The sequence below is a fragment of the Oncorhynchus tshawytscha genome, linkage group LG09 (genome assembly GCF_018296145.1).
Source record: "Oncorhynchus tshawytscha isolate Ot180627B linkage group LG09, Otsh_v2.0, whole genome shotgun sequence".
Classification (NCBI taxonomy): domain Eukaryota; kingdom Metazoa; phylum Chordata; class Actinopteri; order Salmoniformes; family Salmonidae; genus Oncorhynchus; species Oncorhynchus tshawytscha.
Window position 1 is genome coordinate 78,735,666 of NC_056437.1, and position 142,936 is coordinate 78,878,601.

The 142,936-nt window shown below is 43.6% G+C and overlaps 7 protein-coding genes and 1 pseudogene across 22 annotated transcripts; 2 read left to right on the top strand and 6 right to left on the bottom strand.

The window, feature by feature from the left end:
* Positions 1-7,645: 7,645 nt before the first annotated feature.
* Positions 7,646-10,712, bottom strand: desi1a (desumoylating isopeptidase 1a). Its single transcript, XM_024433413.2, has 6 exons — positions 10,288-10,712; positions 9,838-9,859; positions 9,615-9,684; positions 9,284-9,393; positions 9,011-9,133; positions 7,646-8,907 (listed from the first exon to the last, which is right to left on the bottom strand). The coding sequence occupies exons 1-6, from the start codon at positions 10,379-10,381 to the stop codon at positions 8,820-8,822; spliced, it is 507 nt and encodes a 168-aa protein (XP_024289181.1). The 5' UTR covers positions 10,382-10,712; the 3' UTR covers positions 7,646-8,819.
* Positions 10,713-20,387: 9,675 nt separating this feature from the next.
* LOC112258814 lies at positions 20,388-40,451 on the top strand. 2 transcript variants are annotated; one of them, XM_024433411.2, is made up of 6 exons: positions 20,388-20,745; positions 21,846-21,889; positions 24,711-24,776; positions 24,867-24,933; positions 38,213-38,525; positions 38,661-40,451. In XM_024433411.2, the coding sequence occupies exons 1-6, from the start codon at positions 20,677-20,679 to the stop codon at positions 39,332-39,334; spliced, it is 1,233 nt and encodes a 410-aa protein (XP_024289179.2). In that variant the 5' UTR covers positions 20,388-20,676; the 3' UTR covers positions 39,335-40,451. The 2 variants fall into 2 exon arrangements, with proteins under 2 accessions (XP_024289179.2, XP_024289180.2); XM_024433412.2 differs by having other exon boundaries at positions 38,231-38,525.
* Positions 40,452-42,215: 1,764 nt separating this feature from the next.
* LOC112258813 (histone acetyltransferase p300-like) lies at positions 42,216-74,879 on the bottom strand. Of its 11 annotated transcripts, none has more exons than XM_042327524.1 (29): positions 71,696-74,879; positions 67,714-68,324; positions 66,180-66,356; positions 65,346-65,631; positions 64,918-65,031; positions 64,527-64,751; positions 64,234-64,336; positions 63,631-63,765; positions 63,296-63,413; positions 62,959-63,142; positions 60,258-60,335; positions 58,460-58,545; positions 58,191-58,331; positions 57,606-58,094; positions 57,093-57,323; positions 56,738-56,930; positions 56,323-56,474; positions 53,740-53,979; positions 53,490-53,578; positions 51,909-52,019; positions 51,342-51,398; positions 50,991-51,068; positions 50,620-50,696; positions 48,992-49,142; positions 47,733-47,993; positions 47,336-47,501; positions 47,025-47,198; positions 46,639-46,803; positions 42,216-46,541 (listed from the first exon to the last, which is right to left on the bottom strand). In XM_042327524.1, the coding sequence occupies exons 1-29, from the start codon at positions 71,787-71,789 to the stop codon at positions 43,368-43,370; spliced, it is 8,160 nt and encodes a 2,719-aa protein (XP_042183458.1). In that variant the 5' UTR covers positions 71,790-74,879; the 3' UTR covers positions 42,216-43,367. The 11 variants fall into 11 exon arrangements, with proteins under 11 accessions (XP_042183458.1, XP_042183456.1, XP_042183462.1 ...); XM_042327522.1 differs by having other exon boundaries at positions 57,606-58,091; positions 63,296-63,422; XM_042327528.1 differs by having other exon boundaries at positions 56,356-56,474; positions 63,296-63,422.
* An 812-nt stretch (positions 74,880-75,691) lies between these two features.
* LOC112258811 (xaa-Pro aminopeptidase 3) lies at positions 75,692-82,214 on the bottom strand. Of its 2 annotated transcripts, XM_024433408.2 has the most exons (10): positions 81,890-82,214; positions 81,286-81,408; positions 80,672-81,079; positions 80,265-80,449; positions 80,128-80,190; positions 79,892-80,005; positions 79,626-79,711; positions 79,344-79,527; positions 76,517-76,637; positions 75,692-76,114 (listed from the first exon to the last, which is right to left on the bottom strand). In XM_024433408.2, exons 1-10 carry the CDS (start codon positions 81,960-81,962, stop codon positions 75,942-75,944), a joined length of 1,530 nt encoding a protein of 509 aa, XP_024289176.1. In that variant the 5' UTR covers positions 81,963-82,214; the 3' UTR covers positions 75,692-75,941. The 2 variants fall into 2 exon arrangements, with proteins under 2 accessions (XP_024289176.1, XP_024289177.1); XM_024433409.2 differs by lacking the exon at positions 75,692-76,114 and having other exon boundaries at positions 76,530-76,659.
* Positions 82,215-82,350: 136 nt separating this feature from the next.
* On the top strand, positions 82,351-89,135 carry LOC112258812 (hsc70-interacting protein). The gene is made up of 14 exons (XM_042327557.1): positions 82,351-82,498; positions 82,819-82,953; positions 83,387-83,435; positions 83,528-83,612; positions 85,634-85,707; positions 85,934-86,000; positions 86,118-86,202; positions 86,302-86,412; positions 87,211-87,313; positions 87,426-87,542; positions 87,627-87,678; positions 87,885-87,989; positions 88,027-88,127; positions 88,232-89,135. Exons 2-14 carry the CDS (start codon positions 82,844-82,846, stop codon positions 88,361-88,363), a joined length of 1,191 nt encoding a protein of 396 aa, XP_042183491.1. The 5' UTR covers positions 82,351-82,498; positions 82,819-82,843; the 3' UTR covers positions 88,364-89,135.
* A 15,315-nt stretch (positions 89,136-104,450) lies between these two features.
* On the bottom strand, positions 104,451-108,047 carry LOC112258810 (RING-box protein 1). The gene is made up of 6 exons (XM_024433406.2): positions 107,963-108,047; positions 107,336-107,426; positions 106,579-106,657; positions 106,433-106,503; positions 104,894-104,979; positions 104,451-104,674 (listed from the first exon to the last, which is right to left on the bottom strand). The coding sequence occupies exons 2-6, from the start codon at positions 107,411-107,413 to the stop codon at positions 104,662-104,664; spliced, it is 327 nt and encodes a 108-aa protein (XP_024289174.1). The 5' UTR covers positions 107,414-107,426; positions 107,963-108,047; the 3' UTR covers positions 104,451-104,661.
* Positions 108,048-115,882: 7,835 nt separating this feature from the next.
* Positions 115,883-124,627, bottom strand: LOC112259216 (annotated as a pseudogene).
* Positions 124,628-126,938: 2,311 nt separating this feature from the next.
* Positions 126,939-134,033, bottom strand: LOC112258809 (ran GTPase-activating protein 1). Of its 4 annotated transcripts, none has more exons than XM_042327540.1 (15): positions 133,896-134,033; positions 131,435-131,554; positions 130,888-131,015; positions 130,589-130,648; positions 130,307-130,486; positions 129,935-130,069; positions 129,525-129,683; positions 129,291-129,404; positions 129,074-129,173; positions 128,854-128,938; positions 128,454-128,739; positions 128,212-128,317; positions 127,991-128,079; positions 127,778-127,899; positions 126,939-127,557 (listed from the first exon to the last, which is right to left on the bottom strand). In XM_042327540.1, exons 2-15 carry the CDS (start codon positions 131,544-131,546, stop codon positions 127,476-127,478), a joined length of 1,758 nt encoding a protein of 585 aa, XP_042183474.1. In that variant the 5' UTR covers positions 131,547-131,554; positions 133,896-134,033; the 3' UTR covers positions 126,939-127,475. The 4 variants fall into 4 exon arrangements, with proteins under 4 accessions (XP_042183474.1, XP_024289171.1, XP_024289173.1 ...); XM_024433403.2 differs by lacking the exon at positions 133,896-134,033 and adding an exon at positions 132,232-132,363; XM_024433405.2 differs by lacking the exon at positions 133,896-134,033 and adding an exon at positions 132,232-132,363 and having other exon boundaries at positions 127,740-127,899.
* Positions 134,034-142,936: the final 8,903 nt, after the last annotated feature.

Below are 142,936 nucleotides of genomic sequence, written 5' to 3' on the forward strand. Positions count from 1 at the left end.
AGAAACACCGGATTTTCGTCATAAAAAAACGTATCTTAAAGAATGATGAACTTTAGAAAAAATATTAATAACAAATCCACCCATGAGGTCAAAGAGGGCGCTTTTGGTCATTAAGTGTTGGAAAAGCCTACAGTACTAGAAGTGGCTTCAGTGTAGATAAGAGTGTCTAATTAGTGAATATACTGAAGATCCAGTACAATGTGAATGTATGTCAGGGCTGAGATGTGAAATGGTATTTTAGTAGAGATGAGCTGAGATGTTTGGTGATTGGGAGTGGAGAATGAAGGGTTGATGTTGTGGTGAGGCTGATGAGTGCGAGGCCGTGCATTGCGATCTGTCTCTGGTACACTCTTCGCTCGGGGGCCCTCCCGTTCACTCAGAGCACCCACAGAGCTCTGGGCACAGAGCAACAAAACAAGCCCATCGCCATCCATCCCTCCATATATCCATCCATTCCAGCACTGCTGCCGGGGCCCTGGAGAGCTAACGAGGGCCACACACAGCGTCTCAGGCTCCCATGAAAAGGGGAACAACTAACTCTGACTGACTGTCTCTTTTTTCTTCCTCACCCTCTTTCTCTTGCTCCTGGTTTCGAGTTCCCATTTATTCTCTCTCTCTCTCTCTCTCTCTCTCTCTCTCTCTCTCTCTCTCTCTCTCACTCCCTGCCTCCCTCTCTGCCAGCATGTTAGTGTTCTGGAGTCAGGTTTTCTTTTAATGGTTGGATCCAATTAAACAACAACATTTGACAACAGTAGTATCTTCAGTGGTAGTGACGTCCTGAAGTCAGAACCGTAGGCCCACTAGTTATTCCTCATTTCCTCTCTATCTATCGCCCTCTCTCTCTCTTTCTATCTCCTCTCTCTCTCTCTCACTCTCTTTTGCTCTCTGTTGTCACGTTTTGGCTCAAGGCTATTCATTTGGAGTAATCAAAATAGTTAAATATGTTGTATCATGACAATACCCCTGCCTTGCTTTTCTAGTTCAGTTATTGACTGAACCGATATGTCATTCTCTCCCCCGGCCTTCTCATTTCTCTGTTTTGTTTCAGCACATACAAGCTACGATTATGAGCTAAATAGTGGTAGAGATTAAATATCTTGCTAATATCTTTTTTTAATTCACAGTCATTTAAAATCCTCGATTCACTCAGATCTATGTCCTCTGTCAAAAGCCTTTCATCGAGTATAGAGAAACTCAACACCAGTAAAGCATCTCCAGTGCCTCAGTAAAATTCTTAACAATGTTTGACTATGGACAGCATGCAGGTGTCCACTGACACACAGATAGTCAATACATGTTTTGGTTGAGTTTTTGCGCAGGGACTATGGGATTGCTTCCCCTCAGTTTTAAGCTCCATGAAAATGCCCACTAAGCATTTCTTCCTCTCCTACTCACTCTGTGTTCTTCTCGTCTAGTTCCTCTTCCTTACCCCCCATTCTCTCAGGTCACCCCAGTTAATGTCCTATTTACAGCGGACATCTGTCAGCCTCCCTTTATGGGTCATGCCCCTCTCTCAAACTGAGACGCACCGCGCTGCTCCGCTACCCATCAGCCCATACAAATGGTGACCCGACGACCCTGCTGAGGACACACTCTGACCCTGCCACAGCTGGATCCGCCAGAAGTTGCCTTCTTCATCAGAAATAATTCCTCTGCAAGTAAGTCCTTCAGGTCATAGAGAACTGCAGTCAACAATTCTCACAGATTGTAGGCGTGGTTAAACCCTGTAGCTCTCCACAGAGAAAGCAGGAATGGTATTGGTACCACTACGGAGTGACTGTGTCGGATGCATATGTTTTTTTAAAGTTGAGAGAGAGGGTGTTGAATTAATTAAATCATTTTCAGCTGTGGTATTTCTTGTGTCTGAAAGCACAATGTTGTTGATTCAGAGGTCAGCAGCTGACCTTGGGTTCCCGTGTCGCCGTCATGCAGGGAGAGAAAGACATGCCAGGAACCAGTTCTGCAACACAGTGTTGATACTCTTCACATTCAATGCAGGGGAAAACATTTAAGTGACATTGAGGAAACTCTCATCATAAATCTGCCCAAAAACAGAACAAAGGGAAGATTATTACAGATGCTCCCATTCGCTAAGTTGAGAACAGGAATTGATGTCGTATACACGATGTACTGTGTGCATCAATATATTCTGTAACCTGTGTGTCTCTCACAACCCATTAAACAAGGGTGAACGTAATCACTTCATAAAGTATGCCACTTCACCCTCCATTTAAATTAAAGTAAGAGAGATGGGTCTCTCGTTGCAATGGAAAGCATGAACTTTAGTAACACTATAGCAACCATAAAGAGTGTTATGTCATTCTGGACTACTTGTATCAAACTCAGATCCAATAGTCTTGAGATCGCTCCATTAAAGAGCCTCATCAGTGGCTCCCCCATTACAACTGCTCTCAGCTAGCGCCACCCAGTGGCAGCCAAGCATACATCGTATTATCTAAATGGCGTGTCATAGTGGAATTTTAAACAGACATATTTCAACTAGCTGGTTCTCTAATGGAGTGGAGATTGGTGGTGTCCTTGAGTGCAGGTCACAGAGTCACTTGTAAGGCAGCTCAGGAGGGAAAGGAAAGCTGGTGTTTCACTAATGCCTGATGAAATGTGAATAAATACTAAAACACAGAAAAATCCAGAGTGCTGATGATGGAGCACTTGGTTTCCCTCTCTCTGCCCAAGTGCCCCATGGGTAATTAGAGCTGCCCTCTAAGCGGTGCCTCCAGGCCTAGAGGCAAGTGGGATTTTGGGGACCAGAGCAGCTCGCTATAGGCTGACACATGGCATCTCTGTGTGCACTATGCAGACCTCTCTGAATGGGTGGAATTAATGGGGCTTCATTGCATTTCCTTCACTTAACTTGAAGGGGAAGTGGTGAGGGGAGGGGGACTTTGAGATTGATGGGGTTTAGTAGTCTTGAAAACCCTAACTTAGGCAACACAGTGACTATGCAACACAGTGACTTGGCAACACAGTGACTATGCAACACGTGACTAGGCAATACAGTGACTAGGGTCTGGTTTCAATGATGGACTCTTTTTGGATAGAGGAACTACGTCACTGCCTAAGTCGATAAGGGGAAGAAATGTTCCAGGGACTCTCCCAACAAATCAAGAGGCAGACATGCCAGAATGTCACGATTCAAAACCAAAGTTTCCAAGCAAAAAAACCTTTGCAGTGGTTTTAGTTAATTAAGAAAGTAGATGCGAAATGAATGCACTCATTAAAAATAACCTCCATGATCTCCATCTTGCTAGTTACTATTTTTTATTTTATTGAACGGGAAAGAGTCTATCATTGAAACCAGACCCAAGTCACTGTGTTGCCTAGTCACTGTGTTGCCTAGGGTTGGGTTTTCAAGATTAGGGTTTAAGCCATGGCAACAAGGGGGAAATTCCACACACTAATTTGTTCACATACACAAACAAACAGAGGCTGGTGTGTCAATCCCATCATCATTAAGCATATCAATACCTTCTGAATGTTACTTCTGCCAGAGACAGAGAGACAGAGAGAGAGAGAGAGAGAGCGAGAGAGAGGGTCTGTGTTAGTTTTGTAATGTGTCTTGTGCAGGAGTTCCCAGACTTTTTCACCCAGGCCCCCTCCAGTGTTGGGGAACGTTACTACAAAATCTATGACCTAAAAAAACCTAGCTAAAACCTAGCTAAAACCTAGCTGACAAGGGCTAGTTGATCTGGACATTTCTGACAAGTTATAAATACAGGGCCTTTGGAATATATTCAGACCCCTTGACTTTTTCCACATTTTGTTACATTACAGCCTTATTCAAAAATGGATTACATACATTATTTTCCCTCAGCAATCTACACACAATACCCTATAATGACAAAGTGAAAACAGGTTCTAGCAAATTTTTGCAAATACCATATTTATATAAGTATTCAGACCCTTTGCTATGAGACCTGAAATCAAGCTTAGGTACATCCTAAGCAAGATGTTTCTACAACTTGATTGGAGTCCACCTGTTGTATATTAAATTGATTGGACATGATTTGGAAAGGCACACACCTGTCTATATAAGGTCCCACAGTTGACAGTGCATGTCAGAGCAAAAAACCAAGCCATGAGCTCGAAGGAATTCTCCATAGAGCTCAGAGACAGGATTGTGTCGAGGCACAAATCTGGGGAAGGATACCAAAACAGATCTGGGGAAGGGTACCAAAACCAAATATTTTCCACCATAATTTGCAAATAAATTCATAAAAAATCCTACAATGTGATTTTCTGGATTTGTTTTCTCATTTTGTCTGTCATAGTTGAAGTGTACCTATGATGAAAATTACAGGCCTCTCTCATCTTTTGAAGTGGGAAAACTTGCACAATTGGTGGCTGACTAAATACTTTTTTGCCCACTGTACACATTCTCCGGATGGGACAACCCAAGGGCATTTCAGGAAATGGCTCAGTGATGGACCCACCAGACGGAGGGGAGGACAAAGATGCCTATATTTATGTATGTATGCAGGTGCATGGGAGTTTAGAGTATCTGCCTTGACTCAGACTTTGAGGTCAGGCAGGTCTGTTTCTCATGGGATCTCCCATATGGTGACCCTGACAACTGGGCGCTTCCTGAGGTGGAAAGTTAGAGAGAGAAAGTGGAGAGTCAAGGTTCTTCCTATTTAAACAATTAGCATTTGTTTTGTCATGATAAAAGCAACATTTCTTTGAGACTAAATTTAACTCTCACACATTGAGACAAAGCGTAAATTGAATGTTGGATTTGAGAGGACACAAATGGGTAATAATAATAATACCGTATATGTATTTTATATAGTGCGTTTCATTACAAAATTGGCAGTCATGTAAACTGACACCTAAGATAGATGAAGAGATATTTAAACAAGCTTGATTGGACAGTATAAACATTACATCAAACTAAATGTGATTGCTACATGGTGGAGCACTTGCGTGATGGGGTGCTTGGACTTCGCCAATTAAAATTTGTATAAATTCAAATTATTACAGGAGAGAGTGCCATGTACTTGGGTTGTGCCGTGGCGGAGATCTTTGTGGGCTATACTCGGCCTTGTCTCAGGATGGTAAGTTGGTGGTTGAAGATATCCCTCTAGTGGTTTGGAGGCTATGCTTTTGCAAAGTAGGTGGGGTTATATCCTTCCTGTTTGGCCCTGTCCGGGGGAATCATCGGATGGGGCCACAGTGTCTCCTGACCCCTCCTGTCTCAGCCTCCAGTATTTATGCTGCAGTAGTTTATGTGTCGGGGGGCTAGGGTCAGTTTGTTATATCTGGAGTACTTTTCCTGTCTTATCCAGTGTCTTGTGTGAATTAAGTATGCTCTCTCTAATTCTCTCTTTCTCTCTTTCTTTCTCTCTCTCTCAGAGGACCTGAGCCCTAGGACCATGCCTCAGGACTACCTGGCATGATGACTCCTTGCTGTCCCCAGTCCACCTGGCCGTGCTGCTGCTCCAATTTCAACTGCTCTGCCTGCGGCTATGGAACCCTGACGTGCTACCTGTCCCAGACCTGCTGTTTTCAACTCTCTAGAGACAGCAGGAGCAGTAGAGATACTCTTAATGATCAGCTATGAAAAGCCAACTGACATGTACTCCTGAGGTGCTGACCTGTTGCACCCTTGACAACTACTGTGATTATTATTATTTGACCATGCTGGTCTTTATGAACATTTGAACATCTTGGCCATGTTCTGTTATAATCTCCACCCCTCATAGCCTGGTTCCTCTCTAGGTTTCTTCCTAGGTTTTGGCCTTTCTAGGGAGTTTTTCCTAGCCACCGTGCTTCTACACCTGCATTGCTTGCTGTTTGGGGTTTTAGGCTGGGTTTCTGTATAGCACTTTGAGATATCAGCTGATGTAAGAAGGGCTATATAAATACATTTGATTTGATGTACTCTGTACTATATTGTAGTATTGTGCAACAGTGTAATTTTATCAGTTTTGTAATCCTTCAATGTAACATTCATGGCTGCAGGAACAAGCAGTAGGAGTAGTGTGTGTGTGTGTGTGTTACTTTTAATTAAAATCCTAACCTTGGGTTTGAGTTAATTAATCCTAAATGTATTAGGGCAATCTGCAAACTCAAATTACTTGACCTGACGTTTTAATTATGAATCCATATTTTGTATTAACTATTACCACACAGTGTCACACCTGCTCCCGCTCCCCCTCTCTGGCGCTCAAGTGGGTCAGGCTGCCCATCATTACGCACACCTGTCACCATCGTTACGCGCATCAGCGCTTCATTGAACTCACCTGTACTCTAACACCTATTGCTTGCCTCCTCTATATCTGTCTATTCCTCAGTTTGATCCCCGTGTCAGCATTGTCGTTATGTTTCCCTTATCCAGATGCTGTCCGTGTTTTGTTTCATGTCTGTCATTTATTAAATATTCACTCCCTATACTTGCTTCTCGTCTCCCAGCGTCTGTCCTCACACACAGAATATTAACTAGCAACACCTACATGTACTTATGCAAACGTAGCAGTCCAAGTCAAGTTCCTAATACAATGGCTCCTCCTAGGATTCATGACCAGAACTCCAACTCCAACCACTGTAGGTGGTGTTTACCTAGAGTTGCCTCTTCGTCACCACCTTCCATCCCTTTGGATACTCATCCAAGACCCCTTTGAGACACATTAAAGGGAAAAAAAAACGTCTGTCATATAACGGTTTGTCACTGGGGAGGGTGAGTGTGACTCAGAGTCTCTCTCACAGAGGTAGTGCCATGTTAACAACCCCCCCCCCAACATTTCCGACACCAGTCTAAGAAGTTGGTGTAGAGAGCAGAGATGGGGGGATTGAGGTGAAGATAAATAGCCATAGCACCTCAAGGTAGCCTTCCCCAGAACAGCACCAAGCCTCATACCTACTTTTGTGTTCCCAAAATGCAAACATGGTGTTATTTGTCTTGACAGGTCTGTCATCAAAGCACAGCCCAAGTGCTCTCTCTTCACATGCACTTGAATTATCCATGGGTGCTTTGTGTCTTCAGCTCTTACAAGGATGAAGCAATGAGGTAATAAAACAAGGACTATTAGATCATGACTTGTAGTTTCCCCAACAACATTTTCTACATAATATCGTCCATATTCTGCATTAAAATAAAAACCATTAATGCTTTGTTATTCCACTGAACTGTTGATTTCTAGGTTCAGATAAGAAGCAGATATAAACGCAATCTTGTTGACAGCTGTACTTTCATATGAAGTTTTACTAACACTTAGAGACAGGGCCATGACAACAGAACAACTACTATGACACAAACATAACAAGCATCCAAAAAGTATGACTGAAGACTTCGTCCTCCAACACACTGTGACAGTAGCCTGAGCAAATGATACTTCAGTCAAGGTCAGTGCAAGTACACTGAAGTTCATTTGGACAATTTCTCCTTCACATGATTACTAGTGATGGGGTTGGTCCTGCTGACAACAGCTGTGTGAACGGCAACATCTAATCAACATAAAAACAGGAAGAAGTCAGTCTAAAATTGTGCTTTAGACCATTTATCTAATGAACTGTTGTAGTTTCTTTAATGGATCAAAAACATGTTTCAAATCCAGCTTGAGGGACCAATACTTTGCATGCCTAACACTGGGAGAGTAACACAGACACTCTCGCAGAACTGCGCACATAGTAAAATTGAGTGAATGGCTTTATTTAGATACAATTACAAAACAAGCAAACAATGTGCAAAAACAATATCATCCATACATAAATAACTAATATAGTATTCATAAATATCTACTGAAATCATTACATTTAGCAGCCAGCAACTGATCCTGAAATAAATAAAACAAATAAGGATGAGGTGTACAATACATTTCATTGGTCAGGTTGATTGTTGAAGGTGGTTACGTGAGCAACATACCAAGGTGAAGGGCCTTGTCTCCTTCAACATACAAGCACCTATTTGTGGTCATTCTTTTTATGAAACATGCTATGCTGTAATTACCTGTCTGATGCAATACCAGAGGTGCTGTCTTTTACAGAACATACAGTTTACTGCACTGTTCTACTGGATGATGCTATAGTTAACCAGTGCCAGGAGTTGCAGTGAATACGTGCATTTAATAAAAGGACTTTACACGCTTCATGCCTGGTCTAATAAGTATAGATATGTGAAGAGTTATTGCTCCTACTGATGGCCCAATGAAAATGATACAAGAATATGTATGATTTGATCCCAAACTTGACCCCAAAATTGCACAAACTTTTCCATAATAAATTACATTTCTGAGATGATTTCAAACACATACAAGATACGCATGGTCTGTTTCTTCATCCAGAGAACTAATGCAGATTTTGTGCACTTCAGCATTCATCCTTCATATCACACTATCAGCATCATTAACACTAAGGTGAGAGAGGTGAAGGCATAGAGGTGTATATAGCACACACCATCTGGTGGAAAGTGGAGTAGTTCATTGGAAGTCATGCTGAAACGCTGACTTGAGATACATGCTAACCTTCTTATAAATCATATTGATGATATTGGAAGATTTGTGAGAAAGTTAATGTTGTGCAACTTTCCCTCAGATCAGGATCATACCATTAGAGGCGATAAGGAAGGTCCGTAAACAAAAACTGGAAACTGAAGCAACATTTTTTTAAACATACAAAAGGCAAGAGCATTGCTGGTGGGGAGTTACAAAACAATCATACTAAAACCAAGCATACGCAGTACAAAAGCAGTGTGACTGACTAGACTCACTGAGATTCACCCTCCACGGTTTCGTCAATAACCCACCTCCATTTTGAAAATGTAAATTAGAACATGTCTAAATACTACTGTGTGCAGTTCAGGCAGTTTAGCTGTGGCGACCGTTGATGATGTTCCCCCCAGGAGGAGCGATGTGGATGGAGTCCAGTATAGGCCGGAGTATCTGACCAAAGGGTCTAAATGGTTAGACAGAGAAACAGGCCAGAGGGTCAGAGAGGTACACAAGTCAGTAATGCATTACTAGTATCTGTCTCTCAGCTACTAAGTATGTAGACTCACGTGGAGAGCACTTCGGAGGGCAGGTCTGTGATGTAAGAAGGGATCTTCCGGCCTGTTAAGAACTGGGCCACCTCATTAGTGAAGGTGTTACAGTTGTGTTCAAACAACCTATACTTGTCACCTCTATGGAAGAATAACAACAGAAAGCAATCTCAGATCTAAATCAGCCATCACTGCTATGTTCTGTTCATGCCTGATGTGTCCACCAAAGTGGTGGTGTATGAGGTGAGTTACCCAAAAACAACACTTTTTTTGTGACAGATACACACACACCTGTATGTGTTCTCTCCTAGCGAGGACAGGTAGTCCATGAAGATCTCCTCTGTCACCTCTGTGTTTCCCAATTCCACCACAGTGTCTGGGGATCCAAGCATCGTTCCCCCCTAAAACACATAAAGTCCATATTATCCTACAAAACACCAACCCCCAAAACTTCTCTGTATATCCGATGCGTTAAACTTCCCTCCTCTTTGAAGGTCATACCAATGTAGGCCTAGTCTTACTGTTAGCTAGTGCAAACCCATGCTAAAGAGTAGAGGGGACACTGAATTAGGTCTTATCAAATATTAGAAGGATATTAGCCAATACATAATTTTAGGCTTACCGGTGAGCAGCTGGAAATACCCACTCCTCCAAAGTAGAACTCGTCTCCATAAACCACAATGGCTGAGTGCCTGTGAGAATTGAAACACAAGACTGAGTGTACTGTAATGGATGGTTACAATATGGCCATGAAAATAATCCTTCGAAGAATTGCAGTGACAGTAAAGACAAAGTTGTGTGGATAAATTGTATTGTCACAAAATTATAGGTGGGAGATTTCTTACCAAATGCCATCAAGTTGTTTTCCTGTAACACATTAAAATATATATATGTGTGTGACCGAGGCTTGACGCTGCAGATGAGCATACATGTCAATCAAGCTCGCACAAACCTGTTTTACTCTTGTCTTGTGTGTAGCTAGCATTTTAGCTAACGTAAACGTTGCAATATTGTTGAGCTGAAATTCTGAAGAATACGCCTTTGAATAGCTAGGCTATACTGTATAAACCAAGCTCAAACTTACTTCAATTGGCAGGTTGTAATGAACTAGCTAGCAAGTTAATAACAAACAAAAAATTATGCATTGCAAGAAGTAATGTTGGCCTACCCAGCTAGCTAGCTAGCCAGCCATCAAAGGCTTGCCGACGTGCTCAATCAATCTCAACCCGCAGCTAACTACTAAAGCTACACAGCTTCATTATCTGGAGAAGTTGTCGAGACTGAGCTTCACTTACCTAACATGATTGGGCTGAGATTGCGAGCCATTCCTCTTGACAGGTCGTATATATACAGTTGTACACTGTATGTTGTTGTGTCATTTTTATCCATTACGTTAAACCCCCAAATGTGTGTTTATGTTAGCTAGCTAAGCTAACAGTAACGTTAGCTATTTTGCGGTTAGCTTGCCTTTCTACTGACTGCTGGTTTTGCAAGGTTGTTGTCTACTGAAAAATGAGATTATATTATCAGCTAAATTACCTAAATTACCTGAACGTTGTACCTATGACGTTAGATATTTAGATGTCTGATTACAATCTACAAGTACCCTGGCTGCCAGAGACAGTTGTCCCCCATAAAATTGCAGATTGGCATCTCATGAGCTTGGTAGTGCATCAGCGCCTCCATGCGTCCACATAGCACTGTAGAGGTTCTGTGGAAGAATGTCTCTGTTATATATATATTTTTTTTAAAGCATTGCCATGATATTCTCTATCAAATCCCCAACTACAGCTCCTCGCATCTGAACATCATCAATAGTCTTTCTAGCCTATTAAATGGGATTCACCCAGTGTGGATGGGGAGTGACCATTGCGCGACACAGTCGCTCTCCACTGTCCAGGTGCTATATTTCGGATTTACTATTCCCGCCGCTGTCCATGGTGCTGAATCTCATTTTGCTGCTTTTAGCCTGTTTGTTTACTTGAACAACATCGTACCTTTCTACACTCGTGACAAAGTTCACGAAGACTTAGCCCTATCTTCAAACACCAATAACATGTAAGACTTATCCCAACCAAAATCCAGGCAGCCTTTTGTAATGGGCTAGCTATTATGAGGTGAAAATGCATCAGCATCTTCATTCCTCCGCATAGTGCAAAGGTTTGTTAGGGGTGATGTGATTGTCCTCCACCAAGTCTAAAGCAAGTAAATACAATACACCCATATTTATGTGCACTTGAGTCTTCAAGCTTCAGATCCAAGGGCATAGTGATTGTAGTTTTGTGGCCATCAATTATGGAATTGGACAGCAAAACCAACATTGATTGCATTTGGAGACTTCACAAGGTTTGACAGGTGAGTTTAGGGTTCTAACAAGTGTCATATAAAAGTATTTTTACTTTGTATACTTTTGGTTGGCATAACAAAACCCTTTACATGTTCGGTTATGATCCATCAGGAGCTTGTAGTTCACTCCCACTTTGTTCACCTACAGGTTTACTCACTAACTAAGTGTCTGAAGGTTGTTGTCACATACAGTGCCTATCATAAGTATTCATCCCCTTGGATTTCTTCACATTTTATTGGGTTAAAATTGGAATAAAAATGGATTTAATTGTCAACTATCAACACTAAATACTCTGTAATGTCAAAGTGGAAGAAAAATCCATTTAAATGTTTTATTTTTATTAATGAAAAATAAAACACTAATTTACTGTATCTCGCCCCCTGAGTCCATACATGATAGAAACACCTCTGGCAGTGATCACAGCTATGAGCATGTTTAGGTAAGTCTCTAAGAGCTTTGCACACCTGAATTGTTTGCCCATTTGCCCATTATTTTCTCAATTGTTCAAGCCGTGCCATAGATTTTCAAGTGTCGCCATAGATTTTCAAACAGATTTAAGTCAAAACTGTAACTTGACCACTGTCTTCTTGGTAAGCAACTCTAGTGTAGATTTGTCCTTGTGTTTTAGGTTATTGTCTAGTGTCTGGTGTAAAGCAGACTGAAGCTACTCCCCAGTCTTTGCCTATGTCAAGCATACCCATACCATGGTGCAGCCACCACCATGCTTGGAAATAAGGAGGCAGTTACTCAGCGATATGTTGGATTTGCCACAAACATAAGACTTTGCATTTAGGCCAAAATTGTATTCCTTTGCCGTACTTTAGCAATACTTACAGGATGGATGTTTTGGAATATTTGTATTCTGTATATTTGTATTTTTGTGGAGACACTACAATGTTGTTGATCCATCTTCAGTTTCTCCCATCACAGCCATTGAACTCTGTAGCTGTTTTAAAATTACCAATGGCCTAATGGTGACGTCCCTGATCAGTTTCCTTACTGTCCTGCAGCTCAGTTCAGAAGGACGACTGTATCTGGGTGGTTTAATATATAATCCACAGCATGCTTAAAGAGATATTCAATGTCTGATTTGTTGTTGTTACCCATCTACCAATCACTGCCCTTCGTTTTCTTTATGAGGCTTTCGAAAAGCTCCCTGATCTTTGTAGTTGAATCTGTGCTTGAAATTCAATACTTGACTGAGGGAACTTACAGATGTTGTATGTATAGTATGGGGGACAGAGAAAGGGTTAGTCATTAAAAAATCACGTCAACCCCTATTATTTCATGAGTGCATGTACATTTTACTCCTGAACTAATTTATGCTTGCCTAAACAAAGGGGGGGGAATACTTATGCAACAACTATATTTTAGTTATTTAATTGTTGTACATTTTAATTTTGTTTTCACTTTGAAATTATCAAGTATTTTGTATAGATCAATGACAAAAAAATATCACACAATGAAATATATTTCAATCAAAATTTGTAACGCAACATACTGAAAAAAACAAGGAGGTTGAATCAATCAATCAATCAATCAAATGTATTTATAAAGGCCTTTTTACATCAGCCGATGTCACAAAGTGTTATACAGAAACCCAGCCTAAAACCCCAAACAGCAAGCAATGCAGATGTAGAAGCACGGCTAGGAAAAACTCCCTAGAAAGGCAGGAAACTAGGAAGAAATCTAGAGAGGAACCAGGCTCTGAGGGGTGGCCAGTCCTCTTCTGGCTGTGCCGGGTAGAGATTATAACAGTACATGTCCAAGATGTTCAAATGTTCATAGATTACCAGCAGGGTCAAATAATAATAATCACAGTGGTTGTAGAGGGTGCAACAGGTCAGCACCTCTGGAGTAAATGTCAGTTGGCTTTTCATAGCCGATCATTCATAGTTAGAGACAGCAGGTGTGGTAGAGAGAGTCGAAAACAGCAGGTGCGGGACAAGGTAGCACATCCGGTGAACAGGTCAGGGTTCCATAGCCGCAGGCAGAACAGTTGAAACTAGGGACAGTCTCTTAAGTGAATACTTATGATACTCACTGTAAAGGGCTCTACAAGTCTAAGCAAACGGATCCGACCAAGGTCCGTTTGCATCGCATTCCAAAAATGCAGACACATAAATGTACATAGACTACGTAGAGAGTGACACAAAAGGACTCCGTCAGCTCTGTTTGCATGGACTGTTTAGACCACTTAAATATTTGTGATGTAAATTTACTCACTCTTGAAAAGCGACTGCCCACAGCCAGCCCATAAGTCATATTGGAACCTGTGATTGAACAATGCTGTATATCAGCGTTATACTATATCACAAAATTAATATTTTGATTTACAAGATACTTATAGATTTTAATAGGGGTGCCAATATAGCACTGTGTTTGTGTGTGTGCACATATTCGCTTGTGCTTGCATGAGTCATGCGTATGTGTGTCCTGCCTGTTTTCATTTACATGTTCAGTCCAGTAGAGCAATCAAGGCAATTTTTTCAATTTTCAATTTTGGAACAATAAATACAGTTGCTTTTTTATGCTCTAGCAAAGGTCACAGGTTAAAGTAGAGAGGTTGATCTACCAACACCTCCTTTTGCCTTTTATTGGTCACCTTGGAAACAGTTACCATGACATCTGGAGATTGTCAATTATGCAAGAGACCCAGGTGCAGAGAAGAGGCTGTGGAAGGGGTATGTAGGCGTTTCAACAATGGGGCAAATCCTGGGACAAAAGTGGAATACAGCTTGGGGCTTCCCCAATAGAGATTCATATCAAATCTAACATCTAATTGTATTTATCACATGCTTCATAAACAACAGGTTTAGACTAACAGTGAAATGCTTACTTACTGGTCCTTTTCCAACAATGCAGAGTTTAAAAAAATAAGTACCACAACCAAGTTGATGTGCAGGGGAACAAGGTAATTGAGGTAGCTATGTACTGTAGATATAGGTAGGGGTAAAGTGACTAGGCAACAGGATAGATAAGACAGTAGTAGCTGTGTGTGTGTGTGTGTGTGTGTGTGTGTGTGTGTGTGTGTGTGTGTGTGTGTGTGTGTGTGTGTGTGTGTGTGTGTGTGTGTGTGTGTGTGTGTGGAGTCAGTATGCATATGTAGTGTGTGTATGTTGGGGTGTCAGTGTAAGTATATGTGAATGTGTGGGTAGAGTCAGAGCAAGAGAGTTAGAGTAAAAAATGGTCAATGCAGTACTCTGGTTATCCATGTGATTAGCTATTTATCAGTCTTGTTTAGCATTCTTATGGCTTGGGATAGAAGCTGTTTAGGATCCTGTTGACTCCGCCTGGTATAGAGGTCCTAGATTGCAGGGAGCTTGGCCCCAGTGATGTACTGGGCCATACTCACCACCTTCTGTAGCGCCTTGCGGTCGGCTGCCTTGCAGTTGCCGTAACAAGCGGTGATGCAGCCAGTCAAGATGCTTTCAAAGGTGCAGCTTTTTGAGGATTTCAGGGCCCATGCCAACTCTTTTCAGCCTCCTGAATGGGAAGAGGCGATGTCGTGACCACTTAACAACTGGGTGAGTGTGTGTGGACCATGTTAATTCCTTAGTGATGTGGACACAGAGGAACTTGAAGCTCTCGACCCGCTCCACTTCAGACCCATCAATGTGGATGGGGACGTGCTCGCCCTTCCGTTTCCTGTAGTCTACGATCAGCTCATTTGTCTTGCTGACAATGAGGTAGAGGTTGTTGTCCTGGCACCACACTGCCAGGTCTCTGACCTCCTCCCTATAGGCTGCCTCATCGTCATCTTCTATAAGTCCTACCACCTTCTTGTTGTCAGCAAACTTGATGAGGGTGTTGGAGTTGTGTGGGGCCTCACAGTCATGGGTGAACAGGGAGCACAGGAGGGGACTAGGTTCGCACCCCTGAGGGGCCCCCATGTTGTAGGCTGAGTATCTTGCACTGACCCTACGCACATTCACTGGACTTTATATACACACCATATACACACTCACACACACTACACTGTCACTCCCACACAAATCTCCCATATGCATAGCCGCAGGAAGATGTTTGGTGGTGGAGGGTGCTGTGAATTGCCTGCGCTACAGACGGTCTGCTAATACAGGACTAGTAAAGGCCCAGTGCCCTACTTGTCTACAACAACAAAAAAGGGTGCAGGAGGACCCGGGTGCTGTAGCACCCTCAGCACCCCTACTTCCCGTGGCTATGCTCACACATTCAAACCATACTTACGCACACACTCAAACAGAAATAACACACACACACATGACGACACAACACAAACAAACATACATACGTACACACACTCACACACACTCAAACACACACTTGGAACTGGTACTCCCTGTATATAGCTCCATTCTTGTGTATTTTATTTTATTTGTATGGTGTTGGTTAATATTATTTATTTAGTTTACTCTGCATCATTGGGAAATGTTTGTAAGCAAGCATTTCACTGTAATGTCTATAACAGTTGTATTCGGTGCAAATTTGATTTGATGGTCAGCGTGGCGGATGTGTTGTTGCCTACCTTCACCGCCTGGGGCCGGCCCGTCAGGAAGTCCAGGATCCAGTTGCAGGGGAAGGTGTTCAATCCCAGGGTCCTGAGCTTGGTGATGAGCTTGGAGGGGACTATGGTGTTGATTGCTGAGCTGTAGTCAATGAACAACATTCTTAGATAGGTATTCCTTTTGTATAGGTGGGTGAGGGCAGTGTGGAGTGCAATAGAGATTGCGTCATCTGTGGAACTGTTGCGGCGGAATGCGAATTGGAGTTGGTCCAGGGTGTCTGGGATGACCAGCCTTTCAAACAATTTCATGGCTATAGATGTGATTGCTATGGGGGCGATAGTCACTTAGGCCGGTTACATTAACATTCTTAGGCACATGAATATGATGGTCTGCTTGAAACAAGTTGGTATTACAGACCGGGTCAGGGATAGGTTGAAAATGTCAGTGAAGACACTTGCCAGCTGGTCAGCGCATGCTCTGAGTACGAGTCCTGGTATTTCGTCTGGCCCTGCAGCCTTTCGAATGTTATCTGTTCATCTGTTCTTACTCACATCGGCTACGGAGAGCGAGATTACACAGTCGTTTGAAATAGCTGGTGTTCTCATGCATGGTTCAGGGTTGTTTGCCTCAATGTGAGCTTGTCTGGTAGGCTTGGGTCACTGGGCAGCGTCACTACTCCTTGTCATGTATTGTACTTGTATCAATGGGACCTATGCTTACAGATCTATAACACTTTTCAGGGCAGGGAGGGAGCTGTGAGGACCTCTACTAGAGGTGAGTGATGTCTCCCAGAGGCCCACATACAAATGACAGACTTCACAGTTAATCAGCCAATCATCATAACTCTTGGATTTAAGCCATGTCAACCGAAAGTAAACACTGCATCCGTGCATGTGGGTATGCATTTGTTTACTGTTCATTGCATTTGCGTTGGTCTATTATAGCTGAACTGGGGCCTTGTGGATTGACAGCTTGTGGATTTTGGCTTCTATACCCAATAGTGCTACTGTGTATGTTATCTGTGTTATCAGTGGAGATTTTAGCATATACATCTTGGTAGGGTAAACTAAAAAATAAATGTTTTAGATGCATGCCAGCAAGGCCACCACACAATACAACACTAAACAATACGTTAATTGGTCTTTAACGGTGACAAACGGTGCCCACAAACTGTTAGGGCCTACATAAAGCTGTACCAACAGCAGTCCCAACACCTTACCACTGCTACACCTGGCTATCAGCGGAGCCTTGTCTGGCAGTGAAACAGTTCATTCAGACTCATTTACTGCCTTTTAAAAAAACACACTACCGTTCAAAAGTTTGGGGTCACTTCGCAATGTCCTTGTTTTTGAAAGAAAAGCACATTTTTTGTCCATTAAAATAACATCAAATTGATCAGAAATACAGTGTAGACATTGTTAGTGTTGTAAATGACTATTGTAGCTGGAAACAGCTGATTTTTAATGGAATATCTACATAGGCGTACAGAGGCCCATTATCAGCAACCATCACTCCTGTGTTCCAATGGCACGTTGTGTTAGTTAATCCAAGTTTATCATTTTAAAAACTGAAGATCTCGTACAACGCTGTTAACTACTCTTTTCACAGAACAGTGCAAACTGGCTCTAACCAGAATAGAAAGAGGAGTGGGAGGCCCCGGTGCACAACTGAGCAAGAGGACAAGTACATTACATTGTCTAGTTTGAGAAACAGATGCTTGACAAGTCCTCAACTGGCAGCTTCATTAAATAGTACCCGCAAAACACCCGTCTCAAAGTCAACAGTGAAGAGGCAACTCTGGGATGCTGGCCTTCTAGGCAGAGTTCCTCTGTCCAGTGTCTGTGTTCTTTTGCCCATCTCAATATTTTATTTTTATTGGCCCGTCTGAGATATGGCTTTTTCTTTGCAACTCTGCCTAGAAGGCCAGCATCCCGGAGTCGCCTCTTCACTGTTGACGTTGAGACTGGTGTTTTGTGGGTACTATTTAATGATTTATGTATTATTTATTTATTCAGCACTTTTGAACTGTACAGTGACAGAATTCAGAACATGGGCCGTTCTTACAGTATTCCAAGTCAGGGGGCATATAAAGCAGACAATGAAAGCTCTTACAATATTTGATGATGACATTTCTCTAAAACATGTGCATGTACATGTGCACCAACAGATCAGAACAGTAGGCTAAATTATGAGAGGAAAAGTGACCAAATTATTAGGGTGAGGCACATAGTCTACTAACAGCTTACTACACAACATACGCTTAGAATTTTTTCTTCGCTACAATATACATATATCCCTGGCATATTACATCATTTATGCAGCAGCATACAATAAAAAAATGTCTCACCTTGTTGTGCTGTGCTCACTTGAACAGGAAGGTGGCGCAGCAGTCCTTTGTGGGCAAATTTTATCATCAAAGTCTGGCATTCTCTGGATTTATGGTGCTTTCAAGACAACTGGGAACTCTGAAAAAAGCGAGGTCTAATCATGACGTTAGTGATCTTCAGGGCGGAGCTCTAGAAAGAGGCCTGAGTTCCCGACTTGGAATTCTGAGTTGGATGACCGTTCAAAACGTATTTTCCCAGTCAGAGACAGTTTTTTTTACGAGTTCCCAGTTGTCTTAAACTCACTGAAGTCTGAGATTTCCCAGTTCCGAGTTTCTAGTTGATTTGAAAGCGGCAGAAGTCATGCTGGATTGACAGCATGGCCAATGTTGAATGTTTATCCTTTTAAGCTTGGAAAAGAGACCCTTAAACCTAGACTTGGATCACAAGTCATCCAAATCATCCACTCCCCTGAATAGCATGCTAGTGATTGCTTTGCAATGCTTGCAGTTAGCCACCGATTCCTTCCAAACTACTCATTGTTGAATTTGCGATTTCCAACTTGTTGTGTATTGTTTATGTCCAATGGCCGGTGAGCACCAATTCGTATTATCTATAATTTCTCTTCATAATTTCTCTTTGTATGACAAGAATTGAAAAGGATTTGCCAGTAGATTGTCGACTTAATTCATGATGATGACTGCTAGCTTGCTAGCTAAGATTTTTTAAATATGATGTAGACATTATCAGTCCAATCAAAGCTACTGTAGATATAACATGATTTGACATAATTTTATCTGTGGCCAATAACCTTGAGACTTCTTGGAAGGACACTTCTAATGTAACTCTATGGCAGCACCCAAGGGGCTTGAATTTTTGAGCTCTCCCCGTAGATTTTGCAAAACAGGCACACAAAAAAAAAAAGAGGGCCTGTCGGGAATGGCGGGTCACCACTGTGTGTTGTACATGGCGAAATGAAATAAACATTCTATCAAATTACCCTACAATAAGAGTGTGGTTGGGGCAAGTCTGTGTATGCAATTAAATTATTATTTAATGAGGCTATACACATTTTGGTTGAAAAACATCATCCTATTTCCTTTAGAAACCATTGTCGTTTTTCCAATCTTGTACTTATCTTGTTTGTTTTTTGGTTACATGTACTGTAGAAGAAATATGTCTTCTTTTAGCTATTTTAGAAGCCCCTTGCTGTGTAATTAATGGCCGGAGTGCCATATTTGAAACCATTTTTGCATACAGCTGGAGGTGTAGACATTCCCCAGCCAAACTGCAGAAGGCTTTCATTTCCAATTCAGATCTTTCCTGTCCATTCAACTGTTACATAAAACTACACTGTCCCAGTCCCAGATTCTTGCAATATACTATATAATTCCCTAACCATCACACAAATAGGTGCACAGACACCTTCTGGATATCAGATCCCCAATTATTTTAAGAGATTTAAAGCACGTTCTCTGTTGGTTCAATGTTGAGATGAGCCTATGTTTCATGCCATCTGTTGTGTAGATCAAGTTACAGTTTATGCATCAATTCCATATGAATAGAGAAACAAAATAGGTGCTAAAATTATTACATGAGATGGTGCCTATCTTGCCTCTATCCCGAATTAATAGGAATGTAGCTTGATAACAGATAGCCTAGCATCACATGGGACCTGGAACTATTTTGACATTAGATAATTATCCTTGATATTTTAACAAGATGGAAAACAATCATGTGCCAAAAATTCGACAGATGTTTCTCAATGGTATTTAAAGAAAACAACCCATAAAACGCATTTAAGAGTTTATAGAATAATACTCATATTCTTGAAATACTGTGTTTTGCAATAGTGAAAGACCCAGGCGTGCTATTGACAAGATAGTCGAGTGACCACTCCAACAATGGAAATACATGTCCTCAAAGATGGAAGGCAGCGGGAGGAGGCGCGATCAGGTGGGGCCATTCTAGCCAATGAGAGGGCAGATACGCGTGTGAACAAGAGGCACAACTCCAATATAAAGTCGTTTTTTAAAAGTTGACGGAATACCACGTGTGTCCACTTATATCAGTGCATTCGCAACAACCTAACCATTACGAAAGTTAAATTCGATCAAATAATCCTCACGTAGCAAATTAGCAAAAAATACTCACTTCGTGGTCTGATTTTCGTGGGACAGATTTTGAGCGAAGTAAACCCTCTCGCTTAGCCTCTTCTTCTCTGTCCATTATTGGGGGCTCGGCGCATCGTACCAGAGTCAGAGGGAGCGCGCTTGACTGAAGCACGCGCCAGGCAGTGATGTGTCGCAGATTTTTAAAACTCAGAAAGAGAACCTAAAATACCGCTCAACTATCTAATACTTGCATGTGAGTAAGTGATAAAGACTCCAAGAATAGAACATGTTTGTAGAGTAGGTAAAAAGCTTGTTTTAGCCGCTGCAGTGAGTTTGGGGGGATTTGTCTTGGAAAGAACGAGAAACATTCCGCGTTCCCTGTTTTGAGCGTGCGACTAGCAGCCTAGGAGCGATGGAACTGTCATCTATAGGCGAACAAGTGTTTGCAGTTGAATCAATAACCAAGAAGAGAGTCAGAAAGGTAAGCAATGTAGCCGTGTTTCCGAATAGAAATGTAGTCTACCTATCATTGGTGTCTTATGGTTTTAACAGCCAATGTTCTACCTGTACTCTTACAGAGTCTATATCAGCCATTACACAAAAGTATTGCTACGCACTTTCCGTAGTTTACGCAATATCTTAATATTGTCATTCTGCTGCGTGAAAGCTGCTAATTATAACACGCAAAAAGTTTATAATATATTCTGCACAGAATGTTGCCTGTTGGCTACATCATTTTGAATAAAGAGATTGTGGAATCTTTTCGTTTTCCTTGGTTTGTGTATGTTGTATGTTCTGAATATAGACTACTACCTCAAGTAGTAAAATGTAGAAGGGGTGTGTTTACCAAAATCGGGTCTCCATCGTGGGGTATCACTGGTGGGATTGTCCGCGCGGCCAATGTGTGTGAGCTACGCAGTTTTTTTGTACGTTACGCCAACAGGAGGAGAACAGAGGACGGGATGATGGATTGGGGTATCTGCGTGAGAACAAAAACTGCTGCGTAATGTTACACCTCGCATGATCCATTCAATATAGTCCTATTATGTTGTTGTAGTATGATCATCACAATGAGCCTATGTTTTTGTTTTTTTATGGTATGAATCTTACTATGCATTTACTTATGCTTTAATGTGGTAAAGTTGGTTTGAAAATTGAAGATTATAATACAGTAATGTTTCATTCTATGTATTGAGTATTCTATACACGCACGCCGTACAATTATATTTTGTCAATGGGTGGTCCAAAGCGGAGACCTTCGATGTGCAGCACGTTGCGCAATACAAGTTGTTTACATGTAAAGTCCTACCTATTTCCATCGCTTTTTGACGTTCAATAAAACTATTTTACATAAAACCCATCCATGTGCGATCACGTCATCACAATAGTAGAGTTCGAGGCCTTTACATTGACGTCATCTCGTACAATCTCCATTTGAAAATTAAAAATTACCCCAATGATCTCGACACCGACCCTTTAAAGCGACAGTCATCTTTTTATGCTCCATGAACTACCGTGCAAAGAGTACTAATTGTGTTATTTGCTCTCTTGCTAAATGTGCCTTTCTCTTTTGCTTCTTAGGGTAATGTGGAATACTTATTGAAGTGGCAGGGATGGCCACCAAAGTAAGTATTCTTCTTATTAATTAGTGAATGCATTACAAATGTTTGAGTCATGTATGTATGACTGATGTTTTATCCTCCCACTGACCTGGGTACATATAGTGCCATCAGAAATTATTTACACCCATTGACCTTTTCCATATTTTGCTGTGTTACAGCCTGAATTTAAAAAATATATATTTTTTGTTCACAATACCCCATAATATCAAAGTAGAATTATATTTTTAGAATAGTTTACAAATGAATTAAAAATTAAAAGCGCAAATGTATTGTGCCAATAAGTATTCAACCCTTTTGTTATGGCAAGCCTAAATAAGTAAACATTTGCTTAACAAGTCACATAATGAGTTGCTTGGACTCACTCTGTGTGCAATAATAGTGTTGAACATTATTTTTTTTTATTACTACCTCATCTTTGTACTGTACACATACAGTTATCTGTAAGGTCCCTCCGGTGAGCAGTGAATGTCAAACACAGATTAAACCACAAAGACCAGGGAAGTTTTCCAATGCCTCGCCAAGAAGGGCCCCTATTGGTAGATGGGTAAAAAAAGAATGTAGGTGTCCTTCCTAACTTAGTTGTTGGAGAGGAAGGAAACCGCTCAGGGATTTCACCATGATGCCAATGGTGACTTTAAAACATATTAATGGCTGTGATAGGAGAAAACTAAGGATGGATCCACAACATTGTAGTTACTCCACAATACTAACCTATTTGACAGAGTGAAAAGAAGGAAGCCTGTACAGAATAAACAATATTCCAAAACATGCATCCTGTTTGCAACAAGGCACTAAAGTAACACTGCAAAAAATGTGGCAAAGCAATTAACTTTTAGTCCGGAATACAAAGTGTTATGTTTGGGAAAAATCCAATACAACACATTAATGAGTACAACTCTCCTAATTTCAAGCATAGTGGTGGCTGCATCATGTTATGTGTATGCTTGTAATCGTTAAGGACTGGGGAGTTTTTCAGGATAAAAAAAATGGAATGGAGCTAAGCACATGCAAAATCCTTGAGGAAAAGCTGGTTCATGCTGCTTTCCACCAGACACTGGAAGATGAATTCACCTTTCAGCAGGGCAATAACCTAAAACACAAGGCCAGTGGCCGAGTTACAGTTTTGACTTAAATCTATAGCAAGATCTGAAAATGGTTGTCTAGCAATGATCAATAACCAATTTAACAGAATTTAAATAATTTTGAAAACAATAATGGGCAAATTTTGCATAATCCAGGTGTGGAAAGAGACTTACCCAGAAAGAATTACAGCTTAAATCGCTGCCAAAGGTGATTCTAACATGTATTGACTCAGGGGGTTGAATACATGTTTTGTGGGTTATTGTGTGTAGATGGGTGAGAAAATCTATTTAATCCATTTTGAATTCAGGCTGTAACACAACAAAATGTGGAATAAGTCAACGGGTGTGAATACTTTCTGAAGGCACTGTAATGTTCCCTCTGCTTCTGATGTCTTAGTAAAAACCTCATATCATTGGTTAAAGTGCATCTTATATTTAACACCCCTAATTCCGATTTCCTTAATCAAGGAAGTACACTGACAGGAGAACTGGCAACCACCGTACGCCATTTGGTGCATTTTCGTAATGTGAAGAGTCCGTCCAGATCCAGCGTTAATCCGATTCCGCACGCATCTAAAACTGAAGGGTACCCTTGTTTACCAACACTTTCAATAGAAATAGAGGGGTATACTACGACGCTAGCTAGATCTACTCAGAATTTTCCAAAGTTAGCTAGCTTCACTAAGCTTCACATTCCAGCTCAGGCTTCATCCATGTTACGACCATGCATTTAGATTCTTCAGCTGCCGCTAACTCCAGCCAGGTTTGTAACTGCGCTTGCATGTCGCACGTGACTAGTCGAACGCCGAAATCTTCATTGATAAAATGCTGAAACAGGAATCCATCAGCAAGTCTGTGCCACATTTGACTTTTTTGCTGAAATGAAAGAACCTATCCTGCAAATTCAGCAGGCTATGGTGTGAAATAGGTTATTAGAAGTGGTGTCTTTTATTACACAATTGTTAATGCTGTCTTTGGGTGCACGAGCACCTTTTTTCCCCCCACACCTATCGATAAAATTATTGTATTAAGTCATATGAAAATTGTACTGTGTGTGACGTTTCAAATTCTCACTACACATTACTAAATGTGTAGTGAGATACTGTAGGGTATTTGAATATTATTAACACAATAAAACATTAAATCAGTCCTCTTAAATGGTTTCGGAGAATGAAGGGGATGATGACTTGCTCTTTGCAAGAGGGAGGGAATCTGATTTGATTGGTCCTCAACTCTCAGCTCAAGCACTTCAATTAGGATAAAGTGAAGTTAGCCTGCCCCAGAGCAGGTTAGAGCTAAAGTATTTGTTGCCATATAAATCTACCTGGCTAAAAGGTGAGCCACCTTCGTGTCAACAGTTATCGAGAGTTGAACTCAGAATTGACCAAAGTTAGCTCGCTAACTCCTCTATCCCGCTTAGCAGTATACCCCTCAGGAGTCAAGACAAGTGGGGAAACCATGACAAATTCCAGAACGACTCACTTGCGCAATAGAGGTTGACATTTAAATGTGTCTGGTGATTGATTTGGTGTATTTGTAATGATATCTATTGACAATTTACATTCTGCCAGGGTTTTAAAAGGTAAGGTATAACCGCTAGCAGTCTCTATACATAAATTCATTGAAAGTTCACATATGATTCTATAACAACTCCTGTCATTGTACCTCCTTGCCTTATTCAAGGGTATCATGCCATGATGATCCTGCATAAACGGTGCTTATAGAGCGTGATTGTTTTACAGGTATAGCACCTGGGAACCAGAGGACCACATACTGGACCCACGCCTGGTGCTGGCTTATGAAGAGAAGTGAGTAGTACTGAGAGTGCTGTTAGTATGAATACCGCATACTACTTTTGCTCCAGCCATTGCAATTTCATATTCTCTGTGTCTTATCAGGGAGGAGAAGGACCGAGCCCTGGCATACCGCAGGAAAGGACTCAGACCACGGAGACTCGTCTTGCGGGTACAGCGCTTACCTTTCTCCTTGTCCAGAACATCCACTTTCTTAATCCATTTTTATGTCCCTTACATTAACATAGCAATTACAAAAATGACTAAACTTAACTTAATAACTTTTATCTTAAGCCTGTGTCACACAAAGCAATTGATGTGTCATCTCAAGCAACTTTGCTGATACATGAAGCAGTTCAAACGCAATTGAAATTGCATGCAATGTCCAATCTTGTCATCATGGTTGCATAAATTATTTGATAATCCAAATGTTTACTAATTGTAACAACATCGATATACAGTGCATTCGGAAAGTATTCAGATCCCTTGACTTTTTCAACATTTTGTTACGTTACAGCCTTATTCTAAAATTGATTAAATAAAAACATTTCCAAATCAATCTACACACATACCCCATAATGACAAAGTGAAAACAGGTTTTTAGAAATGTTTGCAAATGTAATAAAAAACAGATACCTTATTTACGTAATTATTCAGACCCTTTGCTATGAGACTAGACATTTTGCTCAGGTGCATCCTGTTTCCATTGATCATCCGTGAGAGGTTTCTACAACTTGATTGGAGTCCACCTGTGGTAAATTCAATTGATGGGATATGATTTGGAAAGGCACACACCTGTCTATATAAGGTCCCACAGTTGACAGTGCAAAAACCAAGCCATGAGGTCAAAGGAATTGTCCGTAGAGCTCTGAGACAGGATTGTGTCGAGGCACAGTTCTGGGGAAGGGTACACAAAAAAATGTCTGCAGCATTGAAGGTCCCCAAGAACACAGTGGCTTCCATTATTCTTAAATGGAAGAAGTTTGGAACCACCAAGACTCTTCCTCGAGCTGGCCGCAAGGCCAAACTGAGCAATCGGGGGAGAAGGGCCTTGGACAGGGAGGTGACCAAGAAGCCGATGGTTACTCTGACAGAGTTCCTCTGTGGAGATGGGAGAACCTTACAGAAGGACAACCATCTCTGCAGCACAATCAGGCCTTTATGGTAAAGTGGCCAGATGGAAGCCACTCCTCAGTAAAAGGCACATGACAGCGTACTTGGAGTTTGCCAAAAGGCACCTAAAGGACTTGCAGACCATGAGAAGCAAGATTCTCTGGTCTGATGAAACCAAGATGGAAGGAACTCTTTGGCCTGAATGCCAAGCGTCTGGCGGAAACCTGGCACCATCCCTACGGTGAAGCATGGATGTGGCAGCATCATGCTGTGGGGATGTCTTTCAGTGGCTGTGGGGATGTTTTTCAGTGTAGCGACTCTCCCCATCCAACCTGACAGAGCTTGAGAGGAACTGCAGAGAAGATTGGGAGAAACTTCCCAAATACAGGTGTGCCAAGCTTGTAGTGTCATACCCAAGAAGACTCGAGGCTGTAATCGCTGCCAAAGCTGCTTCAACAAAGTACTAAGTAAAGGGTCTGAATACTTATGCAAATGTAATATTCCCAAAAACCTGTTTTTGCTTCCTCATTATGGTGTATTGTGTGTAGATTGATAAGGGGCAAAAAACTATTTAATACATTTTAGAATAAGGCTGTAACATAACAAAATGTGGAAAAAGTCAAGAGGTCTGAATACTTTCTGAATGCACTGTATATTTACAGCCCTCTTTTCCCCAATAAAACAAAATGTGCAACGTTGATTCAAAGTCTCTGAGGTGACCAGGACATGGGTGTGTCCTAACAGGGTGAGGAGACAAAGTAGCCAGTGGTGGTTGTAGTTCTGAGGCCTGACCAGCTTGCACAATATCCTTCCTGTATGACTGGCGGGGTATTGGGGCTGTGGGGGGGATCAGTTTCCATTTCTATTGTTCAGTATAGGCAGTCAGCAAATGCAGCTTGCATGCCAATGAGACCCATTGACTAAGTGGATATAGCACCGCTCCAGACACATGTACATGGGCATTGATGGACAGTTGGTGGGTTGCAGAGGAAGTGGAGCTGATCAAGCATGGTGCACAAAGACCACTGTCTCAGTCAATCCCCAGCCACCATAAACAATCACATACAGCAAGTTTTACCATCCTGATGTGCCTCTTGTTTGCCATCAATGGCATATTTTCTTTATAGGTATATTGGAATTACTGCACAGTTTTCCAGACCAATGCATATGTCACCCCAGCATAAGAGCTCATTCTTTACGATGCAGCCCATTTCAGGTGTCACATGGGCTGGCCAGCCATGGTTGGTAGCTAAATAGGTATGAGGACAATGCACGCCATCAATTTCCAGACAGCATGTTGGCTGTTGAATGGCCTCCTGACATGAGGCAGTCCAGTTCCATGGTGTCTCTGTCTCTAGTAACTGCCTGAGGAGAGGACTGATGGTGGAGTGGGCCTATCAGTGCAATTCCTATGACATGCCCACTAAGTTGATGGTATTTCTTGTCAATGAGTGTCAGGTTGTGGTGGTTCATTGTAGTGAACCTTATGCGCTTGTGACGTGTGGTTGCATCCTCCCCATACACCATAATGTCAAAAAGTCAACATATACGGCGACTCCAGGGCAGACAGCCAGGATGGTGGACATGATTGTCTGGAAGAAGCAGCTCAACCTGAACAGTATAAGAGTGCACTGGAACATCCCAATGTGCATCATTAATGCAGTGAGCCAGAGGAAGGTCATGTTCGATTCAGGCAACGTATTGTACTAGCAATGAATCAAAGCTCACTTCTAAATGATAAGGATGTGACTTAAGAGCCCAATCCTGGAAGTGTAAGTTATGAGGGCAAGTTGTAGAACTAGGGAGAGGGTGCCAGATTCCAGGGTTGGATGATTCTCTTTCCTTTCATTGGAGCCTCCCAGTTGCCTCATTGACACTCATAGGCTTGTGGTGTTGCCATCCCAAGCAGTCTGCTGCCTTTTTATACAGTGCCTTCAGAAAGTATTCATACCCCTTGATTTATTCAACATTTTGTTACAAGCTGGATTCAAAATTGATTTTTTTTTTCTCACATATCTACACACTACCCCATAATGACAAAGTGAAAACATGTTTTTAGAAATTGTTGCAAATATATTGAAAATAAAGTACAGAAATATCTCATTTACATAAGTATTGACAAGGTCAATACATGTTAGAATCTCTTTTGGCAGTGATTACAGCTGTGAGTCTTTAAGAGCTTTGCACACCTAGATTAGCACATTATTTATTTGTTTATTCTTCAAGCTTTGTCAAGTTGGTTGTTGAATTTTGCTAGCCAGCCATTTTCAAGTCTTGCTATAGATTTTCAAGCTGATTTAAGCAAAAACTGAAACTAGGCCAATGAGGAACATTCAGTGTTTTCTTGGTAAGGCTCGTCCAAACTGGCATCAAATCACCTCTATCACCTGTGGCTAGATACGCCACTCCGCAGACTGAGGCTATCCTCCCGACAATAGGTCTGCACCTAGATTCAACTGGCATGGAATGTGCGCTGCTGACAGTGAGCACAGGTGTGTGTGCCCACAGATGATCCGTGATGCCACTTGTGGCATGGCCAGTGGGCGGACTCCGCCCTGGCGATTGACGTACGCGATCGAGGTTGAGTTGTTGGAATGAATCAGAACGTGATTCATTCCGAAAAACAAACTAATTTTGCCTCTCTCCTGGGGGCAAAATGTAATAGAACCAGCTGAATCGCTTCCAGCTCCAAAACATTTATATGAAGATTTGTGTTCTTCCCACTGACTGTTCGTTATGCGTCCATCTTAAACTGCCCCCCCCATCCCTTCAGGGAGGTGTCGGTCTTTATGACAACCTGCAAGACTACTGGACCCAGCTGAGAGTATCCTTGGGATTTGCCAGAAGGATAGGCTGTGGTGACATTGCCACGTAATGGTTATCATTCGATAACGGTCTCTGTTCGGATGAATGCGTTGGCTTATAAACCATTGTTGGATAGGTCTCATGCATAATAGGCCAAGTGGTAAAACTGCTGATGCCACAACCATCAGCCCCTGTAAAACCATAACCCGGCGAGCCCTGAAAGTACGGCTCCGGTGGAGTGTGCATGCTGCAGTCAGAATGCACCTCTGTCTGGTGACTGTTAGACGTGAGTGCATAGAGTTCAGTTCCAAGCCTAAGAAGCTTGTCTGTTGGTGAAGAGTGAGAGAACTCTTTTCGCAGTTTATCAGGAAAACCAGATTGTGGATATGATTTATCACTATCCTGGTGTGTGTCTCGACCAATTTTCTCGACTTCGCTATTATAAGACAGTCGTCTAGATAGCACAATATCCGTATCCTGTCTGTCTGACTACTTTGAATAGACGGCAGTGTGTTAACATGCGAAAAGTTTTGGTAATGATTTATTCAACACCCTCAAATCTAAGATCAGTCTCATGCCACTGTCTTTCTTGGCACACGAAAATATGGCTGATAATGATCCGTAATTTTGTCTGCTTCCATAACTGGGCGAATAGCTCCTTTTCCTACAAGGTTATTTCCTGTTCTAGAATAGGGGCCACTTGAGCTGAAACTGTCGTGGGCGTGACACCAGCAAACTGCAACGCGTAACCCTTCCAAATTGTATTCATTACCCAAGGGGAAGCTGTGCATTCGTGTTTCCATACACTCAGTCTGCTGGACAGGTCTGCTCTTTCTATTAGAGAGGGCAGGGCTGTCATTTGATTTGGAATAGCTAACTGGGCTACAGGCAGAGGCTGCTGTGCAGTTTGACGATTTATGTTTTTGACTGTTTAGCCAAGTCACAGGCAGAGGCTGCTGTATGACTGGAATTAAACTGTGTGTCTCTGTGAAACCTAACTGTCCCAGCCCTATGTTTTGCCTTGTGCTCATAGAATCTTTGTCTAAGGCCATGGCGCTCATAAGAACGAGTGGAAAGGAGAATGGATGGGAGACACAGGAGTGTGTACACTTAGTGTGCACTGGAGGGATGAGTGGAAGTGTGTGTCTTGTGTGCACCTATACCGGGCGGCTTTTGCTGGCAGTGGGCAATGTGTAGCTAGTCTTCTCTTTCATGTTGCTACCAGGCGTGGAGCAGGATTCTCTGACTAGGATACAACACAAAGTCCCTCACAGGAAGGCTCACAGGCCCTCAGTGGTTTATCCACTCTGTACGCCTGGGCAGCGTGCTGTTGCTGAGGGCGGAGAGGATTGCAGTTCTAGCCTCTCGCACCAGCGTGGGACACCTCAGGCGTCTGAGTGGGTCTGTCCTGGGCCTGGGAAGCACTCACAGAGCAATGGCGAGCCTCCCCTGTCTTGGTCGAGGCTGGTTGGGATGGGGCAGGGAAAGGAGCCCGGGGCCTGAGTGGCATGATAGCCTTGAAGGCTGCAGAGCCCTTCTGTTGCTGCTCAAACTTGTGTGTGATGGTTCTCCACGATACTGTGACAGGAGCATTCAGCAGCACGTTCTTCTCCCTTTCTGACATTTGGGTGAGGTTGAGCCACAAGTGATGGTGTATCATGACCAAGAATCCTATGATTCTGCCCGTGTCCTGGGCAGCACACCTCGTCATGTGTAGAGTGAAGTCTGTCGCCTTCTTGAGCTCAACATACATCTCTGGAGTAGCCTGCCGGTTTATGTCCCGGAGGAGCTGGGCCTGGTAGGCCTGGAGGATGGCCATGGTGTTCAACATGGCTGCTGACTTGCCCGGCTGCCTTGTAAGACTTCTCCACCAGGGAAGTGATAATATGTCATATTCTGGATGATAGCTGCGGCTTCACTGCCGCAGAGGCTACTGAGAGGTGTGAGGCTATGGTTTCTTTGAGCAGGGGCATGGACAGATACCCCATCTTGGGTTCTGTCGATCCTGGACCATGAGTTGAAGCTCTGGATGGAAGAGCGTGTCTGTTGTGGCTTCTCCCAGGATCGCCTCACCTTATTCCTGACATCTGAGAACAGGGGAGGGTCTAGGGCGGGGCTGGGTATCTGGCCAGAGACTGGGTGACTGACTGTGGGAAGTAAGCCCCTGCCAACATGGTTTCAGGGGCTGGTTGTGGATAGGTCTAGCTTAGTCCTAGCTTAGTCACAGCCCTGCCCAGGACACCCATGAACTCCTTGTTGTAAGGGTCCTTGTCAGAGATCGGAGGGGCAGCCGGCGTCTCCTCATTGTCCTCTTCCTCTATGTCTCTTCCTCACTCTGAGCCAGGATCTCCATAGGCGTCCCATTGGCTGGCATGGAAGTCTCTCAGCTCCCGGTGTGCCGCATCCTCGAAATAAGCAGCAGGTTCGGGAAGGGCAGAGGTGTGGAAACTGTCGAGTATTGGAGAGCTGCTCCTCACCCCCCCGTCTGTAGGCTCCCGGGAGCTATACGGGACGAGCTGGGTGGTGGAGAGATAGACCAGCTGCAGTTGATGATGGAGGGAAGGCAGAGGAACCCCGGAGCAGTGGATACATAAGAAGGGGTCCGTAAGAGCCAGCTCCGTGCTCTGGTCCAAGCCATCGGGCGCAGTCTCTGTGACGTCCCTCCCCGACATGTGTGCCTTGCACTTGAAGCACTATTTTATCCCGGGAGGGAATGACATCTCTGCCTGAGGAGAAAAAATTATTGAAAAACCTGATGGAATCCCTCTGGTACCTTCACTCAAAGCTTACGAACACTCTTTGAGTGTGATTGCGAAGGCGATTATTTAATAATGACCTCCGAATCTTTGGTCTCCTGCAAGTGCGACGCATTAGCTAGCTAGCTAGAAGGACCACTAGCAAAGAGTGGCTAGCAAGCTAGCTGACTCAGGCTACTAAACGGACCGATGTTGAAGGAATCTAAAGAAAAATATACAGTACCAGTCAAAAGTTTGGACATACCTACTCATTCAAGGGTTTTTCTTTATTTTGACTATTTTCTACATTGTAGAATAAGACATCAAAACTATGACATAACACATATGGAGTCATGTAGCAACCAACAAAGTGTTAACCTCTAGCGTCGAGCAATCCCGTATCCGGGAGTGTAATCAGCCTCAAACTCATTACCATAACGCAACGTTTCCTATTCATGAAAATCGCAAATGAAATTAAATAAATATATTGAAACACAAGCTTAGCCTTTTGTTAACAACACTGTCATCTCAGATTTTCAAAATATGCTTTAACCAAAGCTACACAAGCATTTGTGTAAGAGTATTGATAGCCTAGCATAGCATTAAGCCTAGCATTCAGCAGGCAACATTTTCACAAAAACAAGAAAAGCATTCAAATAAAATAATTTACCTTTGAAGAACTTCGGATGTTTTCAATGACGTGACTCTCAGTTAGTTAGCAAATGTTCATTTTTCCCAAAAAGATTATTTGTGTAAGCGAAATAGCTCCGTTTTGTTCATCACGTTTGGCTAAGAAAAAAAATGAAAATGCAGTCAACACAACGCCAAACTTTTTTCAAAATTAGCTCCATAATATCGACAGAAACATGGCAAACATTGTTTAGAATCAATCCTCAAGGTGTTTTTCACAATTCTATTCGATGAAAAATCATTCCTGGCAGTCGGTTTCTCATCCGAGGCAAACGGAAAAATACTGCAGCTGGAGATTACGCAATAATTGCTACGGAGGACACCAAGCGACCACCTGGTAGATGTAGTGTCTTATGGTCAATCTTCCAATGATATGCCTACAAATACGTCACAATGCTGCAGACACCTTGGGGAAAACGTGGAAAAGGTAAGCTGACTCCTAGCTCCTCCACAGCCATATAAGGAGTCATTGCCATGAGGCGGTTTCAAAAAATGCGGCACTTCCTGATTGTATTTTTATCTGGGTTTTTTCTGTAACATCAGTTCTGTGGCACTCACAGACAATATCTTTGCAGTTTTGGAAACGTCAGTGTTTTCTTTCCAAAGCTGTCAATTATATGCATAGTCAAGCATCTTTTCTTGACAAAATATCTTGTTTAAAATGGGAACGTTTTTCATCCAAAAATTCTAATAGCGCCCCCTATATCCAAGAAGTTAAACAAATCAAAATATATTTTTGATTCTTCAAAGTAGCCACCCTTTGCCTTGATGACAGCTTTGCACACTCTTGTTATTCTCTCCACCAGCTTCACCTGGAATGCTTTTCCAACAGTCTTGAAGGATTTCCCACATATGCTGAGCACTTGTTGGCTGCTTTTCCGTCACTCTGCAGTCCAACTCATCCCAAACCATCTCAATTGGGTTGAGGTTGGTTGATTGTGGAGACCAGGTCATCTGATGCAGCCCTCCATCACTCTCCTTCTTGGTCAAATAGCCCTTACACAGCCTGGAGGTGTGTTGGGTCATTGTCCTGTTGAAAAACGAATCATAGTTCCACTAAGCGCAAACCAGATGGGATGGCGTATCGCTGCAGAATGCTGTGGTAGCCATGCTAGTTAAGTGTGCCTTGAATTCTAAATAAATCACAGACAGTGTCACCAGCAAAGCACCATCACACCACCTCCTCCATGCTTCACAGTGGGCACCATACATGTGGAGATCATCCGTTCACCTACTCTGCGTCTCACAAAGCCATGGCGGTTGGAACAAAAAATGTGTACTCATCAGGCCAAAGTACAGATTTCCACTTGTCTAATGCCCATTGCTCGTGTTTCTTCACCAAAGCAAGTCTCTTCTTATTGGTGTCCTTTAGTAGTGGTTTCTTTGCAGCAATTCACCGATGAAGGCCTGATCCACGCAGTCTCTTCTGAACAGTTAATGTTGATGTGTCTGTTACTTGAAACATTTATTTGGGCTGCAATCTGAGGTGCAGTTAACTCTATTGATCTTATCCTCTGCAGCAGGGGTAACTCTGAGTCTTCCTTTCCTGTGACGGTCCTCATGAGAGCCAGTTTCATCATAGCGCTTGATGGTTTTTGCAATTGCACTTGAAGAAAGGTTCAATGTTCTTGAAATGTTCCGCATTGACTGACCTTCATGTCTTAAAGTAATGATGGACTGTCATTTCTGCTTGCTTATTTGAGCTGTTCTTTACATAAAATGGACTTGGTATTTTAGCAAATAGGACTATCATATGTATACCACCCCTACCTTGTCACAACACAAATGATTGGAAAGAAATTCCATAAATTAACTTCTAACAAGGCACACCTGTTAACTTAAATGCATTCTAGGTGACAACCCCATGAAGCTGGTTGAGAGAATGCCAAGAGTGTGCAAAACTGTTATCAAGGCAAAGGGTGGATGCTTTGAAGAATCTGAAATATAAAATATATTTTAATTTCTTTAACACATTTTTGTTTACTAAATGATTCCATATGTGTTATTTCATAGTTTTGATGTCTTCACTATTATTCTACAATGACGAAAAATAAGTATAGATGAATGTACAGATGATAAGAATGGTGGCTTTGATAAACAACAGTGGCTGAATAAAGCAAGAGTGACACTCTCCGACAGGGCAGTGCATATTATACCCTTGTGGGAGGGGCCAATCACTGCCTGCCGTGGCAAAGACAGGACTTCGGTGGTTTCATAGTTGAATATGATTCAGTGGTGCTGTCTTACTACTTATAGCATAGTAAGAACTCGATTTCAAGATTAAGTAAAACTCAAACTGTTTTACATTCACCATTGACCTCATGGTGAAAACCCTGAGCGGTTTCCTTCCTCTCCGGCAACAGAGTTAGGAAGGACTACTCTTCTCTTTGTAGTGACTGGGTGTGTTGATACACCATCCACAATTTTTACCTATCTACCAATAGGTGCCCTTCTTTACGAGGCATTGGAAAACATCATTGGTCTTTGTGGTTGAATCGTTGTTTTGAAATTGGATTTGGAGGCAAATCTAGGGGGGCCCCCTAACGTAATTGCAAGAGTAGGGTCTGCACATGACAGTTTTCTGTGTCTGAGCCCACTTGCCTTCGAGCCGATTTACAATAGCCACAACATCAATTAAAGTGTAACTGTATGCCTTTTTGTCAGGCATAACCATACAGCACTGAATGAGAGAACTTTTGACTTGGAAAGTTGTGAGGTTTCATTCCTCATTCATAGTTGATATTTCCCCCTATTTGTACCTGTGATATTTCCTAAATGCTTTAAGATGTCCTAATTTTGTTTTCTTTGTATGTAGGGCAGATAATTGACTGCTCATATTCCAAATGTTAGCAATATCAGAGCTTGCAATGTTGGATTAAATGAGTTTATGTGGCCCACCACCCCTCCAGCCAGGCATTATTCTGTACTGTTTGAGTTTAGGGGTCCCAAATTACAAATGTAACTACTTTTGCAGTAAAATATTTTTACACAACCATCCATTTCATATACAGTGTCTTCAAAATGTATTCAGACCCCTTGACTTTTTCCACATTTTGTTAGGTTACAGCCTTATTCTAAAATGATTTACATTGTTTTCCCCCCCTCATCAATCTACATACATTACCCCATAATGACAAAGAAAAAATTGATTTTTAGACATTTTTGCTAATACAAAAATAGTATTCAGACCCTTTACTCAGTACTTTGTTGAAGCACCTTTGGCAGAGATTACAGCCTCGACTCTTCTTGGTTATGACGCTACAAGCTTGGCACACCTGTATTTCTAAGTCACCAACTACTTCTCAGACAGAGTTCAGTGTGTCAAATCGGAGGGCCTGTTGTCCGGACCTCTGGCAGTCTCTATGGGGGTGCCAAAGGGTTAAATTCTCGGGCCGACTCTTTCCTCTGTATACATCAATAATGTCGCTCTTGCTGCTGGTGATTCTCTGATCCACCTCTACGCAGACGACACCATTCTGTATACTTCTGGCCCTTCTTTGGACACTGTATTAACAAACCTCCAGAGAAGCTTCAATGCCATACAACTCTCCTTCCGTGGCCTCCAACTGCTCTTAAATGCTAGTAAAACTAAATGCATGCTCTTCAACCGATCGCTGCCTGCACATGCCCGCCCATCTAGCATCACTACTCTGGATGGTTCTGACTTAGAATATGTGGACAATTACAAATACCTAGGTGTCTGGTTAGACTGTAAACTCTCCTTCCAGACTCACATCAAGCATCTCCAATCCAAAATTAAATCTAGAATCGGCTTCCTATTTCGCAAACAAAGCATCCTTCATTCATGCTGCCAAACATACCCTTGTAAAACTGACTATCCTACCGATCCTTCGGCTTTTGACTTCGACTTCGGCAATGTAATTTACAAAATATGTTCCAACACTCTACTCAGCAAATTGGATGCAGTCTATCACAGTGCCATCTGTTTTGTCACCACAGCCCTATATACTACCCACCTGTATGCTCTCGTTGGCTGGCCCATATTCATCGCCAAACCTAGGTAGGTAAAGCCCCACCTTATCTCAGCTCACTGGTCACCATAGCAGCACACACCCGTAGCACGCTCTTCAGCAGGTATATTTCACTGGTCACCCCCAAAGCCAACTCCCCCTTTGGCTGCCTTTCCTTCCAGTTCTCTGCTGCCAACGACTGGAGACTCATATCCTCCTCACTAACTTTAAGCATCAGCTGTCAGAGCAGCTTGCAGATCATTGCACCTGTACATAGCCCATCTTTAAATAGCCCACCCAACTACATCATACCCATATTTTATTTATTTTTTGCTCCTTTGCACCCCAGTATCTCTACTTGCACATTGATCTTCTGCACAGCTATCACTCCAGTGTTTAATTGCTAAATTGTAATTATTTTGCCATTATGGCCTATTTATTGCCTTACCTCCCTAATCTTACTTCATTTGCACACACTATATAGACTTCTATTGTGTTATTGACTGTACGTTTGTTTATTCCATGTATAACTCTGTGTTGTTTGTGTCGCACTGCTTTGCTTTATCTTGGGCAGCTCGCAGTTGTTAATTAGAACTTGTTCTCAACTGGCCTACCTGGGTAAGTAAAGGTGAAATAAAAAATAAATAATAACATTTGGGGAATTTCTCCCATTCTTCTCTGCAGATCCTCTCAAGCTCTGTCAGGTTGGATGTGGAGCATTGCTACACAGCTATTTTCAGATCTCTCCAGAGATGTTCAATCGGGTTCAAGTCCGGGCTCTGGCTGAGACATTGAGACTTGTCCCGAAGCCAATCCTGGGTTGTCTTGGCTGTGTGCTTAAGGTCGTTGTCCTGTTGGAAGATGAACGCTCGCCCAATTCTGAGGTCCTGACCTATTTTCTATTTTCATCAATGATATCTCTGTGCTCCATTCATCTTTCCCTTGATCCTGACTAGTCTCCCAGACCCTGCCGCTGAAAAACTTTGCCACAGCATGATGCTGCCACATCCAGACGTGACGCTTGGCATTCAGGCCAAAGAGTTCAATTTTGGTTTCATCAGACCAGAGAATCTTGTTTCCCATGGTCTGAGAGTCTTTAGGTGCCTTTTGGCAAACTTCAAGTGGGCTGTCATGTGCCTTTTACTGAGGATGGTTGTCCTTCCGAAAAGTTCTCCCATCTCCACAGAGGAACGCTAGAGCTCTGTCAGAGTAACTATCTGGTTCTTGGTCACCTCTCTGACCAAGGACCTTCTCCCCCGATTGCTCAGTTTGGCCGGGCGGCCAGCTCTAGAAAGAGTCTTGGTGGTTCTAAACTTCTTCCATTTAAGAATGATGGAGGCCACTGTGTTCTTGGGGTCCTTCAATTTTGGTACCCTTCCCCAGATCTGTTCCTCGACACAACCCTGTCTCAGAGCTCTACGGACAATTCCTTCTACCTCATGGCTTGGATTTTGATCTGACATGCACTGTCAACTGTGGGACCTTTATATAGTCAGGTGTGGGCCTTTCCAAATCATGTCCAATCAATTGAATTTACCACAGGTGGACTCCAATGACGTAGAAACATCTCATGGATGATCAATGGAAACAGAATGCATCTGAGCTCAATATCAAGCCTGATAGCAAAGGGTCTGAATACTTTTGTAAATATGGTATTTGCAAAAATTTGCTAACACCTGTTTTCGCTTTGTCATTATTGGGTATTGTGTGTAGATTGCTGAGGATTTTTTTTCTTTCATCCATTTTAGAATAAGGCTGTAACAAAATGTGGAAGAAGTCAAGGGGTCTAAATACTTATCGAAGGCACTGTGTGGGAGACCTTAGAGATATGGAAAAACATGGTTGTGCTTTTTTTTATACCTCGGGTAGCGGTATCTCAAAGACTAAATCCCTTTTTGAAGATTGGCCATTAACGTACTGGGTTGGAGTTCCGAACGGAACAATATAACAACAAACTTTTTTCTGCGCCCTGATTGGACATTGCATACAGTCAGTTACGTGACAGGATTGATTTCTATCTCTTGCGTTGCAACTAAGTTGCTGGCAACTTTTGGGGTGACACACAGCATCATAAATGCCACTTTGTTGCAATCAACAGAAATTGCGTCCAGATTGCTTCGTGTGACATCGGCTTTAGTCTTCTCTTCTCCTACAGAATATCTATGCCATGGACCTCCGTAGTGCACACAAAGTCCCAGATACCCCTCGTCTGCGCCTCTCCCTTACGCGCTCCATGGGCTCCGAACTGGACCAGGGCAGTCTGCCATACAGGGCGGGGGAGGGAGGGAGCGTCTACCGCCGCCTGGCAAGACGCAAGAACAAGCAGAGGGTGTCCAAACCTGTGTCTGACAACAATTCCCTCCAACCACTGACCCGCATACAGGACCCCATGGAGCATGAATGGCAAGGCGCAGAGGAGAGACCGGAATCAGAGTTAACAACAGACACACGTGAAAACAGTCTATTCAGTTTGTTTTCTATCAAACATTTAATGAAATATTTGATCATCTATTTATTATCTTGGTTTGAAGGTCAGGATTGGTCCTATTTGTGGTATATTGATCTCATTTTCTTTCTCTCTTAAGGGCATAGCCAGTCAGAGTGCAGCTCTCCCATGATGGAGCAGGAAGTGGAGGAGCCGACTGACAGAGTGGAGAGTTGTGGTTCCGCACTGGGCTCTGGAGATGAGACATTGGGGGGTGGGGCCTTGTTGAGGGTGACAGGGGCATGGTACAGGTCAGAGGGTAGGACCTCTGAAACTGGACAGGAACAAATAGATAGGACTGACCAATCAGAGAGCTGTGTTTCTGCAGAGGGACCAAAAGACAACATTAGCAATAGGTTGGTGGACAGTGCCACCGAAGTGGAATTGGGGACAGATACCTTGATTGACAAGGTAGAAAGGTTAGGCACAGCTAATGTTATTGAGAGGGTAGAGGGGTTGGGGACAGATTATTTTATTGACAGGGTAGAGGAGATGGGGGGACATATTCTGATTGACAGGGATACCACTTCAGTGGTGGATGTTGGAGATAAAACCGTGGCTGGTGGTTCTGTGGTCTGTACCGATGTTGAGGTTGCAGAGGAAGTGGTGGAGAATGACACAAAACAGCAAGGTGAAGAGGTTGTGACACAGTGTCCAGACAGTAGTGGCGCAGAAGTGAATCCTGGCAAAGTGATTGTGACCGATGTGACTATCAACTCTTTGACCGTAACTTTCAAAGAGGCCTTGGCAGCTGAAGGGTTTTTTAAGAGCTGAAGGACAGAGAACATGTGAGGTTATACATGAAATGCAGCCCATATGTTGAATTTACCACTTAGGAACATGTTTAGATAAACAACCACAATATAATTAGTCATTAAAGATGTTTACAAAGCCTATGAAAATAAATTGATACCAATTACTAGGGTTTTGGTGAGGTATTGTACCTTAGAGAATTGGGTGGTAATTTTCACATTGCGTTTGGTTCTGGAAAGAAGATTAGTAAGAGAGGATGAGGGAGAGAGCAGTTGACTCCTGAATGTCATATTTATAGCATTACTACTTCTCCAACGTCTCTTATTCCAGGAGGCTCATTTCGGTTGCTCTTTTTTCTAACACTTTTGTATTGTCGTCTGTCTTCCTCAGTATTAACAGTAAGTTCTGCATGTCCTGTATGTCATGCACACCCTTGTCCTCCATTCTATTTGTTAGTTTGATTTCTATAACAAAGAAATAGAAAGGAGAGAAGGAATGCCTGGAGGGATAGAAGTTTAGCATTTCAAGATGAAGGCTGGCTGCGTTGAAGTATTGTTTTTATTTTACTTCTCAAATTTAAAGAGCCTACCTGAATCTATTTTTGTATTACCATTTGATAGTCCACCCCTCTTGCTAAGCATTTGTGCATTTCTAAAGAGGGGATATCAGTTTACACCACTCATTCCCAAATGTGTTTTTTAGGTCTCATTTCATTTACTCCTTTTTCTAACGCTTTTGTATAAAGTCGACTGTCTTCCTCAGTATTTACAGTAAGTTCTGCATGTCTCCTGTCAATCGCGCACAGCCTTGTCCTTCATTTCATTCATGTTTATTTCTATGACAAAAAATAGAAAGGAAAGAAGGAATTCCTAAAAGGATAGAAGTTCAGCATTTCAAGATGAAGGCTGGCTACGTTGAAGTATTGTTTTTACTTCCAGGTAAAACAAAACGGCATATTCTTGTATTACCAATTGATAGTCCACCCCTCTCAGGAAGCCTTTGTGCATTTCTAAAGAGGAGGTATCCGTTTACACTATTGTTGCAGTAGGAAATGTGCAAATTGAAGCAAATGTTCTCGGTTGTATTTATCGCATGTCACATGTAAAACCTAATTAAATGTCACGTGTTGAAAAATGTATCTTTGGTCACAATGACATGTCAAATGTCTTCTCTATACCATATGCCTAGAAATACAGTGTAAAATCTACTTGTGTTTGAGATTCATATAAACAGGATGGATATTACCTCAACATTTTAGCATGGAATAAAACATGTTAGCAGTAACAGAAGTGTCCTCACTGGTCCATTTTAGCAGCCGTTTTGGAAATGCATTTGCAGCAACTTGTGCCTCTTATCACCACTAGGGGTCAGTCTCCTCAGGGAACCATGTACAGTGGGGGGAACAAGTATTTGATAACCTGCAAAATCGGCAGTGTTTCCTACTTACAAAGCATGTAGAGGTTTGTCATTTTTATCATAGGTACACTTCAACTGTGAGACGAAATATAAAACAAAAATCCAGAAAATCACATTGTATGATTTTTAAGTAAATAATTTGCATTTTATTGCATGACATAAGTATTTGATACTTCAGAAAAGCCGAACTTAATATTTGGTACAGAAACCTTTGTTTGCAATTACAGAGATGATACGTTTCCTGTAGTTCTTGACCAGGTTTGCACACACTGCAGCAGGGATTTTGGCCCACTCCTCCATACAGACCTTCTCCAGATCCTTCAGGTTTCGGGGCTGTCGCTGGGCAATATGGACTTTCAGCTCCCTCCAAAGATTTTCTATTGGGTTCAGGTCTGGAGACTGGCTAGGCCACTCCAGGACCTTGAGATGCTTCTTACGGAGCCACTCCTTAGTTGCCCTGGTTGTGTGTTTCGGGTCGTTGTCATGCTGGAAGACCCAGCCACGACCCATCTTCAATGCTCTTACTGAGGGAAGGAGGTTGTTGGCCAAGATCTCGCGATACATGGCCCCATCCATCCTCCCCTCAATACGGTGTAGTCATCCTGTCCCCTTCGCAGAAAAGCATCCCCAAAGAATGTTTCCACCTCCATGCTTCACGGTTGGGATGGTGTTGTTGGGGTTGTACTCATCCTTCTTCATCCTCCGAACACGGCGAGTGGAGTTTAGACCAAAAAGCTCTATTTTTGTCACATCAGACCACATGACTTTCTCCCATTCCTCCTCTGAATCATCCAGATGGTCATTGCCAAACTTCAGACGGGCCTGGACATGCACTGGCTTGAGCAGGGGGACCTTGGCGTGCGAAAGGATTTTAATCGAGGAAGGCGTAGTGTGTTACTAATGGTTTTCTTTGAGACTGTGGTCCCAGCTCCTCTTCAGGTCATTGATTACTGCCGTGTAGTTCTGGCCTGATCCCTCACCTTCCTCATGATCATTGATGCCCCACGAGGTGAGATCTTGCATGGAGCCCCACAGCTCCCTAGTCTTGGCCATTGTGGAGAGGTTGGAGTCTGTTTGAGTGTGTCGACAGGTGTCTTTTATACAGGTAACAAGTTCAAACAGGTGCAGTTAACAGGTAATGAGTGGAGAACAGGAGGGCTTCTTAAAGAAAAACTAACAGGTCTGTGAGAGCTGGAATTCTTACTGGTTGGTAGGTGATCAAATACTTATGTCATGCAATAAAATGCAAATTAATTACTTAATCATACAATGTGATTTTCTGGATTTTTGTTTTAGATTCCGTCTCTCACAGTTGAAGTGTACCTATGATAAATATTACAGACCTCTACATGCTTTGTTAGTAGGAAAACCTGCAAAATCGGCAGTGTATCAAATACTTGTTCTCCCCACTGTATTTAGGTCGATCCCCCCACCCCAAAATAACATGCACTCTTAATTTGACTAGCTACAAGAAAAAAATATTCAGCACATTCATTTTCATTTTATTATAAAAAACAGTATTTGAGTCCACAGTTCTTTGTACAGTAAAAAATATTAAATTAAACTCTCAAAGTTCTGAGCAGAAAGATAAATTGGGGTTGGGAGGAGGGACAGCAATTATTCTGGGGCAGGAGAAGGGGACCAGTGCATTGGGCTCTTGAGCTGCTGGGGTTAAGTCCAGAGGGAAAGGTAAGGGTGAGGCAGAGTGTGACTGGTCACAACTCTCCCCTTCCTCAGTTCTATGCAGCACAGTTCATTTGGATCCATTCCCTCTGTTTTACAAGAACCGTAATGTCCTATGCACTGGCGGACCCCCCCCCTCATACCTCATGTACTATAAACTTTACAGGCATATAGGTATGTGCCCCCACCTCCAATACTAAGTGTCTTACAGGAGTGCTCACACGAGGGTGAGGGAGGGCATGTGTGGTCAGTGAGAGGGATGGGCCCTTCCAGTATTTGATGTCCAATGGTTCGGCATTTCAAATGTAGTGTCCATTGGCCACTGAAACTTGCAGCAGGCCCTCAACCACAAAAACACTCATTTTATTCCAGATTGAAAGCCCAACCCAGACATCAGTGAAATGAAATAACCCCACCCCATTTGAATAACAAAAATATATTCTATGTGAATTGTAGCAGTCTTCGGGTATATGCCAACAAACCATCAAAAAACAAATAAATAAAGTAAACCCAAACTTAAAAGAAAGATATGCATGATGTTTGGATTTCTAATAATATTAATCCAAATCACCTCTGCTAAACTGATTTATGGATAAATTACAATAAGTCCATTGCATTAAATCATTTGCTCTTACATTTTTATTTTTTAGATTTTTTAAATCTTAAACATTTCTTAAAAAGGCAAATACTCCCATAGTCCCAAACCCCAAAAATATTACCTGCGTCATATTCTCTAAGGGAGATACCATCCCCCTATTTGTACACAATTGGCAAAAAATATATTAACAGCAATAACTTACCATTCATTTATTAATTAATCGACGTGTTGATTTATAGTTGCATCTCCCATAGGAAGTTCACTTCAATGTATTTTTTTATTGAAAACATTAAATAATATTAATGGTAAAAAAGAGGCTAACACTGTCCCAGGTGCAGTCCCGAAAGCACGGCGAGGCTACATGTCTAAGGTGTTATGATTAATGTTCTGCCCAAGGTCCTGGCTGTTCCCAGACAGCATGTCAGGTCCTCCAGGCCCATGGAGACCACCCATCCCACTGAGTTGAGACAGCATGGCATTCTGGTCTGACCCAAAGTGGTCCATTGAGTTCTGCTGCTGAGGCGGCTGTTGAGAGGGGACCACCATACCAGGGTGGTGCTGGGGTAGCTGGCCCGGGTGCGGGGAGCCTGTCTGGGTCTGTGGGGAGATATGGTGAGGGGATGGCTGGGGCTGCATGCGCGGGGAGGGGCTAGAGTGTGGTGGCTGGGACTGGGGTCGCGGGGAGGGCTGTGGCGAGCGCACTTGGTTGCTGAGGGATGTAGACAACGTTTGGCCCTGCAGGTGAGGGGACTGGGCCATCTGCTGCTGGGGGCTCATGGGGCTGCTGTGCTGGGCTGGAGAGCCCCCACCCAGGTGCTGCTGCTGTTGAAGCAGCCTCTGGTGCAGTGCCTGCTGGAGCAGAGCCTGGGAGGACTGCGGCTGGGGGGCGCCCTGCGGGGGCTGGGGCTGCTGAGGGGGGCCTCCTACTCCAGTACCCGGACCGCCCTCAGCCCCCTGGTGACCCGACATGGCATTCTGGTGTTGTTGCTGCTGCTGCATCTGAAGTTGGTGCTGATGCTGGAGCCTCTGCTGGAGCACTGCAGCAGCCTGCTGCTGGGCCACCGTGCTGGGGTAACCCTGCTGCTGCTGCCCTGGCTGGGCTCCAGGCTGCTGCTGCAGTCCAGACTGGCCCTGACCAGGCTGCTGGGGGGCCATGCCCGGCTGGCCCATGTAGCCCTGCTGCTGGAACTGGGCATGGTTCCCAATCTGTTGCTGCTGCTGTTGCTGTTGTAGTTGGAGATGCCTCCTCATAAGGAGCTCTCTGAACTGGGGGTTTATGTTGGCCATGTTAGGTGCCTGCTGGCCTGGCATCCCTCCTTGCTGATGCTGCTGAAGTGCTGCCACCTGTTGCTGCTGCAAACTACTAAGCATAGGACGCTGCTGCTGCGGTTGTTGCTGTTGCTGCTGTTGTAGCTGCTGTACTTGCTGTAGCTGGGTCATGGTGGGCATGTTGACTCCCTGACCCATGTGCATACCTGGCTGACCAGCCACAGCATTCACATTGACCTGTTGGCCACCCATACCTCCTGGAACTCTGCCTGGACTTGGCCCGCCAGGGGCTCCTGGGGGTCCTGGGCCCCCCTTATACTTGGAGGCTCTCTGCTTGATAAAGGCAGCCATTAGCTGAGGGTTTGAGCGGAGGATGTTGAGCACCTGCTGTTGCTGCTCGGGTGAGCTGGGGGAGCGAAGGGTACGCAGCAGTTCCTGAAGGGCAGCCTGCGGGAGGTTCCCACCCCCAGCTGCACCACCTTGCTGCACCATACCAATCAACCCACCAGGTCCCTGAGCCTGCTGCCGCTGTTGCATTTGCTGCGGTTGTTGCTGCTGAGGCGCCACCATGCCTGGATGTCCCATCATGGCTTGCCTCTGCTGGGGTGGCATTCCCTGGCCGGCCCACTGTTGCTGGGGGTTCTGAAGCGGGGGACCAACCCTCTGCTGCTGCACCTGTGGAGGCAGCTGGCCCTGGGGGTTAGGCTGCTGGGGCTGCTGCATGGGGCCAGGGCCCACCATCATAACTGGAGGACCCTGCTGCTGCTGTTGTTGTTGCTGCTGCTCCATGTGAGCCCTGGCAGCAGCCTGAGCCTGGGGAGGCAGCCCCTGGGCCCCCACCATGCCCACCCCAGGGTGGGCCATGCCCATCTGGCCCTGGGGCTGTTGGTGGTGAGCGTGCGGAGGCATCATGCCAGCTGCCTGCGCCGCCTGCCTCTGGAGGGACATCTTCCTTTGGGCGTCTGCCACTTGTTGAATCTTCATGGCGATCTCCACAGCCGCTGGAGGAGGCCCTGAAGGAGGTTGCTGCTGCTGTTGGGGCATAGAAGGCTGGCCAGGGTTGGGCTGCTGTTGTGGTGGTTGCTGCTGAGGTGGTGTGGCTGGTCCCAGGCCCGGTTTGCCTTGGGACTGAGGGTGCGGTGAGGAGCCTGGAGGCCTGTTGGTGTAAGGGGACAGGCTGTTTGGGTGTTGCTGGAGCTGTTGAGGGTTTGAGGCTTGGGACTGCTGCTGGACCTGAGGAACCATCTGCTGTTGCTGGGGGGAGTTCATCATCCCCCCTCCTCCAGGCATCTGCTGAAACTGGTGGTGAAGCTGGTGGTGCTGCTGCTGAGGCATCCCACCTTGCTGCAAAGTTCCTCCACCACCCATCCCTGGCTGGGGCCCAGGAGGCATATTGGGCTGGGTGGGTGTCTGTGGTGTTGGGGGCTGGGTGCCTCCTGATGTGGGTGTACTGGGGGCTGTGGTGCCATTGTTACCTGGTGATGGCAGCCCCCCAGGATGTCCTCCTCCACCGCAGGCAGGCTGGCCCACCCTCTGCATGCTGGCCATCCTTCTCCGAAGCATCTGAGCCTGCTGGAGACGGTGCTGGAGTTGCTGCTGGCGGAGCTTGTGCTTGATGTTGAGGCAGAAGGGTACGGGGCACTTGTTCTCCTGGCAGTGCTTGGCATGGTAGCAGCACAGAGCAATGAGTTGCTTGCAGATGGGGCAGCCACCGTTGGTCTTGCGCTTGCATCCCTTGGTGTGCTGCACCACACGTTTCATCTTCTGGCAGGACGGCAGGGAGCAGTTGGCATTGCGGCATTGGCAGGCGTGGACCAGGGACTGAATGCAGCGCTGAATGCTGAGGCGGCGGGAGTCCCCGGGGCTCTGAGTGGCAGCGGCCGCTGCGCTGTTGCTCTCGTCGTCCAGGCCCAGGCCCAGCTTCTCCATCTTGTGTTCATGGCCCTTAGTGTTATAGCAGGTGATACACAGGTCGTAGTCCTCGCAGACGGTGCAGTGGAAGCGTGTCTCCACGCTGGCCTTGCACTCGTTGCAGGTGTAGACGAAGCGGTCCTGGCTCTGATTGTGTAGCTCCACCAGCATGCACATGGAGCTCCACTTGGCTCTCCTCAGGGAGGAGAACTCCAGGTGCTTGTCCCGGGCCAGCGTCAGGAAGGCGTCACGCCCATCCATCAGGTCGCAGGCCATTAGGGGGTCCGGGTCCGTGATGGGGGGCAGGGAGTTGGCAGTGGGGCCGGCGATGAGACGGATCACAAAGAACACCTGTATGGGGCAGAGAAGAAAGTATGAGCACTGGGACTGAGAATGTGTGTGTTTGTGTATGTGGCTTTATTTAGAAGATGGCGACAGCATCAAATACCTCCTTGTGTTTCTCCATACAAGCGTAGAGCTTCTGGGAGAGGTCATTGGACACATTGGGCATCCCTGGTTTCTTCTTATTGGCTCGGATCAGGCTGCTGTTCTTGTTCTTGCTCGTCTTCTTACTGTTCTTCTTTTTGGCATTCTTGCTGTCACTTTTCGGGGCCTATGTGTGGAGAACACCAGATTAACGCCAATACATTCCATTAAAGCATTGAATCTGAAGCAGCCTCGAAATGGACCCAATTAGCAATGGTTCAATATCTATCCTCTAAGCAATACTTAACATCTACTCCTATCATGTTATTATTGAGGACAACCAATATCCCACACCCTGTACCATATTCACAAAAACACGCCTCTCTCCTGTTGTATTGAAGTCCTTACACTCACATCTACGCTCTCGCTGGAGGTGCTGTTCTCCTCCCTCTTCCTCTCCTCCTCCTCCTGCTCCAGCTCCTTGATGCTCTCCTCCAGCACGTTGGGCCAGAAGTCCCCCTCAAAGTATGGTAGTTCGTTGGCACTGGTGAGACGGTCCTCTGTGGCCTGCTTGAAGACATCCTGAAACAGAGCATGAATAAGATGTGTCAAGAGGGGGTGGGGGGGACATGCATACAATTACCTCAGAAGAAAGCAGTTGGATTTCTGCCTGGCACAGCCTGTGCTATGTCTGACAAAACAAAACTGATTGTAGTCACCTTGTAGTCATGCACAATGCGCTCAACTACGGCCTTGTCCAGCATCTTTTTGTACCACTCCTGTAGACGCTTGGGCTTGGGGATCTTCTGGTCCACAGGATGACAGTGGAAGATGTAGTCGTCCCCTTCACTTGGGGGACAAGCCCAGATGTGCCCCGTTGTAAACCTGCCATGGGAGAGGTAGGGTTGAAGAATCAGACCAGCAACTGGAAAGAGTGAATCTTATTAGAACAATAAAGTAGAATGGAAAGTAGAATCTGCAACCGACCCTTTAGAGATTTAGTACATATCATTAAACTATGTTTAGAGTGATGAGGTCAAGTCATGTTCTCAAGAATCTATGCCCACTAATAGGTTGAGCTTAGTAAAAAAAAAAAAAAAGGGCCTCGTCTCTTACCCCAACTTCTTGACATACTCCAGGTACCCTATGAGTATCTCATGGTAGACGCCTGTGCGGAGGTGTCGAGGTTGGAAGAAGTGCACGCTGTCCAGGTAAGAGATATACACGCGTCTCTGGTTGGGCGGAGGGCTGTCTGAACCGTACTCCTGCACATGCATGCCGAAGAAGCAGACGTCAGCCCCGTCTATGTCCTCAAACGCAAACAGCGCCTTCGTCCTGTAGGGAAAGGACTCGGACATCTCCCCGGTGTCCACAAACCTGTATCAGTTAAAGGAGAGCATAAGTAGACACAACCACACAAACCTGTATCAGTTAAAGGAGAGCATAAGTAGACACACCCACACAAACCTGTATCAGTTAAAGGAGAGCATAAGTAGACACACCCACACAAACCTGTATCAGTTAAAGGAGAGCATAAGTAGACACACCCACACAAACCTGTATCAGTTAAAGGAGAGCATAAGTAGACACACCCACACAAACCTGTATCAGTTAAAGGAGAGCATAAGTAGACACACCCACACAAACCGGTATCAGTTAAAGGAGAGCATAAGTAGACACACCCACACAAACCTGTATCAGTTAAAGGAGAGCATAAGTAGACACACCCACACAAACATGTATCAGTTAAAGGAGAGCATAAGTAGACACACCCACACAAACCTGTATCAGTTAAAGGAGAGCATAAGTAGACACACCCACACAAACCTGTATCAGTTAAAGGAGAGCATAAGTAGACACACCCACACAAACCTGTATCAGTTAAAGGAGAGCATAAGTAGACACACCCACACAAACCTGTATCAGTTAAAGGAGAGCATAAGTAGACACACCCACACAAACCGGTATCAGTTAAAGGAGAGCATAAGTAGACACACCCACACAAACCTGTATCAGTTAAAGGAGAGCATAAGTAGACACACCCACACAAACATGTATCAGTTAAAGGAGAGCATAAGTAGACACACCCACACAAACCTGTATCAGTTAAAGGAGAGCATAAGTAGACACACCCACACAAACACTGTATCAGTTAAAGGAGAGCATAAGTAGACACACCCACACAAACACTGTATAGGTGCTGTCCCACGAGAACAGATAACGTTACGATAAGTCTAACTCTCCAGTCTACAATGGGACTAATTGAAATCCCACATGAACCGTGAGTCCATTTACACTAGGATCAATTTGACATCTTCCTTGGTAGTCTATATTTGACTCCACATTAAAGAATCACTAACCCTCAAGACTCTCACCTGGACTTCATGCCTGGCTTGACCTCCACCACCTTGTCGGAGACATGGACCACACGGATAGTGACGTCACCGGACTCTGGATGGTTCTGCCGCCTGAGGTAGTCATTCACTCGCCCCTCTAGGAAGCTGCCCAACTTAGTTTGGGGGAGCCCTGTGAAAATTAAGTAGGGGAAGAATAGAATGGGAGAGGGAGGGAGAAAGAGTAGGAATGATGGAGGACAGAAGAGAGGAAATGGGTGATAAGAGATTAGAGGAAAGGTCACATGGTTTCGGTAAAAGCCAACCCAGTCTGGGGTGGTAGGTGGGTGTATGGGGGTTATGTCTGTTAAGTAGCTCAGAGCAGAGAACTTCACTAGTGACATTAAAGACGGAAGAACCACTGGGCTCTAATCTGACAGTTAAAAAATGTTTATAAAAAGGGCAAGTCAGAAGCATACAAACTCAACCACTGACTGCTTCTAGAGTGTTTCAGAGTACTCTGGAGTCAGTCTAAGGCACTTGGGTCAATTAATATCTAAAATGCCCTGATAGCGTTGTCAATTTGGCAACTAACAACATATCTGAGACTTGGACTAATCCTCTGCTCTGAACACTCAATAAATCAGAAGATATGACAAGGTGTAAACTAGATCTGACACCATAAGGACATTTCCCCCTCTTCCATTCAAGACATATTTAATTGAGATCCTTGTATGAGTCTAGGCCAGTTGGTCCTTTTAATTTGCACGCCCGCTCGCCTACCTGTGGCTCCCTAAAAACTCTGCCTTCATTGGGGGTGTGGAGAATGGGATGGGGGAGGTAAGATTTTCCACACATGGAAGGATTTTAGGCTCTCAAAAACAGGACAACAGTCAAAAAGTTGGGGGGAAAAGCGTGAGTATCGATGCCATTGCAGACTGAAAACAATTCACCCAAAATATGATGATTTCTGGACAGTGGACACCCACTGAGGAAAAAAAGATGACATAAATAAGGCTCCAACAAGATAAAAATTAAAACATTTTTTAAAAAGGCCTCGGTGACACATAAACCTTAAAAACAGCAAACCGAGAAACCCTAAATGACAATGTTTTGCCATGGCCAGTGTGTACAGGCCTGGGATAAGAGTGAAATCGAACCAGAAAAAGCTGCAGCGGACTGGTAGCAGCAACTATTGTCTGAGGACTGGCTTCTGAAATACAAAAATAGGGTTGGTTACATATAACATTTTCATTGGGGAGGGAGGGGGAGATACGAAAGGGTTGGGTCATGGAAATGGAAAAAGGTAGAATGTGTGTTAACTGGAACACTCGTCCTCTCGAGTAGTGTATCAGGGCGTAGGGAATTAAACCAGACTGCCTCGGAGGAAATAAGAAAATAATTTGGAATACACAGTGCACCAAATCATAAATTTAAACAAAGATTTTAAGGGGGGGAAAAGTCAATTGCGTCTTCACATGAAAGTATGGTGTTATACTTGTGGGATGTGTGTTTAGGAAATTAGCATGTGTCAGTAACAGCACCAAAGGAGAAGAGGGATAAAGAGAACACAGAAAAGAAACAGCTGAGTGACTGGAGAGGGGAGGGGAGACAGACTGACACCCCGGATGAAGATGACGGTAGATGAGCGCCCCCCGTTTGTCACTTACTCCACTTACTTCTGGCCGCGTATTTGTTCTCTTTCCGCGTCTTATTGGCCTTCTTAAGGCAGCTGTCACATACAAAGCTGTGGAGATGAGAGGAAAAGGAACACACTTTATTTCATTACTTCAAATACATCATACATGCATTTGTTATTTACCATTTCTCAGTGGCCTTCAGCTTCACTTCTTTGCCCTACTGAATAAGTTGTCTGCAATGAATGTTGTAAGGTATTGCTGAGGGTCATGATCGCAAACGGGCAACACAACCACAGTAAGATTGAACCTGGAACTGCACCTTGGAATAAAGTGGGCAGTTTCACAGTTCTAACAGTCGCATTAACGTAATATGTACAGAACGTGTATGCAAGTTGGCTCACCCTGCCGGCCATATGGTGTCATTATGCAGGACACAGATTTGGTGCATTTTACGCCCGCAGTCGGTACATTCCACAAGCCTACAGAAAAGAGAGGTGGACAGAGAGAGTCACAGGTTATTGATACCATGTGTCACACACGGAAAAAGTCATTATCTTCTCAACAGGAGGTTCAACTAGCAGAACAGTTCAAACACAAAAGCCATGACGATAACCTAAAGTAACTGACTAAAGCACAGTAAAGATGAAATATTACAGTATCTAAAGTTCATGTAAATGTACCACATGGAAAACATATGGTTTGACACCAAGTACAGATCAAATGTAAAGAAGAAAAAAAAAAAGAGTAGGTACCATTCTGGGTCGAGCGTGTCATTCTTCTTCCTCTGAAACTGATCTTTGCTGATGGACCTGTGAAGAGGGAGAGAGGCCCAGGAGTGTGGGAGGTAAGAACAGACTCAAGCCAATCACTGGGCCAGAAATGCAATGTACTATATTACAGCTGCAGAGAAGTCACAAGCAATAACAGCAGGCTCTGGCTTTATACAGGCTAGGATTCAGCCATTTTGAAAACATCATCTAACACTTCTGGAACATTAGGAGCCCTCAGTATGTTGGGGTTTTGGCTGAAGAGAGAAGAGGCAGAAATCAAGTAAAAGGATGGAGACGGCAGTTGAGGTGAACTGCTGCCTTAAGAGGTAGAGGAGAGAGAAATGAATTTGATTTTTATTTTAAGTTGACCATTTCACTAAGGGAGAGACTGAAAAGGTATTCAGTGATGGGGAGAAAGAGAAGTCCCATTGAAGAGCTTAAACATTTTGATGCATTGATAAATCAAGGGAACCAAACAATATTTACATGTTATCAAAATGAGCAATAGAAGAACCATGTCAGTATTAACATGGGGGGGCTGGTACTCACGTCTGAGGCTGAGAAGGATCATCCCCCAGGGACACGCACTCGCCCTGGATTTCGTTGAAACACTTCTCACAGAAGTGGTACCTGTCAGCAAGAAGCCCAAATTGTGGTGAACTAGACCATTCGCCAACCGCACAGCCAATCACAGAGAAGGCACGAGGAAGCAGTCACCAATCAGGCAGGGCAGGACAGGCCAGGAGAAGAGCAGAGGGCAAGGTCGTCGCCAGGTAGCAGCCAATCATGATGCAGGGTTTTTGTGTGGGCAGGTGTTTTGATTTTGCAGTTAAAATTTGGAGTGGATGATTGGTCACACCAAAGCAGGCCAATGCAGACATCACAAGCGTTAAAAAAAAGGAGGGAGAGAAGGGAAGAGATGGGGGAAGGGAGGGCAAAATGAATATTAAAAAAGCGTGAAATAAATCGTTACAGGTCAGACGAGGACGATGGAGGGATGAATAGGATGGGAAGAGTGAGGAACATGGAGAACATAACATCAACGAGGACAAAGATCCAATGCAAAGCACAGATTAGTGTCAGTCAGTGAGTGGACAAAAACATAAAGGGATACTCCGAGATTTTGGGAGTGAGGCCCTTTATCTACTTCCCAAGAATCTGATGAACTCGTCGATAACATTTTTATGCCTCAGTGTGGTTAAGGAAGTTAAGTAGCGCAAATGCTAACTAGCATTAGCACAATGACTGGAAGACTATGGGTAATTGTGCTACTGCTAGTTAGCATTGCCTCATGCAACTACCTCTATCTTCCTTCATACTCGACAGACATAAAATTAATCCACAAGTTAATCTGCCAAAATCCCAAAGTATCCCTTTAAGTTAACACAGTAACAAAGGGGGGGCTCAAAAAACAGTGTAGATGAGGAAAAGCAAGTGGTAGTGCAACAGCGACCCATCATCCTTCTGCTCCATTTATAAAGAGGGTTCCTTTCTTGTGTTGGAGAGGAATTATCATACATGTAAGTGAGGTTGTTAATACTATGTTGCCCTAACGTAACTACACTATAGTGATTATGTCTTGACGGTGAAATGAATCAAGCCAATCAGCTCCACAGCTTTGTTAAATGAAATGTTCTGCAAATCAAAGCGTTCACTGCAGCAATATCACCCTGGGTCTTATTTGAAGTATTGTGTCCAAAAGCAATTATCAGTTTGATTCAATTCCTTACCTGTAATTGATCAATACATTTCTCGATTCACTAGTAGACTAGTGAAAACATGTAGATTTCAAAATAATCTCAAGACAGGGAACCCACTTTGTAAATGTCAAAAGTGAAAATTAAATTGGTGAAGGATGAAGATGAAAACGGTGGCAGGGTGTAACCATTTAAAGCCATATTAAAACTTAACTCATCTGTGATTGAACAATGCTATATTGCAGAGAATATCAGCATGCACAATAAGACAATCAAGTAGATTTGTGAAATGTGGATTTATATAAAATATGCAGAAAACATGACTTGTGTATGTGGGTGTGTGTGTGAGCGAGAACCCTTGAGGGTGTGAATGACCCTGCTCCTTTCAGTGTCTGGGTATGTGAGTTTGTTTGTGCTTCTGTACGCCCCTTACCTGTTCTGGTAGCTAAAATAAGCAGCGTCGCGCGGGATGGTGCATAACTGTTTCCCATAGCAGCATAGCGTTTGAGGGGAAAACTCAAGCTGCAAACATAAGAGGACAAAGTAAGAGATAGTCTATGTACTGAAAAAGACAACCAGGAAGCCAATTATTTTGTACGATAGTATGTTTAACACGCAGTGGTAAGGAGAGAAGGTAAAAGCTGTGCTGACTTCAATGACTGATGTTACACACATCCACTCACCTTCCTCCCGCAGCAGTAGCCCAGGCCCTGCATGACAGGGTCGATTTCGGCTTCGAACACCTCGGCCAGCTTGGAGCAGTACTTGTACACGCGGGACGTCTTGCGGTTGTACAGCCAGGCGTTGTTAAACATGAGCCAGATGTCATCCACGTATTGCCAGGGCTCCTGGTACTGTCCCGTGTCCAGCTTACGCTTTATCGTCGACAGGTCTATGGGGTTCTTTACAATGTCAAAGTAGTCCTGGAGGGGGACCAAATCCAGGTGTCAGCGAGGGTACGGTTCAGTCCGGAAAGGAAGGTGGGGAGAAAAGGGATGTGGTCATTGATGGGGGGGGGGTGGTAGAGATGACCATGGTCGTCATCATCATCATCATCATTGTAGTTGAAGTAGCAGAAGTTGTGGTGGACATCCAGGTGGAACCAGAGCAGGGGAGAGAAGAGGGTGCAGGGGACAATGTTGACGGCTGCAGAGAGGTTCACATGCAGACAGAGAGACATGACAGCTTCTCCCCTTCACCACTCAAACTTTGCACCATTTCTACATTAAAATGGGGAACAGGCCAAGGAAGGACACTGGGGTGGCCAGGCTTGTCCCCTCCCATTCTGCCCAAATTCAAACTTCTCAAATCAAGACTAGATTAGTACTCTAAAGGCAGACCAACATTTACATCCAACAGTTATCAGAAATGACAGGAAAAGCACCTGTAGTGCTCTGTAAATATGTGTTTGTTTTTCAAGCAGTGAGACGGTTCCAGTGCAACCGCTTTGTCCTCTACACTCTCCTGAAGGAGAGCAATTTCAGGGCATGAGTCAGGGTGCAAAGCTGAGGTGAACAGAGCAGTAACAGTCAGTCAGTCAGGCAGTAACAACACACACACTGGTAAACTGGCAGCATGGAGGTTGGCAACACGGCAGTCAAAGCCAAGAACACTGAGACAAAGGGGCAAAGCCAAGGATCTCTCTCCGTCTCCAGGGAAACACAAACAGGAAATGAGATCCTTCACTTTGACAAATAAAGGACACAGCAGCCTGTGATGCATGAACACATGGCACAAAGTATGCTGCATTCCATTCATCTGAGCTCAATTACAACAACTATGAGTGTTGTTTCTACAAGTGTATTGGAAATTGAGGTGTGATAATCCCATTGTGGATGGATAAATCCCTGCACTTATAAAGGTGTGGTATTGCTAGTTATTTGAGCATGTTAAAAGTATTTGAGCAGTTTCTAAGCCTGGTTGTGTGTCCATGTTGAATACCCAGGTGGTGTTCTGGGGTCAGGTGCATCACTGGGGCTATTGAGGGTTACTGAGGAGAAGTGTGCCAATGACCTCTAAGAATGGAGTAAGTGTGCCCTAGCACTGCTTGAGGAGAATTAAAACTATGGTGAGGACCATACGATATTAAGTCCCCCTCTCAGGCTGCATTTACAGTCAGCCTATAGTTCTGATTTTTTTAATACTAATTGGTCTTTTGACCAATCAGATCAGCTCCTCTGCCAATAATTGGGGGAAAAAAATATCAGAATTGGGCTGCCTGTGTACATGCAGCCTCAATGGCGTACAAACAATTATTGTAATTAGTGCCAGACATTGCCTGGGTATCTCTTCACGGGTGTTCAATAAGAGGTCTGAGATATTTGATTTGCTAGCTATTAGCATTATCTGAGACACACTACTGCTGCATACAGGCATTGGCACAACTCTTCACATAACTCACAATCAACTTCAACAATACTTATTACTGGCGAGGAACTGTCTAGAAAGCTTCTATGAATAGGCATATGTGGGAGAAGAAAAATGCAATTGAAAGAAGGCAGTTGAATGAATAAAGGAAAGTAATGGGCTATGAACATTTTTGGCTAGTAAATTTCCCTTTTAGGGTATGTTACTTTAAACGCAGAACGATGATGTGCCACTGATAAAATGGCTGCTTATTTTAGGCCTTTTGAAGTCTGATGAAAGGCAAAAACACAAGCCGCCATTAACAAGGCCCAGGGGTCTAACATTGATGGCCAGGGCCAAACCACCTCTCAAGTGTTGATTTTAATCAAAACTGACCGGTAGAAACCAATCCAAAAATATTTGGCAGAAAGGTTTAAATTTGCATCTCTTAAATGTTACTGAGAGACTTATTGATTTCTGCTAACTTGGTTTACAAGCAAAACAAGATTTTAAAAATGTACATAGCATTGATGTGTTTTTTTTGTGGTGGAAGAGAATTCGAGAGAAGCAAGCATGAGCTGACACACTGACACACACACACACACACACACACACACACACACGAACCTACAGTAAAAACCAACTGACCTACGTTTGATGTATAGTATACTCTACCTGAGCAGAGACATAACACTCAAATTCAGGATTGAGACAGCTTTCTCTAACACACACACAGTATCGCTACAACTCCCCTAGCCAACAGTCACTCCCTCAGCCCACTCTTGCACACATGTGGCAGTGGTAAGGATGAAGAGAGGGATGAAATAAAAAGGAAAAAGGAATGAGAGAAAAATGAACTAAAAAGAACGGTAAGAACGTTTTTAGAGGGAAGCAAAATGGAAGCCAGCGCAGTCCCTTACCAGGTTAGTTTTGTTACTAGTTCGAATACGTACGGGTATTCCCAGTAACTGGGGGTCCACCGGTTGGCGGAAGGGCAGAGACTCAGGGTCTTGGCGGTACAAGGCCTCCAGGGTGGGCATCAGAGCCTGACGCAGCTCCTCAGGCTTAAAGACTGGGGTAGTGGAAAGAGGAGGAGAGAGGGAGCGACAGAGGAGAGGAAGTGGGGATGTTGGCAGTGCAAGTAGTGGAAAAGGAGGAGCAAGAAAGATGTGAAAAATTGTTTTTGATTAGGCTGTTTACCTGTGAATATACACGTCGCTTCAAAGATTCATAGCCTAGATCTAGACACCATGTCTGACATAGGTGAGAAACAAATGTTGAGGTACATTACTCCTATGAAGAAGAGAGGAAAGAGTAAGGGGTGGGGGGTCTTACTTTTCCTCTTGTTTTGAGCGTTGGCGGGGGAGCTGTGCGTGCCCGATACCCCCGACCTCTCCTCTTCGTCCTTGGGCTCAGTCTTCACCTCTGGCTTCCTGTCTCTGTCCTCCATCTTTGGCATTGCTACCGATGACGATGTGTCCATAGGCTCGCCCTTGCAGCCGTCGCCTGAAGGCTTCTCCTTCTTAATCTGAGCGGAGACATCATGTTCAATATCCTATACACATTTCCAGACATCATCCTGAATGTAATAAAATCTGTTAGCTGTGTGTAAAATAATCTTCACCACGCTGGCTAGCTAGCACTGTCTTTTGCTTTTGGACCCCTGCCTTAGAACAACTGGAAGCCTCACCTCAGGTTTCTCCTCTGACTTGATGTCTGCCTGTCCCTTGCCCATCTTCCCAGAGGCCTTCCCTTCTCCCTGGTCCTCGGCATCCTCATCGTCCTGCTGTTTCACCTCCATCTTGGGCTCAGCTGGGGCAGGGGCGTCAGACGAGGTCAGCTGGGAGCTAGGGTCCACGCTGCTCACCGAGGCCGGAGTGGAAGCCTGGCCGTCTGCCGTCAGTGAAGACTTCTGAGACAGCTGGGAGGACAGAGAGAGAAAAGTTAATGGAAAAGAAATGAATAACAGAACCAGCCAAAAAAGATAGTGAAAAGAGTGAACAGGCAAAGACATAGACCAACAAGGAACAGAGGGCAAGAGAACGGCTAAGGTGTCTGTCCAGGCAACGAGGGAAATCTCAGAGACGTGACGGTATATGGAGGTATAGCCAGAGATCAGGGATCAGCTTAGAAATCCAAAGAAAATAACTTCTGACAACAACAAGGAGTTGGGTTAGTGAGACTATGGGGGAAAACTACTCACTGGAGTTTGCGGAAGCTGGGTTGGCACATGGGCATTCTGGGTAGGCACAGACTGAGCCTGCCCCGTCTGGAGGACTCCAGAAGCTCCACCACAGTTTGTCTGCTGCTGGAGCTGACTGGGCTTCTCAGAGTTCATTCCTTGCCCCATTGGCTGTGACGACGCTAGCTGCTGCTGCGGGAGCGGAGCGGCAACCTGGGGCAGGTTGGGCGTGTGAGGCTGGGGGGTTTGCGAGCCTGGCAGACCAGGCGGCGTCTGATGAGGGGTTGGCGTGAGGCTGCGTGCCGGGGAGGGGGAGTTCTGTCGGATGGGGGGGCAGTGCGGGTGTGAGTTGATCTGAGAGGAGTTGGGCAGTTGCAGGTTGGAAGGATGGCCTCCACCTACACTGCCTGGCCCCATAGAGCCCTGGGAGGGCCCCGATCCTGCCACTGAGCCTGGCTGGGCTGCAGGGCTGCTGACCGGGAGCGAGGGCGGCGTGGGCATCTGGGCCTGCTGGAAAACACCATGGAGGAGACGGTTAGAGTCTATAGCCAACAACTACTTTACTGTCACCCTTTACTTATAGCATTGGTTCCAGTATCTATTTACCTGTGCCACGCCTCCTTGTGGCCCTGGATGGTTCATGCCGACTGTGCCAGCCCCGAGGCCAGGACTGGACCCAGGAAACTGACCAGGAGGGAGGTACTGGGGCACGTTGGGCTGCCCCATCCGCGTTGGCCCCATACCCATCTGAGTGAGACCGAACAAGATAAATTAATGAGACCATGGTTAAAATGTTGAAATATAATACATGTCTATCAATATTGAATGCAGTTAAACTTAAATTTGGATATTTGTAATGAGAGATGGCGACAAACCTGATTTAGAGGTCCACCAAGTGGGAGGGGAGGCGTTGACCTCTGACCTAATGACTGCATACCCATTTGTCCAAACTGATTCATCCCTGAGACAGACGAGAGAGAGCAAACCAGTAACACACATTAGCCACCAGTATATGTCCACCCTTCAGACTGGTTCGGGTTGTGCCAAGCAGCAAACTAAGCTGAGCATATACAGTTGAAGTCGAAAGTTTACATACACTTTGGTTGGAGTCATTGAAACTTGTTTTTCAACCACTCCACAAATTTCTTGTAAACAAACTAGTTTTGGCAAGTCGGTTAGGACATCTACTTAGTGCATGACATGTAATTTTTCCAACAATTGTTCACAAACAGATTATTTCACTGTATCACAATTCCGGTGGGTCAGAAGTTTACATACACTAAGTTGACTGTGCCTTGAAACAGCTTGGAAAATTCCAGGAAAATTATGTCATGGCTTTAGAAGCTTCTGATAGGCTAATTGACATCATTTGAGTCAATTGGAGGTGTACCTGTGGATGTATTTCAAGGCCTACCTTCAAACTCAGTGCCTCTTTGCTTGACATCATGGGAAAATCAAAAAGAAGTCAGCCAAGACCTCAGAACAAAATGTAGAACGCCACAAGTCTGGGTCATCCTTGGGAGGAATTTCCAAATGCCTGAAGGTACCACGTTCATCTGTACAAACAATGTCACACAAGTATAAAGACCATGGGACCACGCAGCCGTCATACCGCTCAGGAAGGAGACGTGTTCTGTCTCCTAGAGATGAACGTACTTTGGTGCGAAAAGTGCAAATCAATCCCAGAACAGCAGCAACGAACCTTGTGAAGATGCTGGAGGAAACCAGTACAAAAGTATCTGTATCCACAGTAAAACGAGTCCTATATCAACATAACCTGAAAGGCCGCTCAGCAAGGAAGAAGCCACTGCTCCAAAAACGCCATAAAAAAAGCCAGTCTGCGGTTTGCAACTACACATGGGTACAAAGATCGTACTTTTTGGAGAAATGTCCTCTGGTCTGATGAAACAAAAATAGAACTGTTTGGCCATAATGACCATCGTTATGTTTGGAGGAAAAAGGAAAATGCTTTCAAGCTGAAGAACACCATCCCAACCATGAAGGACGGGGGTGGCAAAATGTTGTGGGGGTGCTTTGCTGCAGGAGGGACTGATGCACTTCACAAAATAGATGGCATCATGAGGGAAGAAAATTATGTGGATATATTGAAGCAAAATCTCAAGACATCAGTCAGGAAGTTAAAGCTTGGTCGCAAAAGGGTCTTCCAAATGGATGACCCCAAGCAAACTTCCCAAGTTGTGGCAAAATGGCTTAAGGACAACAAAGTCAAGGTATTGGAGTGGCCATCACAAAGCCCTGACCTCAATCCTATAGAAAATTTGTGGGCAGAACTGAAAAAGCGTGTGCGAGCAAGGATGCCTACAAACCTGACTCAGTTACACCAGCTGTCAGGAGGAATGGGCCAAAATTCACCCAACTTATTGTGGGAAACTTGTGGAAAGCTATCTGAAACGTTAAACAATTTAAAGGCAATGCTACCAAATACTAATTTGGTGTATGTAAACTTCTGACCCACTGTGAATGTGATGAAAGAAATCATTCTCTACTATTATTCTGACATTTCACATTCTAAAAATAAATTGGTGATCCTAACTGACCTAAGACAGGGAAATTTTACTAGGATTAAATGCCAGGAATTGTGAAAAACTGAGTTTAAATGTACTTAGCTAAGGTGTATGTAAACTTCCGACTTCAACTGTAGGAACAACTTACCTGCAGGGTTCTGCATCCTGTTCACCATCAGATTGGGTCCGGTGGGTCGAACCATGGAGGGGTCAGCATGAGAACCATCTGAGAGTGAAGAGAAACACATTCATTAGCTTTGCATCTATGGCTACAGTAACCAGGTTTACATCCAACCATTGCATGCGGATGAATTAACTGACGGCCTGATGGAAACAGGAAATGTGTCGGTAAAATATCCTCATTTCCAAAAACAAAATACGCTAGAAAAGGGTGGATAACTGATTAAGCGACAATTCCGGTAGAAATATTGATATAATAACCATCATATCGAAGTAAACTCAGAGTAACGCAATGATATGTTGTAGGCCACCACAACACGACGTGAAAAAGAGAGTTTATTTGCAGATTAAACAAGCTATGATCAACTTCACATGGTGGTTAAGTGCACGGTGATCTTGCAAGTTTCCCCAAAATATTGACGGTATGCCATTATTTGAATGTTGGTGACAAGATGATTGGTGCTTGGCTGCCAATTAACAAATAAAAGGATCTTGTTCTTATTCATATCATATAACCCATCCTGTCCACTTTACCAGCATACTTGTGTAATTAACAGTTTCTGTGACAAACCCAGTAGAGTTGAAAATGTGATTGAAACACATTGAACTTCTGTTATTAGTTACCGTTACTGAGAATTAACCGCAAAAGTAAATTTTATATGCATTCTGTCATTACACAGAATTTCATGCAGTTTAAAAGCTATTTGTCACATGTGCAGAATACAACAGGTGTAGACTTTACAGTGAAATGATTGTTTTCAAGCCCTTCCCAATGATGCAGAGTTTAAAAAACAAAGAAATTAACTTTAAAAAACACACACACAAGAGGAATAAAATAAGTTTGATGGACACAAACCTCTGCTGGGAGAATGCTAATTTAGTTTTTATGCTGATTTTTGAAGTCTTGAAAATCTGTTGCCCATTGGATGGAAATCTAGCTATTGAAGTAAATAGAGCCAGGCAATTGGGATCAAGCAGTGCAAATCACACCTATGTTGAAAGAGAGTAGCGACAGCTGTAGTCGGAAGTTTACATACACTTTTGTTGGAGTCATTAAAACTCGTTTTTGAACCACTCCACAAATTTCTTGTTAACAAACTATAGTTTTGGCAAGTTGGTTAGGACATCTACTTTGTGCATGACAAGCAATTTTTCCACCAATTGTTTACAGACAGATTATTTCACTGTATCACAATTCCAGTGGGTCAGAAGTTTATATACACTAAGTTGACTGTGCCTTTAAACAGCTTGTAAAATTCCAGAAAATTATGTCATGGCTTTAGAAGCTTCTGATAGGCTAATTGACATTTGAGTCAATTGGAGGTGTACCTGTGGATGTATTTCAAGGCCTACCTTCAAACTCAGTGCCTCTTTGCTTGACATCATGGGAAAATCAAAAGAAATCAGCCAAAAGAATTGTAGACCTCCACAAGTCTGGTTCATCCTTAGAGGCAAATTCCAAACGCCTGAAGGTACCACGCTCATCTGTACAAACAATAGTACCCAAGTATAAACACCATGGGACCATGCAGCCGTCATACTGCTCAGGAAGGAGATGCGTTCTGTTTCCTAGAGATGAACGTACTTTGGTGCGGAAAGTGCAAATCAATCCCAGACCAGCAGCAAAGGACCTTGTGAAGATGCTGGAGGAAACAGGTACAAAGTATCTATATCCACTGTAAAACGAGTCCTATATTGACATAACCTGAAAGGCCACTCAGCAAGGAAGAAGCCACTGCTCTAAAACCACCATTAAGAAAAAGCCAGACTACAGTTTGCAACTGCACATGGGGACAAAGATTGTACTTTTTGGAGAAATGTCCTCTGGTCTGATGAAACAAAAATAGAACTGTTTGGCCATAATGACCATCGTTATTTTGGAGGAAAAAGGGGGAGGCTTGCAACCCGAAGAACACCATCCCAACCGTGAAGGACAGGGGTGACAGCATCATGTTGTGGGGGTGTTTTGCTGCAGGAGGGACTGGTGCACTTCACAAAATAGATGGCATCACAAGGATGGGAAATTATGTAGATATATTGAAGCAACATATCAAGACATCAGTCAGGAAGTTAAAGCTTGGTCGCAAATGGGTCTTCCAAATGGACAATGACCCCAAGCAAACTTCCAAAGTTGTGACGAAATGGCGTAAGGACAACAAAATCAAGGTATTTCAGTGGCCATCACAAAGCCCTGACCTCAATCATATAGAACATTTGTGGGCAGAACTGAAAAAGTGTGTGCGAGCTAGGAGGCCAACAAACCTGACTCAGTTACACCAGCTCTGTCAGGAGGAACGGGCCAAAATTCACCCAACTTATTGTGGGAAACTTGTGGAAGGCTACCTGAAACATTTGACCCAAGTTAAACAATTTAAAGGCAATGCTACCAAATACTAATTGAGTGTATGTAAACTTCTGACCCACTGGGAATGTGATGAAAGAAATAAAAGCTGAAATAAATCACTCTGCTATTATTCTGACATTTCACATTCTTAAAATAAAGTGGTGATCCTAACTGACCTAAGACACTGACTTTTTACTCGGATTAGATGTCAGGAATTGTGAAAAACTGAGTTTAAATGTACTTGGCTAAGGTGTATGTAAACTTCTGACTTCAACTGTATGTTGTCAAATGTATGTGTGTGTGTGTGTTTAAAGTGTCTACTCACTGGACGGCTGTCCGGGGGCCAGAGGCGACTGGCCCATGCCAAGGGGTCCCTGTGGCAGGCCTGAGGGGGGCATGCCGGGTTGCGTGGGCATCATGCCCTGCTTCTGTAACCGCGTCCGCCGCTTCTCCTCCAGTTCCTTCTGGATTTTATAGATCTTCTCAGCCAGGAGGTGGTAGTACTCCGCCTGGTAGCGATTTAGGAAATTCAGTAAATGTATATACACCCTCTAGTCCGCCATTACTTGTTGTGGTCAGTTATTGAACACGGTGATTTAAACTTTCTGGTATACTACTGTAATACCAGTCTTCACCCACAACATCGAGGAGTCAGTTCTCACCCTGCTGTTGGCCGACTCGTACATGTCCCCCTCTACTTTACGAGCGTAAGCCACGAGGTTCTCCATTCGCCGGTCCTTCAGCGCAGCCGGGTCCGGGGTGGGGAAGATGGCCTGCACACTGCTCACCCAGCAGACGGATAAAGAGATACAGAGAGATAAGCCAAAAGACACTGACAGCCTGCAATGAACCATAATTGTGTGGTGTGGGTGCAGTCCAGAGTCACATATACAGAGTACCCGTCTAATAGCAACAGCAGATAAAACACTTTTTCGTTTAAACTGCAATGGCCTACGTGTCCCCCTCTGTGACTCTGGTGCAGTCAGGGCAGACTCACAGCTTGTGGACGAGGTGGTTGCGCAGGTCCTGAGTGATGTCCTCGTGCCAGTTCTTCCTCATGCCCGCGGCTGAGGGAGGGGTCGCCATGGGCATGGAGCCCAGGCTGCCCACCCCGCTGCCGTCGTTCAGCAAACTGAGAGACGACGAGAGATGGAAAGAAACGACAAGCTGGAAGTCATAATTTTGCTCAAGGTAGTCAATGAAGTAACTTTGTGAACTTGTGAGTGTGTTGCTGTGTAAAATAATGTTTTAAGTCTTTAGAGCTGGCAGGACCATAAAAATCACTATTGAATTCCAAGGATAGTGAGTTCTTACCTCGATTAACCTCTACCCTTGCACATTGACATTGGTACCCCCTGTATACAGCCTCATTATTGTCATGTATATGTCTTGTTACTTTTTGATTGATTCAATTATTATTTATTCTTTTACTTTAGTTTATTTAGTAAATATTTTCTTAACTCTATTTCTTGAACTTCATTATTGGTTAAGTGCTTGTAAGTAAGCATTTCATGTTAAGGTCTACCTACACCTGCTGTATTCGGCACATGTGACAAATAAAATTTGATTTCAGGGGGAGGGTATGAGTGTGTTGTTGTACCTTTGCACATTCATATTGTTGTGAAGCATGGCGTCTGGTAGCAGGTTGGACTGATTGGGGGGCTGCACCCCCACCCCTCCATTCATCCCCATGGGGTTCCCTCCTACAGGGGCAGATAAAGAGAGGACAGGTTCAAAGCAGTTCCTTTCCTCGGAATCACAACCATTCACTTTAAAAATGTTCTCCTGCTCAATCAATGACTAAACTAAGAAGTCTGCTACACTGCCCCTGGTCGTTGTTCATTTTTCCTCCTCTTCACCAACACTGTTGTTGACGAGCCAATGCCCACTCACCCATGGCGTTTAACGACCGCATGCCAGGCTGGTTGGGCAGGTTGGACTGCGGCGGTTGCTGAGGCATCTGGTTGCCCTGGTAAGTGAGGCCAAGGGCGGCGTAGGCCCTCTCAATGGAGCTGGGGTCGATCTGGCTGGGTGGGGTGAGGTTAGGGGTGCTGGGCTGACCCCCTGGCACTGCCCCTAATGAGTTGCCCAGGCCAACCCCAGCACTGCTTAGTAAAGCTGTGGAGATGGAGGGAGAGGGAAAAGAAGTGAGAATGAGAGATAATCAATTTGCCATGATCGATGACGGGAACAGATGCTGAACAGGTAGCCATCTTGGTTCAAACAAACGTAGTACATCACAATGCAGAGGACGGACACATAGCTCAATACAAACCACACTCACACTGCTGGTTCCTTTTGTCTCCAGCGTTCTTTAGCGGCAGGCAGACAGGACAGTCGTGCCGAGTACAGTTCTTCCAGTGAGAGATGATCTGTCGTGACGAGGCACAGTGTGCCACTGAGGGGGAAGAGAGAGAAAGAAGGAGAGAAAGTGAGACAACTGACAGCGCAACACAATGACCGTGTCCCAGTAGAGACCTAATGTCAGCAATAAGGCGGGAAATCTAACTGTAAAAACAAAGGAACCCCCAGAGCATGATTGGCCTGATTGTTGAAAAGCAACCTACAGAAACATGAATGAAATGAAGCTCAAACCAAGATGAAGGATGCATCTCAATAGTCTAAAGTAGCTTCCTCTAAGGAGAGAGTGGAAGCCACTTCAGAATATTAACAAACCAACAATAACAGTATTGAAAAGGACTACCAACTCACCCTGGCAGGACTTGCCAGCCTGGCAGTGGGTCATGTGGTTGAGGACGTTCTTCATGGTGCGGCAGTGGGGCAGGCTGCACTGGCGGACCTCCCCGTTGGCCTGCTCCCGCCGCTGGCACTTGTGGGCGTGGAGCAGGAGCACCAGCTGCTGCTGAATCAGCTTGCGCTTCTCCGGGTCGGCAGTGGGAGGCGCTGCCCCCGGACCTGTTGCCACAGTACCAAGGCCAGCCTGGGCCCCGGCTCCAACCACCGACACTGGTCCTACTGCCGAGGTCTGCTGTGAGGCCTGATGACACAGAGTGAAAAGAGAGTGCGTTAACCAGAGGGGATAGGGGGATATAGAAGGAAGATGGCTGGGATAGAGGGGCTGTATGGAGGATTAAAGACAAGGGAGGGCCTTTAAAAAGGGAGATCAATTTGACAAGGAGGGATGGGCCGAACTAAGAGCAGTGGGTTGTGAGTTGATTACCACTTAAGTCCAGACGGTCTTTAATCTAGTATTTTAGTAGGACTGACAATACCAGTATCGCAATGTTTTTTCCATGGCAAAAATGAAAACACAAAGCAGACCAAACTCTTTAGTTCTTTAAAAACCTGCTGTATGTAAAATAGTCTGTTATAGCTTGGGAAACAAATAAATGTGACTCTGGATAACAACATAATGACACTTGTTTCCAACACTAGGGCTGTTAGCCTAAAGAAGTTAAATCCACTTCATGTTTTGTTTCCTTGCCACAACACGTATTGCAATACTGGTATTGTCCCGGGCCCTATATTTTTCACTAAAATAAGAGGAACAGAAAAAGATAGAAGACTGAAGGAGCATCCCCTCACCATCCCAGCCATGCCCTGTATAGGAGGTGTCTTCTTGTCCAGGTTGAACTGGGCCAGGCTGTTGGCCAGACCAGCCTTGTTCTGGTGCTGTGGGCCCAGCCCAGCACCACCCAGAACCTGGCCTGCTAACTGACCGTACGGACCACCATAGGGGCCCGCATTAGCCATCATATTCATCTGAGAGAGAGACGGGGGCAGAGGAAGAGATGGGGAGAAATTAAGGGAATGTTAGGTGAGTAGATCTGGTTTACACTCATGTTCCTGGTTTTCTTAATTGGACAAAAATAAATAATTGCCAGATTTTTTAGAGCAGATTAAACGACACTAATGAAGCTTCATTAACTTTAAAATCCCTAGCAACCTGAGATAAGTTGTTGACAGATAATAGAGTTCAATCTCTGGACCATTAGGCATTACACTGCTTTGAGCAGTAGTCAGTCTGGTCTTATTCACAGAGGTTGTTAAGAAAGCATTAACGCTGACATACTTACAAAAACATAATTCAACAAATAGCTTGAATTTTCCTAGCCTTTTCACACAAACACCAAGCTCTGTTGAAGACAATAGTGATCTAGGGGTGACAATGAGAGAACAGCTGCTTGCTAAGGGGGAGAAAGACCAAATCAGCTCTTGCTCCAGCAGCTTTCATCATCTGTTAACCCTTATCCTTACAAAATATCATCAGCCTAAAGGAATGTAATCAACTACTTCCAACAAAAGACACATACGGCCAACAGATAAATAAGCTGGTCACTGCTCAGCTGGGTCCCATCAGGATCGTTTTGGATGGAACTTTACGGCTGTAAGTCTGCACCCTTCTTACTCCCCACTGTTTTAGACACCTTATGGAAACGCATGTAGACACTGCCCAACTGACAATGAACATCTATGCTCTTAGCTGCCCAAACACTAAAAGAGAACATGCACTGATGGTTTGTGCTTTTAGCCTGAGCCAGTCTACAGCTCTGGGAGGTGTTAAGCAAAGCAACATCAGCCTGAACATGACAGCATCCACTGCACCCAGCAATCGCCGGCCCTTGTGAAAACAGCTCTGACAACTGATTGGATTGTCATATTTACAGCACCAACAAACAAGCATTTAAACTGAAAAGCACCGACATACTGATCCAATTATTTTCATAGCAATGTGAAGTGTGTATTTAAAATTAGCCTATGGCAACATGATAGCTGGGATACGCAATAACAGGGTAAAGGTTGATGAATCTGCTCTGCTGCCGTCAGACATACTTGATCAGTTCCGAAAGAGGCACTTCACGGTTCACACACCAAATACTCTTCTCGATTCTGGTCAATTAATGTTCATTCAGAGCAATCTTGAAACTATCTAATGACATATTAAACATAGCATCTCACTGTTGTCTGGTGTCAAGACAGCTAGCATAGCCAGATGCACTGAACACCAAGACCAGCACAGAGCTAAAGTGCAGTAACATCAATATGTGTAAAAGAGGATCCTGCTCCTGTAGACATTTATGAACACAAGTCCATCTACAAAACAATTAGCAGGTCTTACCTTGTTCAGTGCTCCAGGTTGCTGTGGCCTCATCCCAGCCTGCCCCCCTGCCCCCATTTGCTGCCCCCCTGCCCCCATTTGCTGCCCCCCCTGCTGCTGCAGGGTTTCTGCCAGCAGGTTACTGTTACTTCCCATGCCCGGGTTGACCTGGTAACCCATTCGGGGCGAGCCATTCATCACCTGGCCTCCCATCATGCCCTGGGGCGTGGGCCCTTGCTGCTGTCCATTGCCCTTCTGGGCCCCCATCATGGCCCTGTTCAGTCCACCCACCATACCTGCCTGCTGCATCATGCCAGCCTGCTGGGGTGAGGGGTGCTGCCCCTGGGGACCCATACTCTGGGGCCCAGGGGAGGCATTCATGCTGCCCAGGAGTCCCATGGAGCCACCGGGGCTGTTGGTGGCTCCCTGTTGACCCGAGGGTGGCAGCGCTCCAGCCCGGAGAAGCTCCGAGAGCTGTTTGTGTTTGGCAGCAGCGTCCTGGCCTCCTCCCATTCCTCCTCCCAGGCTGGTGTGCAGCTGGCTGAGGTCCCCTCCGTTGACCAGGCCCAGCTCCGACGAGTTGATGAGCTCATCTGGTAGGTCGTGCTCCAGGTCAAAGAGTGAACCGAAATCTGGGAGGGTGTAAGAGGAGGAAAGGGAGGGCAGAGTAAGTGGGATATCCTGAGGTGTACATTGAGAGCAGTAGCAAAAAAATGCACTTGTGCCCCTTGACATTGCAAGCTCACTAACAAAGCTCTAACCTCCTTCAAATGTAGGTGCAATAATTCATTCTGGAAAGAGAAATAACTCCATCTAAAAAGAACCAACTAAATGAATCCCTTCTCTTTCTGGACCCCAACGGCATCTGCATACTGTTCCGTTTTCTCCTAGCAAAACTTGGTTAGGCGAGATGAACGTCTGTGCCTCGCATACTCCCTTAAAAGATATTTGCTTAAAAGACATTAGCCAGTATACACTTCCACAAAATGGCCTGAATTAATTTAAGATATCGCAAGAAATCTGTAATTCACTTTGATGTTTTTGCTGAGGTGGTCTTAGTCATGCAATTGTACATCTAACTAAGATGTTTGTTGCAGTATTTCGCAAGTGAAAAAACGTGCATGAAAACAATTAGTCTCTCGTTTAATGACAAACACTTTATTGAAGAATCCGTAGGGTTGACCAATCAGCGACAAAGGGGCGTAGACTTCGGTTACGGGACTTCGGCTTGCCTCATGAAAAACTGTGGTGTGCACAAACAGCCGAAAAAAAACCTTGCCGAACACAAAATGTCATCATAATATATGCACAAACCGTTTCAGATGGGAAGCATGAGGACGCCTTAAGTCAGTGCAGCAGCTGGCTGCAGCCTCCCACCAAAGAGTTTCCTCTCCTGAGACAGTTTGTGGTTTGATGGGGTGCCAAACAGGGTGGACAGGGTAGGGTCAGAGTGCGAAGCCACAGAAGTAAACACTGACTGAACAGCAGGTGGAGGTGTGTGTAGAGGACATTTCTCTGCCTCTTCATATAGAAAGGGAAATAGCAAGAGCTAAGTTGCGAGATCTACTTGAATTGCCCCTGTCTGAGACACGTGCATTCACTTACAGTGCATGGTGGATACCAAACTAAGGCAAACCTTTGCCATATGATAGTCATAAAGGACACAAACAAACTCCTCTGGATATAGAACTTCGGAAACAGGGGGGCAAGTGGTCCATTTATGACACCAGGTTGAGGATGTACTTGGCAGAGACTTGAAACGCTTACGGCACCAAAAGCATCTCAGTCTCACCTCTTGCCATCTCTAGCTTAGAGCAGCAGCAGACTGCAGCCATCTTAGAGGGGAGAAAAATCTAACATGAAACACACGAGCTGATCCGCTCAAATATGCAAGCATGCATCCTCAGTCAAGCTCAAGTCTCTTTTAGAGAAACAGGTGGGTGTGTTGATATTTCTACACTATCCTCCAAGTTGCAGTGACTATAGCACAGGCAACACTCAAATTGTTCTTCTGCACGGCATGGATACAACATCCGTACGTGTAGTTTAAGACAAGAGGAGCGACATACAGACGTTGAACACCGTCAGTCTCATAAACAGGAAAGAGCGCATTCTCAATTTACCTCATATCTCCCAACTCTTACGAAAATGAAGATCTAGGCTAATCCCCCCCCCCACCATGACCAATGAGACACATGGTAAGTTGTGTCTGGGGGATGATGAATGACAGAAACTACCTCTAAAGAAGTGATTTTGTAAATGCTTGGTTGTGCAAATGCTACTGTGAGCTACACCTGGTCCACAAGATTCAGTCCAGCACCAACACCTCAGACTCCCATCACAATGGGAGGCAACAGACAGCAGAGGTTTACTAGACTGACATCACCATTTTCACAGCCCAACCGATTGATCCTTCACTGGGTGAAAAGTCTTTTTTTTTTTGGAAAGGAGGGGGGTTGCATGTTGCATTTGCTCTTCCCTTTCCAAACAGAATCAACTTTTCACCAGAGTGGTTTGTTAGACCTGTGCAGAGCCTTTCTTAGAATTCCAGTAATGACTCAGTTGGTACAACAGAACTTGGATGACACTTAAATCAGAGCTGTATGTTGAGAGAACATGCTTGTACAAGGCATATTCTTCATGTGTAATGGCGACTTGGTTGAGCTAGTACAGTACAGATTCTGATCTTTTGCCGAATTGTGTCCATAGTGCTCCAAAAAAGTTACATTTCGACTTCGTGTCATGTGAGAAATTGCATTGAAACGAAAGCTACAATTTATGGAGGGACCTATTTGGGCAATCCTGAATTGTTTAACTTGTGAATAAAAGCATCCTGATGACAGACATAACATGGAGAAACAAACAAAATGGGGAATCATGGGTGCCAACTACCAGCTAATTTAGCATACCCATTGAATAAATATGAATTGCATGCGTCAGGGAGTGGGGTCTGCACAATTAGGAAATCTGATGTGTTTTTCAATCTGGCCTTTAATAATTTAAGCTTGACATCTAACCTTTACCATGTTATCAAAGTATTCAAAGGAGTTAAGATTGTAGCAGTCCTGCAAATTAGGGGCAAAAAAACAACGACATGACGCAATGGTAGGAATAACGTCCAAACAATTCAGACTTTAAAACAACCGTTATGAAAAAGCTAGACACATGCATACACACGCATAAAATAACATTACGCTGCCACATATGTAGCGACAAAATGCACTACAACTTTCGTCTGCTCACGAGCAACTTGACTCTCGCTATCAAGTGTAGCCACTAAACAATGCAGCAGTACACAATACACAGAAGTAGTGATGGCTCGGTCACAGCGCTAACTAACTGCCGTAAGTATAACAACACTTCAGACACCATCTTACAGCGAAGTTGTCTGAACAGGTTCAAATAAATGAACCCCTACACCAATCCAATACTGAAAATGTACATGGTGTCACCTGATAAACTAGCTATGCCATCTTACCTAAGATTTATAAGCGCTAACGTTCAGCTAGTTAGCTACCCACACATCAAAAGCATACATCTTCATTGCTTGCAACACTCAAGTTAAATAGCTAACGTTAGCTAACTAGCTGGCTATCCATAAATGGTAGCAAGCTGCAGCTAGTTAAATAGGAGAAGTAACGTTAACTAGCTAAATTGGCTAACTAGCTACTGTAGCTACCTAATACATTCCCATACTGTGAGTTCACAACTTGCTATACGTGGACTATCCCATTGTTTCAAGCGGGCAGATAACTTTAAACTTTCACTTCAGACCATCACACTGGGAGGGCAATTAGCCAGTCAACTTTACTTTGACCAGTTGGGTAACAAGCAAACCTTTACTACTACCACCTAATTGGTAGCTAACGTTGGCATCACAACTTGGCCGATGATGGATGTGGCTCATTCTTGTGAACTTAGTAAAACAAGCAGGTTAACTTGCTAGGCAACATAACATCCCTGAACAGCTAGGCAGGACTGTTATAGCATTTAAAATGTTTACCGTTTCCATCACTGGCGGAGACTGAGAGGGCAGGGGATGATAGTTTAGGCCTCTTGGCTGAAGGCGGGCCGGACTCCAGAACATTATCGGCCATATTTTTTCAAGAATTAAAAAATAGCTATATATCCACAAAGGATTGGCTTATTCCCTTCTTTGCGTCTGAGTTCTTTCAAACTTCCCTCCTGTAAATGTTTGTGATTCTTCCCCCACCGTTTAGGGACGGTAGGGGGAAAGGAGGCAATTGCGATACACTCTTCCTTTCAGGGTTCCCACTCTCGATCTATGCTTAGCCGTCGCTATCAATCCCCCTCCCCTGTCGGAGATGTTGTTCCTTTATAGATTTCTCCGAGTTTAGAAGGAGGGAAGGTAGAGTCGATGAAAAAGACAAGCAAGTATGCCTTCGACAATCTCATTTAGCCTCTTTGGCGTCGGAAAAATTGTCCCAAGACCTGTCCTCCATGGCAGCATCAGTCTTTTCCGCCATAATCGCCGGCGAAATCGAGTGTTTAATTATAGAGCACTCCACTGAGGGGTCGTGTCCAGGGAAGCAAAATGGGAAACGCGATAAAGACCGCAAGCAAACCGTACCCCAGTGGTACCTTTGGAGGCCTCGTCTCATGCAACAGTTATGAGGGACCCGAAAACTGATAAATCTTCCACTTTGTCTGAATTGCCATTGCAGTCAATGCAATTTGATCCCAACATTACCACAAAGTAATGAGTTGTCAAAGAATACAATTATGGCGTTAGGTCCTTAGTCTAATAAAAAAAACACGGATGAATGTGTCCGACAGTGACAGAATATCAAAATCATCCCCATACGTAAATTGGGATCGTCAAGAAACAAGAACTGGATAGGCTTATCTATATTTGGGGCTATGAAACCGGGATACCCAGTCCCAATGAGTGATAGTGGTTTAAGATGCATTTAAAGCATGGGTTAAAAACCTCATTCAACATTGAAAACAATTCGCATTGTCTTTTAGATAAATACCATTGTATAGGGGTGCAATTCAGATCTGAAAAAATAATACAGTGAAGCTGACTGATCAAGTTCTGTTCTCCAATAGACTGTACTACACCTATGGGCTCCTATTCGATAAATTAATTCCATGCATTTAATACATTTCCCTTACCATCTACTTGTAGTCTACATCGTGTCATTAGTTTGTTAGTTTGTCAATGCAAGGCACTGAATTGGAAAAAATAACGGACATGTGAATGCACATTTGGATGTTGCAACCTTTGCGCGATTATGCCAATTACATGCAATGAGGTTAAATTTAAGCAATACAATTTTGAGCAATTAGTTTGTGTTATGACAAATAATTTAGGCTAAATTCTGAGATTTGATGTTGCAAAAATCGTTTGAGTTATAGCCCAGTGTGCCAATTAATGTCCTATCAAATTGATTCAATTAGTCCTAGTTTTATTTTGCAGAGGACGTTTGGTTTACTTGCCCAAGTGTTGAGATTTAAAGCTTACCCAAGAAAGCGCTTCAAAGGTAATCATATAACCTACTGCAATAAGATCACCATTGATTAGAAAGATGAAATTGGTTGATAAATATAAGAAATCATCGGTCACTGCGTATACTGATTTAGGTTGCACTGTATGTGAAGAAAAAAATCCCGACCAAGAACAAGAGAACACGGCGATGAGCGAAAATCTGATAAAGCGAGGGGGTCGCTACAACATTATGGCTATTTTAGAAAAGTGTCAAGCTTCGTCCATAAAATAATGATAGCAACACCCCCAAACATATGTGGTCCACAAAATCCTTTGAGTCTTTGTGGTGGTAAATGCCCCCCTTCACGATTATCCTAATTTATATTTTCCTTTAAACCTTCCTTTTTACTCCCCCTTCAAATACCCAACATACAATTATCGGTATATTTGTCTATGCGGGCATTTTTTCATCTTGTGGCGATGGGTAAATTACGATTTTTTTTTCATGTTGTATTTTTCTTTCGCTCGCAGGTTTTTTCTTCGTTAAATATATTGCCTTCTTCCGCCTCTCCTCTCCACTCCGTAAAAACACCCCTTCCTTGGATTTTCAGAGAATTTCCCTTTTTCACTCCCTCATTCTTCTTCTGCCTTATCTTTTATTTTTACTTTCTTCCCTCTTTTCGCACCGACACGACATTGCCACTCTTTCACCGGCGGGTCTCGGAGTCGCTATTATCGGTGCTGAAGTCGCTTTCTTTCTCGGTATCTCCTGACTCTCTCCGTCTGTCCGCACAAACAAAATGGCGGCTTGTTGTTTCTACTCCTCTGATACGGGGGAGGGTTGAGGTACAGCAACATTAGGCGTGAAGGGGGTTGGTACTCGGGTTTGCCCGGAAAATCCTTTCGTATTTTTTCGGAGCGGCAATACTAGTGCTATTATCTGTAGAGGGCAGTCGTGTTCCACCAACATATCAGAATATATTTAAGAGGGCGCTTCGCTTCTATCGATACAAATAAGATTATCATTGCGGCAAACGATGCTCATATAGGCTATATCAGGTGTCTCATTTAGGTAGATTTAGGACCACCCGTTACAAATAATAGAACTGAATATTCTGTTATAACAGCATTTTCAATTAGACATGACTACTATAAAAACTAACACACACAAAAATATACATTTTGTCTTCATCAATACTCATCTCAAATCCCAATATTCCTAATAAATGAGACAATTCTTGCACAATAAAGCCATTATCTAATGCTCTCCTATCCAGCAAGGAACCTGTGAATTGTATTAGTTGTGAGAACAGACATTTTCTATTTTTACAATAGAAAAGACAATGAAAACATTACCACATTCAGATCCATGAGGAATAATCAAGCAGTCCTCCAGAAACCCATATAAATAATTGGGAAAACAAGTGATGCTAGTGAATACATGGTAGTGGATGTACCACCGCCTGTAGTAAATGTTTGCTGCCAGTCAAAAGATACCCTGTGTTAAAAAGGTGGATTTTGTGGTGCTCATTGCCAGTTATAAACTGTGGCTCAACTCTCAAAGAAGTCTAAGAAACTGGACATTATTGTGGCTTGCAGCAGAAACGTTTTTGGGACTTAAGGATTTTATACTGAACAAAAAATATAAACGCAACATGCAACAATTGCAAAGATTTCACTGAGTTACAGTACATAGAAGGAAATCAGTCAATTGAAATAAATTCATTAGGCCCTAATCTATGGATTTCACATGACCCGGCAGGGGCACAGCCAATTGGGAGCCAGGCCCACCGCCAATTGGGAGCCAGGCCCACCCACTGGAGAGCCAGGCCCAGCCAATCAGAATGAGTTTTCCCCCACAAAAGGGCTTTATTACAGACAGAAATTACAACACCCCCCCTTTCTCAGACAATCCCCCGGCAAGAAGCCAGATGTGGAGGTCCTGGTCTGGCATTGTTAAACGTGGTCTATGGTTGAGGCCGGTTGGATGTACTGACAAATTCTCTAAAACAACGTCGGAGGTGGCTTATGGTAGAGAAATTAACAGTAAATTCTCTGGCAACAGCTCTGTTTGGACATTCCTGCCGTGTCAGCATGCCAATTGCACACTCCCTCAAAACTTGAGACATCTGTGGCATTGTGTTGTGTGACAAAACTGCGCATTTTAGAGTGGCCTTTTATTGTTCCCAGCACAAAGTGCACCAGTTTAATGAGCATGCTGTTTAATCAGCTTCTTGATATGCCACACCTGTCAGGTGGATTGATTATCTTTGCAAAGGAGAAATGCTCACTAACAGAGACTTGAAACACATTTGCACACAAAATTTGAGAGCAATAAGCTTTTTGTGTCTATGAAACATTTCAGGAATCTTTTATTTCAGCTCATGAAACATGGGACCAACACTTTAGATGTTGCGTTTATATTTTTGTTTAGTTTACACATCTGAAGCACTTGGAAGGGGTATTGGTGCCGGAAGACAGCCCGCCCTCCCAGGCTCCCCCTGAGCATGTGTAGGGATCAGATTAGTTTATTTTTTTAACAGTGAAGTTGTTTGTTAGTTTTTGTTGGTAGTTCCATTTTTTGGGGGAAACTCCGTTTCCATCCCACACAGTAGGTGGCGGGATGCACATTAAATTGTGCAATCGCCAATATACTGAAGACGAACCCACTGAAATGTGACCAGTCACTCGAGAGGGATGAACACTCACTCTTGCTCACACTTAGCATTTTGATGAGTGTATACAGTCACACTCTAGTTGGGAGCAAGGTATATACCCTCCCCATGTCTAGTCTCTCTCAGCCCCAACTCTGTGCACAGGCTCTTTCAACATCAGCAATGGTTTTGGGTGTGTCAGAGGACAGGATCAAGGGGTTTATCTCGTCTTGAATCACAACGTCGTCCTCTATTCTCACCCCAAGTCCACGGAATCGATCTGGAACCTGGTCATCGTCCTCACATATGTACAGCCCTGAAAGAGAGAGATGGACTGGAGTGTAGTCACTTGATGTATTCATGCACACACATGCATTAAACACTGGAACAGTAGTGCTTCAGTGTTTGTATAGGAATCTCTGGCTGTTTCACTGGGAAGGCTGGGTTTACACTACACAAAACATTCTCCTTAGCAAACATAAATGATGGTTGTGTAAAGTTACAAATTCTACCATGCAAACTATGTGGAGCCCACCATGTGTGCGGTGAGTGGTACAGTAATAAAGTGTTGCCTCTAAGGCAGAATACTCCTAGTGGAGTGTTAATCCAGCCTAAAAAGTGCACCGTTTTTCAAAGTTTGTCAATCAGTTGAATATGACTAATATGAAGAACTGAGTGAGTGACAGAGAGATTGTACACTGGCTCATGGATACAGTACCTGGCTCTATTGTGATTGCCATTCCAGGCTGGAGGGGCTGAGAGCGGGAAAGCTCAGGGGTATCGTGTACATCCATGCCCAGGTAGTGACCAACATGGTGGGGGCAGTAGCGCCGTGCCGCCTGGAAGCAGCAATACAGGTCACTGAAGCAACAAAGTACACTGCATGTTCAAGCGCTGAACTGAATGTGACTGTTTGATAGGGTCCCTTCTTTCAGTTCTGTGTCTGCCTTTTATTTTGACATATTTGGCACATACACCGGATAGGTGCAGTGAAATGTGTTGTTTTACAGGGTCAGCCATAGTGGCACAGCACCCCAGGAGTAAATTAGGGTTAAGTGCTTTGCTCAAGGGCACAGTCAGATTTTCACCTTGTCATCTCAGGTATTTGAACCAGCGACCTTTCAGTTCCTGGACTAACGCGCTGATCGCTAGGCTACCTGCCATCATGGGTAGGCCTAATACTTATAATAACGGTCAGTAATAAACCATTTACAAACAGTTTGTTCAACATTTATTAATCATTACTCCAACATTAGTACATCACACTACTACAACAGTGTGATTGTTCTGGAATAAAATGTTCAATATATTTCCTTAAACATCCTGTGTTGTGTTCTTACTCCTTTAACATTGACATGTTCTAGGCCAGGTTTTCCCAAACTAGGGGTCACGACCCAATTTACAATATCAAACAAGATAATATAAATCATAAGACAGTTATGTATATTCTTCTGTATATCAAATTATATATACATGAATTTAATTTCCTTTAAAGACTCAGACCTGATTTGTATTGGGGTCGTGAGAGAATTCGTATTTAGTTAATAGAAACGGGGTTACATCAGTAACCACCGGTATCCGCTAAATGCAGTTGTAATGAACAGAGCGGTTTCTGTTTTCTTCCTACAACCGAGTGGACAAGATTAGGCACTAAATCAGACTTGAGGTGGTGATGTTCTTTTCTACACAGAAGATCATACAACATTATTGCCTGATAATCTTCTGAATTTCCCAATACCTTTCTGATGCATTTCAGTCATTTCAAACCATACCGATTGAAATACTGTCAAAAATACTGTCAGACTGATATGACTGACTGTCATAGCCCAATTTTAAAAAGTTTACATTGGCCGTTGATTATATATTTTTTTTTACATGGTGGGGTCACTATTTTTATGTTTTTTTTTATCAAAATGGGGTCGCAGGCCAAAAGTTTGAGAACCCCTATTCTAGGCCATTTTGAGACCATCTGGTACTGCTAGAATGCCTAACATGGCAATTGCATGTCCATCTTTTGCTGAGAAATTACACAGGTCACTCTAAACATTTATAAAGAACTATAAATCGAGAAAGCAAACAGATATCAATCACTTCGGTGCCATTGCTGAAAGCTCCTCCACCACGCACCAGTCTTGCTGAATGCCTTCTCTCCTACCCAGCCTCCCAACACAAGCGTCACCCAAGCAGGTGTGATACCTAGGCTACTCCTGTGGTGTGCTGCAATCCTTGTCCCCCACCTTTCGGTCTTCTCCCAACTACCACCCAGGCCTGATTATTTTGCAACCTCATAGGCCTAATATTTTAAATCGGAGTCATAGAAAACGTATGGCTATTTCTCAAGTTGATCTGTAGGCTACAAATGAACATGTTGCTATTGTCTACCCTAGACAGAGGGTGATGAATTTAGGGCCCGATGCCTCATAAACGCAGAGAGATTTGAGTGTTTTTACAATGTTGCATCCTGGGAGAAACGATACGCTTGCCCAAGTATTGCACTAGAGAACTCTGCGTGTTTTTCACATTTGACATGGAAAAAACTGCACGTTTGCGTTTACATATCTAGATTGTTCTGTCGGTAATTAACCATGTCTCTGGAATGTACGCACCTTTTGAAATCAGTGGTGTTAAAGACTGATTCTAGTAATGTCTGAATCAAAATGTAAAATCCGAACTAGACTTGCCATTATTTTTGTTGCTTTTAAAAATGTTTATTTAACCTTTATTTTATTGGGGCGGCAGATAGCCTAGTGGTTAGAGTGTTGGACTAGTAACCGGAAGGTTGTCAGCTCAGGGATTCGATCTTGCAAGGTCAAAATCTGTGGTTCTGCCCCTGAACAAGGCAGTTAACCCACTGTTCCTAGGCCGTCATTGAAAATAAGAATTTGTTCTTAACTGACTTGCCTATTTAACTAGGCAAGTCAGTTAAGAACAAATTCTTATTTAAAATGACAGCCTACCCTAACCCAGACGACGCTGGGAAAGTTGTGCGCCACCCTATGGGACTCCCAATCACAGCCAGTTGTGATACAGCCGGAAATCAAACCAGTGTCATCTCTTGCACTGAGATGCAGTGCCTTAGACCGCTGCGCCACTCGGGAGACCATTTACTGTCAGGAAATGTGCAATCAAACTCAGATCCTGACATTTCTTACCCATCTGAATTAAAAAGGTCAGCACATAAATTTACGGATTATAAAGAACCTAAATGGTTTATTACTGAACGTTATTAGTATTAAAGTGTTTGTTATACAATAGGGTTTTTGATAAACAGCATTAACCTCTAATACCCTTTCCTAGCCATTGAGTCTACGTGGTTAAGTCCCCTTAAGCCACAAAATATAACCTATTACTTTCAGTTAAATATTACTATTAAAACATTTGAGTTAATAAGTGATATATTATAATTTACGTTGATGCAAAACACCCTTCAGTTATCTATGCATGCATTTGATACCATTATCAGTTAACCTGGACATGGAGTTATTTTCTCCAACCATGGCCATGGAACTACTTTGAGCAGAAGGACACAGCGACACTGAGCGTACCTTAAGTGTATCAGCATCACTGGTGGAGCCCTTCACGATACCCAGCTGTTTGAGTTGGCGTCCCAGCAGAGCCAACATGGTGCTGTAGATGTGGTCCAGACTGGCTCCTGGGGAGCACAGAGACAGACAGGCCTTCTGCACCTCCAACACCCCCTCATACAACTCTGCCTGGGCAGGGCTGAACCTGGGCTCACCATGCAAGAGAGGGGTAGAAAAGGAGACTTAAAAGAATGGAGAGAAGGAGCGAATATCCAAAATGGTATCTCTGTTGATGCAACTCACTTTCCGTTCACCGGCCAGGTGCGAGTAATATCACTGACATAACAGAAGTATTCACACCCTCCATCAAGTAGCACCATCTCCCCATTCTGAGAGAAAGAAAAGACAAGGAATTGGGCAAAGTCTTGTTTGTCTGGACACTGACAGAGAGTTACTGTTATAGATGTAGTATGTACCATCGTGGCAAAGCTGGGGTGTTAATAATTCTAAAACTTCTAACCTCAATTGTGGGCCCACATTCAGCAGCAACATTACATATGTCCCTTCACCTTGACAATCTGGTTGTTGTTTATGTAATGAAGTGTATTGGCTCGGTTTCCACCAGCAACCACAGGAGGATAGGCCAAGAAATTGGCTCCATGGGCACGGCACTCAAAATCAAACTAGGGTTGAGAAAGAGATTCACATTAACATTTCATCATTATCGTTGCTACCATAGGTGTTAAACCATATTTTCAATGACAACACACCATAATTATAAAGTGTCTAAAGACCTGTAACTCACCTTAGCATACAGTAGAGCTTCATCAATGTCCCCTTGAGACATACCCATAGTCTTCTTGAATGCCTGAAAGAGGGGATGCAAAGGGTTACGTGAACAGTTGAGAGTGCTTCACTCATGGCGTGTGTGAGGTGACTCACCTGTGCTGTGATGCGACCAGCCTCCTTCATGAGAGCCACCTCGGCTGGGCTCTTGAGGGCCCTGAGGGAGTGTGTAAGGGGTCTGAGAGAGCGCACCATGGGCCCCCCTTCCAACAGGGGCCGAACATGGGTCTGGTGGAGCCCAGGGTGGCAGGGCTTGGAGCCATCATACCACACAGTGCTACCTGAGAGGGAACCATCAAAGTAGAATTGTTAGTGATATAGTTTGTCTAATTTCTTTACATCACTTTAAAATGGTTCAAACAGTTGCATTTGTTCGGAATGAAAATTTGATCCACAATTTGGAGCTATGTTCCTCAGGCTTTTAATCCCTAATCTTTCATCCCAAGAGTAACATTTACTCTAAAATATGTATGTTCAAATTACTTTCTCCTAGTTACGCCTACCTTTAAGGCTTTTGAGTACAAGTCCCAACTCTTCTGTGCAGTGGACCCTCTCCACCCCCGTCAACGCTGCCGCCCCGTCCTTCCCTGACCTGGGCCCGTCCCACAGCTCCCTGGCCGGGTCCCTGCGGGGTACAAAGAGGATGGCTTGGTCCGGGCGGCCGGTACCACACAGAACCAGGGCGCTGTCTGGCTCAAGGATGCCTGTGAGGTAGAGGAAGTCCTGGTTCTGGTGGAAGGGGTAGGGGATGTCATTGGTCATGTAGCGGATTGGGTGGGAGAGGACTATGACGAGGTGTTTGTTGGACGAAACAGTGGGTCCCAGCCGATCTGCTTGAACCTCAATGAGAGAGGCCAGTCTTTGCCGACGGAGATCAAACTCTGTTTGGGTTAAGCCAGGGGTCACCTCACCTGTGACAGAGAGCAAGAAGGGGAAGAAGTTATAAACCCACCATTCAAAACTCCCTGAAGCGACAGCTCTGTACTACACAACAGTATTCATAGCCATAGTTTGTGGTTGTGAATAGGATAACAATGAGCTTTGATTTCAGGTAAATGCTGTAGAGTAACTGATTGGCAGAAATGGGAAATAGCTGTATGCCCATGAGTACATAAACCATTTTTTATGAGGTGTGGATGAGTGAAGGGGCTTAGCTGGCCGAGGTATCTTGGTGGAACCTTCTGCGGTTTCCACCCTTCTGGTTTAACGGAGACATTCCGGCATGGGCACCACAGATGACCTGCAGAGAGGTTACCAGTGAGGGAAAAGTTTGCTTATAAATTCACAGTTCTTTTTCACGTAGGTCTTAAAGAATCTTCCACAATCAGCTGGCCATACAAATCTACCGTATTTAAGACCTATAATAAAAGTATGACATTATTGGGGAATAACATGCATTATGCCTTCCATCTTGCTGAGGCAAGCATTTGTGTTATACAAACATAACATGTGAAATTAGCTTGCATAAATCATGGGGAAGATCTCAATTGCATACTCCACGCGTCCTCTCTAAAAACCCATTGGGTGAGAAAGCAAGAGGTCCCTCCCCTCAGACCTTCTCCTCCAATAGGATTTGAGAAAAGGACGCCAGAAGTACACAATTGTGACCCTGACTACAGTAGTTAGATAAGCTAATTTGTCTGTACAGTGGCAAGATATAAAAATGACCTTCTACCATTGTAATACATTAAATACAAATAACCAAATATTTCACCACTCACCTTGACTCCAAAACTTTGAGTATGACACCAATTGGGTAGCGGATCTGGTCAAAATGTTAGGTGAGGGCAACATTGTTGCAACTCGGTCAGACTATCAGCGACAGTTAACTCCCATCATCATAATGTCACAAGTGGTGTCGCTAAATTGTATTGAGGTATATACAATTGCATCAAATATAAATACTTTAGCAGACTAAAAACCAAACATAAACTATATAACACAACTACCTCTTCATACCACAGCCAACATTTAGGAATCTGTGACTATATCATGTCGCTAAATGCGTCTGTCCGTCTGCGGTGCTTGTGAGGTGACAAGTTTCAGCCTCCCCTGTAAGACAATCGTTACCATTGGTGGAAGTACAATTTTACGTTTTTTGATTGGATAGCAATTATATGACCTCTTTTGTTTGCGACTTGATCCATTCACGCAGGACCTCATCGCTTGTTTTGTTTGTCATATGTTTCTATCTAATTAATGCCTGCGTTAAAGAAATCTACGGAACAACATACACCATCGACTAGTATTTTAAAGCGATTGTTGTGGAGGTTTGATTGCACCCCTCTACTCGAAGCTACCCGTCGTTGAAGAGCTGTCTGGGCATACAGGTAGCTAATCTAGCCCTCATATGCTGTGTTTTATTGGAAATATTTAACATTTCTGGTTTGTTTTCTCTGATTTTATCATGCATTCAAATAATCCCAACGGCATGACTAACTCGACAGAATTCCAGAATATTCTATCCTCACAATCCATGCTACATTTATGCACGTGCCCGGGGACAAACTATGTTTTCTGAGATAAAGGAGTTAGCTAGTTTACTAATAATACTAAATGAGGCTGTGCAGCACAAGTGTATGCTATCAATGCTCATATTTAACTAGCTAGCAGTTTCATTTTTACTTCCTCGCACTTTCTTGTTGTGTAGCGTGTTCTGGACCTGTGAAGTGAGAATGGACCCGCGGAAAGTGCATGAGTTGAAGGCCTTCGTGAAGTTGTGCGACGAAAATCCCTCCATATTGCACCTTCCCGAGCTCGGCTTCCTCCGGGCCTGGTTGCAAGGGTCAGTTGATAATCCTTCTGTTTATCGCATAGCGTCAAGCGTGCACTTGGTCTTTATCGTTAAAATTCGTGGGCCACTATCTGTTAGGAGTCGGATCAACCCATGTTCAAAACCCGGTTTATTCCCCGGATATCAAGAGTATTAGAGTTAAATGAATGAATCCATTGTTAATGCATTTTCGTGTGATTTTTGTTGTTGCCAATTCTCCAACTACCCTGAACGAGAATGCCGCAGTCACACCCACTCGCTGCTGCTAAGTATCAGGCATATTTCTCGGTCTGATAAGTCAGTACAACGTACTTTATTAATTGAATAAAAAATATAAATTCCTACTGTACTAAGTAATACACCAACATGTACTGACAGCAGTTGGCAAAATTGAAATGCTCATATTGGAAAGAATGAAAAATTGAAAGAAGATCTTTTTTTTCAGAATGGGAGCTACAATTCCACAAGCCCCCCAAAATGACTCCTCATGCAAGGTATAAGTATGACTTGTTTCATATATCCATCCAGTTGCTATATTTGACAGCCTACCAGTACAGTTCAGCCAATAAAACTTAATTCATTTCAGGGTGGGTGTCCATGTGCTGGCTCTCCTCCCCCTGCCTCTGCTCCTGAGCCCAATGCCCCCTCTGAGAGTGAGGAGAGTGAACTAGGTATGTCCATGGCAGCTTTCTCACACCTGGCCCACACATTTTCCCACAGTCACCCATCGAGTTCATAAAGAAAATGAGTACACAGGCCAAAGGGTTATTATCCTCTGAAAAGGAAATTATTTTTTAGACTCGCACACCATACCAATAAATCATCACCCAGACATTTAGTTCCATTCCATCTAATACATTCAGTGATACAGTGAAGACCGCAGATCAACAAACAATCTGTTGCATGACCACACAGTTTGTAACGCTGCCTTATAAACTGATTGCCAAGCTCTTGAGCAGTGCTTATACAACCAGTGGCGATTACAGCATGTAAATCTTGGTGGGGCAAAAAAAATAATGTTGCTCCACTAAACGATACATTAACTGCACTATAATGGTGACAAACGATGCCCACAAACTGTTAGGGCCTACATAAAGCTGTCCCTACAGCAGTCCCAACATCTTACCACTGCTACACCTGGCTATCAGCGGAGCCTTGTCTGGCAGCAAAACCGTTCATTCAGCCTCATTTACTGCCTTTTAAAAAAACAGCTGATATGACTGACTTGCTTAAGCAAATGTGGTTTCTACTGACACTTGAGAGGTACAAACTATGGCATAAGGGGACAAGCGGATAAGAGGTAATCAGTCATTTCGATTAAGACAATGAGTGAACCAGGACAGATGTAGTCAATATAACTATTTGTTCTGCACTTTTGAAATGTACAGTGACAGATTTCAGAACATGGGCCGTTCTTAGTGTTTTCCCTGTACACCAAATCAGAACCGTAGGATAAATAAAAGGGGCATATAAGCACACAATGAAAGCTCTTACAATATTAAATGATGACATTTATCAAAAACAGGTTATAGTCTACATGTACACCACCGAGTCAGAACAGTAACTTCAGGTGAAATTAAGAGGTGAAAATAGACCAAATTATTAGGGTGAGGCGCATGGGCTACTAACAGCTTAATACACAACATATACTTAGTATTACTTTCTTAGCTACAGTATACATATCTCCCTGGCATGTTACATCATTTATGCAGCAGCATATAAGACATTTTTGGACTCTCCTTGTTGTGATTTGCTCACTTGAAAAGGAAGATGGTGTGGCGGTCCTTCGCAGGCAAGTTTTGTCATCAAAGAAAGAACTAGGCCGGATTTACAATTCCGATTTGGATGACCGTTCAAATCTTATTTTCCCAGTCTGAGCTCATTTATCCCCAACTTCCCAGTTGCAATGCTTGCAGTTAGCCACTGTCACAAATTCCTTCCAAACAACTCATTGATGAATTTGCGATTTCCAACTTGTGTAATGTTTATGGCCAATGAGCACCGATACGTTTAAAAAAAAAAAAAAAAATACATTTAACTATAATTTCTCAATTTATTTTCATATGACAACAATTAAGTGATTTGCCAGTAGATTGTTGAATTGATGACTGCTAGCTAAGATTTTGAAAGCAAGATGTTGACATGATCAGTCCAATCAAAGCTACTGTACATAATGTGATTTGATGTCATTTTATGTGTCGACAAAGACCTTGAACCTTCTTGGAAGGGCACTACTAATGTAATTCTATGGCAGGAGCCAAAGGGCTTGAATTTTCTATGTCTACCCTTACTACTTGGTTGTGACGTAGTGTCCCTGTGAGTGACAGAACACTGAGCCAATCACGGCGCAACGCTCCTCTATTTTCTGCAGGCTTTCCCCACCGCCACAGAAAGCACTGAGCTAGGCTGAAAGACCATATTTGTATGCGGATTTATTAACTAAATGATATATATTTGTTTTTACATTGTTTGCGAACTGATATGTCTCGTATTCATGCTAAAATAACATTTTAAAACAGGCAAGCCCACAAAAAAATGTGGGCTCAAAACAGGTTGGGCTCTGTCCCACCTGTCCTGAATGACGGGTTGCCACTGTATACAACATACAATAACGGAATTAGAGGCGCAAGCTTTCAGTGTCTCATATCTGCTAAAATTCTGAAGTCCTTGATGGATCCCCTTGCTACTTCAGAGATCGACCAAGATGGGGTGATTGAGCCAGACACAGACGAACCTCAGGAGATGGGAGACTTTGAAAATCTGGAGGTGAGAATATTTACTCTACTGAAGACATCCATTATTAATATAATTTAAGGATGGGAGAGTACATGAAGTGCTTTTCATTTGGGGAGTTTCTGCAGATGAGAACTATTGAGAAATGCATCTAGTGAGCATGCAAGCCCTGAAAAAGAATTCTGCTTTGGCTGGGAAAATTCAAGCAGACCACATGGCATCTCATGTCTTGCAGGTAAATAGTGTGTTCTTTCTTTAGGTGACAGAGGAAATGATGGACCAGGCCAACGAGAAGAAGATGGAAGCTATCGAAGCGTTAGGAGAAGGTGGGTTGGTTGTTCTAAGGTTCTTGCATTGACATTGCACTGACCTTGTAGTAAATTGGGAAGACATTTTAATGACCAGTGGTTATAATTATCACTTTTTGGTGCTGTCAAATACAGGTGACTTGCAGAAAGCCCTGGACCTCTTTACTGAAGCCATCAAACTCAATCCACGGGTAGCTATCATGTATGCCAAGAGGGCTAGGTGAGTCCCGCGGCTAGACTTAACAATGCCATACCACATGATGTGCTCTAGTACATGATCACGTAGTATTCATACAGAATGACGTATGTTCTTTGCCAGCGTCTACATCCGGATGCAGAAACCCAATGCAGCTAAGCGGGACTGCGACAGAGCCATTGACATCAACCCAGATTCTGCACAGCCCTACAAGTGGAGGGGGAAAGCTCACAAGTATGCTGCTAGATAGGCTGCATATTCAATCTCATCAGACACAATGCAGTTGTATATGATTTATAAGTAATACAATATATGGGGGTGCCAAGTAGTCGGACAAAATTAGTATCGTAAGGGATATTGGCAATTTTCTGGAAACTATTGTGATCACAGCATTTTTACTATTTGTGATTGGAAAAAATACATTTGCGTGTCAGCCACATCTTTCTCAAGTTAGTCAGTCATGTGCAAGGTTCTACACTAAATAACTCAACTGGCTGGCTGTCTAAAGAAAAGGCCTGGCTGTATGTTGATCATGATGCTCTGATTGGATAGAGTGAAGCTGTATTTCTCTGTCCACTCAAGTCATACTTTCACCAGATCAGTTTTTCTTGCATATTTTTCAGGCTGATCATTTAGATTGCTGCTGCCTGCTACTATGATAAATCACATGGCGAGGACATTTGCTATAAAGATGTACATATCTAACATGCGAGGCATGGGTAGGGGGGGGGGTATGAAATGCTGATGGGCATTCTGAATGAGTGTCAGCAAACTTGGCAGCCCACTGCAAGTTGAGGACACAGACACACACCGCCGCATGCTGCTCTTAATATGCAGCTTTATTTTGCAGTGAATGTGCAGGGAGGTGTTTTGCCAACATCTAATAAGTCCATAGTTAAATGAAATATTAAAACACTGTTTTTTCCGGTCACAAGTATCTGATCCGACTATCAACTGTCAATTTACAGATACGATTTTGGCACACCCCTAATAAAATACTTGGATTGAGTCTCTTCCCTCCCTGTGTGTCAGGTTGCTGGGGCACTGGGAGGAGGCAGCTAAGGACCTGGCCACTGCCTGCAAACTGGACTACGATGAGGACGCCAGCGCTATGCTGAAAGAGGTCCAGCCCAAGGTACCCAGCCCCAGCCACTAACTGTCTTTTTGAAACCAGAGCAGTTTCAAGGTTGTCTGGTCAATCGGTGTCTTCTGGTCTGACTTTCAACTCATGCTCTTTCTCTCCTCAGGCTAACAAAATCATTGAGCACCGGCGCAAGTATGAGCGCAAGAGGGAAGAGCGAGAGATCAAGGACAGGAAGGAGAGGGTAAAGAAAGCGAGGGAAGAGCATGAGAAAGCTCAGAGGGTGAGTGTTTGGTGCAAGAACAGAGAGGAGAATAAGAATTTCAAAACAGTGTCTCAACGTAAAAATGTTTTAAACTCTGCACAGGAGGAGGAGGCTAGACAAGCAGCAGGAGGAGGTGGCTTCCCAGGTTTCCCAGGTAAGAGAGGGAATATGGGTTCATGAAATGTCTTAGCTAAATCCGGTTTGTTAGTGCAGGGCTTGAACAAAGGCCTGTAATCCCGGCTCTGTAATTCTCCAGTACCTGGGCTGGTGACCACTGCTCTACATTATCTGACCATCACCCAAGGGTCCATTGGAGCCCTGTAATCGCATTAATCCTGGGTTCCTTGTCTCATGCTGTAGGTGCTGGCGGTTTCCCCGGGGGTGCTGGCGGTTTCCCCGGAGGTGCTGGCGGTTTCCCCGGAGGTGCTGGCGGTTTCCCTGGAGGTGCTGGCGGTTTCCCTGGAGGTGCTGGCGGTTTCCCAGGGGGCTGGCGGTTTCCCAGGGGGGGCTGGCGGTTTCCCAGGGGGGGCTGGAGGCTCTCCTTTCGGCATGCCTGGTCTGGGAGAGCTCTTTAACGACCCAGAGGTGCTCAACGCCATGAAGGTACGATGCCCCTTAAATTTAAGTGTTTGCAGTCTTACAGTTAGCCCTTGGATTCCTTGTCAGTATCCATATCTAATCCCATCTCTCCTGGGTTTTTTCTCCAGGACCCTGAGGTGATGGCAGCTTTCCAGGATGTGGCTCAGAACCCAGCTAACATCGCCAAGTACCAGGGTAACCCCAAGGTCATGGCCCTCATCACCAAGCTGAGCGCCAAGTTCGGGAGCCCTTCGCCCTAGAGGAGAGGAGGTGAAGAAAAGAGGGGCGATTTAAAAAGAGGGGAGCGGGAAGAAGAACGAGTGGCGGGAGAGTAACAAATGGATGTCGTCAGGTGTTGGGAGAGCTAAAAAGCTTACTTGAGATTATTCCACTGTGTATGGATCAAATGGGTAATGTTGATTGGCATATGGGTAAAGAGGAGACTAGAGGCATGCAGCAAGTTTTACACTAGACAAGGGTTTGTGGAGGGGGGGGTCAACAGCAACTCTTATACTGTATGTTCTTAAATGGAGCCCACCTATTTGGGGCTGTTAGCTCTTAGTGGTTACTCAAGCAAACTCATGGATACTGATGGGAACACTACTGGTTAATGATGGGGAATCAAAACAGCCTGTCAGAGCCTTCTCATTCAGAATTCCCATCGACTCCTCTTCCCACCCATCCCATCCCTTGTTGTTTTTTACCTGAATCTGGAATAGTCAAACAGGACTCACACATTAGACACCAGCTCAGAGGGAACAGTTTAGAGACATTATTATATGGAGTTGTCATCTTCTGTGTTTTCTACTGAGCCAACCAAATCAATGGCTATTTGTTTTCTATCAGGAGTGGATGTGGTAAAGCTATTTCACTCAGGTTTTCTGTTTTACTCACTTTTACTGTAACGTACATTATTTTAATGTCTGACTCTCCTTCCAAATGCAAAAAAACAAGTAATATTACTATTTTGTTTGATTTTGAAACTGTAATGGAAATATCAATTCGAATCAATAAATATTTGGTTGTTGCAAATTATTTTGTCATGGTTGTTTTAATCAGATGAGTTGGTCATTAAAATGTAAGTTCCCATGATGAACACAGATCATGGCATTAGGAAAACATTGCTTCATTTCACCAGTTCTGAATGCCCTTGGTGCATTTGTCAATTAATTCCCATCAATTTATCATTCAACTACTTGTCAAGAGGCACAAGGCATGTACATTTTTGGCTACAACCAGAATGCCTCATATCACATTTATTTTTATATATCCACCAGTGGAGGCTGGTGAGTGGAGGACGGCCAAATTAGTAGCTGGAATGGAGTAGATGAAATGTAATGTGTGGATGGAGTGTTTCATTACATTCCAGCCATTACTATGAACTGTCCTCCCTTCACCAGCCTCCCACTGATATCCACTGAATGAATCGCGTTGGTTCCTATTTCAGTCATGCATTTGTTCACGTGGGTCAAACACTCTAATATATTGGTTGACAGAGCCTCCCACAATGCAGGCGATGGTAGCAGAATGAAGTTGTTGAAGAGCAACTACAGAAACTTGCAGGGATACTGTATATAATGGTGAGATAGATGGCTTGCCTCCGCCCTAATAAACATGTAGGCAGGCGCAAGTCAGACAATTATCTCCATAATGCTTCGAAAGGCAGTGGCCATCACTGGGCGCGTTTGTCATTGCAGACGATTTTAAAAGCAAGGCGTGACTGACTAATTTACAAATCACCTTGCATCATAAATAACTAATGTTATTTGTAGATAAGTCCGTCGGTCATAATTTACCCATGATATATCACAGTTTTGATGCTATAGAACACGTTTCCAACCACACTTTTATGTAATAAATAAATGAAGACTGCTCTGATGGAAACGAGAGGTTTCAGTATGATTGTAAAAATGCTAATTTAGTTGGTATGACATGGTGGATCTTGTTGTGAAAATGGTGATTGAAACGCCTTTATGCGCAAATATTGATATAAAAACCATCAAAGTAAACTTGGAAACCCGATGATATGGTGTGTGGTCCTCCCACTACGAACCCAGAAACCATGCAGTTTATTAGGCTAAAATGAAATAATTTATGAACTACAAAGGGTGATGAAAGTGCACGGTGATCTTGATGCTCCTTTCCAATAAATATTGAGGTTCTGGTGAGATGGTGATAAATGCTTGACTGCTGTTGAAAATAAAATAGTATCGCTCTTATCCAGAAACAGATCCCACCTTGTCTAGCGTATTTTTAGGTCGACATTTGGACAGTTTAACGTAACATTTTCAGTTTCCATCAGGCCTGTCATTACACTTTACTCACTTAAAGTTGTACGGAAACCTGGTTACTGGTGGGAAAATGCGCATATTTTCTTTTTGCGGATTTTAGAAAATAAACATTCAAATCTGTCGCCAATTTTATAGAATCCTAGCTACTGACTATAATTGGGCCCTGTGGCCTCCAGCCTGTACCACAGGTGATCTCACTGCTGTGGCCGGGATTTTCCCTGGCTATTTGTCTTCCTGCTGGGGATTACCATCTGTTCGTAGTACTGTCGGCTGTTCGTGTACACACTTTTTTGTTTGTTGTTGAGGCAAATCGAAGTTCGGTAGCTGAAATCTATCTGCTTCCTCAGTTTGGTCAACAGTACTACTCCAAGTAGGACGCAATCACTTTTCACCCGGTTTAAACTACACCGAGTAGGAGCCTGTTTGCCTCCTGAGCGTGAGCGAGGTGCCCGCTCTGGTTGACAGCAAAATCGTCTCAAAACAAAAGTGACATAATTAAGCACATGGAGTGATGAGTAGGATTCTGTGATTTTACTCTTTTTAAAAAAACGCTTAATCTGCCATTAAAATGAAAAGTAGTTTGAAAATTCAAAATGTATTTTATGTAAAGAGATGTTTCTGGAAGATGCACCATGCTGCCTTGTTGACAATATGACCGAGCGGGCGCAGATTACTGTTTGATTTAAAAAGTGCCTCCTCCCTCCCTGTTTCCGCCCCAATGACGTGTCAGGCCATTGCCCGGTTCAACCTGGGCCAGGGTAATATAACTCCCTCTGTGGGAAATATGTACAGGAATCTTTAATGAAGTGTTTGTTGTCATTCATTCAATGAGAATAGTTGTTTTCGTGCAAATGTTTCCATTTGAGAAATACTGCACCAAACATATTAGTTAGATGTAAAATTTCGCGTCTAAGACCTCTTCGGCAAAAACATCTAAAAGAATTACAGATTTCTTGATTTAGTTTAGATTAACTAATTTGAGGAAGCTATGTTATCGCAAGAGGGACACTGTAATATTGGCACTTAAATAATACTTTAAAAAGGACTGCCTTTTGAAAAGCAACGATTCCCTTTGAAAACGGCCTATGTTGCATCGAGTTGAGTCAAACAGTTATTCTAATGTCAAAATTGACTATAACGTGTAAATACAATTATTTTGGTAATAATAATTAACATATCTGCGTCACATCGGATAAATTAAGGTTGGGTTATGATTTGGCCAAGATGGCCATTTGGCCACTAACATGGCGTGAACAGCTACAGTGATAGCTCTCTAGCCAATAGTATAGAGCAGGGTTTCCCACTCTGTCCCCGAGACTCCAAGGGGTGAACGTTTTTTTGTGTTGCCCTAGCACTACACAGCTGAAGGGAGTATACGAGGCACAGACGTTGTCTTCGCCTAGCCGAGTTCTACTAAACTCAGCAAAAAAAGAAACGTCCTCTCACTATCAACTGCATATATTTTCAGCAAATTTAACATATGTAAATATTTGTATGAACATTACAAGATTCAACAACTGAGACATAAACTGAACAAGTTCCACAGACACGGAATAATCTGTGACTGAACAAAGGAGGGGGGGGGTCAAAATCAAAAGTAACAGACATATCTGGTGTGGCCACCAGCTGCATTAAGTACTGCAGTGCATCTCCTCAGGGACTGCACCATATTTGCCAGTTCTTGCTGTGAGATGTTACCCCACTCTTCCACCAAGGCACCTGCAAGTTCCCAGACATTTCTGGGGGGAATGGCTCTAGCTCTCACCCTCCAATCCAACAGGTCCCAGATGTGCTCAATGGGATTGAGATCTGGGCTCTTTGCTGGTCATGGCAGAACACTGACATTCCTGTCTTGCAGGAAATCACACACAGAACGAGCAGTATGACTGGTCAATCAATCAAATGTATTTATGAAGCCCTTCTTACATCAGCTGATGTCAAAGTGCTGTACAGAAACCCAGCCTAAAACCCCAAACAGCAAGCAATGCAGGTGTAGAAGCACGGTGGCTAGGAAAAACTCCCTAGAAAGGCCAGAACCTAGGAAGAAACCTAAAGAGGAACCAGGCTATGAGGGGTGGTCAGTCTTCTTCTGGCTGGGTGGAGATTATAACAGAACATGGCCAAGATGTTCAAATGTTCATAGATTACCAGCAGGGTCAAATAATAATAATCACAGTGGTTGTAGAGGGTGCAACAGGTCAGCACCTCATGAGTAAATGTCAGTTGGCTTTTCATAGCAGATAATTCAGAGTATTTCTACCGCTCCTGCTGTCTCTAGAGAGTTGAAAATAGCACGTCCGGTGAACAGGTCAGGGTTCTATAGCCGCAGGCAAAACAGTTGAAACTGGAGCTGCAGCACGACCAGGTGGACTGGGGCCAACAAGGAGTCATCAAGCCAGGTGAGTGAGTGAGTGAGTGAGTGAGTGAGTGAGTGAGTGAGTGAGAGAGAGAGAGAGAGAGAGAGAGAGAAAGAGAGAGAGAATTAGAGAGAGCATACTTAATTAAATTCACACAGGACACTGGATAAGACAGGAGAAATACTCCAGATATAACAGACTGACCCTAGCCCCCCGACACAAACTATTGCAGCATAAATACTGGAGGCTGAGACAGGAGGGATCATTGTCTGCTGGCATTGTCATGCTAGAAGGTTATGTCAGGATGAGCCTGCGGGAAGGGTACCAAATGAGGGAGGAGGATGTCTTCCCTGTAAAAGCACAGCGTTGAGTTTGCCTGCAATGACAACAAGCTCCGCAACTCGTCAGTGAAGAGCACTTTTTGCCAGTCCTGTCTGGTCCAGCGACGGTGGGTTTGTGCCCATGGGCGACGTTGTTGCCGGTGATGTCTAGTGAGGACCTGCCTCACAACAGGCCTACAAGCCCTCAGTCCAGCCTCTCTCAGCCTATTGCGAGCAGTCTGAGCACTGATGGAGGGATTGTGCATTCCTGGTGTAACTCGGGCAGTTGTTGTTGCCATCCTGTACCTGTCCTGCAGGTGTGTTGTTTGGATGTACCGATCCTGTGCAAGTGTTGCTACACGTGGTCTGCCACTGCGAGGACGATCAGCTGTCCGTCCTGTCTCCCTGTAGCATTGTCTTAGGCGTCTCACAGTAGGGACATTGCAATCCTCATGCCTCCTTGCAGCATGCCTAAGGCACTTTTATGCAGAAAAGCATGGGCATCTTTCTTTTGGTGTTTTTCAGAGTCAGTAGAAAGACTTCTTTAGTGTCCTAAGTTTACATAACTGTGACCTTAATTGCCTACCGTCTGTAAGCTGTTAGTGTCTTAATGACAGTTCCATGTTCATTAATTGTTTATGGATCATTGACCAAGCATGGGAAAGTGTTTAAACCCTTTACAATGAAGATCTGTGAAGTTATTTGGATATTTACGAATTATCTTTGAAAGACAGGGTCCTGAAAAGGGGACGTTTCTTTTTTTGCTGAGTTTAGGAGCAAACCGAACTTAGTATGCGGGGCAACTTTAGTATTCCCCACTGGTCTCACAAGACTGAGGTAAAGTTGTTTTTATATTCACACATTCAACAGACATTCGCCAAAAGCCATTTAAAAATGTAAAAATCAATAACTAATTCACCATTTGTCACAAAATAATAAAACTATGTATGATTTATTCTGTAATTGTTGAGCATACTTTACAACCTTTGTTTTGAGGAAAAATTTGTGTTTTAATTTCATAGAAATACATTCAACAGACATTCGCCGAAAGCTATTTAAAATGTTAAAATCAATAACTAATTCACCATTTGTCACAGAATCATCAAGCTAGATATGATTTATTCTATAAATGTCTAGCATACTTTTACAACCTTTGTTTTGAGTAAAAATTCCAGGTTTGATTTGATAGAGGGCATGTAGTCCGTCTAGAGGGCGTGGGGTCAAAGTTCTAACGAGTCTGGTATACCATATACGAAGGGGTCTGGCATAAAATTCTGTATCTTCAGTCATATTAAAAAAGATTACAGGACAAAAGTACAGGATGAAGGGGTCAGGCCTGACTAACAAAGAAGACAGGTAGATGGATCAAGAGGACCAAGATAACCAAGAGGATCAACTCAACATGGACATTCCACAGTGGAAATAAGAAAAACTAAGAGTGATAAGATAACATATGTACAGTTGAAGTCGAAGTTGACATACACTTAGGTTGGAGTCATTAAAACTCGTTTTTCAACCACTCCACCAATTTCTTGTTATCGAACTCTAGTTTTGGCAAGTCGGTTAGGACATCTAGTTTGTGCATTACACAAGTAATTTTTCCAATAATTGTTTACAGATTATTTCACTTATAATTCACTGTATCACAATTCCAGTGGGTCAGAAGTTTACATACACTAAGTTGACTGTGCTTTTAAACAGAAAACCAGAAAATGATGTCATGGATTTAGAAGCTTCTGATAGGCTAGTTGACATAATTTCAGTCAATTGGAGGTGTACCTGTGGATGTATTTCAAGGCCTACCTTCAAACTCAGTGCCTCATTGCTTGACATCTATGGAAAATCAAAGGAAATCAGCCAAGACCTCAGAAAAAAATTGTAGTCTCCACAAGTCTGGTTCATCCTTGGGAGAAATTTCCAAATGCCTGAAGGTACCACATTCATCTGTACAAACAATAGTACGCAAGTATAAACACCATGGGACCACATACCCATCATACTGCTCAGGGAGGAGACGCGTTCTGTCTCCTAGAGATGAACGTACTTTGGTACGAAAAGTGCAAATCAATCTCAGAACAACAGCAAAGGACCTTGTGAAGATGCTGGAGGGAACAGGTACAAAAGTATCTATGTTCACGGTAAAACGAGTCCTATATCGACATAACCTGAAAGGCCGCTTAACAAGGAAGAAGCCACTGCTCCAAAACCTCCCTAAAAAAGCCAGACTACGGTTTGCAATTGCACATGTGGACAAAGATTGTACTTTTTGGAGAAATGTCCTCTAGTCTGATGACACAAAAATAGAACCGTTTGGCCATAATGACCATCGTTATGTTTGGAGGGAAAAGGGGGAGGCTTGCAAGCCGAAGAACACCATCCCAACCATGAAGCATGGGGGTGGCAGCATCATGTTGTGGGGGTGCTTTGCTGCAGGAGGGACTGGTGCACTTCACAAAATAGATGGCATCATGAGTACAGAAAATGATGTGGATATATTGAAGCAACATCTCAAGACATCAGTCAGGAAGTTAAAGCTTGGTCGCAAATGGTCTTCCAAATGGACCATGACCCCAAGCATACTGCCAAAGTTGTGGCAAATGGTTTAAGGACAACAAAGTCAAGGTATTGGAGTGGCCATTACAAAGCCCTGACCTCAATCCCATAGAACATTTGTGGGCAGAACTGAAAAAGCGTGTGCGAGCAAGAAGGCCTACAAACATGACTCAGTTACACCAGCTCTGTCAGGGGGAAGGGCCAAAATTCACCCAACTTATTGGGGGAAACTTGTGGAAGGCTACCTGAAACGTTTGACCCAAGTTAAACAATTTAAAGGCAATGCTACCAAATACTAATTGAGTGTATGTAAACTTCTGACCCACTGGGAATGTGATGAAAGAAATAAAAGCTGAAATAAATCATTCTCTCTACTATTATTCTGACATTTTTAAAATAAAGTGGTGATCCTAACTGACCTAAGACACAGAATTTTTACTAGGATTAAATGTCAGGAATTGTGAAAAACTGAGTTTAAATGTATTTGGCTAAGGTGTATGTAAACTTCCAATTTCAACTGCATATACAGTATGTATATATATTAGCGTGTGTATTGAAAAATACTTGAGGGTGGATAACAAAAAAAAGCACTAATATAAGAAGTAGAAGGTACATGTATGGTTTTTGGGCTGAATGTATACTTAATGATCTGCTTCTGAACTGTATGTGAACCCCTCTGCAATCTACTGGCACTAACCATTAGAAACTAGGACTTCAACCAAGCTGTCCCTCTGCTATTTGCTCTCTTAAACTGCTAGCACAAAACCTGTGTGAAAATTTGTTTTTTCACAAAGTTCATGAAAAAAATAAAAAATAAACTGGCCCAAATCAGCTCTACATACAGAAGCATGGGGGTGGCAGCACGTATTTGATACACTGACGATTTTGCAGATTTTGCTTTGTTTAAAAAAAAAACAAAGCATGTAGAGGTCTGTAATTTTTATCATAGGTACACTTCAACTTTTGAGAGACGGAATCTAAGACAAAAACCCAGAAAATCACATTGTATGATTTTTATGATTTTTTAAATTTTACCCCTTTTTCTCCCCAATTCCGTGGTATCCAATTGTTTTAGTAGCTACTATCTTGTCTCGTCGCTACAACTCCCATACGGGCTCGGGAGAGACGAAGGTTGAAAGTCATGTGTCCTCCGATACACAACCCAACCAAGCCGCACTGCTTCTTAACACAGCGTGCATCCACCTTGCCCGGCCCTCCACAGGAGTCGCTAGTGCGCGATGAGACAAAGACATCCCTACCGGCCAAGGTTTGCACACACTGCAGCAGGGATTTTGGCCCACTCCTCCATACAGACCTTCTCCAGTTCCTTCAGGTTTCGGGGCTGTCGCTGGGCTATACGGACTTTCAGCTCCCTGCAAAAATGTTCTATTGGGTTCAGGTCTGGAGACTGGCTAGGCCACTCCAGGACCTCTAGATGCTTCTTACGGAGCCACTCCTTAGTTGCCCTGGCTGTGTGTTTCGGGTCGTTGTCATGCTGGAAGACCCTAGCCACGACCCATCGTCAATGCTCTTACTGAGGGAAGGAGGTTGTTGGCCAAGATCTCGCGATACATGGCCCCATCCATCCTCCCCTCAATAAGGTGTAGTAATCCTGTCCCCTTTGCAGAAAAGCATCCCCAAAGAATGATGTTTCCACCTCCATGCTTCACGGTTGGGATGGTGTTCTTGGGGTTGTACTCATCCTTCTTCATCCTCCAAACACGGCAAGTGGAGTTTAGACCAAAAAGCTCTATTTATGTCTCATCAGACCACATGACCTTCTCCCATTCCTCCTCTGGATCATCCAGATAGTCATTGGCAAACTTCAGACGGGCCTGGACATGCGCTGGCTTGAGCAGGGGGACCTTGCGTGCACAGCAGGATTTTAATCCATGGCGGAGTAGTGTGTTACTAATGGTTTTCTTTGAGACTGTGGTCCCAGCTCTCTTCAGGTCATTGACCAGGTCCTGCCATGTAGTTCTAGGCTGATTCCTCACCTTCCTCATGATCATTGATGCCCCACAAGGTGAGATCTTGTATGGAGCCCCAGACCGAGGGTGATTGACCGTCATCTTGACCTTCTTCCATTTTCGAATAATTGCGCCAACAGTTATTGCCTTCTCACCAAGCTGCTTGTCTATTGTCCTGTAGCCCATCCCAGCCTTGTGCAGGTCTACAATTTTATCCCCGATGTCCTTACACAGCTCCCTGGTCTTGGCCATTGTGGAGACGTTGGAGTCTGATTGATTGAGTGTGTGGACAGGTGTCTTTTATACAGGTAATGAGTGGAGAACAGGAGGGCTTCTTAAAGAAAATCTAACAGGTCTGTGAGAGCCGGAATTCTTACTGGTTGGTAGGTGATCAAATACTTATGTCATGCAATAAAATGCTAATTAATTACTTAAAAATCATACGTTGTGATTTTCTGGATTTTTGTTTTAGATTCCGTCTCTCACAGTTGAAGTGTACCTATGATTTTAAAAAATACAGACCTCTACATGCTTTGTAAGTAGGAAAATCTGCAAAATCGGCTGTGTATCAAATACTTGTTCTCCCCACTGTAATTCAGCAGGGAGGTGTGAAATCGCCACACATTTGACCCATTATACCAGTGTAGAAACTACATCACCAAGATAGGTTTTACCAAATCCCTTTCAATTCACATTCCTTGCAGAAATAACTATTTGCAAACCTTTTAAAACACCCAGAAATACAGTGGTCTTAGAAGGGTATTTATACTTTAAAATCCATATTTTATGTCAATGGATGTGGATGAAAGAATTCTGCCCGTGTTTTAATGTCCTAGTTTCATATTTCTTTCTTTACCTCCAACTCTATATATCCAAGTGAGCCTATGAAGACCTTGGGGATCAGATTTACCATTATACCCATTGATCTAACGTATAACAGACAGACACTGCTCAAAAGGAGTTGTTTGTGATATCTACACTCAGTTGCCACTTTATTAGGTTCACCACCCTATTCACAAAAATAAATTGCTTCTACACACACCAAGTCCAGTGGTCTTGGCTTGCTAGACAGTAAAGCATGCAGAGAAGTATTCAGGTATTCTGTTACTGTTTGAACTTTAGAATGTGCAAAATGACAGCACAGTCTGTGATGGTCTTTTGTAACTCAGAAAAGTTCCAAAACTTGTACTGACTGTAATAAACTCCAACTGGACTTAATAACTTGAACAGTCTATCTCCTTTCCCATGTTCATCAACAGTTTTGAATTCATGCTGTTCCAAATGCAAACGGGGTTGTACCTAATAAAGTGACCACGGAATCTATAGACTTTCCAGAATGTGTTCTGGGAATTACCAGGGTATTAAACATTTGGCTGTAAGTGTTGAACAGTTGAATCTATTACCTCAGGGAAGAAAAGCCTGAAAAAGGAAATACTGATACTGGAAAAACATTTTGGGAGGTTTAATGTACTTTGTTATAGTTTTGATATACCTACTGTAGTTATTGTAATTCATGTTACATATATTTCTAAATCCCACATGGTGATCTTGTGGAACCTTGCTGTTTTTATGTCTTAGCCAGGTGAGGTGTTATTTAAATTCTGCATTAGGCTAACAGGAAATACAGAAAAAAGGGAGGGAAATGCTCAGACTTACAGTAGTTTACAACAAGGTTGACTAGGTGTTTTCGAGGTAAACTTTTGGCTCCAATGGGTCATGTAAAGCAGAAAAACAATCTTTCGGGAACCCTTTGCTACAAGGTGTGGGAAGGAGGCAAAGCAGACAGTGAGAGAACAATGTAGTATGTAACTGTGAGGGACATTTTTGTCTTTGAAGCACAACCTTTGGAAGTATGGGTTCCAGAAAGCGTCTTTAAATGTGTCAACAATTAATAAAAATGTGGTCCTCTTTCTCTTTTATTTTTACAGTCTTCAATGCGAAGGAAGACTGCAAAGCACACATTGAGCATCATCCAGATAAAAATGATGATCATCTGACCAACTGGGTTTGTCATGGTGTAATATAATGGTAGGCTATGAAAACTCATGTAGTTTCATCCTTCAAGACATTTAGAAGTCTGAAACTTTTTATCAGGGTGATCTTTGTGTTATTACTAGGGTTGCACATTTTGGGGAATATTCAGAGGTGGAAACTTTCCATGGGAATTAACAGGAAAATATGGGAATTAATGGAAATATGTGAAAATGAATATTAATACCATTTAAATGTAAATGTCTTTCGCATTGGATATATTTACCATATCATATGGAGACAGAAACAAACATTTTACCTTATCATAAATAGACATAATAGCAAATGATTAAATCCTTCCAATACAAATAAAAATCAATTTAGTTACAAATTGAAGTTTAATTAAATTAGTTGACTCTTCACATGTGATGATTTCACTGAACAACAAAAGAAAGGGAATATTGAATGATCCCCAATGATCCATCACATCTTCCAAAAACGTTTAACATAAATCTGTAAAATGATAGTCTAGAAACTAAAGCTTTTGTTTTCTTCCTCTCTGGCTTCCATGTCTTCTCCCTGGACATCCTCAATGTCCACCTATTGAACATCAGACTCTGAGGCCTCATCTTCACTGTCACTTTCCAACCATGTTGAGGATTGCTCGTTGTCAGGCTCAAAAAGTCTCAAATTTGCCCAGTTGGCCACCAATTTTTCAACCCTTGTATTGGTCAGCCTGTTGCTTGCTTTGGTGTGTGTTCCCAAACAAGGACCAGTTGCACTCTGAGGCAGCTGATGTCGGTTGAATTTGGAGGATGGAGGCAACAGGGGAAAGAGCCTCAGATCCACAAAGTCCCTTCCACCAAATGGCTGATGAGATATGTTGGCACGACTGCTATACTGCATCTCCATCCCAAAGCCCTTGCTTGGAAGTGTACTTCACCAGACTGCCAAGAACCCTGCCCTCATCCAGGCCAAGGTGGCGAGACACGGTAGTGATGACACCATAGGCCTTGTTGATCTCTGCACCAGACAGGATTTCTTGCCAGCACATACTTGGGCTCCAACATGTACACTGTGGCGTGTATGGGCTTCTGGCAGAAGTCTTCACTCTTTTTGATGTACAGTATTTAAGAACTGCAGTTCCCTCTGCTTGGAGCAACAGTGAAGTGGGCAGGGCAGTACGGATTTCTTCTCTTACATCTGCAAGCAGAGTCTGAACATCAGACAGGGTGGCATTGTCTCCCTCAATCCATGCAATGGCTACTGCTATAGGTTTCAGGAGTTTCAGGCTCCTTAACACTCTTTCCCAAAATACATCATTCAGGAGGATCCTCTTGATGGGGCTGTCCATATTGGCAGACTGTGATATGGCCATTTCTTGGAGAGACTCCTTCCCCTCCAGGAGACTGTCAAACATGTTGTTGCATGGGTGTTGCTGGGCAGCTTCAATGTGGTGCTCTTACTCTTCTCACTTTGCTTGATGAGGTAGATTGCTGCTATAACTTGATGACCCTTCATATACCTAACCATTTCATTGGCTCTCTTGTAGTGTTTGCATTGTTTTCAGTGCCATGATGTCCTTGAGGAGCAGATTCAATGAATGAGCAGCACAGCCAATGGGTGTGATGTGAGGGTAAGACTCCTCCACTTTAGACCAAGCAGCCTTCATGTTCGCAGCATTGTCTGTCACCAGTGCAAATACCTTCTGTGGTCCCAGATCATTGATGACTGTCTTCAGCTCAACTGCAATGTAGAGACCGGTGTGTTTGTTGTCCCTGGTGTCTGTGCTCTTGTAGAATACTGTTTGAGGGGTGGAGAGTGTAGTTAATTATTCCTTGCCCACGAACATTCAACCCCCCATCAGAGATGATTGCAATACAGTCTGCTTTCTCTATGATTTGCTTGACCTTCACTTGAACTCTGAACTTTGCATCCAGCAAATGAGTTGATAAAGCATGTCTGATTGGAGGGGTGTATGCTGGGCGAAGAACATTCATAAATCTCTTCCAATACACATTGCCTGTGAGCATCAGAGGTCAACCAGTTGCATACGCAGCTCGAGCAAGACATCCATCAGCATTTCTGACTACGTTCCCCCATCGAGTGAAAAAAACCTCTGATTACAGGAGGACCATGAGCTGTTACTATCGATAAGGTATCTGATTCATCATTTTCACCTCAAATAGAAGTAGAGGGACTTTTGTCAGAGGTTGCTTGTTGTGATCACTGAGGGAACTTTATGCACTTGGCCAGATGATTCTGCATCTTTGTTGCATTCAACACATATGATTTGGCTCAGTATTTGCAAATGTACACAGCTTTTCCTTCTACATTAGCTGCAGTGAAATGTCTCCACACATCAGATAGTGCCTGTGGCATTTTCCTGTAATGATCAGAAGAAAATTAGTAAATAAAAACAAATACAATTCCATGTACAGATATAGAGTTAAGCAGTTAGATTAAACAACTCCTTCGTAAGATAAATGGTTTAAAATTAAACATGTATGGAAACAGGTGAATTAACACTCCTCAGTTAGCAGGCTCAAGCTAGCTAAACCCCACATGGTAGCAAAAACTAACTAGCAGAAATTGTTAATAAGTTAGAAATGATTTAAACACACTTTACTGTAGGCTACTATTTACTAGTTAACAAAAAATCACGTATGTCATAAAATATATTCACCCCACCCAGTATTGTAATCAAAACTTACCAGAAAGCATGTAGTCATTGGCTCAGACAGTGTAGTAGTGTGGGCTCAATAGCATGTCATTAGTGTGCAAGATCTTGAGAATCAGCTGTACATATGATGGAAGAATTCACTGTGCATACAGAGGTTTGCAATTCCATTAAATTGGGGATGGTTTAACCAAAATATGCCATATGAACTAGAATTGCCTTATGTGTATCCCACAAAAAAGGTTCACTGTTATAAGCTAACTTTTTTTGATGAATTTAAGGAAAATTCCCCAAATTCCTGGGCTTAACTTCCCATGGAAAATTTCCAGCCCTTTGCAACCCTAGTTATTGCTCTAATGTTATTCTTCTACTATGAGACATACTATGACAGCAATTACCTGTAATAGGTACACACGTATCTGGCACAAGTGACGATTAAACTGATTTGGATTTCAAAGACTGCTATTATTGTAATGTTTAATATTACAACATTGATGTGTGATACCTTTTTTTATCAACACATACATTTTTTGCAAATGTGTGTCTATATTAATATGATTTATATTGCCAGAATACTCAACGATGATTAACACTGCAGTTGTGTGTGCTTCGGTCAGGGTTGTGGTCAAATGCATGTAATTTAAAGTCAATTTGGCAATTGAACAAAAATCCAATTCAATTTGAAAATGTTCCTCATTGTAAAAGCATGTAACAGAATTTGGGTATTCCAGAACTGTAATTTACATGTAAATAAACATAACCCTGTTTTATGTTTTTAATACTTCAGATAGAATGCTCTGTGTGTCAGAGATGGTACCATTCAGCTTGTCTGGGGATGACAAAGGACTTCAACAAAGGCGAAAATAGAAAATGATTGGAAGGAGCTTATTTGCTGTTAAATTAGAGACGTGTAAATAAATTACTGTTGTGCCTTGTAACTACTTTAACATGTGGAACTGTTGCACTAAAATATGCAAACATTGATTTGGCATACAATGTAAGATAGACATTGTTTACATAAAGTTGTACAAATTTCATATAGAACAAATTGCACTTGAAATTAACATTTCTTTTAAGTTATTGCAAATAAATCACGGAATTAGATTTCTTCATCTGTAAATGCAATATGAGATTTTATGTATTTCTATCAAATCAAAACTGGAATTTCTACTCAAAACAAAGTTTAAGTATGCTAGACATTTATTGAATAAATCATACCTAGTTCGATGATTCTGTCATAAATAGTGAAAACGTTGATTTCCACTTTAAATGGCATTTTATAGATTTTATGTATTTCTACTAAATCAAAACTGGAATTTTTGCTCAAAACAAAGGTTGTAAAAGTATGCTAGACATTTATAGACTAAATCATATCTAGCTTGATGATTCTGTGACAAACGGTGGATTAGTTATTGATTTTTACATTCTTAAATTGCTTTTGGCAAATGTCTGTTGAAGGTCAGAATATATATATATATTTTTTAAACTTTACCTCGGTCTCACAAGGTCATCTTCTGCCAGTGACTATTAGTGACCAATAGTGGGTCAGCTCCACACACAGTGCATGCTCGCTCCATGGATTATCCTCTTCAAAATTGTCTCCCACAATAAATGGCTCCATTTTGGGGACTAGAGGTTCTGGAAGGGTCGACCCTCCATCCAGTCCGATAACAAACCACATCGACCACTACTGTAGACTCAGCGGTATAACCAATGTAGCATTATGACTGTCATTCATACCAGAGAATCATAGCAAATAGAAAATGGGACTGCAAATTAGTGCTGGATGTGGTAATTTGTGTTAAAGTGGCAATATGTAACTTTTTGGGAGGCCTGACCAAATTCAAAGAAATGTGAGTTATAGATGTTTTATTCTACTTGAAAGCAAGTCTTGTTTTTTCACTAACTGAAATTAGGCAAACTATTAGAGTTTTAGCAACCAGGAAATGGAGGCACAATTTCTGCATAGTGCAACTTTAAGTTATGAACCACTTCATCTTACAAAACCGTTTAGCCAATTTGATCTTTCAACCAATGATCTGTAACTTCCAATACAGAAAAGATACCATTTCTAAATAATATTAGAAAAATACCTTCATTAAGAACAAGTCAGTTAAGAACAATTTCTTATTTAAAATGATGGCCTACATGGTATTTCTAAAATTGTATTTCCATGTCTAGTCATCAATTCCAAATCAAGGCAGCTACACAGAACATTGTTTATTTATAATTTACAACATTGCAAATTCAACTTAAAAAACATTGTTTTCCAGCGAGCCTAAAACAATGAGATGTGGGGGTGGATATCCTCAGTATTTGCAATGTACTCAAAGTGGAGTCTATCATACGAAGAAAGAGAATGCAACAGAAAGCATGAAACTTGCAGAAGCCCAAGTAATGGTCCAGAGTCTTCCACCTAGTGTCCATATCTGTAAGAGAGGGAAAGGGAGTGTTAGTTATTAACTGTTTGACATACACAACTCATCTACAATGAGGCGGTGGAATAATGCATTAGCATTATTATTTTTTTTTTCAGCCATCTACTTCCCCAAAAGGCAAGCATACTGCAGCTCTGATTGACTGCAGTTTAGCCAGGACCATGGAGTAGTGTTTTGAATAAGTGTTATGAATAAAATTATGACACTCACTTCTGAAACTCCCACTCCCTGTTGTCTAGGGGGCACACCTGCCTGGTCTTCAACCAACGGGAGATACAGTGGAAATGGAATGCATGCTGGGAGAGAAGATATTATTGACATAACAGCAAACCAAGACAATAGCCATGTTTGAATATACATACTACATACTTGGAGTAGATACACTATTAGCTCATTTTAGTACACTGTAAACAAATGGTATTCTTTCAGTTGATCATACTAGCCCTTCGCCTGTCTACCTGGAAGTAAATGCTGTTGCTATGCAACCTCTCGCTAGCTTGTTAGCGTAACAATTGACTAGCTTGACATTTTACAATTTTGTGTGTTTGTAAATTCAATCTGGAGTGCCAGAGTGCACTCTGGGTGTTCGTAAATCCAGAGCGTTGTCAGATTGTCCGTTCATAAATTCAGAGCGTTTCGCCCTCGGAGTGCGTCACTTGACACTCTTGCTGAGGAATAGGGTTGATCCGAGCATTCTGACCTCACAACGGCAGTCAAGCACCCAAGCTGACTGGCAAATGTTGGCTAGCTTGCAAGCCATATCCAGACACAAATGAGAGAACACCTCACTGACCATTTTACTCGCCATAGCAGAGCTGGTTAGGCTGTTTTCATGTTATCCAGAGCGTTGGTGACTAAACGTGCTGCTGGAAACAATTTATTTACGCTTTTTTTCCTGAAGTTAACGGACACTGGCCATATATTCACCGGGTGTTGAGCATTCGTAAATTCATCAGTTATTCTGCGCTCTGGCACACTCAGAGTGCACTGAAATCGGAGTAGATAATTATGGCTAACTATGTCCATTGAGAAAGCACACAACTATAATACTTAGCTAAGAATTACGTGAATAATCTAGTCAATAAACATTGTGTAGTTCGTTAGATTATAGTTAATATACTGCCTGGCAAGCTCGATGTATTAGTAGCCAACTAACTTCCGGTAACTAGCTAACATATTAGTACATACTGCTGTAATGCTATGCTGTTCCTAAGGAAAGTTAAGCTAACAAATTGTCAGCCAACATAACATGTAATTTATTTGAAAAGGCATGACTTTATTACATTGCTCAACATTTGTCATAATTAGTTAAAGCAAAGAATTTGTATATACACTCTCGGACATCGGCTGAATATTTTCCCAACATTTTCTTCAAATCTGAAAACGCTGTGAAGCCACGCCCATTTTCTGAAGAATTGCCTTATGGGCCAAAAAAGCAAAGTGTTTACTGCTTGTATACTTTGTATTTTGGCAAATTTAGTACAACATCCAGCAACTATATCCATACTATGACCAATAAGCATACTACATATTCAATTTATGTCACCAATAGTATGGTTAGTGGGTTAGAATGAGTATTCGAACACAGCTCAAAACTTACATTCAAATTCTATACTTTTAGGGTAGTTCAATATAATGCAGATTAGTTTAGATCATGCTGCTGTTATTTCAATACTCTCACACTGAACTTTACAATCTAACTGATCAGGATGCATGCAAAATATACAAATGCAAAGAAGTCTGACTCACATTGCAGACTCCCCAGGCAACGGTGCACTCCTCTGATGTGGCAGAGGCCTGGTTAGCCTGGCACTCTATGCCTACGGAGAACAAGAGAAATGTGTAACACACACCTTTATTAGCCCAGTAGTCAAATAATGTTAATGCATACTCACAGAGATCCATAATGTGATTCCTACAGATGGCACAGTTGTCCACCACAATGTCCCAGGCCCAAAGTGCCACTGCATTCCACTGTAAAGAAGAAGAGTCACATGAAATTATGATCATATCACTGGCAGTTAGTGTTTGCTTGATATTGCTGTTGCTTCAAATAGGTATTAAAAAATTAGCATATTGTTATTCACAATTTATTCATGTTAATCTGGTGTCATGAGACATTTAGTCATTCAAATCACTATTGCATTTGGCATTTCATCAGACAAGTTAGGCCTATTTCACTATCCACATTGATCACAAACAAGGCCAGGGTGAAAATGTTAGTGTTTGATACATCATTTTTCACTCATTCAGCGTCAATAGACAACATCACGTGCAACTGGGCCTGTCATTTTAGCAAGATAACTAGGAAGCTGACGTTAGCCAGTTGAGCAAATTAGCTAGTCATTGATTTCGTATGTCAATGCATCTCAAGCCGAACCAAGTAGTGGTTGGCTAGCTTCTATCACCACAAACAGTGAGATTAGTTAACTAATTAGGTAGCGATCAGCCCTAAAAGTGAAACGCAAACTCACTCCCCAAAATTAGATACAGCCAAACAGGGACTCCGTCTAGTTTCAGCTCGCGAGCTAGCAAGTTATGCTAACTAATCGCGCGTAGATTGTACCCAAACCCGTATTACGCCTATAATAATATCGAACCTTACAGTATGTCTAAAATGTAGCTATGATTTATTTAACAAAAAATAAATACCTTCTTCACTTCAAAACGTTTCTTGCTCGCTCCACTATTCGTGGCGCTTGGGGTATCAACATCCATCGCTGCCGCCATGTTGACTATCGAACTTTCGTGTGAACAGAGATATTAGAAAAAGGAGGAGATAGACATCGCATTAGAATATGAATAGCAGGACGTAACGCCCCATACAGCAGAATGTCGACCAATCGTGCTGACGTTGTCATGCTGCGTCACACAGTTGCTAAATGTATCGTCACGCAATCCTTTCTCAAACCGGGATACAATGTCATGTTCAAAACTACCTCGGAACTCAGAAAAAACGAGCTCGACTTGAAAAATAGATTTGAACGGACATCCAACTTGGGAACCTTTCTAGATCTACGACTTTCCGACCTGAAGATCCCTGGCGTCATGATTTGGCTTGTATTTTTCCAAGTTCCAGTTGTTCTGAACACGACATGGGAACACGGGAAAATACGAGGTCAAATCATGTCAGTAATCTTCAGGTCGGAAAGTTGGAGCTCCAGAAAGAGGCCCGAGTGGAATTCCCGAGTTGGATTACCATTGAAATCGATTTTTCCCAGTCGGAGTTCATTTTAACCGAGTTCCCAATCGTTTAAATGCTCTGAATTCTGAGATTACCGAGTTCCAATTGTTTTGAACGCTACAAGAGAACCGAGTTCGCAAGTTGGAATCCCTCGTTCTAAACAACTGTGAACCGGAAACATCCGACTTGCAACTTCAGTGCGTTCAAGACAACTGGGAAATCGGAAAAAACGAACTCCGACTATGGAAAATCGTTCTGAACGGTCATCCAACTCGCGATTCCAAGTCCCTTTGCAAGATGGTGCAGACAGAGATGGTCGCCTCGCTTCAGGTCCTTAGAAAACTATGCAGTTATTTGTTGTTTTTTATGTACTATTTCTTACATTGTTAGCCCAGAAAATCTCAGGTGTTATTACATACAGCTGGGAAGAACTATTGGATATAAAAGAGATGTCAATTTACCATCCTTACGACCAGGAATACGTCTTTCCCGAAGCGGATCCTTGGTTCGGACCTCCACCCTGGACATGCGATCTTATCCCAGAGGCCGACCCAAAACAACATAGTCGCTGCAGGAGAGGCAGACGGAGTGGCCTACTGGTCAGACTCGCCAATGTCCAATCTCTAGATTACAAGGTGGATGAAATTAGGGCATGAGTTGCCTTCCAGAGAGACATCAGAGATTGTAACATTCTCTGTTTCACGGAAACACGCCTCACTCGGGATACCAAATCAAATCAAAGTTTATTTGTCACGTGCGCCGAATACAACAGGTACAGTGAAATGCTTACTTACAGGCTCTAACCAATAGTGCGGAGAGAGAAAAAGTAAGTGTGTGTGTGTAGGTAAGTAAAGAAATAAAACAATAGTAAAAAGACATTACTTTTTGAAAATAAGAGTAGCAAGGCTATATACAGACACCGGTTAGTCAGGCTTATTGAGGTAGTATGTACATGTGGGTATGGTTAAAGTGACTATGCATATATGATGAACAGAGAGTAGCAGTAGTGTAAAAAGAGGGGTTGGCGGGTGGTGGGACACAATGCAGATAGCCCCGGTTAGCCAATGTGCGGGAGCACTGGTTGGTCAGGCCAATTGAGGTAGTATGTACATGAATGTATAGTTAAAGTGACTATGCGTATAAGATAAACAGAGAGTAGCAGCAGCGTAAAAGAGGGGTTGGGGGGCACACTATGCAAATAGTCCGGGTAACCATTTGGTTACCTGTTCAGGAGTCTTATGGCTTGGGGGTAAAAACTCTTGAGAAGGCTTTTTGTCCTAGACTTGGCACTCCGGTACCGCTTACCATGCTGCAGTAGAGAGAACAGTCTATGACTGGGGTCTTTGACAATTGTCAGGGCCAGTGATGTACTGGGCCGTACGCACTACCCTCTGAAGTGCCTTGCGGTCGGAGGCCGAGCAATTGCCGTACCAGGCAGTGATGCAACCGGTCAGGATGCTCTCGATGTTGCAGCTGTAGAACCTTTTGAGGATCTCAGGACCCATGCCAAATCTTTTTAGTTTCCTGAGGGGGAAAAGGCTTTGTTGTGCCCTCTTCACAACTGTCTTGGTGTGTTTGGACCATTCTAGTTTGTTGTTGATGTGGACACCAAGGAATTTGAAGCTCTCAACCTGTTGTCAGAGTCTGTACAGCCACCCGATTTCTTCACGCATCGCGCCGACAGAAACAAACATCTCTCTGGTAAGAAGAAGGGCAGGGTGTATGCCTTTTGATTAACGACTCATGGTTTAATCACAGCAACATACAGGAACTCAATTCCTTTTGTTCACCTGACCTAGAATTCCTTACAATCAAACGCCTACCGCATTATCTTCCAAGAAAACTATCTTTGATTATAGTCACAGCCGTGTATATCTACCCCAAGCAAATACCTCGTCGGCCCTGAAAGAACTTCACTGGACTCTTTTAAACTGGAAACCATACATCCTGAGGCTGCATTTATTGTAGCTGGGGATTTTAACAAAGCAAACCTAAGATTAATACTCCCTAAATTCTATCAGCATAATGAATGCGCGACATGAGCTGGCAGAATTCTGGATCTGCTCGAACTTCCGCGATGCATATAAAGCCCTCACGCGCCCTGCCTTCGGCAAATCTGACCATGAATCCATTTAGTTGCTCCCAGCCTATAGACAGAAACTAAAACAGGAAACGCCTGTGCTCAGGTTAATACAGCGCTGGTCTGACCAATCGGATTCCACGCTTCAAGATTTCTTCGATCATGTGGACTGGGATATGTTCCGGATAGCCTTAGACAACAACATTGATGTATACGCTGACTCGATGAGCGGGTTCATTAGCAAGTGCATCGTAGATGTTGTACCCGCTCTGACTATTAAAACCTTCACTATCCAAAAAATGTGGATTAATGGCAGCATTCGCGCAAAACTGAAAGCGCAAACCACCGCTTTCAATCATGGCAAGGCAACCAGAAACATGACCAAATACAAACAGTGCAGCTATTCCCTCCGTGAGGCAATCAAACAAGCAAAGCGTCGGTATAGACAAAGTAGAGTCGTAATTCAACAGCTCAAACACGAGACATATGTGGCAGGGTCTACAGTCAATCATGGATGACAAAAAGAAAACCAGCCCCGTTGTGGAAATTGACATCTTACTCCCAGACAAATTAAACAATTTCTTTGCTCGCTTTGAGAACTGGCCCACTGCCAAAGCCTATGGGCTTTCTTTCTCCGTGGCCAACGTAAGACATTTAAATCTGTTAACCCTCGCAGGGGCATCCCTAGCCGCGTCCTCAGAGCATGGGCAGACCAGCTGGCTGGTGTGTTTACGGTCATATTCAACCAATCTCTATCCCAGTCTGTTGTCCCCACAAGCTGTGGGATGGCCACCAAGATGGCCACCATTGTTCCAGTTCCCAAGAAAGCTAAGGTAACTAAACTAAATTACTATTGCCCCATTGCACTCACTTCTGTCATCATGAAGTGCTTTGAGAGACTAGTCAAGGATCATATCACCTCCACCCTACCTGATACCCTAGACCCATTCCAATTTGCTTACCGCCCCAATAGGTCCACTGATGATGCAAAAGCTCATCAATAAGCTAAGGACCCAGGGTCTCGACCCCACCCTGTGCAACTGGGTCCTGGACTTCCTAACGGGCCGCCCCCAGGTGGTGAGGGTAGGTAACAACATCTCCACCCCGCTGATCCTCAACACTGGGGCCCCACAAGCGGGCATTCTCAGCCCTCTCCTGTACTCCCTGTTAACCCATGACTGTGTGGCCATGCACGCTTCCAACTCAATCATCAAGTTTGCAGACGACACTACAGTGGTAGGCCTGATTACCAACAACGACGAGACGGCTTACAGGGAGGAGTTGAGGGCCCTCGGAGTGTGGTGTCAGGAAAATAACCTCTCACTCAACATCAACAAAACAAAGGAGATGATCGTGGTCTACAGGAAACAGCAGAGGGAGCACCCCCCATCCACATCGATGGGAGATTAGTGGAGAAGGTGGAAAGTTTTAAGTTCCTTTTAAGTACACATCACGGACAAACTGAAATGGTCCACCCACACAGACAGCGTGGTGAAGGCGCAACAGCGCCTCTTCAACCTCAGGAGGCTAAAGAAATTTGGCTTGTCATCTAAAACACTCAAACTTTTAGAGATGCACAATCGAGAGCATCCTGTCGGGCTGTATCAACGCCTGGTACGGCAATTGCACCGCCATCAACCGCAAGGCTCTCCAGAGGGTTGTGCGGTCTGCACATTGCATCACCAGGGGCAAACAACCTGCCCTCCAGGACACCTACAGCACCCGATGTCACATGAAGGCCAAAAAGATCATCAAGAACAACATCCACCCGAGCCACTGCCTGTTCAACCCGCTATCATCCAGAAGGCGAGGTCAGTACTGGTGCATCAAAGCTGGGACCGAGGGACTGAAAAACAGCTTCTATCTCAAGGCCATCAGACTGTTAAACAGACATACAGACTCAAATCTCTGACCACTTAAATAAACTAGGTATCACTAGTCCCTTTAAATAACGCCACTTTAATCATGTTTACATATCCTACATTACTAATCTCATATGTATATACTATATTCTATACCATCTACTGCATCTTGCCTATGCAGCACGGCCATCGGTACGACCTGGAAATCACTGACGTCATGATTTGACCAAGGTTTTTCCCAGAGTTTCCAGTTGTCTTAAAGTCACCAGGAGTTGAGAAACCTGCCTATTTTCCTCGGAAGTACATAATGTAACAATTCCAAAGCTATATGATATTACAGAGAACAAGTGAATTATCTCACATCTCGGAAAATATTTGTAATGTTGTACTTGTTGTTGACGAAATTCATGCTAATGTTTTTTTTATTTAGCTATCGCTCAATTAGGGTCTATTCCCTTCTTGAAGGAGAGCTCTCCTTGTCCAAGAATCACCCAGAATGCACCATGCAACCCAGTGACGACATTTCCACTAGATAGTACAGCCACAATGTTAGAATTTACTTTTTTGCAAAAAGTCATGAAAACAAAAAAATGTTTTTTGGTCTCAATTCAAGATTAGGCATAATGTTAGCAGTGTGGATGATGGTGACATTTTGGGTGATGACCAAATTAAGAGTAAAAAGCAGATCTGTAATTCTCATGTGAAAGCAAGTCTAAGAAGCTGCAGATCATCCGATAGAACAACGAATCAGATATTTCACCAGATGTACAAATGTGAAGTAACCGTTTGGCATTTACACTCACTAGCAAATATGATGATGAGAGGAAGTCTAGTGGCCGGCAGTGGGAGAAGATGAAGCAAGATGGATTTTGGCCAATATTCTTATAATTTTCTCATAGATTAACATTTGACAGTTTTGTTTCCAAAACTAGAATATGTTACGAACAGAGCGGACTAAGTTTAGTAGACTTTACCCTTTGCCAAAGTTTAAACAAATTTGTGTTCTTCAGAAGGAGCGCAGGGGCGCATTGAGTTATTGCACACACGCACTTCACAGAGTAGGCTTTTGTACACCAGCTTCAAACAGCTGAAAATACAATATTTGAATTTTAGGAACCAAGAAATTGCGTGGTGATTTATTTTATTGCACCTTTAAGAAGATACATTTTAGAAATAGGTGGGGTTTAAAATCAAATCAAATGTTATTTGTCACATGCGCTGAATACAACAGTGAAATGCTTACTTACAAGCCCTTAATCAACAATGTTTGAAGAAGTTAAGAAAAAAAGGGTTAAGTAAAAAACAGAAGGTAAAAAATACAAAATAAAAGCAACAAATAATTAAACAGCAGCAGTAAAATAACAATAGCGAGGCTATATACAGGGGGTACCGGTACAGAGTCAATGTGCAGGGGCACCGGTTTTTGAGGTAATTGAGTAATTGAGGTAATATGTACATGTAGGTAGAGTTAAAGTGACTATGCATAGATAATAAACAGAGTAGCAGCAGCGTAAAAGAGGGGTCTGGGTAGCCCTTTGATTAGCTGTTCAGGAGTATTATGGCTTGGAGGTTGAAGCTGTTAAGAAGTCTTTTGGACCTAGACTTGCCATGCGTTAGCAGAGAGAATATTCCATGACTAGGGTGGCTGGAGTCTTTGACAATTTTTAGGGCTTCCTCTGACACTGCCTGGTATAGAGATCCTGGATGGCACGAAGCTTGGTCACGGTGATGTACTGGGCCGTACGCACTACCCTCTAGTGCCTTGAGGTCGGAGGCCGAGCAGTTGCCATACCAGGCAGTGATGCAACCAGTCAGGATGCTCTCGATGTTGCGGCTGTAGAACCTTTTGAGATCTGAGGACCCATGCCAAATATTTTCAGGCTCCTGAGGGGGAATAGACTTTGTCGTGCCCTCTTCACGACTGTCTTAGTGTGTTTGTACAATGATAGTTTGTTGGTGACGTGGACACCAAGGAACTTGTAGCTCTCAACCTGCTACACTGCAGCCTTGTCGATTGAGAACTGGGGCATGCTCGGTCCTCCTTTTCCTGTAGTCCACCATCACCAAATCAAATTTATTTATATAGCCCTTCATACATCAGCTGATATCTCAAAGTGCTGTACAGAAACCCAGCCTAAAACCCCAAACAGCAAGCAATGCAGGTGTTGAAACACGTTGGCGAGGAAAAACTCCCTAGAAAGGCCAAAACCTAGGAAGAAACCTAGAGAGGAACCAGGCTATGAGGGGTGGCCAGTCCTCTTCTGGCTGTGCCGGGTGGAGATTATAAGATAACATGGCCAAGATGTTCAAATGTTCATAAATGACCAGCATGGTCAAATAATAGGTCTGGGACAGGTAGCATGTCTGGTGAACAGGTCAGGATTCCATAGCTGCAGGCAGAACAGTTGAAACTGGAGCAGCAGCACAGCCAGGTGGACTGGGGACAGCAAGGAGTCATCATGCCAGGTAGTCCTGAGGCATGGTCCTAGGGCTCATGTCCTCCAAGAGAGAGAAAGAAAGAAAGAGAGAATTAGAGAGAGCAGACTTAAATTCACACAGGACACCGGATAAGACAGGAGGAGTACTCCAGATATAACAAACTGACCCTAGCCCCCCAACACATAAACTACTGTAGCATAAATACTGGAGGCTGACACAGGAGGGGTCAGGAGAAACTGTTGCCCCATCCGATGATACCCCCAGACAGGGAAGGATATAAACAGGAAGGATATAACCCCACCCACTTTGCAAAAGCACAGCCCCCACACCACTAGAGGGATATCTTCAACCACCAACTTACCATCCTGAGACAAGGCCGAGTATAACCCACAAAGATCTCTGCCACGGCACAATCCAAGGGGGGGCACCAACCCAGACAGGAAGATCACATCAGTGACTCAACCCACTCAAGTGACGCACCCCTCCTAGGGACGGCATGAAAGAGCACCAGTAAGCCAGTGACCATCATCTCCTTTGTCTTGATCACTGGAGGGAGAGGTTGTTGTCCTGGCACCACATGGCCAGGTCTCTGCCCTCCTCCCTATAGGAGGACTTTGTGGCTGTGGTAACTACTGATGACACATGGGCAAAGTACACAATGGGCATTAATAGTGGTGCTTTCAAGACAACTAGGAACTCAGAAAAAAACGAGGTAAAATCATGACAGTGATTTTCAGGTAAGAAAGTCAGTTATTTTTTATAAATTGTTATTTATTTAACCTTTATTTAACTAGGCAAGTCAGTTAAGAACAAATTCTTATTTACAATGACATTCTACTCCGGCCAAACCCGGACGATGCTGGAACAATTGTGCGCCGCCCTATGGGATGTGATACAGCCTGGTTCTAGAAAGATACCGACTTGGAATTCCAAATTGGATGACTGTTCAAAACGATTTTCCCAGTTGGATCTCGTTTTTCTCCCAAGTTCCCAGTTGTCTTAAATGCACTTAAGTTGGAAGTAGGAGATTTCCAAGTTCCCAGTTGTTTTGAACGCAGCATACAATTCCAATGGAGTTCCCCATCTTGACATAAGTATCTGTTAACAGTGGCCAAGGTTCTGTCCATGCAGGCCCACTCTCTGAGAAGATAAGTATCACCAAAAGAGCAGAGAAGGTAAAAAGTCAGGTTCTACCGAGATTTGAATCAGATCGCTGGATTCAGAGGGCTAGAGTCCAGAGTGCTAACCCTTGCACTGGTGGCAGTCGATGGGCTCTGCAAATAGAGATAGTGCCAGTGCAAATAGAGACAGTGCCAGATTATATTTTACAGTCTAAATGTAAAATGCAACAAACTGCAACAGCCATAGACTGTAAAAATGGACAAAGAGACAACTGCACACAAGATACCAAGAACTAATGAGATTGCACCTGGAATGTGATGATACCTTTACCACAAGACAGTAACACTGACTGGCACATACATGTATTGCATGGAGCCACATTACATAAAATACTTTGATGGCGTACTTACCCAGAATTGTTATGTAGAGGATCAGATAAAGCATGCAATGGACCAATCCTTGCACACCTCTGTCAGGAACATGAAAATCCAACAAAACTGTTAGACACTGACTTAGTGTTGTAGGAGATTTAATGAGCAAGAAGCCAATGTGCATTGATGTACATGCATCTAAGCGCTATGTAACAGCTGAAAATGCAGCAACCTTATATATATATATATATATATATTCAGCCTTGTTCTTCATTTGCACAAAGGATATATATGAAACATAACATTGTGTTTGTAATAGAAAAGTTGGTCGAACTAGAGCAGAAAAATCTAATAGCATCATGTGACACTTGGTGGAAATGTATGGTACTGCAAATAGGGCTTTGGGTCTCTTGCATCCAAGTTGCATCCAAGTTCTAAAATAGACTGAAAATCAATCAGAAAATGAACTTACAGACTCACAATTAAATTTTAAAAACACATTTCTGCATGCTCAAATTACATTCAGTGAGGTGAGATGAAATAGCACTTGTCCGTTTGGGACATATAGAGCTCTGTCCAAGCAGTAGACTTACAGCCATTTACATCACTGATTTCCTACTTTTTATTGCAGTCTTCTTGTTTTTTGGGGATGCTGGTGCCTTAGGGTTCTTCAGAGGCTTTGCTTTGGGCTTGGTTGGCATGGGTTTAGCCTCTCCTGGCTTGGCCTTTGTCATTGTCACCTTGAGGAGAATGAGTTTGGGTTCGATTGATTTTGTATCCTTAAATCATTTGAGGGTCTTGTTAGGAGAATCACTCTCCACTGGACAGCTCTTAAAGACATGGACATCCCTCACACTTTGGCCCCGGAACTCACGAGGGTGACCACAGGTGGCTGTCATCTTCAGGCTCACATTCTCCATCCACCTGAGCAGAGAGAGGGGATGCAAAGTAGTTAGAGCCTTAGGGTTAGCAGAGTTAAATAATTTGTGTGTACCTCTCCCTGACCCAGTCTGTAATACCTACATGTTTCAAGCAGACAACTATAGTCCCTATGCCCAAGAACGCCAAGGTAACCTGTCTAAATTACTATCGCCCCGTAGCACTCTTGCTTTGAAAAGCTGGTCATGGTTCACATCAACACCATCATCCCAGACACACTGGACCAACTCTAATTTACATACTGCCCCAACAGATCCACAGATGACACAATCTATTGCATGCCACACTTCTATCTCCCACCTGGACAAGAGGAACACCTATGTGAAAATGCTGTTGATCGACTACAGCTCAGTGTTCAACACCATAGTGCCCTCCAAGCTCATCACTAAGCTCAGGACCCTGGGACTGAACACCTCCCTCTGCAACTGGATACCTGATGGGTCGACCCCAGGTGGTGAGGATAGGCAACAACACAACCGACACACTGACCCTCAACACAGGGCTCCTCAGGGGTGAGTGCTTAGTCCCCTCCTGTACTCCCTGTTCACCCACGACTGCGTGGCTGCGCCCGACTCCAATGCCATCATTAAGTTTGCTGAAGACACGACGGTGGTTGGCCTGATCACCGACGGTGATGAGACAGCCTATATGGAGGTGGTCAGAGACCTGGCAGTGTGGTGCCAGGACAACAACCTCTCCCTCAATATGAGCAAGACAAAGGAGTTGGTTGTGGACTACAAGAAAAGGAGGGCCGAGCACACCCCCATCCACGTTGACCGGGCTGTAGTGGAGTGGGTTGAGAGCTTCAAGTTCCTCGGTGTCCACATCACTAAGGAATTAACATGGTCCACTCACACCAACACAGTTGTGACGAAGGGACGACCATGCTTCTTTCCCCTCAGGAGGATGAAAAGATTTGGCATGGGCCCTCAGATCCTCAAAAAGTTCTAAAGCTGCCCATTGAGAGCATTTTGACTGGCTGCATCATCGTTTACTAATGCAACTGCTTGGAATCCGACTGCAAGGGACCACATTTTTATTAATTTATCAGACATTTTAAAATGTAGATGTTCCAAAGGCATGTATTCAGCCGCTTATATGCAGCTTGTATGCATGGAGGCCTGGAGATGCTAAACCATGTTTATGTTAATTAACGGTAAATTACAGTGAGAGCGACAGTCTTTTGCTTGACAATATCCAGCTGACAACCCCCAAGCCATAAGACTGCTAAACAAGACTGCTAAACAAGACTGTTAAACAAGACTGCTAAACAAGACTGCTAAATAGCTAATCAAATCGCTACCAGGACTACCTGCATTTTCCCTTTTTTTGCACCAGCTCTCTTGCACTGACTCTATGGACACACATTGAACTCTACCTACACACTCACACATAGTTACACTGACATTGCAACACGCACATTACACGCGCACACATGCGTACTGACGCCACACACTCTCACTCTCACATTTGGACCCCAGGAAGATTAGCTAACACTACAGCGATAGCTAATGGGGATCCTAATAAAAATGACAAAATGACCACACACGCTGCTGCTGCTATCCCTACCTATATGTACATTGCTACCTCAATTACCTCGTACCACTGCACATCGACTCGGTAGTGGTTCTCCCTGTATATAGCCATGTTACTTTTACTTGTAATTGTTATTTGTTAGTCACTGTGTATTTTTCTTTGTGTCACTACTTCTATTTAAATATATATATATTTTTAACTTAACTCTGCCATGTTGGAGAAGGACCCGTAAGTAAGGATTTCACTGTTAATCTACACCTGTTGTTTACGAAGCATGTGACAAATAAAATGTTGATTTCATTTATATGCATGCATGTGCATGACTCCCTTGCACAGCAGCATCCACAAACGGGTCATTCACAAAGCAGTGGACTACTGACCTGCGGAGTGGCAGCAGGGTGCAATCACATAGCAGGGGGTTGTGGGCCAGGTTGATGACCTCCAGCCCAGTGAGTGGGCTCAGGTCAGGCAACTCCTCCAGCTGGTTCCCCCCCAGAGACAGAGTGGTCAGCCCAGAGCTCCCCACCAGGGAGTCTCTGGACATCTATGAACGGAATAGAAGCAACCACTCAGAAAGTGGATTCTTCATAGAAATTAATGGGCTGTTTTTCATTGATAACTTGAAATGCTATTGACCAGAATTCTGCAGATAGAGATAATTTATCAATGCAAACCTGGCAAAATACATCTCTTTATCTTTTACCTTTATTTAACTAGGCAAGTCAGTTAAGAACAAATTCTTATTTTCAATGACGGCCTAGGAACAGTGGGTTAACTGCCTGTATCTCCGCCCTATTTCTCTTACCTTCTCCAGACCCATGTCATCCATATACAGCTACCTTAGGCTCTTGGACACAGGAATGGTTCGACCCAGCGAATGGAATTTCTGGAGAGGTAGAGCTCGGTCAAACTGGAGGCCTTGGACAGCCCGTCGGTAAGCACCTCAGCAATCTGATTGGACCCCAGATGAAGAGTATCTAGGTGGGCGGACTTGAGAGCGCCGGGGGCTATAGTGGCTATGGTGCTATTGGTCAGGTAGAGACCTCTCAGCTTGGGGACTGAGGAAAGCTGGCCTGCCCGCTCCAGCTTACCGACAGTGTTCCCAGGTGGAGCACAAGCAGGCTGGGCAGTGGGCCAGGGCAGCTCCAGGGAACATGGCCAGCTGGTTCCCTTCCAGGTGGAGGTAGGTGATCTCAGGGGCCCCAGTTAAAGTCTCTGAGTCCAGGGAGGTGAGTTCATTGTCAGACAGGTAGAGGTAGACCAGGTCCTTCATGCCCTGGAAGGCACTGCCTTCGATCTCACGGACCTTGCAGTGCTCCAGATGCAGAGAGACCACCTGGTCTGTACCAGGGAAACTGTTGCTAGGGACGTAATGGAAGTGGTTGCTGCGAAGGTCCAGGAGCTGGGTATTAGAGAGGAAGCCGTAGGGGACTTTGGTGTGACCACGGTTCTCACATGTGGCGTGCTAAGCCTTCACCTAAGCAGGGGACAGAGAGAGGGAGATGGGTTCAGAGGGACATTTTCAAACAAGAATTGGAGAGCAGTTTTTATATGGATGACTGAATTATCAGTCCAATTCTTCTCTGAGTATGATGGCAAGTGTGCTGTCATGGCAGCAAGTTTGAACATCATTTGTGGCACAACATTGCATCATCCCTCAGCACCCCATACAACATCTCAGTATTAACAACAACAGCAACTCACATCGCAGTCACAGTTATCCGGACACTTGCTCTTCTTCTTAGGCTTGGCTGTGGGCAGTGCACGCTCCCTGCTCTCCTCCTGGTCTTTTAACTCCTCCTTTATCATGTCCTCCCTGCTTCGGCAGCGCAGCTCCATAGGCCCCACTGCCTCGTCAGAGAGGTGACGGGGACCTGCGCAGACCCCAATCAACTTCACCTTCCCTTTCTTGGCCCACTCCTTCAGGGGCCTCGGGTAGCAGTTACAGTGGATGGGGTTTCCTGTTAGGTTGAGGCGGGCTAGCTCCATGGGGCCAGAGAGGGGCTCCAGGTAGCGCAGCTGGTTGTGGCTGAGGTCTAGGTGGGAGAGGAGGGTGGCCTGGGACATGGCTGTGTCTGCGAAGTCCTGGAGGGACATGTGGTCCAGGTAGAGGTGGGTGAGCTTCGGCATGGAGACAGTATCCTCACCCAGGTAGGCCATGGGGTTGTAGCTCAGGTCCAGGCAGGTGACTTGAGCCAGTCTTAAATGAAGGAAAGAAAATGGACAGAGCATAAACAGGTCAAGTGTCATCAAGTTTAAATACTATTGGACCAGGGCACCATTGCACAATAGTGTCAGACATCTGCACAGTTTCCCACCGGGTCATAGTCTGTGTGGGGAAGAAATGCAGCTCGTCGAGGCTGAGGCTTGTGACGGTGAAGAGGCCAGCAAAGGCGTCCATTGCCAGGTTGTTGAGGGAGTTGCGACTGAGACGCAGCCACTTGATGTTGTGCAGGCCCTGGAAGGCCATGTTGGGGATGTAGACCAGCTGGTTATGTGTGAGGGACAGCATGTTGAGGAAGCCCAGCTGAGTGAAGGCCCCTGGCTGGATCTCTTCAACACGGTTATGGTCCAACGTCAGCTGCTTTAGGGATGACAGGCCGTCAAAAGACTCCTGTTGGATGGGGAGAGAGGGAGAAGGCATGATGCATGTGACATTAAACGGCTAAGATAAGTTGGTGGATGGGAGCATGGCCTTTGTGCAAGAAGTGACAGCTATGTGTATGTAACAATTTAACTTAGGCCATCCCCTCGCCGGGCTCGAACCAGGGACCCTCTGCACACAGACAACTGACACCCTTGAAGCATCGTTACCCATCACGCCACAAAAGCCACGGCCCTTGCAGAGCAAGGGGAACAATTACTTCAAGGTCTCAGAGCGAGTGACATCACCGATTGAAACGCTATTAGCGCGCACCACCGCTAACTAGCTAGCCATTTCACATCGATTACATGTACAACATAACTTGCACCTGAAAGGTACCATGTAGGTATCAATGTTACTAGAGTATTCTACGTCAATCTGATCTGGTGCTTCACTCACCAAAACTGACATTTATTTGTTTACCCCATGTCCTCAGTGACTGTGCCAGCCGCTACCTCACCTGGTAAAGGATCTCAATGTTGTTGTTGGCTAGGTTGAGGGAGACCAGGTGGCCCAGGGTGCGGAAGGCCCCTTCACGCACCGCCCTGATGTTACACCGCTGAAGGGTGAGGTGCGGGATTTGCAGGATCGCATGGGTCGGAAGCACCTGGATGCCATTTTTACTCAGGTCCAGTTTCACTGTAATTTGAGGGAAAGGAATTAGGAATGAGAAATAGAAAAAGTAGGGGAGGTTTAAATATGGAAAAGGAAAAAATGTTATGTGTGGGTGGATGAATAGCAAAATTACAGCACTGCGTGCATGCCATAAATTAACATTTAAACCATATCAAATAACTTGCAAAACATCCATCATTGATAATTTTGATTCATTGGCATCTCATCTATGATGGGGGGAACCTGAGTCAGATTCTTGCCGATACAGGCCATGGTGAGTTTGGAGTTGTCGCAGATGCAGAACCTTGGGCACTTTCCCGCTTGAGCTGGTAAAAGTATGACCAAGAGCATCAAAACCGCAACTAGACAATCCGCAAAGGAACACATCTGTGGGGGTTTTGGGAAAAAGACATCAAACACAAACGGGATTTGACTGTAGGCCTAATGTAATCAAATCAAATCAAATTTATTTATATAGCCCTTCGTACATCAGCTGATATCTCAAAGTGCTGTACAGAAACCCAGCCTAAAACCCCAAACAGCAAGCAATGCAGGTGTAGAAGCACGGTGGCTAGGAAAAACTCCCTAGAAAGGCCAAAACCTAGGAAGAAACCTAGAGAGGAACCAGGCTATGTGGGGTGGCCAGTCCTCTTCTGGCTGTGCCGGGTGGAGATTATAACAGAACATGGCCAAGATGTTCAAATGTTCATAAATGACCAGCATGGTCGAATAATAATAAGGCAGAACAGTTGAAACTGGAGCAGCAGCACAGTCAGGTGGAAGTTGAAACTGGAGCAGCAGCATGGCCAGGTGGACTGGGGACAGCAAGGAGTCATCATGTCAGGTAGTCCTGGGGCATGGTCCTAGGGCTCAGGTCAGTTGAAACTGGAACAGCAGCATGGCCAGGTGGACTGGGGACAGCAAGGAGTCATCATGTCAGGTAGTCCTGGGGCATGGTCCTAGGGCTCAGGTCCTCCGAGAGAGAGAAAGAAAGAGAGAAGGAGAGAATTAGAGAACGCACACTTAGATTCACACAGGACACCGAATAGGACAGGAGAAGTACTCCAGATATAACAAACTGACCCCAGCCCCCCGACACATAAACTACTGCAGCATAAATACTGGAGGCTGAGACAGGAGGGGTCAGGAGACACTGTGGCCCCATCCGAGGACACCCCCGGACAGGGCCAAACAGGAAGGATATAACCCCACCCACTTTGCCAAAGCACAGCCCCCACACCACTAGAGGGATATCTTCAACCACCAACTTACCATCTTGAGACAAGGCTGAGTGTAGCCCACAAAGATCTCCGCCACGGCACAACCCAAGGGGGGCGCCAACCCAGACAGGATGACCACAACAGTGAATCAACCCACTCAGGTGACGCACCCCCTCCAGGGACGGCATGAGAGAGCCCCAGTAAGCCAGTGACCCAGCCCCTGTAATAGGGTTAGAGGCAGAGAATCCCAGTGGAAAGAGGGGAACCGGCCAGGCAGAGACAGCAAGGGCGGTTCGTTGCTCCAGAGCCTTTCCGTTCACCTTCCCACTCCTGGGCCAGACTACACTCAATCATATGACCCACTGAAGAGATGAGTCTTCAGTAAAGACTTAAAGGTTGAGACCGAGCTTGCGTCTCTGACATGGGTAGGCAGACCGTTCCATAAAAATGGAGCTCTATAGGAGAAAGCCCTGCCTCCAGCTGTTTGCTTAGAAATTCTAGGGACAATTAGGAGGCCTGCGTCTTGTGACCGTAGCGTATGTGTAGGTATGTACGGCAGGACCAAATCAGAGAGATAGGTAGGAGCAAGCCCATGTAATGCTTTGTAGGTTAGCAGTAAAACCTTGAAATCAGCCCTTGCTTTGACAGGAAGCCAGTGTAGAGAGGCTAGCACTGGAGTAATATGATCACATTTTTTGGTTCTAGTCAGGATTCTAGCAGCCGTATTTAGCACTGTAGCCGGAAAATAGAGCATTGCAGTAGTCTAACCTAGAAGTGACAAAAGCATGGATTAATTTTTCTGCATCATTTTTGGACAGAAAGTTTCTGATTTTTGCAATGTTACGTAGATGGAAAAAAGATGTCCTTGAAATGGTCTTGATATGTTCTTCAAAAGAGAGATCAGGGTCCAGAGTAACGCCGAGGTCCTTCACAGTTTTATTTGAGACGACTGTACAACCATTAAGATTAATTGTCAGATTCAACAGAAGATCTCTTTGTTTCTTGGGACCTAGAACAAGCATCTCTGTTTTGTCCGAGTTTAATAGTAGAAAGTTTGCAGCCATCCACTTCCTTATGTCTGAAACACATGCTTCTAGCGAGGGCAATTTTGGGGCTTCACCATGTTTCATTGAAATGTACAGCTGTGTGTCATCCGCATAGCAGTGAAAGTTTACATTATGTTTTCGAATAACATCGAAAATGTAATGACAGTTATGCAATTTTTTACAGTCTCACAACTTTGAATACATATTGTAAATACGGTGAAGATAGTAGAATAGACTACTTCTTATAGCGACAATGGAACAAAAATATTCAAAGACATGGTGAATCCCGTCTCCAATTTGGAAACCTTTACACCGAAAGGCTTTCCCTCGGGACTCATAAAAACACTTTTCCAATGCCAGGAGGATTGTAAGTATTTATTTAATGCATATTTAAAGACTTAAAAGTTTAGTTATTGAATCTAAAAATACGTATCTGGATGTTATTCAGCAGCATTCTATAACATTTGCTATTTGATAATATTGTAACTTTTTAGAATGTTCCTATTGTACATTTAAGATGATAAACGTACCTTTATGGTTGAATTTGTCAAATTTGACATCCAATGCTTTTAGTATGTAGCCTTCCCAAATAGCTTTATAAAGTTTCCTACTCAAGGAAGTGTAGGGTCTGTTTATAATTGTTCCACTGTGTAGGAGCTGCGCGCAACGGAGAATATGAGCGCCAAGGGGTTCACGTACGTACTAGACTTTTACATTGCTAGAATGACTGAGCACTTGCAACAGTGAGGGGTCTCACAAACACTGCTTTGATAAATTCTTTCGTCGTGTCTCTCCGCCCCTGCGAAACCTAACCTCAAATGAACACTTTGGCAATACATTTTTTGATAGATTAGAGGTCAAAGGTAGCCAACTGTCCCACTGGCATAGACGTCAATTCAATGTATAGTCCAAGTTGATTAAACAACATTGATTCAACCAGTGTGTGTGTCCTACATAAAAGAAAATTAGAACATGATTTTAACGCCAAACCTGCCAGGGTTATTTATAAATACGTAAATTACTCTATAATTTGACAGCTTTTTTTGTGTAGCTTTTAAAACCAGAGTTCAATTAACAGTAGTCTGCTTCCACAACCTGGTCTCTGAGCATTTCTTATTATTCTGTATGTAAATCCGAGACACTCCATTTGGTATGATATGTTACACTTTGTGTGGTATGTATTAATTTGTGAATGTCATCAACAATTTCGTATGATATGTTATACAAATTACAATTTGTATTAAATGTTATGAATTTGCAAAACGTACAAGATGTAACAAATTTGCTAAATGTATGATATGTTACGAATTCTAGCTAGGTGGCTAACATTAGCTAGCTTGCTGACATTAGCTAGGCTAGGGTTTAAGTTCAGGAGTTAGGTTAAAGAGTTAAGATCAGGGGAAGGGTTAGCTAAAATGGTTACGGTTAGGGAATGGTTAGTTTAAAGGGTAAGCTTTCATTCTAAGTAGTTGTTAAGTAGTTACAAAGTAGCTAAAGAGTGGTTGAAGTTGCTAATTAGCTAAAATTGTCCGCGATGAGATTCAAAACCTTTGGGTTGCTAGATGTTCGAGATATACGCCCACCCATCCACACACACCCAGACTAACCACCCGACTTTCGTTTTTGTAACCATGTCAAATGTTAACACATTTAGTGTCCTGGATTTACATTTACTATGTTACGTCTAGTCTATGAGACCAGGCTGGCTACCAATCTCACTTCCAGTAAACTACCCACTACCCTAAGGTCACTGGAGTGCAAACTCACTGAATAAAATATATATTTTTAAACACAGCAAGCTAATGGAAAACAAATCAATAAAATTAAAGTGAAGGGCTGTTTTTCTATGCTTGAGAAGAGGCAGCAAACTGTGCCCAAGAATGGGTCTGGTGAAAGCATTGCTCTAACCTGCACTAGCTTAAAAGTGTAGAGCAGCTTGCCATTAAATTGGTTAATGCAATTAACAAAGATCAAAGTCTGATGTGGTGTACTGATTTAATATTAGAAATACTGTATGAATCTGTTATGGATATGTAGTTTATCTATGACCTTTTCAGTCCATTCAACTGAGTTAATGTCCAACAAACAGTTTATTCATTCAAAAGCACATCCCAGGCCTAATCTCTTTCCCAGATGAAGTGGCAGGTCCCCATACAAGTGGATCAAGTACAGTGGTCTGCTGCTTCCTTGAATAGTTGGCTTGCTCTATGCATTTTAGCCCCAACACATTCTCCCTTATCTGAGAATATTTCCAGTAAAAATTAAGGTTGAACAGAAGGTGGTGTGCACCTTGCTCAGTATTAGCCACAGGAGCATTATACACTGAACAAAATTATAAACACAACATATAAAGTGTTGGTCCCATGTGTCATGAGCTGTAATACAATATCCCAGAAATGTTCCATACTCACAAAAAATGTGTTTACATCCCTGTTAGTGGTTATTTTATCCTTTGTCAAGATAATCAATCCACCTGACAAGTGTGGTAGATCAAGAAGCTGATTAAACAGCATAATCATTACACAATGACAATAACATACCACTCTAAAATGTGCAGTTTTGTCACATAACACAATGCCACAGATGTCTCAAGTTTTGAGGGAGCATGCAATTGGCATGCTGACTGTAGGAATGTCCACCAGATCGGTTGCCAGACAATTTAATGTTAATTTCTCTAACATAAGCCACCTCCAACGTAATTTTAGAGAATTTGGCAGTATGTCCAACCGGTCTCCCATCTGCAGACAACCACGCCAGCCAAAGACCTCCACATCTGGCTTCTTCACCTGCGGGATCGTCAGAAATGGTGGGGGGTGCTGAGGAGTATTTCTGTCTATAATAAAGCCCTATTGTGCAGAAAACTCATTCTGATTGGCAGGGCCTTGCTCCCAAGTGGGTGTGCCTATGCCCTCTCATGGCTGCACCCCTGCCCAGTCATGTGAAATCCATAGATTAAGGCCTAATGAATTTTTCAATTTACTGATTTCCTTAGAACAACTGTCACTAAGAAAAATCTTTGAAATTGTTGCGTTTATATTTTTATTCAGTGTAGGTTTCAAAATTTGGGATGAGAAAGAACCTACACCCGGAACAATAGTTTCTTCCCACTGTAAGAAGTAAATATGGTTGAACTAGATCCTTATTCAGGGTAGTGATTGCTAAATTGTAATGTTCCCAGGACATTCAGTATACGGAGACACCGAAATAGTCTGTTTAATAGCTGCAACAAAGAAATCAACACATTCAGTTCTTCCCTTTTGATTCAAATCCAAATTACATTTCCACAGCAGCCCATATCACACATTTATATTTTATATCCATTTAACACTTTTTTATTTGAATATAAAACCATTACTTATTGGTTAAATATGGAGAGAGAACCTGTGTTTAAGATCACATTTCAGTCCTTTCACTGCGGATGAGGCAGGATACACCATTCATCTCCCAAATGTTTATGTCTGTAATATTTCAAATCGGTCCATCCATAAAATAATGTACACCATTCATCTCCCAAATGTTTATGTCTGTAATATTTCAAATCGGTCCAGCCATAAAATAATGTACGTCCATAAGATGATGGGCAAGGCTCCAGCTGTGAGTCTTCTGAGATGGCGAAATAGAGTGCAGTACAACAGTTAAGTCCTTGTTGTGTGCGCTAAAGGCCCCCTTATGTCTGGGGGTGGGAATTGTTCTGTTCATAAGTCCGTGAGAGTGTCTGTGTGGTCCGGTGGGACTCAGTTCTCAGGCCTGACCTGCTCCAGCGTGGACTTGAGGATGTTCCTGGCGCTGCTGCACGACTCCAGGGCCTGGACGTGCCTGAAAGTCACAAATATAGTCACACCGTTGCAGTGATGGACAGTTGTACCTTTCATCTTTACTGTTTTTAGACACAGCAGCCTGACAACATAGGAACATGGGTACAATTTGGAGCATGTTGGCAATATCCTTGGTGAACTTTGTGCCAATGTGGTGTGTTAATCTGCAGTCGGAGAGGGTACCTGAGAGCTACGCTGCCGCCCATCACTCATGCCCTTACCGGGACATGAAGGCCTCCAGCACAGCGATGTGGTCCTGGGGGAAGTAGTCCTGACGCACGACGTACTCCAGGGCCTGCAAATGACCAGGCACCACATGTACCGGCTTCACCTTGTCCTCACTCTGAATGAGAGAGAGGGGGAGACATGAGGACTACAATAATACAAGGCAGAAGAAAACCAGGCGTTTTTCTACAAATTCATAGAACGTGTACCTTGAGGAGTCCCAGCATTACTAACAGCGATGATACAAAGTTGTAACCTTGGAAGGAGGGGCTTGCGAAGGCTTTCCTGAGAATTGCATCTGCATAACAAAGAGGACATATACTTAACATTCGGTCATACAGATGAACGGAAACAGTCACATATCCATGGACTCAGTCATCTGGCCCCATGTCTTCAGTAAGTACTCAGAACTAAGATAAGTGGCCCTTACCAATACTGTCTAGGACAGCACTCTTAACCTGTTCATCTTCCTCATTGTACACAGAGGAGATTTTCAGGAAAGCCTCCGCTGTCTTACCAGCATCAGCCACATCTACCTGGAAAGAGAAGAACAAGGACAAAAGGTTAAACACGTCACCATCAACCTGTTTCAGCCTGACACACACTGTATGTCACCTCAGGTTTCCACTAAGTAGTTTGCTGTGTAAGGAATTCATGACAGGGTGTGTTAACCTGCTGTTCAAAGAGCAGGGCCCTCTTGGTGCCCAGTTTGAGCAGCTTGTCGGGGGAGGGGAAGCAGAGGAAGGAGGCGGCATCTGGGGATCGGGGCACTGACAGAGGAGAGGAAACCTGATTCACACTGCTGTCCTCTTCTTCCTCCACATCATCTTCATCATCCTCCTCATCTTCATCATCCTCCTCCTCATCGTCTTCATCACCCTCCTCCTCATCTTCATCCTCCTCATCTTCATCCTCCTCCTCGTCATCATCATCCTCCTCCGGCTCCCCTTCATCGTCGCTGCAGGTAGAGACAAAGATTTTCTCATGGCGGCTTGTGATAAAAGATAGGATGGTTGAGGTCCAGTGTGGTAAGTCTAAAAGTATAAACTCATTTAATATTTCAATCCAGTACCTGAGTGATCCCAGCAGGTCTCCCATGTTCAGGCCATCCATTACCTCTCTGAGATCATCACAGCCCTCCTCCCCCAGGCAGTTACCTGACAGTACAAACACACACAACACAACAAAGTCACACATGAACTCTACAGATCCTACAAAAACATTACTAGCCAATGCAACATTTTCAATCCAGTTTTCATGCGTTGTAAGTCAAGTGTGTATCCATCATGTACCATTTAGGTCCAGTTTCTCCAGTGTGGCTTTGCCCTCAACTGATTGTGCCACCAGCAGTGCAGCTTCTCCTGTGATCTCCCCAAATGACAGATTCAGCTCCTGACAAAGACATTAAAAAAATATGGGTATGAGTCAGGTGTATGAACACACATGAATTAACAATCAAGTGCAGTAGATGTTCCTGCAGCCAAGGGTGGGACCAGTGCTACCCTGTACCTTGAGGATGGGAAGCCCCTCAGTGACTGCCTCTGCGATGGCTATAGCCCCCTCAGAACGCACCAGACAGTCTCCAAAGTTTATCACCTGGATACTGCGCAAATGTTTCAGAGCCTGAAGGTGGAACAAAACACTCAGTCAGTCATAGTATGGCAAGTGCATTTGAGCATACATCAACTCCATGAGGGTTTTATTGTCATGCGGCCTTCGTACACAAGGCAACCACTACTGTACCTGTGCCATGGCGATAGCTCCTTTCTTGGTGAAGGTGTTGTCGTTGAGGTTGAGGACCCGGAGCTGGGGGTTGTGTTGCATGGCAGTGGCCAGAGCAGTCACCCCAGGGTGGTTGATCCCATTCTGGGGCACGTGCACCTCCTCCAGACTACCCATCAGCTGAGGTCATACAGTAGCATCAGACAGAGATAGCTATATAGACAGTATATGGCTTGTCACGGTCAGTACAGTTTAATCATAAACTCAGTGCCATTACGTTGAGAGTGTTCGAGGAGCTTTTATCCATGCTGCTGCCAGTACTAATGCTAAAGAGCTCCATGTGAACCACTGTGGTGATAAACTGCATATACTCTACAAGTCCAGACTGTCAGAAATTCTGATATGTTCAGCTCAGGAGCCAGTGTCTGTACCTGGAAGGCCTGGGCAAGGGCAGTGGCCCCATCGTTCTCCAGACGGTTTCTGCCTGCGATGAACACCTTCAGCCCAAGGGGGGTGCCCTGTGCACTGGACTGCTTATAGCACTCTGTCAACGCTGCAGCTAAGATCTGAGGAGACCACACATACAGAGCACAGTGAAAAAACTATGTTGGAAAAGTTATGATTGTCATGATAGATTAAATCATGATATCATTATTCAACCTTAACACAAGCTATATATTTCATGACAAGTTAAATTAGCTTGAGATCTTCTCTGAAATTATACTGAGGGGGACAACTTTATGTTGTGGAGTCTGCTCAATAACGCAATGCAGCTCCTATCGAACTGGAGACATTCTGCCCACCTTGCCTCCACCAATGCCCATGCCGCAGTTGTTGAGCCTCAGTTCCTGCAGTGTGTGACAGGCAGTGCTCTTGAGCAACTTCTCGATGCCCTTCACCCCGTCTGGTCCAAAGGCGTTGTCACTGAGGTCCAGCACGGTCAGTCTGGCGCCTGCTGTCATTAGCGCCGCACCCAGGGAGTTCTGAATAGGGGTGATGAAGGCTGAGTTTACAATCCCAGATCACATTTCATCTATCAAAAGGGAGTAAGTATTTTTTAAATATTTTTTTAAATTAAGTCTCACCAGGGCTGGAGGGATCTCAGAACGCAGTCGACCAGTAAACATGTCACTCCAGTAACAGTACTGAGGGAGAGAGGGTTATATAAAGGGTCAGCTAAGTATTGTCTAGCTAGAGAGAGATAAATATGACAGATATGAAAGCAAGATGGAACAGACCCAAAAGCGGGTATCTCATCAAAATCAACATATGAGATCATCCATCTTTCTCCGTGTGGCAGTCATTGGAATGAATACCTGTCCTCTGTACCATGAACAATGCAATCAAAACACACTTCATCTCATAATCACTCTGTGACTGGTACCTTAAATTCACTCTTTGTCTCCAGGGCTTTAGCGATGGCCTGTGCTGCCTCCACCCCGTAAGTGTTCCCCTCCAGCCTGAGTGCTTTCAACCCCTTGAACTCCTGGATCTCTTTCACCATCTCTTCCACTGGAAAGAAAGAGAGAGGGAAAGATTGAAGACACAGACCATGATTGTTTGAAGAACAATACATTGGGCTCCCGAGTGGCACAGTGGTCTAAGGCACTGCATCTCAGTGCAAGAGGAGTCACTACAGTCCCTGGTTAGAATCCAGGCTGTATCACATCCGAACGTGATTGGGAGTCCCATAGGGCGGCGCACAATCGGCCCAGCGTCATCAGGGTTTGGCCGGGGTAGGCCGTCATTGTAAACAAGATTTTTCCTAAACCGACTTGCCTAGTTAAATAAAAGTTACTTTTTTTTTTAAATACAACAACAAAAAACATTTGGCATTGATTGGATACCACATTGTACTTGAACAACCTATTGGATGACAATTGAAGGAGCATAAGCATAATGAGTCAATGGTCAATGGTTGGAATACTTACCAGATTGTGCATTGTCGAATTTGCGTCCTTGGCCTTTATAACTCAACTCTCCCTCAGTCACCAGAGTTTTTGCCAGAGAGTCGGCCAACTGTGCAACAGCATCCGTCGCCATCAGGACACCTGGGGAACATACTAACTTGTGAACAAGAATATGCACTACTTACTTAAGCAACACATAATATATTATCAATTACCACCTAGTAGAGTACCTGCCAAAGACCTATCGTTACCAAACACACATGCAGTTTGAAGTGACGTTATAAACATTCAGTTATCTAGCTAGTTAACTTTAGCTAATATACACAGGGAGTGGAAAGTTGCTGTCTGTGAACGTTGCTATCATTGTGCTACCCTCTGGAAGAAGTGGAAACCCTTGCTAACTAATGTTAGCCAAGTAGCATTATATGTTTATAGTGTCGTAACTATTTGCCAACGAGTTATAAACACTTGGCACACACCATCTCATGCTAGGATAGTTGAGGCTAACTAGCTAGGTAGAAAAAGCTGAATATGGTTGATAATTTCCAATGGTGTGATAAAGCTGGAAATGTTCTACAAGAATACAGCCATCAAAGCAAGTTACTTAAACGTTGTTCTGACTTGACAAAATCATAACATACTAGCTATAGTTAGTTAGCTAGCTTAGCAAGAGCAGGGCATGCCTTGGTACGGCATCGACCAATTTGATCTGATAAATATGGCACCTCCCCTCACGTGTGACCTTACTAACGTTTCCCTGAATACATTTGTAAGCGAAAATGTCTCTGAAGTAGTATGAAACGTGTATCAATGCTTACAAAATCGAAATTTCTGCGTATAACTAGTTGTTTCCAGAACAGCGCTATCTGTCACACAAGCTGTCTCCCGCTCGGTTCTGACGTTTAAACACTTCGATGACCATGGCTGACGCGGGACACACGGGACTTGTAGTTCCAGGCAGTTTCGTTGCCTCATCTTCTTCTATTACACCATGGCGGTCCGCAAACAAACGTTAAAGTGTATGCCGCCACCTACTGTGCTGGAATGTACGATTAATCATGACCTGCTCAATTCTGCACTACCATTAAAAAGTAATACAAATACAATAAAAAATAAATCCCTACTAACTTCTACCCCCAAAAAAAAAAAAAAAAACACTCCCCAATCCCCTACCCCACCAAACTTCTACCACCCTCTCCCCAACCCCCTACCCCGTTAAACTGGACTGGAACGAACTACAAAAATCTCTGAAACTGGAAACACTTATCTCCCTCACTAGCTTCAAGCACCAACTGTCAGAGCAGCTCACAGATTACTGCACCTGTACATAGCCCACCTATAATTTAGCCCAAACAACTACCTCTTTCCCAACTGTATTTAATTAATTAATTTATTTTGCTCCTTTGCACCCCATAATTTTTTATTTCTACTTTGCACATTCTTCCATTGCAAAACTACCATTCCAGTGTTTTACTTACTATATTGTATTTACTTTGCCACCATGGCCTTTTTTGCCTTTACCTCCCTTCTCACCTCATTTGCTCACATCGTATATAGACTTGTTTATACTGTATTATTGACTGTATGTTTGTTTTACTCCATGTGTAACTCTGTGTCGTTGTATCTGTCGAACTGCTTTGCTTTATCTTGGCCAGGTCGCAATTGTAAATGAGAACTTGTTCTCAACTTGCCTACCTGGTTAAATAAAGGTGAAATAAAAAAATAAAAACCATATCATGCTGAAACACCACCCTTAGGATTGTTCAGTATGCCAACAACCATTTCAACAGTAACATCTGTTACACCCAATATCTATTTTGCCATCTCCACAATGACCTTCAACCTTGTATTTCTGCTTTCCACAACCTGAGTAGCATTGCTAACCTTACCAATAAAAGCTATGAAGTCTACTTTTTCTCCCACATTCACCGTAATCATGTTCCCCTCCACACTTGGCACATGTTTTCCTTCCTTTACATTGTACAGCTACATGTCCGATTCTTTGGCATTTGAAACACTGCAATGGGGATGGGACAAATAACTCTGACATTTAAACTAAGGAATCCTATCTGTACTTTTCCAGACAAAACCTTATCATCAAACCTCAGCAGCACTGAAAAGCTTTCACTTCTGATCAACCTTTTGTCCTCAATCACTCCTTTCACATTTTCTTTAATATAATCTATGGGCATAGGAATTGGGACCCCAGTGATGACTCCTCATTACCTAGCATAAGCACCTGGAACATGGCTTTGAATTTTATTCTCCTTAAGCGTTTCTACAGTATTTTCAGAATCTTCTCTTGCTGAGCCTGGCTACCACAAAATATGAACAATCTACCATTTCCAATGAACCAAGATAATTTGACTTCTTTCTCTAATTTGACTTCTTTTAGTCAGATAGGGTGGAAATGAGGCCCTGTGGTCTCCTCAAACACCATCACCACTTCCCACTCAAACACAAAGTTACTCTTGCTTCCTACCTTTATGCTTTCTTTACCAGATGCTCCACTGCTTTCTGTATCATGAGCCCTCTTCTTCCTATATCTTTCCACTACCGACCATTCTGGCCCTCTTCCTCCCGCTCCATACCATCAGAACGGTCATCCATATTGTTCGCATTCCAGCACAGCTGTTGCTTCACCAACCTTCTCTCCATTTCGTCCGCACTACTCGCTGCCATCGCTCTCAACAATCAAAATAGCCTCTTTGGCTAATCTCATCTGAAGCTTTATTTTATGTCCAAAAGCAAACACACTTTAAAAAATCCTGTGATACTGAACAGTGTAGCTATATTTACAGCTTTATTTGATCAGTTCTCTGAGTTATCAGTGCTTGGGAGAATTCCAGTAGCCCAAAAGCTGACAGATGGCGATATTCAAGTCATAAACCACGTTTCCATCCACATTTTTTAATGTGAGTAAAGTCATACATATAAAATAAAATCCCGAAAGCTACGATGAAAATAGGAAGTTTCGGTACAATTTTATAAATGCCAACAAATAATTTGTTCATTCGACATGGTGGGATCCTTTTGTGTCGGTAAAATTAATAATGCGAGAAATGGTGGTGGAAACCAGTGGAGGCTGGTAAGGAGGAGCTATAGGAGGACAGGCTGATTGTAATGGGTAGAATGGAAAAAATGGAACAGAGTCAAACGTGTGGTTTCCATATGTTTGATGTGTTTGATACCGTTCAATGAAATTCATTCCAGCCATTACAATGAGCCTGTCCTCCTATAGCTCATACCACCAGCCTCCTCTGGTGGAAACTCATTTATGGGCAAATATTGATATATACCTCTTTTATGTCCCACCTACCATGTGGGGTGACTGGCAATAGTGTTGGCCAATCACCAGTCAGCACCACATTCATGTTCTGTGTAACTTTCATTTTGATGCAGTTGACTTGACGTATGGCTACAGCATAAAACCCAGATTGTTCTGTGCTAAAGTTAGTCAGTCTTTAAATGCGTTTGTTGTTTGTGTATAATAAACATCAGGGAAATAAGGTTTGTTAGGGTCTTTCCACCTATGTCCTCCACATTACCTGTATCGTAAATTATTTGCTAGTTAGATTCACAGTGCTAGCCAGGTTAGCTAGTGTACTGAGGTGATTGAGCATTAGCTAACATTAGCTCACAATCAGTAAAGATCTCAAACCACAACACTGGTGTCAGAAGTTATTTTTGTTGAAATGAGTGTTCTTTTTGTGAGCCATCTAATCTTTTCTGTGGACTTTCTGACATTTTTGGGTGTTCTCACTGATCGTGACATTGCTAACTAGCTTGTTAGCTAGCTAGATTCAGTTGCTGGATTCAGGTCTCCTCTCCATGTGCTGCAAGCCAAATATTTTTATAATCGTTATATCTGTGTGCAATCCCTGAACTTGTTGCTATGGCAACCCAAAGGCAGCTAGAACTGTGAAAACAAGACCCTGCGCTGCAGAGGGACAGCCAGGCCTATTTTTGTTCAAGTTATTTTTTCCTCTTCTGGATTTTTAGTTTTTCATTTTATTTTCAATAAGTTTGGACCAGTAAGAGAGGAGAGAGGTGCAGCAGCTAACCAGTCCTAACAGCAACGCCGGAAAGAGAGAGGGGGAGAAGAGAGGGGGAGAAGAGAAGTGCCAGTGCTGCCCCCGGTAATGTTGTACCCAGGGATGGTGAGCCCTCCAGTGACGGTGACCAGCCCAGCGACAGTGACACCAGCGATGGGGATCCCAGCGGCAGTGACTCAGTGATGGTGACCTCAGCGACATTGACCAGACCAACGATGGCGACCCCAGCGGCGGAGATCCCAGCAGCGGTGACCCCAGCGATAGTGACCTCAGCGGTGGTGACCAGACCAACGATGGCGACCCCAGTGGCGGAGATCCCAGCAGCGGTGATCCCAGCAGCGGTGATCCCAGCAGCGGTGATCCCAGCAGCGGTGACCCCAGCGATAGTGACCTCAGGGGCGGTGACCAGACCAACGATGGCGACCCCAGCGGCGGTGATCCCAGCAGCGGTGACCCCAGCGATAGTGACCCCAGCGATAGTGACCCCAGCGATAGTGACCAGACCAACTATGGTGACCCTAGTGGCAGTGATCCCAGCAGCGGTAACTCCAGCATCCTGCAGCCCACTCTGAGGTCACTTCCCTCGACACTGGGCAATGCCCGCATCATGCCTCGAATTTCCCGGCGGCATCGACGGCCATATGCATTGCAGCCCCTGTGTGGCTATAATGCCCCCTAAAAAAATCCATTCCTTTTGGCCATTGTGCCGGAGTCACCACAAATTTGATGACTTGAGACTCGACTTGGAATAAAATAAAATAACTTGAGACCTGACTTTGACGTGGAGCCTCAAGACTCGGGACTCAACTTTGATTTAAGACTGGTAACCTGAAATTATCTGTTATGTTTTGTCACTCATTTTCAGTGGCAATTTTAGCATGTAAATCTTGGTGTGGGAAACTCAACATTTCTTTTTAGAGGCAGGCCAGCAAAGCCACTACACAGCACAGCAGAGCACAACACAACACTAAACAATACATTAATTCCACTATAACAGTGACAAACAGTGCCCACAAACTTAGGGCCTACAAAAGTTGTCCAAACAGCAGAGTCCCAACAGCAGTCCCAACACAGATACGTTTTAGCTAGAATTTCTCTTCATTATTTGTCTTCATATGACAAATATTGAAAAGGATTTGCCAGTAGATTGTCGACTTATTTCATGAGGATGAAATTCTACACAGGGACACTCAAAGTCAATCTTGAATTAATCATCCTTTATTAACAGAAGCTGGAGAGATCACAGTCAAACTTAGATGCATAAAGTACCAGTCTGAAGTGAGCTCCACCAAGGCAGTCCCGTTAGTTCTCTTATATACTGCTTACACAGACAAGTTATATTTGCATGATTCAGCTTATTCCTTATTCATAATTCATTCATCATTAAGGTTTGGTTCATGCACGTGACCGACCAATACTGGTTCATGCACGTGACCGACCAATACTGGTTCATGCACGTGACCGACCAATACTGGTTCATGCACGTGACTGACCAATACTGGTTCATGCACGTGACCGACCAATACTGGTTCATGCACGTGACAGACCAATACTGGTTCATGCACGTGCCAGACCAATACTGGTTCATGCACATGACAGACCAATACTGGTTCATGCACGTGACAGACCAATACTGGTTCATGCACGTGACAGACCAATACTGGTTCATGCACGTGACAGACCAATACTGGTTCATGCAGGTGACAGACCAATACTGGTTCATGCAGGTGACAGACCAATACTGGTTCATGCAGGTGACAGACCAATACTGGTTCACGCATGTGACAGACCAATACTGGTTCACGCATGTGACAGACCAATACTGGTTCACGCATGTGACAGACCAATACTGGTTCACGCATGTGACAGACCAATACTGGTTCACGCATGTGACAGACCAATACCTCACAAGGCTTCTTCTCTCCAAGCTGAGACCTTGAAACTGAGATATACTTTCGTTCTCAAAACAAGGTTCTGGGCGTACTGGCAAATTGCAAATGCTGATAGTGAGGATTCGTTCAATCAGTCATTTGCATGCAGACTGAAATTGGTTATTAGTGAAGCAAAAACAGAATGTTCCATCACACATGACCAGTCCAATCAAAGCTACAGTAGATATAACATCATTTAACGTCATTTTATCTGTGGCCAATGACCTTGAACCTTCTTAGATGGGAACTTCTAAATGTAACTCTATGGTAGCACCCATGGGGCTTGAATTCTTGAGCTCTCCCCGTAGATTTTGCGGTGATGTAGTGTCCCCATGAGTGACAGAACACTGAGCCAATCACGGCGCAACTAGAGAACATTACCAACCCCTACAATCCTGTAATTTCTGCTGGCTGCCCCAACCCCACAGAGAGCACTGAGCTATGCTGAAATACCTGCATTTTGGAGCTGCCTTAAGAAAGCAAAAAAGAGATAATGTTTGTATGCAGCTTAAATAATGATTTTTTTTTTTAAATAAATGTTTGCAAACTGGTATGTGACACGTATTAATGGCAAAATAACATGCAAAACAGGCACACCCCCCCAAAAAAATGTATTTTATTAAATGTTTGTTTTCCAAACCTTTTCCTTGAGACATAAAAAAAGAGGGGAAGGAAGTTGTGTTTGGGACAGAGTTGAGTTATTGACTAGACTGGTGGGGGTCGGGCGTGCAGGTGGCTCGTGCTGGCTGGGCGGACTGGCTGAAATTTGATAGAGGATGTCTTAAGTCAATCAAAAGTTAAATCTTTGTACTTTATTTGTAAGAGTTGTTCATTAGTTACGCTATTGGTTAAAGCTGCAACACTATTGATTATTGATCTAGTTCAGTCTTAACTTAAACATATTTAAAAATCTCTTACCTAGCTTGATGACTGAGCATTTTTGCTTACCTATTGTTTTTCTAAATCAAGCGTCACCAACCCGTCGATCGTGGTCGACAAGTCAATCTTGGAAGCATTCCAAATCGATCGGAAGAGTTTTCAAAATCAGAGAAAAAAGGGGGTATATCTGGCCAATCATATACAGTTCCTAGGACCAAGATGCAGCGTTGTAAGTGTTCATCATTATTTTAATGAACTGAACACTAAATACAACAATTAACAAAAGAAACAGCTCCGTCAGGTGCAAACCACACTAAACAGAAAATAACTACCCACAAAACCCATGTGGGCAAGAGCTACCTAAGTATGGTTCTCAATCAGAGACAACAACAGACAGCTGTCCCTGATTGAGAACCATACCCGGCCAAAAACAAAGAAATACAAAAACATAGAAAAAAGAACATAGAACGCCCACCCTAGTCACATCCTGGCCTAACCAAAATAGAGAATAAAAAGCCTCTCTATGGCCAGGGCGTGACACCCTGACTCCCGCCTTCACTAGCTCAGGCACTTGTTGTAACGCCAGACTTTTCACCAGGCAGTAGAGCTTGCAAAAAGGGGTAATGTGGAGCGGCACCACAACAACATCCACCCTAAGTTCAAAGAAACCTACCCGCAAAAGAGCCATCTTTGTTCAAAGAAAGTTGATGAGCTCAAGTCTGTACTGAAAGCACAGCAGTCGCTTTTTACCAAACCGACAGTTAATAGTAAGGCTGCAACAGAGGCATCCTTCCATGTCAGCCATCCCTTGGCAAAACATAAGAAATCGTTCACCGATTGAGAGCTATACAAGGAGGCAATGGCCGTTGTCACCCAGACGTTATTCAAAGGATTCAAAAACAAAGAGGACATTAAAAATGCTATCAGAAGTGTGCCACTTGGCCCAGCCACTGTAACAAGAAGTGTAGAGTCGTTATCGGAGGACATGAATCAACAATTGCTCAAGGATTTTTCACTTTGTGTGTGCTTTTCGCTGCAATTTGATGAATCCCAGGATATGACATACACTGCACAGCTGATGATGTTTGTTCTCATGGCTTTTAAGGATTCAACTACTAAGGAGTCTTTTCTCACCCTTTTACCATTAAAAGGGAGAACAAGAGGTGAGGACATTTACAACGAGTTTAAATGTTATGTGCATGATAACAACATTCCCATTCATAAGCTGGTAGCGATCATTACAGACAGGGCACCGGCAATGCGTGGGGTGCATTCGGGCTTCGTTGCACTGTGCCGTCGTCCCGATTTCCCAGAGTTTTTGAACTATCACTGTGTAATCCATCAGCAAGGAATCGCTAGTAAAGTAGTGGACTTGTCTCATGTCATGACACTTGTCGTTATGATTGTTAATTCGATTTGCGCAAAAGGACTAAAGCACCGCTTGTTTAAATCTTTATTAGATGAGCTTGATGCCGCATACAGTGACTTGATTCTCCACTCTTGCGTAAGGTGGTGGAGTCCTGGGAAAGTACTGCAGCGATTTGTTGACTTGCTGCCCGAGATCAAATCATTTCTGGAGTCACAAAATGAGCAGCATGAGGAACTGTCTGATGATGCATGGCTGCTAGACTGTTTCCTCACGGACATAACAGCCAAACTGAACCAGCTCAGCTATGAGCTTCAGGGAAAGACAAAGACGTGGCACACATGATCATCGCTGTCAATGCCTTTAAGGCCAAGGTGGGTATGTGGGTCTCTCAGGTGAGGAGTAAAAGGCTGGTGCACTTCCCAGACCTGGAGAAAATATCACAAAAAACCATCAGAAACAAAGATGCTTTTCTCCCGCAAACATTCTGTGCCCACCTGGAGAAACTGGCATCTGAATTCAACAGGCGTTTTCAGAAGTTAAATGACACAGGGGAGGTTGTTGAATTTATCTCAAACCCTCTCCCCCCCATTGAGATCGAGGAGGTGTCCACCAAATTCCAGCTAGTATTTGCTTTACCAATTGGAGTTGATATGGCGATAATTGAATTGCATAATGACATTGAGTTGAAAGCAAGATCAAGAGACAGTAACTTTTGGGATCTTGTAACAGTGAAAAGTCTCCCCTCCTTTCATCCTGCTCACTTAATGGGAAGGCCTACTTTGGATCGACATATCTCTGTGAGATGGCCTTTTCACAGATGAAAAGAATCAAGTCAAAGAACAGGTCTTGCCTAACTAATAGACATCTCACAGACAGTATTAGACTTGCTGTGTCAAACTATGAGCCAGACAACAGAGCACTTGCTGACGGTGTGCAATCACAGCCATCACATTGAATGTGTATGTGGGGAGGGGATCTCATCCACAGCCATCAGAGTGAGTGAGCATTGCCAGTTTGAAGTCTGTTGTAGGCCATATTGTTTACAAAAGGATATGATCTGTGTTGTATGTTCAAAAATGGAAAGTGAAACAGTACTGTACATGATTGGCTTAGGCCTGTAATTGACTGATTGTTGAGGTTATATACAGTATGAATGGTGAATGAGTAATAGGCCTGTGGAAATATTGAAAAATTGAATATGACTGTTATAAAATGTTGAATGATAGTTGCACTTACTTCTGATTATACTATTTGTATAATTGAATGAATTCTTTGCTTGTGACTGACAGGTAACAAAATAAAGAATGTCAAAGTGGAACCACAATGTGGCCTTTTTTGTCATTTTTTGCAAGTAGTAGATCTTGGTTTACATTTAGACTTGGGATTGTCACACCCTGATCTGTTTCACATGTCTTTGTCTCCAACCACCTACAGGTGTCACCCGTTTTCCCCATTAGTCCCTGGGTATTTATTCCGGTGTTCCCTGTTTGTCTGTTGCCAATTCGTCTTGTCACGTCAACCAGCGTGGTTTTCCATGCGCTGTCTTTTTCTTATCGCTCTTTTGCTAGTTCTCCTGGTTTTGACCCTTGCCTGCTTTGACTCTGAACCCGCCTGCCTGACCATACTGTCTGCCCTGACCTAGAAACTGCCTGCCAATCTGTTACTCCTGGACTCTGACCTTGTTTATGATCTTTTGCCTGTCCACGACCATTCTCTTGCCTGCCCCTAAATATCAGAGACTCTAACCATCTGCCTCCCGTTTCTGCATCTGGGTCTCGCCCTGTGCCCTTATAGTACGAACTGGCCATGACACACCCAGCAGACTTGGACCAGCTCCGCCACGCTTTCGCCCTGCAGGGAGGCATGAGGAGCTACTGCTGGACCTTTTGGAAGGGCTTCGTTCCCTGACAGAATGCCACTACCAAGGGTTCAAGGCTATTATGGAGCAAATCAGCGAGTTAGTTACAGGCTGTAACCAATAGTGCAAAAAAGGTATTAGGGGAACAATAGGTAAGTAAAGAAATAAAACAACAGCAAAAAGACATGCTATATACAGTACCGAGGCTATAAAAGTAGTGAGGCTACATACAGACTACGGTTAGTCAGGCTGATTGAGGTAGTACGTACATGTTGATATGGTTAAAGTGACTATGCATATAAAGTGGGGCAAAAAAAGTATTTAGTCAGCCACCAATTGTGCAAGTTCTCCCACTTAAAAAGATGAGAGAGGCCTGTAATTTTCATCATAGGTACACTTCAACTATGACAGACAAAATTATACTTTTTTTTCCAGAAAATCACATTGTAGGATTTTTTATGAATTTATTTGCAAATTATGGTGGAAAATAAGTATTTGGTCACCTACAAACAAGCAAGATTTCTGTCTCTCACAGACCTGTAACTTCTTCTTTAAGAGCCTCCTCTGTCCTCCACTCATTACCTGTATTAATGGCACCGGTTTGAACTTGTTATCAGTATAAAAGACACCTGTCCACAACCTCAAACAGTCACACTCCAAACTCCACTATGGCCAAGACCAAAGAGATGTCAAAGGACACAAGAAACAAAATTGTAGAGCTGCACCAGGCTGGGAAGACTGCATCTGCAATAGGTAAGCAGCTTGGTTTGAAGAAATCAACTGTGGGAGCAATTATTAGGAAATGGAAGACGTACAAGACCACTGATAATCTCCCTCGGAGGGGAATCCAAGGGAGTAGTAAAGTGGGGAATCCAGGACAGACTAGCAGGATGACGAGATGTGGGACTGGAGACAGGGACCAGAGTCAGAGCGGGCAGAACTGTGGTGGAGAGGAAAACAAGATCTGAATAGTAACAAACGGCTAGAGACGTAGACTGACTGAGCAGAGATTACGATCTGGCAGCGTGGAAGTGGCAGGGCTGAGTATTTGTAGAGGTCTTGATTATGAACAGGCTCAGCCGGTGGGGATCTGCTCTGACTCCAGCACAACTGTCTCTCCCCACACAATCACAGACACAGAGAGAGGGAGAGAGTACTGGGCGAGTGGCGGCAGGTCAAGGAGAAACAGGATGAGCAGTAGAAAGCGTTGCAGGAGCAGATGTGACAGTAAGGACATAGGAGCAGGGAAGGCAGCACGTGATTCATGAATCACAGTGCTACCCTAATATTCTCTCAGTTCATCACAATTACATACGTGTCTCTAGTGGTGTCTCCTAACCAGCCTTGGACTCCCAGTCGGCCCGAAGGTTATCTTAAGAGCGGGTGAGGTGGCGATGATGGGACTGGGGGTTGGCATCCTCTCTCACATCA

Excerpts from the sequence above, each read along its gene's own strand:
- LOC112258812 (XM_042327557.1), top strand. The coding sequence starts at position 82,844 with ATGGACCCGCGGAAAGTGCATGAGTTGAAGGCCTTCGTGAAGTTGTGC. Across the intron at positions 83,613-85,633 it reads GAGTGAGGAGAGTGAACTAG|AGATCGACCAAGATGGGGTG; the intron begins GTATGTCCATGG and ends TTGCTACTTCAG. Across the intron at positions 88,128-88,231 it reads AGGTGCTCAACGCCATGAAG|GACCCTGAGGTGATGGCAGC; the intron begins GTACGATGCCCC and ends TTTTTTCTCCAG.
- LOC112258810 (XM_024433406.2), bottom strand. The coding sequence starts at position 107,413 with ATGGCGGCAGCGATGGATGTTGATACCCCAAGCGCCACGAATAGTGGA. Across the intron at positions 106,658-107,335 it reads AACGTTTTGAAGTGAAGAAG|TGGAATGCAGTGGCACTTTG; the intron begins GTATTTATTTTT and ends TCTTCTTTACAG. Across the intron at positions 104,980-106,432 it reads TTGCCTGGGGAGTCTGCAAT|CATGCATTCCATTTCCACTG; the intron begins GTGAGTCAGACT and ends CTTCTCTCCCAG.
- LOC112258814 (XM_024433411.2), top strand. The coding sequence starts at position 20,677 with ATGGAACTGTCATCTATAGGCGAACAAGTGTTTGCAGTTGAATCAATA. Across the intron at positions 24,777-24,866 it reads GTGCTGGCTTATGAAGAGAA|GGAGGAGAAGGACCGAGCCC; the intron begins GTGAGTAGTACT and ends GTGTCTTATCAG. Across the intron at positions 24,934-38,212 it reads CACGGAGACTCGTCTTGCGG|TCTTCTCTTCTCCTACAGAA; the intron begins GTACAGCGCTTA and ends CATCGGCTTTAG.
- LOC112258813 (XM_042327521.1), bottom strand. The coding sequence starts at position 71,789 with ATGGCCGATAATGTTCTGGAGTCCGGCCCGCCTTCAGCCAAGAGGCCT. Across the intron at positions 60,336-62,958 it reads GGCCCCCGGACAGCCGTCCA|ATGGTTCTCATGCTGACCCC; the intron begins GTGAGTAGACAC and ends CTTCACTCTCAG. Across the intron at positions 53,579-53,739 it reads GCTACTGCTGCGGGAGGAAG|CTTGAGTTTTCCCCTCAAAC; the intron begins GTGAGTGGATGT and ends TTATGTTTGCAG.
- LOC112258809 (XM_042327540.1), bottom strand. The coding sequence starts at position 131,546 with ATGGCGACGGATGCTGTTGCACAGTTGGCCGACTCTCTGGCAAAAACT. Across the intron at positions 130,649-130,887 it reads AGACAAAGAGTGAATTTAAG|TACTGTTACTGGAGTGACAT; the intron begins GTACCAGTCACA and ends TCTCTCCCTCAG. Across the intron at positions 128,740-128,853 it reads GACCTGCTGGGATCACTCAG|CGACGATGAAGGGGAGCCGG; the intron begins GTACTGGATTGA and ends CTCTACCTGCAG.
- desi1a (XM_024433413.2), bottom strand. The coding sequence starts at position 10,381 with ATGGATAAAAATGACACAACAACATACAGTGTACAACTGTATATATAC. Across the intron at positions 9,685-9,837 it reads AAACAACTTGATGGCATTTG|GCACTCAGCCATTGTGGTTT; the intron begins GTAAGAAATCTC and ends CAATTCTCACAG. Across the intron at positions 9,134-9,283 it reads CTAGGAGAGAACACATACAG|AGGTGACAAGTATAGGTTGT; the intron begins GTGTGTGTGTAT and ends ATTCTTCCATAG.
- LOC112258811 (XM_024433408.2), bottom strand. The coding sequence starts at position 81,962 with ATGTTGCCCTCACCTAACATTTTGACCAGATCCGCTACCCAATTGGTG. Across the intron at positions 81,409-81,889 it reads CTCAAAGTTTTGGAGTCAAG|GTCATCTGTGGTGCCCATGC; the intron begins GTGAGTGGTGAA and ends ACCTCTCTGCAG. Across the intron at positions 79,712-79,891 it reads ACAACAACCAGATTGTCAAG|AATGGGGAGATGGTGCTACT; the intron begins GTGAAGGGACAT and ends TCTTTCTCTCAG.